The sequence below is a fragment of the Adiantum capillus-veneris genome, chromosome 26 (assembly GCF_014529385.1).
Source record: "Adiantum capillus-veneris isolate H3 chromosome 26, ASM1452938v2, whole genome shotgun sequence".
Classification (NCBI taxonomy): Eukaryota; Viridiplantae; Streptophyta; class Polypodiopsida; order Polypodiales; family Pteridaceae; genus Adiantum; species Adiantum capillus-veneris.
The window spans coordinates 36012784-36146633 of record NC_140956.1 but is presented as its reverse complement, the minus strand read 5'-3'; the positions used below and the strand labels follow the sequence as shown (position 1 = coordinate 36146633).

General features: G+C 42.7%; 1 protein-coding gene and 1 long non-coding RNA gene across 3 annotated transcripts; both read left to right on the top strand.

The window, feature by feature from the left end:
• The first annotated feature begins 41939 nt into the window (after nt 1-41939).
• LOC147423260 (Plasma-membrane choline transporter family protein) lies at nt 41940-106696 on the top strand. 2 transcript variants are annotated; one of them, XM_086501152.1, is made up of 7 exons: nt 41940-42366; nt 98857-99332; nt 99436-99619; nt 99699-99923; nt 99999-100115; nt 100218-100451; nt 106145-106696. In XM_086501152.1, the coding sequence occupies exons 1-7, from the start codon at nt 42292-42294 to the stop codon at nt 106367-106369; spliced, it is 1536 nt and encodes a 511-aa protein (XP_086357278.1). In that variant the 5' UTR covers nt 41940-42291; the 3' UTR covers nt 106370-106696. The 2 variants fall into 2 exon arrangements, with proteins under 2 accessions (XP_086357278.1, XP_086357279.1); XM_086501153.1 differs by having other exon boundaries at nt 106051-106696.
• Nucleotides 106697-108000: 1304 nt separating this feature from the next.
• LOC147423259 (uncharacterized) lies at nt 108001-109398 on the top strand. Its single transcript, XR_015186681.1, has 2 exons — nt 108001-108760; nt 108871-109398. It is a non-coding gene; the product is annotated as an uncharacterized LOC147423259 (long non-coding RNA).
• Nucleotides 109399-133850: the final 24452 nt, after the last annotated feature.

Sequence of the window (133850 nt, the reverse complement as noted above, 5' to 3'; positions counted from 1 at the left end):
TCATGAACAACCAAACTATCTATCCTGATTGCCTCTATATTGAGAGTGAGATAAGCACAAATGCAAAATTCCTCAATCTTCAATTATCGATTGAAAAGGGGCACTCATTAAGCATATCAATAGAAAGGAGGAAAACCTCCCTTGCCAACCCATCAAATATCTTCAACGATTTAATAATCGGCCCTCAGATTGGGCTCATAAGGTCATACTTTCATAACTAAAACCAATCCTGTTTTGCAACACCTACCCATTAAATGTTGCACGGGACATCCCAACACTTGTCCAAGCTTTTTTCCATAACGGGTTTGAAAAAGCTAAGCTCTGGAGGTTGGTTAGAAACCATTTGCAGGGATCTGCAGCTTCCTTCCATACAAGCCTACTAAGTGAGGTCTTGAAACACGTAAAATTTGGAGGGCACTAGGCCCACTAAGTGCCCCCTAAAGAGGGATTAAACACTCCTCCTAGTGTGGGTGGATGAGGGTCTCTCTCTCTCTCTCTCTCTCTCTCTCTCTCTCTCTCTCAACACACACACACACACACACACTTGTCCCCCTTAACCCACGAGAAACACCCCTTACATTGGAAGGACTTCTTAGTATAAAAAAAAAACCCCCTTATAGAAGACCTCCCACATATACACATAAGCTATATATGACGCCTTCCAAAAAATTTAAAAAAAGGGGAGAGGGCAACGTGAGTGCCTTTAGTACTCCACATACACACTCACTTTATTGATGCCCATAACTGACCACTACCCTTCCACATGGGAAAAGAAATACCCCACTCCTCCCATCCGACTCTTTCTCTTGGAGGGAAACAAAAGGTGAGAGCACATATATAAGGTGACTTTTTCCAAAGACATTTGCACCTAAGGAGAAGAACATTACCACTCGCTGCAAAGACATCACACCCCACACTTAGTCCCCAAATGGCCTCTTCTAATCAGGTTTTGTGAGGCTATTGTTTTCCTGCTTTGTGCATTAGATGGACATTTATATCACATAGGGGAATCTCATGACACTTGCCTTCACCCTAATGGACTAACAATCTCTTGCTTTTTTGTGGGTGGTGGTGGAAGGTAACAGGATACTTCTTTGTCTAATACACATGCATGGCAACCATGGACCCTCCATGTAGCAAGATTGTGTCTTGAAAACCCTCCTTTTTCCTCACTATCATGGCATCTATTGTACTCAAAATGCTTGGATTAATTTCAAATCGGTGGTTGCAAATATTGGTTGTCTTGTTCCATGGTTCAATATGGATTTTAAAAGATAAAATTGTCCAAACACCTACTCTCTCTCTCTCTCTCCCTCCTCATATTGCACATGTGCTCATGAATGTACGCTAAGGTGGAAGCTACTAGAGGAGCAGGGCAAGCCCCAAGGTGCAGTGCTACACAAGGTAGGTAGGGCGTACATGTGGCTGAGGATTATTAGTTAGGCAAAAAAAATGAGGGAGAGAGAATCTTTATAATATGTACTAAGTATTTAACTCCTATATTTGAGAGAGACAAGTAATGAGGATAATGAGAAGACGGAGAATGAGGACTTGAGAAGTGCCATGTGTTAGAAGCCTAATTATTGAGTGATATTGAATTTTAAATTTCACAATCATATTTGAGACTCTTAAAAATGTCAAAAGCCTAATTGTTGAGCCCTCTTCTCCATCACACACACACACACACACACAGAGTTTATAGTACTCTTGAATGAAAAGAGTGATTTATCTTAGGCCCATGTCACACTAGGGCAGGGAAGCGAAGGCCATGCGAAGGTGGCAGTGCCAATCATTTGTAAATGAAAAGGAGAAATTTGGCCTCCATCCCTTGTAAGAGCAGGGATGACCTCATACCCTCGGCCAAGTTCTCCAAGTAGTCGCCAACTACAAAAAGTGTCGGCGGGAGTTCATTTTAAAGGCGTCTAACCCTGACAAATAGCGTCTAAGCCGGAGGTTTAACCACCTGAGTTACTCCCATTCGCTGAGAAAAATACATAGCTTTTGTTTTCAAGTCTAGTGTGGCTACAACGTTAATGGCCATTTGCATAAGGAGGGTGAAGTAGGCGCCCTAGTGTGACAAGAGACTTAGAAGCCATTCTAAAATACAAAAGTGAATGGACCTTTTTTAAAAAAACTCTCTTAACCGACTGAAATTGCAAAATTTGGGCTAGATTTTGAGCTTGCTTTTAAGAATACTGGGAAATTTAGATGAGTTTAATGTCAAAAGTTTCAATTTTTGACATAAAAATCAAGAGGAATTCAAGTTTGCCCTCACTAGTTAGGAAAAATGTATTTTTCAAGTTGTGCTCTCTCTCTCTCTCTCTCTCTACTAAAAGAAATCTCCCTGAAAGGATGTGTGACGGTGCACACGCTTTGAGGAAGATTTTTTAAAAAAACACATTGAAGAGCTTTTCTTTTTCTTTTTTTCAAAACTCACAAACAATGAGTAATAAATTATGAACCAAAAAATTTACAAGATCAGTCTTGCTTAGACCGAGCTAGGGTATCAGATAGATCACCATCAAACGACACTAGTCCATTGGGTTTTATAGGGAGCCCTCAAACCCATACACATAGCTAAACACTTATACAAAGCTAAACATAGCCAAACAAAAATCATAAAGTCAAAGAACAGAACCTGCGAGGGGGATCCCACCATGCTGGGTGGCCTCTCACTCCATCCACCATGTCCTCCATGCAAGATTGACCCGATCGAAGAAACACATAGTGCTACGAAAAGGGGGGAGCCCTCAACCAAAAAAAAAGAACATCCGTCATCACAATCCCACAAACTGCACCAGAGTGAGCCACACACCACACCACCAATACCTCAAGCCACGAGCCACCACAGAAGGAGGGAGCCACCACGAGGCTACCTGCCCTAGAGCCACGACAACCAATAAACCAAATAGGTAGGGCGAGCTGGGTTTACTCCCACATGAGGGAATGGTTGCCACCAAGAGACCTGCATGAACAAAAATTTGTTGTGCAACAGAGCTGCAGGCAAAGCAAGGCAGAGAATTGCCAGGGCCCCCAACCCCAAGGCGATCCTCCACTCCTTTGCAGTGCAGATCCCAGCTTCGTAGGCATCGATGCTGCCATGCCCAGCCACCACCAAAGACCCCCCCCCCCCTTTCCGCCTTTAAAAAAAAAAAAAAAAAAACCCTACCACTATTGCCTAGAGCCCTTCTTCGCTCCTGTATACAAGGCAGAGCTGATAGTGAATGTAGGACACCTAGGATTGTGCCACGACATTCACATTGAAGACCTTTTAAAAAGAAAAGTATAACAAAGCTTCCTTAAAGGATCACTACAAAAAAGAGAGAGTTTTTAAAAAAAGAAAAAGCCTCCCCACTAAAGGAGTCACTAAATAAAGAGAGAGTTTTAAGAAAAGAAAAGCCTCCCCACTAAAGGAGTCACTAAAACAAGACAGAGTGTAAAAAAAAAAACAAAGTCTCCTAAAGGATTTGCGTGCGCCCGTGCAGATCCTTTGGGAGGCTTTGTTAAAAAAGAAAGAAAAAATCTCTTTTTGTAGTGAATCCTTTATAGGGAGACTTTTTTTTATAAAAGACTTTCTTTTTAAAATGAATACAAAAAGTGAATATGTTGCTACGATTTTGGATGGTTCACGTACACATGGCACACAATCTCTCTCTCTCTCTCTCTCTCTCTCTCTCTCTCTCTCTTCTTTGTGGAGGCTTATAACCTCGCACTCGGGTAGGATGCAAATCTACAAGGTAGCTCAAGAGTCCGGGATTGAGTTAAGAGTTTTGCTAAGGATTGACTTAAGAGTTTTTTTTTATAAATGAAACTCAATCGAATGCTTCTCTCTCACTCTCCGTCTCTCAGAGCTTCTGAGACTGTTACAACGGCTACAGAGAGATGATGTGAGTGATTATGTATGAAAATCCCCTCATAAATGAACCATACTTAGACAATTACATTAAATAATACATTAAATAACAATACTTTAAAACAAGATATAAGTGAATACACAAGATATCATAATAGTGAATAAACATTTTGTGTCTAGGATATTGTTCTATCATACACCACTCAACATCTAATAGTCAATACAATCTTTGACCATTACAAATTGGCATCTTGTTGTTGATTCTATGTGTGTCCATCCATTGGAATGAGCCTCCTTTACACCTACAAGGAGAAGGATTCCGTTGCTACTTGCATCCATACAAAAACATTCAGTTAGAACTGGCTATGTTTGTGCGTGTTGCAGGTGTCAGCATTGGATCCAGTTGTCATCCATGTCACACCTGTAGACCTAGTTTATAGCTTACCCATAGGACTGACTATTACCTTGAGCTTTTTAAGTAAGATAACCTCTGAGTGTAGGGTCATGAGTATCATAATATGCACTATGCTTCCTACTATCATATATGATGCAAATACCACGGTTAGAGCACGAACAAAAATTGGGCAGCATCTCCCTTGTAATTTTGAGTAGTATTTCAAAAACCCAATTTAATCCATCTCCCATTGAGACCCTCCACAGGAGGTTTACGACTTTAGTAAAAAAACATGTATCTCATGTATCAAAAACTAGCAGTACATCTCATGTTACTAGCTCATAAACCCATCTTCATAAAAATTTGGTGTTTTCTTGTTTGTAATGCCAAAAAGGATTAGAGACTACTACACTTAGCGTAATTCCTTTTAACAATCCGTTGTATCATATATGTTCAAACATGAATGAGAATCGATAATCCTCCTGAACCATGCACTCGATCCATTGAACCTACAAGTCTCAATAACTTTTTGGCTTATTTAATGCTAAACACCGTGTAAGAATATGAGTGAAATGTCTATACCGCAAACATAATTACTATTCCTTACCTTGGATAGTAGCTTATCAAAAAATTATAGCATTCTCAAGGCTTTCTTTGATGAATAGATCATCAACTACGTTATTCATGAAGTACAAAGTACAAACTTGCCAGAAAATAATAACGTGATGAATGAAGTATCAATAAGTCAAGTATACCCAAATTGAGCATCTACTCACATGTTAGCCAGACATATGTCCTAGTAGTCGACACACAATTTCATATCTTACTTAAATTTAAGAAATTTCGGCAGCATTCCCTTTGTATTTTGGATAAAATTTCAGAAAATCTCCAAAAACTTATGCCATCTCACCGAGAGACCCTCACAGGAGGATTAAGGTCAAACCATAAAAAACTGTTACTTGGTTATTCCATCATCAATTTGCTTGTAATATTTTATGAGTACTAAAACTTATTATCTAGGACACAATATTTGTTTTAAATAAGCATCTAGCCTATAAGCAACAACAGAATGCATAAATGAAATAAATTAGAGTTACCTCTTGATGTGCTAAACATTATGCAAATCCATAAAAAGCATCCAATTTTCTAAGTAGGTGTAATTGCACCTACCTGTTTGTATCCAAGTTTTTTAGTTGAGTTTGTATCCAAGTTTGCCAGCTGAGCAACCTATTCTGATGTGTTGTCTTTGATGCCATCCATATATCAACGATGATACTAGCTCTTTTTGTAAGCTACTTGTAAGTTCTAAGCTTTGTAACGCAAAGCGAATAGATTTTGTTGCTGCTTGCCAAAGGGAAAATGTCCAAAGTTCTCCATTATACAACATGCATCTTGAATGCAAAGAGGACAAAACATCAAAAAATTCTAATAGTTTATGCTAGTATGTCAGTATGTGTGTGTGTTTGTATGCACCCATGTGTCCAAGAGGCCATAGAGGGTGTCCTCTATACCTCGTGGGTATGTGATTATGGAAGGGACACCATTTGGCCAGGTGCAACAAAGGCAAGCATCATAATAGAGATGTACCCAATGGTGCCTAAACCAAAAATATGTGCACTATTCCATCTGCAATAGCAGTTGTGTGTGTGTGTGTGTGTGTGTTGTGTGTGTGTGTGTGTGTGTGTGTGTGTGTGTGTGTGTGTGTGTGTGTGCACGCATGGCTATGGAGAGACTATGTGTGTGTGTGCGCGCACTGGTGCATGTGTGTGTGTGTGTGTGTGTGCGCACTCGTGCATGTGTGCGTAATCTCCAGCGCGGAATCTCTCTTTCGCTTGACACAGAGATGTTTCATGTTTCTTACATCTTTCTCTCACTCTACAAGAGATCCCGAGTGGAAAATTGAATCTCTCTTTCTCCGCCTCTTGTCTGATAGATCTTTATCAGTAGCAGTGGGGGGTGCAATCCTCGCTATCAAGACATCAAGGAAGAGGTGACCTATGTGGGAGGGAGGGTTGGGGGACACACTTTGGCAGAAACTTTAGCCAACAGATGGGCGGGGAGCAAGGGAATCATGCAGGCATTTTAATGAGGGAAAACATTATTCAAAAATGGAAAAGGAGGGGGAGCCAAATAATCCCAAAAGATTCATGTTAATTCAAGTGGAATGGAGCGAGCAAGTAGAGCTGAACCCATTTTTATTTAATGGGAATCACTAGAAAATACCTTGGAAATGAAATGAAAAAGAAAAGGCTTGATTGGGAAGCAAATGAATTGGAATGATAAGGAGAAGCTTTTTGCAAAACTAGGAGTAGCGTGTCACGAGGCTAGAAGCGACATGGAGGCAGGTGGTAGAGTCTTAGAGATAGATACTAGAGGTGAGGGAATAGGTGGCATCAAGGCCCAAAGGTGGCGGAGGACTTGCGACATCATGCCTTTTTTTATAATAAAGACATCACCCAACCGTTGCGGACGTAACGAGGGTGGAGTGGTTAGTTGAAATGATTGATTGCAGAAGCTCGCTACGTGAGTTTGATGGCGAGCTAACAAGTGATACTTTTACTCTAGAATTGAAAGCGATGAAGCACTCTTGAGAGAATCTCGTATGTGGGCTTGATTTTGAAAACAATTGTTCAAGTGGAATCGAGGAAGGTCCTTTGGAGGATTGTTTGCTAGTGAAAGGGGGATTGAAAAGGAAAAGGGCGGGCAAAAGGAGGCACGTGCCCGGCATGTTGGCCCAACGATGGGACATCGGGAGCCGACTAGGGATCATGCCAAGTAGGATGACGGGGAGAGCGAGGAGGAGCAAGGAGGGGGGGGGGGGGGGGGGGGGGGGGGGGGGGGGGGGGCTTTCGTTGCTAGAGTTGCACAAGCGACACCATTTTCTACATCTTAATTTTTGCTCTCTCTTTCTCTCTTGATGGAGGTCTCGCTTCTCTCTCACTCTTGGCTATGTGTGTTTTGATAAAGTGCCTCTCATTAACTCGCTCGATTTTATCATCGCTCGAAAAAGGACACTCGGAGTTTGGGATTCCTCGCCTCAAACCAACATGGAAATGGTTGAAGATGCTGCTACTTCTCATGGTTTTTTTTCTAAACATTACCCTAAAGGATTCTTCACAAGGATGATTACTTGGCCTAATTATATTTTAAATGACTTGAGTGAAATTTGATTTGATTTATTGGAGCAACGGTGTTCATGTCTTGGGCTAAAAGTTATAAAAATTATAAAAATTTCTTAATGGAGACTAAAATCCTATTCTTCACCCCAAAAGATAGATGATCTCACAACATAAGTAGAAGTAAACCAAATGTAGAATTAGGGACATTGATCAATATGAACCTGTCACACTGAGTAGGAAAGATAAGTGCGCCATCATTCTTAATAGATAGACTGTGTTAATGGTGTTAAGTTTTAATTATTATTCGCAAAGATCCTTGTGGGTGCCAATGTGTGTGTGAAATAATTGCAATTTCTTTGCTTCTAGGCTCTCATGAAAATTTGTACAATCTTATAATCTATCCTCATGTACACAAGGTAGACAACACTAGCCAAGAAATATATGTTGTTGAGGTTGCTACAAAAATGAAAGTCGATCTTTGTCCCTACATCTTTGCATCGTGAAATATATATTGTATACATCTGTACATCATAATGCAATTGTGGGTTGTGTCAAACAACTCCAATTGATGGTTGATGTTCAAAAGAAGATCAAAGATATCTAACTATAGATAAATCTTTTTGAATGAGATTTCATTTCATGTCTCTTGTATTAAATCTGAAAACTATTTGGATATGAGTACAATTCCCTTTATTGTATGTTATCAGTTTTCATTTAGAAGAATTTTGATTATTCAGCTATGGCTATATTAGTTTATCATTCAAAAAATAAAGCACATAGTATACATAAGTCTTTCTATACTTACATGACATTGACTCATACCTTTATATGTTTTTGAGATCCTCTCTTAGGCATTATTCCCTTTGACTCTTACTAGCCCTATGTCTTGATGGCTTTGGAAATTTCCCTTTTGTAGTAACCATATATACTACAATGTGCTTTTAATTATAGCCTTTGATTTTGTCAGGTTGATGGTGAAAACATTAAAAAAGATCGAAGATCAACATGAAGTAGTAAAGATTGGAGTTACACATTTTTCACATTGTTCCAAAATGGTCATGTATTGTAAATTCTCGATTTATTTCAAGCCATTGTAATATTTTAATGTGTTGCGGGCTCAATGGGAGTTCCAAGCTGTAAAGAACAGGTCAGTTAGTGTGCTTAGGTAGCAGATTCAGTAAGTGATGGAGCCCTAAAGGCCTTGGGCACCCGAACATTGTATATTTTTACCCTAGGTATATAAGGCAGTGTGTAAAAGAATTAGGGTTCTCAAGCTTATTTGTTGAGAGTACTCTTTGGTGAGAGCTCTTAAGGTGTGTGGCTATGGAGTCCTTGAGCTTCTCCTTGCTCATGTGACTTGGTTAACACTAATCAATGCTTAATTCTCTTTCACTATGCCTCTCTCATGCTTCTTATGATTGCCTATGATGCTTTGAGTAGCTAGATCTAGCTAATTAGTGGTTAATCCCAATGTAATCTTATGTGATTGCCCTCTTTTGCTTGTGTGTGCATGTAGGTTTGATTGGAGTGTGGTGCTCGATAGATCTGTGTGTGTGTGTGTTTGTGATTAGTGTATTGCATGATAGGATTAGTGTTGTGTGCGTCTTGCAATCATTAGTGTGTGTGATTGGGTTGATTGGAGGTGAAGGGAAGTGGATGTGGAGATGGCCAACCATTATGGCTTAGCTCCTCCATAGGCCAAGAAGCTCACCTCGTAGAGTCACCATTCGTGTTGCCATGATTAGCTCACTAATCGTGTGAGCGTTTCCATGTCCTAGCCGGGTAGCTCATCCCTCCGGATTGAAAATTTTGTTGGTCATTGGAGCTATGCAACGATGGAAACCCCCAACATTTGGCGCCGTTTCCGGGGAGGATGGTCTACGCTAGTGTAATTGTGGCATAATCGGATGTGTTTCCTCACAAATTACACTACTAATTTCACTTGTGTATTTTATGGTTTTGTGGATTTTGGATGTGTGTGCATGAAGAAATGTGTTCATTATTTCCTAATTTGTCACCGTAGCTTGCCAATTGTGTGTTTACACACTCTAATTTCACACTAACCCCTTGCTAATTTGACTAATTTTGCAAGGTACAGAGAAAGTTAGAAATGTGAATCTCAATGTAAGTGCATTTAACTCGTCACTTTTAATGCAATCGGATGATTCTGCATTACCATTAGAAGCATTAGTAAAAGCACTGCAAGTTCAAAATCAACATAAAGATGCACAGACACCTGAAAAGCTTAAAATTGATTCTTTGAGCAACAAATTCTAGCATGAATTTGGTCAAGGTGTCCAGATATCACCAAATGTTGAAAAGACTGTTAGTTTTGCAAATAATTTTGTATCTACTGCCACAAGTGTGCAATCATTCAGAAGTCTAAGGGACACATCAAACAGAATGCTATTAGCATTGTATGGTACATATCATTCATATGCACACTATGTAGACTAAAAAGGAAAACTGTACAAAAAGGATCAACCAATGTTTGAACGGCCCACATACCAACTCATAGAAGTGCATCCAGTGATAGATCAGAAAGGATGGTTCATTTCAGAGGAAAGAATCTATTATAGCCCATCCTCTCTAGAACTGAAGGATATTACCCGAGTGAAGCCAAAAATTTGTTTGGTCCTCCATCGGAAACCAAGCTTCGATGTTGTAACCCAATGAGCATATACTTTGACCAAAACAATCGTAGATATAGACGAGATTCTAGCATATACGATGCCTTGGGTGTTGAAACCATAGAAGCTCATATCATAGGAGACCCATGGGATACACAATATCAGGGCAAAGATAATGCTATCTACAGCTTGACTTGGGGAATAATTTGTCATGTTTCAAGGAGATACATAGAAAACTATGCAGAAGGTTTACAGATGCCAAACATCAACAGTGCTACCCAAAGTGTACCTTCACAGTCCCAAAAGGTGAGACTGAACCAGAGCCAACCAATTTTGAACTCTTACAATGAAGCAGGCTATAGTGATCACCCTAGGAAGGGGGGACCTGTAAATCCATCAAGCTCAGCTTATGTACCAAGAAATGCTACACCAGTTAGAAGCCCTAGGGCTTCTAGCCAACATACCTCTTCAAAGCAAAAACCATTGAAAGATCATATGGTTGTTGGAAGTTTCTAATTGACCCAGATTCTCTCAGAATTTGCAGACAAATTCCTCTATGAAGATCATCACAGACAAAACTTTCAGCTGATCTCCACAAGTTAAAGTCAAAAGCCAACAAATCCAATAGTGTTCAAACAGTTACATGTAATCAAGCTCACATATGCATATCAAGATGCACATGGTAACGAATATCAGCAAGATCACAAGCTTGTACAACAAACCCCTATGGATGGTAAAACTGAAGTCAAAGACTATCTGAAGATGATGCAAAGCCTCAAGCTACCAGAACAGGTGATAGAAAATTCAAAGTCAATAGAAGCTAAAGTCCTAAAAGCTACACAAAGGTCACCACCAAAATCTCCTCCAAAGACACATATTCTGCCAGATAGTACAATGGATCTTTTAAGATCAAAAGTTACTCAGATGCAGGTGGACAATGCTCACCAGTTGCAAACAAAAAGTGAAATATTACAGCCAATGGAGCCAACATCGATTGAAGCAGGTGGCCAAAGCAAAGAAAAGGCAAATAAAGCTCAACCAAAGGACGCTACCACAACAAAAGCAGTCAATTCAGACACAAATTTTGAGACGATCAAGTGAAACATTTTTGGTGAAAACGAAGAAAAACTCTCAAGAGAAGTAAAGCTAGATTTTCAGCTAGACAAGAACTTCATGTCTTTTTGCACTTGGAAAAAATGTGGCTAACCACAGCTAGAAGATGCTCCTGTGAGCAAATCAGGAAACAAACGAGCAGAATGCTAGGGAATCATCCTCACCACCATTAAAGTAAGTTCATAGATCATCATAGCTCAATTCCACGTGATCACAACAAAAGATATGCCAGATGACATCATATTGGGAATGCCAATGGCTCACATGATGTTAGAGATATAGAATGTAAACAGGATGCAGTCGTCACAGACAACAAAGAATGAGACCAAGACTAGTCACCCACGGATGAAAGCACAAAGTCCTCAAGCACAATTCAAATGGAAGATCTTATTGAAGATGGTTCATCTCCATCAATTAGAACTTAAGCAACTGCATCCTGTTTACATTCTGTATCTCTAATGTCATCTGAGCCATTGGCATTCCCAATATGATGTCATCATAGACAACAAAGAATGAAGACCAAGACTGGTCACCCGTGGATGATAGCACAAAGTCCTCAAGCAGAATTCAAATGGAAGATCTTATTGAAGATTATTCATCTCCATCAATCAGAACTTCATAAGGGCTTAAATCAAATCAGGAAATAGAAAGTTCAAATCAAACAGAACAAAGAGCAACCACGATAGCTATTGAGCAGAAAATGCCATCAAGACAAGAAGTAAAAAAGTTCAAAATTGTAGACAACCAGGAAGCAATAGGAAGTCCAAAGATCAATCACTCATTGCCAGCTGAATCAGCCAATGTAAGTCAGATTGGAAAACAGGGTCTCAAGTTACCCTCCATAGAGACACCGTTAGATCAAGATGAGACCACGGCAAAAGCAGGACGAAGATCTTCAATAGAACCAACAATGAGAATAGTTATAGTTCTTGGCAGTACAAAAGGAGCAAGTGTTAGATGCAATGCTCTACTAGATAAAGAAGCAAAGTGCAATATGGTTGTAGACAACATTCAGAGTATTCTAAAGATTACTCAGGGCAAGCTAGGTAACAGGGAAATCATGGGTAAGGCTACAAGTCAAAAAGTAATGGTTGCTACCCTTAGCATCCAAAATCATGAAGAGCAGGTAAAGTTTCAAGTAAAGTCTTCAAAGGACATGCATGGAGATGTCATCCTTGGACATCAGTGGTTAGATGAACACGAGGCCTACAAAGAAGATAAAATGCTAATGCTCTCTTTTCCAAGAGGTAGCCAACAGAATTTACAGGTATCATTAATGCTAGATTTAGAGTTGCAGGAGTCACAAGAATCAAAGACAAATCGACAAAGGTAAAGCTAAAGTGGAACTTCCACCGATTAGCAAAGAAGGTATGACATCATATGCCTCTACCTCAAACAACCCTCATGGATCAGCTTCTTCAAGCAAGTCAGGCTTTCAAAACTTCAAGTCAATTGCTGACCCAACTAAAACCTCTAAGGAGCCACCCAAAAAATCAAAGGTATGTCAGTCAAAGTACTCAAGAAAGCAAAGGAAAGTCAAGCAAGTGTTTGTTTTGAGCAGTTTAGTCAAAGTCAATGATCCAGTTTGGATTAAGGATGGGAAATCAACACAAAAAGACAAACACATGGGATGGATAGCATCACAATGGAGCTTAAAAGAACAGGAGTACTATAGAGATAACAAACAGATATGGGTACCAAAACTGCAGGTTAGAGCATATGAAGTAACTTCAAGTCCCTCCCAAGAAATAAGGCCCATAAGGTATCAACATCGGCAATATCCTAGGATACCTAAGAAGCAGGTATACAATAGAACAACATTGAAAGATGCTAAAGTCTACCACAACTCTCAAGAGGATACAGAACAAAGACGGATCTCAAAGAATGCTCCTCTTGGATAAGGATTTTACATAGGGTATACAAAGATTTGGCTACTAGTCAACCATAAGCCAACTGCAACTACATCGGACCTGCATGAAGATCTCAAGAACTCAACAAGACCTAGAGCAAGGCAAAGTCAACAAAGGATATACAAAGGTCATCAAGAGATTTGGATTCCTAAGTCTTTTAATTCTCCTAGTCAAAAGCCAAATGCCGACAGTGAACAAAGGCCTACTAACAACATCAAAGACTCCTATCAACATGCATAATTGGAGAATCAAACAGATAATGGAGTCTTCACAGTCAAAGAAGGACCACCCAACCAATGCAAATGTAGATTCGAACAAGATAAAATAGGTATGGAAAAAGAAACCTTCAATGCCAACTTGGCCCTTCACTAATCCTATTTTGAGGATTTAAGCTTACTTTTACCTGAAGAAATATTTTTAGTAAGCACAAGAATGTAAAAAGTCAAGTCGCTAAGGTGCAAAAAACACTCTTTGGCATAGTCAGAGTCAGGCTGCTGAGCCATAAAATGAGCAAAACATTAGTCACAAAGTTTCAAGTCATATTAAACTTTGTGCTAAGTGTCGTAGTTATTAGGCTTACGCTCAAGCTAGAAGAGTTGAGCATATCTAAAGTCATGTCGCTCATGCTGGATGAGATGAGCATAAGAGCTGAAGTCTATTAACTTACAAATGGTGGAGTGTCATAGAGTTCAACACTCACGCACAGTGCATAGTAAGATGAGAGCACATATCCTCGTCAACAAAAACCATTCTTAAAGGGGTGCCAGCTTGCAAAGCCATGTCATATGATTTTATAGCTACACCATCTTTTTGAATAGCCCCTCAAAATCTTTCTTGCACAGCATATTTTTTTCCATGTATTTCTGTGTATGCATAAATAGGATGTTCCATTGTTGGACATATGCATTAGAGACTCTTTTTGCTTCCACCCATGCACCTTGAGTGGACTACAACAGGAAAACCAATGTTCCATCATGCTACCCTCTCATATTTGCTACCTTTTTAATTCCATATCTATCAGAAAATAATCCCTTGAGTACTTTATTAATATTTCCCATGCTAATAAGTACTCTAATAATGTGGTTATCCCAAAGGCACCTTTTTCCCACTGGGTTTTTCCCTTTTGGTCATCCAGGTATTAGACCCTAATTTAGAACCTCATCATTCTACTTCCCTTGTACATACTTTTTATAAAAAAAATAGAAGCCTCCTCATTATGCTATAACAACAGAAAAATGCAACATCATCTCTCACATCAGATATATTCAGACCAATCAAGATGTTGTAGCAAATTGAACCTCATCAATAAATTCAACAACAAATGAAGAAAATCAGCCCATCAACAGCCAATCAAAAACCTTCCACAGCCTCCACGAACACTTTTCAACACTGCCCAAGGACGAGCACTAAAATCGAAAGGGGGGAATGTTAACTGAGTCGACGCCAGTTAACAGAAGCTTCTAAAGACCGAAGACATACGTATGCACATCGAAGATCAGCATGAAGAAGCATTAAAGATTGGAGTTACACATTTTTCACATTTTTCCAAAATGGTCATGTAATATTGTAAATTCTTGATTTATTTCAAGCCATTGTAATATTTTGATGTGTTACGGGTTCAATGGGAGTTCCAAGCTGTAAAGAACAGGTCAGTTAGTGTGCCTAGGTAATAGGTTCAGTAAGTGGTGGAGCCCTAAAGGCCTTGGGTGCCCGGACATTGCATATTTTTACCCTAGGTATATAAGGCAGTGTGTAAAATAAATTAGGGTTCTCAAGTTTATTTGTTGAGAGCACTCTTTGGTGAGAGCTCTTGAGATGTGTGGCTATGGAGTCCTTGAGCTTCTCCTTGCTCACGTGACTTGGTTAACACTAATCAATGATTGATTCTCTTTCACTAGGCCTCTCTCATGCTTCTTATAATTTCCTATTATGCTTTGATTAGCTAGATTGTAACTAACTAGTGGTTAATCCCACTCTAATCTTGTGTGATTGCCCTCTTTTGCTTGTGTGTGCATGTAGGTTTGATTGGAGTGTGGTGCTTGATAGATCTATGTGTGTGTGCTTGAGATTAGTGTGTTGCATGATGGGATTAGTGTTGTGTGCATCTTGCAATCATTAGTGTGTGTGATTGGGTTTATTGGAGGTGAAGGGAAGTGGATATGGAGATGGCCAACCATTGTGGCTTAGCTCCTCCATAGGCCGAGGATCTCACCTCGTAGAGTCAACCAGTCATGCTGCCATGATTAGCTCACTAATCGTGTGAGTGTTTCCATGCCCTATCCGGGTAGCTCATCCCTCCGGATTGATAATTTTGTTGGTCATTGGAGCTATGCAATGATGGGAACCCCCAACAAAGCCATTTTCATTAAAAAATGTGACATAAACCACTCACATGTGCCAACCATACATCGGTTTAAATGTGCTCTTTCTATTATGTGTATCATAAATTGTTCTCTTGTTGGCTTAGCTAGATGGTGCATCACTTCTATCATCTTGGCCAATTGTATCCATGTCCTTGCCACATCCCAAGCTAGGTGGTGTCTGCGTGTGTCCAACGAGGCTCTGAAATCCACCGTCCAAGCGTCTCCTCTGCTAGGCTACCAATCCCTTGAATTATGCACCTTCAAGGATGATTTTCAAATCCCACAGCCCACAGTGTTTCAAAACACTGGGCTTAATGGAAGAAGGTGGGAATGTTGGTCACTGTCGTTGCCAAGCTTGGATGTTGGCCTTGCGAATTAAAACACTGGCCTTAGTGCCTTTAGAACTAGCAGGAAGGGGGGAGTTGGAGGTGGCACCAAGCAGAGCTACTGAGTGCGGGCGTTTTAAAATGCTTACCGCGAGGAGGGAGACAACACTTGCCACCGGTAGCATTTTAGAACGCTTGTTGGGGATGGGGGGAAACCGATGGTGGATGGAGGTGATCCACTACAAAACACCAGCGTTTTGTAATGCTAGCGGTTGCTAGTGGGACTCTTTTGGGATAGCTTTTTGCAACGAAGGGAGACCGTAGGAGGGGAATTGTGAGGGTGTAGGCAATACAAGATCTACTCTTCTTCTCCTCTTCAGGGATGCTCCTCCATGCCAAGGGCTTCAAGAATGAGATAAGCCAAGAAGCTATGATACTGTGTCAAAATCGACAATGCGGAAGCATAGAGACCAAGGGGAGAGAGAGAGAGAGAGAGAGAGAGAGAGAGAGAGAGAGAGAGAGTCTCCTGAACCAATCAACCTTGGCAATGAACAACTGAATGTGTATACAATGGGGGTTGCTTATATAGCAACCTCAGTAAATTTCCCTACCCAAGACTTTGACAAATAAGTTAAAAAAATAGCCGAAAACCAAATTAAATAATGGGATCACATTGGGCATTTCACTTGAGATGCCAAAACTCTAACAAGCTTCCCTCTAGCTAGCAGGTATCCATTGCTAGAGAGAGGGAAAGAATATACAATAATTTATTTGGTTTTAAAGTTACAAGAAAATATGAGGGTAGTGATAGATAGGGTAAAAGGAGAAATTTACAAGTGGTCATGCCATTGAAGACAATGCACAAGGCTTGTGCAAGATGGTCGCCAAATGACATGCCTATTGATGCTCAATTTGGTGATGTAATGCTCGTCCGAGTACGCATCTAGATTTCCAATTTTCTTGCATTCATTTTTGACTGTTTCAATTGATGTTATCATGGTCGTTGTCACTCTTGTCAAGGCCCTTGTTGAGGAGTACATATGCATGCAATTTCATGTAAATGTATGAGTGACGGTGTCTGAAAATTAGTTTTTTCTAGCTCCTAGGATGATCTCGGAGGATTTGAAGGTGATTATGCAAGGAAAAATGCATGTTTGTGTGTAGTCTATGTGTGCGTATGTGTATGCAAGTGTGTATGGTTGAAAAACAACTTTTTTCAGCCAATGATTGATTTGAGACAGTGGAGAAAATGGGAGAGAGAGGGGGTAATTGTGCCTGAGAGAGAGAGAGAGAGAGAGAGAGAGAGAGAGAGAGAGAGAGAGAGAAAGAATTTTCAGCAATGGAGAGCTTGAGGAGACATGAGAGTGAGAGAGAAGAGAGTCTCTGTGTATACTATGTGTGTGAGTGTGTGTGTAAGAAGAAGAGAAGAGAGAGAGAGAGAGAGAGAGAGAGAGAGAGAGAGAGAGAGAGAGAGTTACCTTGCTTCTCATTATCTCACACCATTTCGGCACTCGAACGGACTTGAAATACAACAAAACTTTAGGAGAAGGTCTAAGATATGTAGGGATACTATCCTACCAAGTCTAGTTGCAATCCAACAAGGTACCAAAATCACAATCCATCATGAAAAAATTCCTAAAAACTACAATAGAACTATCCAGAAAGGTTGCCCTACGGTCTAGGAATAATATGCTATGGTCAAAACATTAAAAAAAAAGAGATTTAAGCACTCAAGTAGGAAGAATAGACTCACTAACACGTACTCACGAACCTCAACAAAACCGGAAATGCTTACACTTGAATGAAAGAGCAAAGGGCTTTATAGGAACACAATGCAAGTTTCAAAAGTGTTCTACGATGAAAGATGGAAAAGTCTATAGAGAGTGTGGTTTTCTCTCTTTAGATGCTATAGACCCGGAGTCTTCATATAGAGATTGTATGTCTCGTTCGAAAATTCATCTTCCATGTTGATTTTAGGATTAGGTGTTGATTGTAAGATAGCACTTCCATCTTTTTGGTTTTTGCTCGTCTCCCATAAGGATTGTGGCCATGGCTTGTCCACTTCAGGAATTGGCGGCATCTCGTGAGATTTACCCTCATCCATTGTGTTCGCGACAATCCCCATAGTCCATGGTTCTTCTTTGTTTGCTTTCCCAAGTTTGATTTTGTTATTTGGATTGTTGGTGCAATGTATGGGTAGATGATTCCTTCCACAATAGTCACAGAATCCGAGTATGTTTTTTTTGCAAGCTTTCGATTTTGAGCTTTTGCAATCAAAAACATTTCTGCAATCTTTTTTACTTTAGTTTTAGAGCCTTTTCTAATGACACAAAATGGTTAATCCAAAAAAGAGACATTACTATATGATACACACCAAAAAATGTATATTAATTTGCAATTACTTGACTTTAGATTCAGAGCCTTTTCTAACGACACCAAAAATACACACCAAAAAAGAGGCAAAACTCATACGATACATCCAACGGACCTAAATTTGAGCTTGTACATTTGGCAAGATACCACAAAGCATACATCTATAACTAAAAAAGATTCAAAAAAAAGTTTCAAAAGGTGGGGAGAAATAATTCCGCAACTCATACATAAGAGATGTCTCCTTTGATGCATACCTCTAGACGACTTTCTTAAAACTTTAGGTTCACTACACCACAACATTTATCTTGTGTGTTTGCCCCAATACAAATTCAAGGTCTATGGGAGTTAGTGCACGCTAATGAATCACCATGTGCTCTTTTGTTTGAAGCCCAAGTATGTGCACATACACATAATACATGTGCTTACATGCTAAAAACGCTTTATGTGTGGATTCTATCTTCTGAAAATCAAGGCAGGTGCAACTAGGATCTACCTTTATGTGTACATAATAACAACTCTCTATCAGAACTCAAAAACTATGTGTTGCTCACTTTTCAGTTTCTCTTCCAAGAACGTTGCAACCATACGCGCAATAGTAGGCTCCAATCTCTTTTGCACTTCTTTGGAAATACCATGTCTCCACTTGTGCTTCCTGCTATTGGAGCCTCCCCACGTAAAAGCAACAGACATATTGTTCATGTTTCATAGTGGTGTATCAAAATCTGCAAATTGAAATCCACTTTGCACTAAGTTGTCACTCTCTTCCTTTAATAAGTTGGTTCCAATATCCACTCGCCAGAATGTAGGAACGGAAAGTGAGAATTTAAATTTTCTTTGTACTTTTTGTGTGTGGCTTACATCATGATTGCAGAACCATATCCACTGTGCAATCCTCTTGTCTTCAAAAGTTCTCTCAAACCGAAAACATGGTCAAACCAAAAACATGGTGCAACCAATCCCACGTGACGGCTCTATAATTTGTTAACAATTTTTCTTGCCTTCCATTCCAAAACATTTCCTCCCACAATTGGTTGGCATCTTTTGTAAAGCCCACTCTTCATGTGCAACTCTGACCTCTCGATAAACCTTGTTGAATTCTCTCCTTGCTTCATTAGAATACTTTTTCTTACTTCATTGTCACTGACATATATCTCTTCATTATCCTCTCTATCAAATTGTATGCTCCATGGTCTCCCTCTTGTTTTGTGTTGCCTTGCTTCCATTACGTATCCACGTTTATGTGAACTTGTATTAGCTGCACTTGCTTTCTTCTTCCATTGAATAGTCTGTTTCTCACCTTCCATCACGGGCTCCTCATACAAAGGACTACTGGCAACTAAGCCTTTCAATGTACTTGCAATAAGAGTTTTCTTTGGAGATTCTCTACGTTTGCCATTGCCCATCATTGCTTCTATGGAAGGGACAATTCCCATGAATGTGCCTATGGTGTACCCCAATCTTTTTTCACATTGAATATATGCATTCAAAACATCACTAACACATGCATCATAAAGGGAGATTTTTTGTTTGCCACCTTCACCTACCAGCAAACTTGCATGGATGCTCTCTGACAAATTTATGCTTGGAATTTGAGATTTCTCCCAAGGACTCTCGCAAGCCTATAAATACAAAATAGGAAAAAACATACATATGTTAACCTCTATTTTCATGTATGTTATATGAAACAAAGAAAAGATTGATATACCATTGGTTTAGCACTTCCCTAATGTGAATTTTTTTGCTCCCACCAAGTTAACCATCTCTCTAAAGCCTTTATATTATCCACTGTCACATTTTGCACCCACAATTCTCGTATTGTGGTAGCTTGAAGGGAGGCCTCATTTGTTGTCTCTGCTAAGTGCCATGCTTCACACATTTCAATGTGATGCATTTGTTTATCCAAAGCGACATGTTTTTTTGTATGTTTATGATGAATCTGATACCCCCTAAGAAACCCCCTAGCTTGCTTGGGTCGACCCCCTCTTGTAGCTCATGCTTGAAGCTCATTGGACCCTCCAAGCCTAGCCAATCATAAGCAGGAGGCATTACAAGCAGCAAGGGTAGCCTTGAGACAAGTGTCCCTCTTTCCCCTCTGAGAGAGAGGCTAGATAAATGCTAAATCAATTAATTAAATCTACTAATTTATTATTGGACCCCTTGGGTGGCCAACCAATAGGCTTCAGGCACACCATGAGGGCAACATGAGGAGGAACTTGACAAGTGTCCCTTTTGCTTTCTTTGTACCATGCATGCCTTGTGTGAGTGTATGGGTGTTCTCTCTCATCCCTCCTCATGTAGGGCTCGTCCCCTCCTTGTAGGGATTGAATCTTTGACTTTTTGACACCTCAAGCCCCTCATGCATAGGCCCAGTTCCCACCACAAGCTTGGCTCTTAAGCACTTTAAGCTTGGGCTGGGTTCACACCTCAAGTGCAACCCTAGCATCTTAAGCATGTGAAGCACCTCAGGCATCTCAATCATTAAACACCTCAAGCATCTCAAGCACCTCAAGCACCTTAGTCATCAAGCATGACAAGCATGACAAGCAGGACAAGCATATCGAGCTGGGTCGGGTTCCCGCACCTCAAGCTCAATCCTAGCTTACCTAAGGTCAAAGGACTTTTACACACATTATTGGAGGTCTTCAATGAAGCTAACCCTAAGGTCTTATGCTCCATTGGCTATCCTTGATCTGTGATAGACCATCTCTCATTTGGGCCCCTTTACCATTGGCCCCGTGGTGAGATAGATCTATAAGCACATGTCTATATCTTAACACTTGTTCCCGTTTATTCTCCCACATTAAGTGATCAATTTAATATGAGAAAATCATTAGCAACAACTATGTAAGTAGCAAGCTCTTGTATACACTCTCCAACCAACCAATCAACCATTGTATGCATGTGGTCAGTTTATGATTAATCAAGTTATCACGTTTTGAGTCCACACACTCTCTATCTCTCTCACTAATTAATAGTGTAATTATCTTATCTATGCTACAAAGATGAATGCTAGTCTTGGCGATCCACCCTAACCTAACAAGTGGTATCAGAGCTTATGGTAGATTGATTTCTCCATTAATTGCACATCTCAATAATTAATGGATAATCTATCCATGTGTGGCACACCCTTGGTAGACACAAGAGGCCACTATCATCCATGGATTATGCAGCTCAATTAAAGAGTAGTAGGATTTGTTAATTAGCAATTAGTGTGTGCTTGCTTTTGCATTTAGGTTGCATTTTTGTGTAGATTTTTTTGTGTGGTTTGCCTTTTCAATTTAATTTCATCAAATTTGTTTTCTCTTTGCATCACCCATATCATTTTGAAGTACTCTTTGATAGCTTCTCGTAGAGCCCTCCAACTCTGTAATCCAAGCCCGGGAGCCCCCTCATCTCTATCTCCCATTTCTTTACTAAAAAAAGGTGTGTGTGAGAGTTTTTGTGTGCACACCTCTGCTAAATCTAATTTATAATTTAACTATTTGGGGGTTTTGACATCCGAAGGCACCAGCCTAGTTGGCTAGCCTAAATTGGCTTATTGATATTTGGTTCGAAGGTCCTGGGGTCAAAGTGGTTCATCTCCACTTGGGGGATCACGGGCGAGCTTGAAGCTTATTCCTGCTGCCACTCATGCACGCCATTTATGAGCCACCTCCGAACACAAAAGCGCCGACTTCATATGGGATAAAACCCATTTCAGGTATGTAGGTAGCCTGTCTCGCAATCGTGCTTCCCTGTACCTACCCTACTTCCCGTGCACTATTTCCCCAAGCCTATAAAGGGGTCATTCCCATCCAACAAGCTCTTAAGCCCTCCATAAGTGGTGTGTACCACCAGCAAAGAAACTCCAACTACAAGTGAAAAACGAAGAAATCTTTGAGAGGTATCATCTAGCTATCAAAGAACATCTTCAAAAGGGGAATCATAATGAACATTCAAAGGCTTCCCCAAGGAATCAAAGAGGAACTCCAAAGCTTCACCAAGCACTTCAAAGACAACCATACATCAAGCAGTCTTTCAAGCTTCAAGTTTTTCTCGAGCATCACAAAGAAATTTCTCTCTTGTAATTCGAAGATTAAAATTCTTGCAGCCAAAGCAGTAAAATCATTAAAAGCAATGTATGTCTATATACCTATCATGCTTCAAGATAATTTTGTATGTGCTTGTGACATTGGCACTCGGGGGGGGGGGGGGGGTTCACTATAATAAAAATATATATATCACATGGGTTCAACAATAGGGAGTTTTTTTTCTATTTTTTCTCACATTTTCACATACAGAAGGGTGCTAGAAAAATATTCTAAGAAAAAAATTTATAGATTGAATAGGAAAAGGGTCCCTTTTATAGGTGAAGAATTAACAGCTAAGGGTTTTTATAAATAGTCCTTAAACGGATGCGATATATAGCTTTTACATATAGCCCCCCCCCTCCCCCCCCTTCAAAGCATTGGCATTGGGATAACACCCAATGGCAAAGACCACTCCAAGGCACTATGAGAGAAAAAATAAAGCCAATTTCAAGGGGAGGAGCACGATCATCATCAAATTGCGCTGCATTTGAATTTTCAAGTAGTGCACTTAATCTTTCATCCAGTAAAATTGTCAAGAACTACTATGAGCCTGAACATTCAAAGGGTTGTTGGAGGTATAAAGCATGTAGCATTATCACCAGCATCCGGATTGCAGCATCGTAGAAGAGATGCATATGAAGCCAGTGGCTCGTGACTTGACAATGACAGTGGCGACTTGTAGGAAAAATATGGGTGAGCCCCAGTCTGGAGTCATCTTGGTGGATAGCTTGGTCTTAGGAGACTCATGTTCGAGGGAGGTGTCTTTAGCCTTCACGGCACCATAGTCCAAAGAATCATTATAACTTGCATGGTTTATTCTTTGTGACAATTGATTTCTTTGCAGTTGGTCACTTGTCTAGTCCAAAGTCCAAGGGGAGGTTTGTCAGGTTTGTGGCCTTTGGCCTAACACCAACAACTGGTGTGAGAACAATATCTTGTACAGTAAGAAAGTAGACATGTGAGGGCACATGGCTTAGCACATGTGGTAGGTGAGTTGCACAAGAGTCTAAATGACTATCCCAATCAGCATGGCTTTTCCACATTCTGTGGAGCCACTCTTGAACTTTGGAGAGTTTCCCCTTAACCCTTGGGAAAAGTTACTTGTGATCCTTGAGAGGTGCACCTAGCCACTAGCAACTACTATATAACTAGCAAGCTATTGTACACACTCTCCAACCAACCAATCAACCATTGTATGCATGTTATAAGTTTATGATTAATCAAGTTATCATGTTTTGAGCCCACTCTCTCTCTCTCTCTCTCTCTCTCTCTCTCTCTCTCTCTCTCCTCTCTCTCTCTCTCTCTCTCTCTCCCCCCCCCCCAAATGCATGTGCATCTCATAAGAGAAAATTTGTGGTGGCCTCAATTGATGCATCCAAAAAGCCCAAGGGGCCTCGTGGCCATCTATCAAATAAGGATTTCAAAAAAGCAAAAAATTAAAAGTTTAATCGCTTGGGAAATGGACATGGAAAAAAGGATTGTCGCAAGGGGATATATGCTGACTAGGGCAAGGAGAAAGTTGTACACATGATTCAATTGCTTCGTCTAGAATCCTCTTCTCATTATTCCAAGGTGGAAGTAACACATACCAAAGTGGTGCTTGAGTGTTGTATTACGGCCTCTATGTGGAAATTGACTTTTGGTCCACAACATGAGCTTGTGAGAACGCATGGGTCTATCAAGGGTCACAAAGTGAGAATCTTGATCGATGATGGTGCATCTCACAATTTTATTAACCATAAGTTAACATCTCAATCATCCACTAACTCCTAGTACCCATCTCTATAAGGTAGCTATGATAAATGGCCATGATGTTGATGTGTGGGATACATAGGTAAAGGGGGTACCACTAGAAATTCAAGGGTATCGGACAACCTAGAATTTCTAGGTCATGAATATGGATAGAGAAGACGTGGTCTTAAGTCGGGATTTGTTGCATGGCTTGGGCTCCTCATTACATGGTAAGCTATGAGCATAATAGTTTAATGTTTAAATCCAATGGTATGCATGTGTTGCTATTGGGGAAGAATGATGTGTCTTCCTCACCACTTGTTTATATAGCCAAGCTTATGAATCTCTCTTGAGATGATGAAATATAAGAACTCTTTTTGTGTTACTCTTTGTGTCTTTTTTTTATCAAATGTTGGTAATGCTTCAATCATGGTAGATGATTCAACACAGCATGCTTCTTCTTCTCTTCCTCCTCTTGCTACTTCTTTGTCATCACAACAAGAACATATTTCTATTCAATTAAAGGAACTTTTAATGGAAAGACATATTTTCCAAAGATTTACCTTTTGGGCTACCACCGATGCGTTTTGTGTAGCACGACATGGACGTGGTTACAGGAAGTAATCCCATTAGTAAACTACCTTACAGAATGATTCATTATGAGGCTATTTAGCTAGAATGTTAGATTTCTAACTACCTTAGTATACGGTTTATTCAACCTAGCTCTTCACCCTAGACATCTCCCATTTGTTGGTGAAGAAAAAGATAAAAAGGGTATGAAAGAGTCATATAATCACATAAACAAGATCCTTGAGAGTGAGGCCATGCCTATCTACCTGAGTGCATGCACTTATGCATAGAGCCAATTATATATATAGTGCATGTGGATGCATTCATATGCAATGAATACAAGAAAATATACCAGCCTTAAGTGCTATGGACTACAAAGTTAGAGCTATGACTAATTGTTGGGCTAGGGTGGATCGACGAGACTAGCATTCATTTTTGTAGCATAGATAATATCTAATGTGCTTCTTAGGCTCATGATTTAACCCATGGATGAACCCTCTCACTTGCTTGAAAGCATCTAAACCCTCTACAGTCCATGTTTTGTCATTCTCATCAATGGGTAGAAATTCCTCTCTTAACACATCCTTGAAAGGAAGCCCATGAATGCAAAACAAAGCCCTTCTCCTTGAGTGACATCCACCATTTATAAGCTTTACCTTATAGTATCAAACTAGTTTGAAGGGCCTTGACCGCATCTAGAGTCCGACACAGATCATGGATACCATCCCATTTACTTAAGAAGATATTCACTACGTCCTTGTTGCATTCTTTCTCCTCCCCACAAAAGATGAGTGGTTTTGTGTTTGTCAATAGCTTGTCCACCTTGGTCTGGATGAGAATAAGGAAAGAAGCGGGATCAAAGCCTTGATCTGGCATGCCAAGGGTAGGGTTTATAGGTACAATACCTGATAGATCCCCAGGTTGCTCACATGTAGGACCCTTGGCTTGCTGATGCAGATATTGCAGTGCCAAATCAAACAGTTTTGTGGAATTTCAATGACAAACATGCGTGATTGTACTGACCTAAATTCTTGCAAATCAAGCACCTCGATGTTATCTTTCATGCTTCCGGCCATGCAAGCACCCTTCGTGAGAGTAACCAGTAGCAAGGCAACAAGAGGTGCAACGGCTGCGGGGGACACTCAAAATCAAATCTATGATGCATATCAATATCTGAATCCATAGTGTAGTGTGGTGTTGACAGTAAAGAAAGGAATACCTTGGATCAAGCCACCTTGTAAAACTGTTTCCAAATATGTGTAGTAAGCGTCAATGAGCAATCGCCAATATGAAGGTTGAGAGACCATGCCCAAACCAATTTGCAAAAGCAAAATAACCCATCATAAGTAAATCGATACCAATATTGACTTCAAAATCCCTCCAAATTTACTTGTCAAAGTATTTGAAAGCCATAATAGCTTCAACTGGTTGAACTTATTGGCCAAGATTGAATCTTGTTGGAAAGGGTGTTGTCCACAAAATGAGCAATCTCTAATACACCAACCCAAAGTTAACAATATTAATCCTTGTACTCCATTGTGCCTTAATGACCATTTGATTACTCTGATCAATTCTCAGATCATCACTTTTTCAATTCTTTTGAGCTACTAAATTTTTTTTTGGTGTATCTATCAATAAGGCTGAATAGAAGACCTTGATTCACCCCTGATCGGATTGCAATGGATCCCAATTTTGCAAGGCTGCTTTTTGTAAAAGCCAAGGTTGAGTTCCATGGGAGCCAACCCTTGGCTGCTAAGACTCAAAAATCAATTTTGAGATGGCCCTTGGGTGTGAGTCCAAGGCCTCTCAATTGTGATGACTTGCTACAGAGAGACAGTTTGATGAGGGAGAGATGGTGAATGCTACATGCCTCAACATGGTGTGCTCATGAAGCAAGACATGGGCCAAAGGTAGGTGCACAGCCATTGAGAGAGTGAGAGAGAGAAATTTTGTGCAGGTTGCCACCCTTGGCGTGTAAGTGGCCTTGTGCACACCCCTTATCGTCTCCTTCCTCGCCTATTTCCTCCATGGCCTACTCTTTGCATGCATGCAAGAAAATGCCCCAATTAGGATTTCCACCACTACTCTAAAACCAATTTAAGATGAAGAGAGAGTTGGGAACTGTATGCTCCACCCATTCTACCTCAAATGTAAAGGCAATGGTAGGGCCAATGGGGCATGGCCCTAGGATTAGCATGCGTTTTAGGGGTCTCTAGGCCAAAGGCTACATAGAGAGAGAGGTTGGGAGTAGAAGAGCATGCTTTAGTTACCATTTTCCTTTCATTGGTATCAGAGCTCAAGCCTCTCGTTGTCTCTCGCCTTCAGAAAGGAGAAAGGAAATGGTGGAGTTGAGCTTTGGATTCTAGTGGGCATGGGGGATGTGGAGAATACAAGAAGATGTTGGAGCTGTAGAATTCTTGGTCTCGCTCTTTGGTTGTAGAATTACATGAAACGAAAGGCAAGGAGAAGACTAGCAAAAATTTCTTGCATGCATGCATGCACTTGAGGCATGGTCGTGAAGAAGCTTGATTGAGGGGAGGAGATGATGGCCATGATAACAAAGTTTTAAACACACAAAGGTTCAAACTCGAACCTCCACAAGATGGCAAGCAGATAGCCATGATGAATTTTGCCTAGAGATGGGGAGTAAAAGACATCTCTACAACAACCTTAGAACAAGTTTGCAAAGGGCGTGGGGTCTCTTTCTCTCTTGCACGGGTCATTGCACACACCTCCATCACTACACATTGAATTTTTTAAATTTATGTTTCATGTTTTTTTTTGGGCGTCCTACATTGGGTACCATCCCAAAGTAGGGGCCTTGGCCCATGGCCATGTGGTTGCTATGCATGCAATGGATGCACCTTTGCCACTCAAGCAATCCCTAAGGCCATATCACGGGGTTCCATTCTAGCAATTTCACAATCGTGTTGAAAGAAAGACAACCGCGGTTCAAGGACCACTACCATCAAGCTCCCTTCTTCACAGTAGCTGAATGCCATACACTTTGGCAAAACAAAAAAGTGCAAAGATGATTTTGAGCTCGTTACATTTAAGACATCTTGCATGGGCAAACCATAATTTTGTGCCCACAACCTAAAGAATCAACAATATTTAAAATGAGCAAGCTCAAAAAGAGGGACAAAATGCATCGCGCCTTTGATAACATCTAGTTGGATTCTTGATGCATAGATAAATGCAAAGCCATAGACTTTGAAAGCTTGTGTGCATAATTCTCTGCATGCAAACCACAAGGGAAACGATTCAAGCCATGGTAATCATGGAGACAAATCAAGGATGCTCCTGGAGTAACGCAAGCACATGCAATACTCAGAGAGGGTTTTTTAGAGTCAGTATGCAGGTTAAATTTAAAGTTTTAAATTCTAAACTTACTGAATCTTGTAGAATTCTCCATAATACAAGCTATACAAGAAAAAGTTGTTTCTATTAAGCAAGGTTTTGACATCAAACAAATCTTGATAGATAAGTTTCCTAAGATATTTGCTCTTAACATTGGAGCTCTAAGTTGTTCATTGTTACTATGGAACAAGGCTCAATTAAACTCCAAAGTGATCTCTTGATAGCCAATCAAGGCTCAACAACTGAACATAAACAGACAAAAAAGTTTTTACCACCTCACATTCAAGGTACATTGCAATATTTGTATTTTCTTTGCAATTATAATGTTTCAAGAGCCAATATATCATTAAAAGGCATTGTAAACAAGGCACCTCTGCTTACAATATGGCTCTCATGGCTTTGCCCTTGAAAGTTTATCATGCATGGCATGTGGCAACTCAAAAGGCTATGAGCACAAAAGCTGGATAGGTTTTCATTATTGAGGTCATTCTCTAAAGCTCTCTAAAGCAAAGGATAAATTTTACAAATATCGCTTGCTTGCTTTCAAAATTTGTATATGCTACATACATACTTGCAGTCTTTGCAAGTGTATATGCACATTCATCGAATGGTTGCCAACATGAACCAAGCCAAGGGGCAAGGTACCTAGGACACATTTTAGGTGTATCAAAAAATAGCCACGACTATGAGCTGACTACAAAAGTTTTGAATGTTGTTAACCTTTAAATTGAAACCAATCATAACATGAAAAGAAAAGTGCTTTGCCATATCAAGAACCAAGGCTTCTACCCCATGTCCATGCCCTGCTCAAGATCTATAACAGGGCACCAAGGGCTATGGGGGAAATCAACATTCTTGGGACACACGTTTTACAGAAAACAAAGTCGAATTGTACTTCAATTTCTTACATCAGTTCTTGATAATGCAAGGCACTTAAGCGTATCGATTAAAGATATAGAGGTAGATACTGCGTTGTAGCCAAGGGATTATCAACTCTATTTATGCTAAGTTGCATGTGCAAGGCATGCTAGTAAAGTGGACTTCATTCCACGTACTCAAGCAGTTTTACGCTTCTGCTATGACAACAAAAACTTTGTCAAGGACATCATTGCCACCTAATGATTGGTTATTCTCTTGATATTTGAAAAGCTGGATTCAAATTAAGGTGGTCTTTGTTGCACTAGAATTGCTGGATTACTTCACTATCTGTAAGATCGTGTTTGTCTCCAATAGTTTTTATTCTCCTGTTGAAGATGTTCTACGTTTACCCATAGCTTTAACTTTTCACTCAATAGCAATTTCAGCAAGTATATTTGATTGTTCTTTTTGTATATGATTGCATTTGCAGGCATTACATATATATCATTGGTTCTATGCACACGGTGCATGCACTACAAATGATGATTTGATTTTGTAGCAGACAAGCATGGTATGTCTATCAAGTGAGCATCTTTCTCTCAATATGCACATATTTTTGTTTAAAAGATCGAATTGTGAATAATATTCCACCTTGAGAGGATTTCCTACCTAGTCTATAGAATCAATTGTGTCTATAAAAGTGGCATTTTTTTTTACGTATGGCCCCACTTGTGATTGACACATCACTTTATAAGTGTTTTTGCTCACTTATTGGACTCTTCATACTTGTTCTTTCAACGAAAGAAGCTCTCAACTACCAAAGGGTAGTAGATAAGATCATTCTACCAATCTGCTTACAAACAATATTGGTAGCAAGGTAAAACTATGATGGTACCCATCTACCTAGTGGTTTAAGCAGTATCCTCTGGGAATCTGACCAAGGATTTTGGGTTGCCAACAAGCTAAAACCAAGGGTTCTTGGACAACATAAAACCAAAGGTGTCTTTTAGGTTGTGCAACAGTGTTGTACATTTTTTCTTGATGCGAGTGACATAGTCATGCATGGCTACAAGGTAGTACTTATGAGAAGGGTTAGAGATTAGTGTACGTAGTACCTCTTTTGATAATTTTTCCTTGTCCATGTTAATTTTCCTATGATAAAATTAAGGATCCACCATTTAGTGGTCACCTCTTTTACGACGGTCATAGACCCACATGGTAGGGATCGATTTTGGCACATGTTGTTCGAGACATAAGGTGTACAACATGGTCTAGGAACTCAAGGAGTTTGGTTTAGCCAGTGTGGAGCCTTCTTTCCTAACAATGTGTTGCAACAAATTCCCTATGTGTGCTGATGAAATCCTTTTATTTGATCACTACCAGTGGAAACACTTTCAATGGCTAGAAATTGTCGGGTATCTACTAGTAAGACTTGTTCATGTCACAAGTACTATTAACAACACTAATGAATGATTGTTTTTGCTTTTTAGGCTACAATATTACACACATAGAAAGGCTATGTCATGTCAATGAAAATGTTCAATTATTTGTACCTAGATGTGGTTTATGTTCACATTCTGTTATGGTTTAAATGTTTTAGCAAGACTATCTAGTAATTGTTTCTTATAGCCGATTTTGGCTAAAGTTCTAGATGGGGAGTATTTAGTTCTTTTACAAGATCTCTTTACATATATTCCCTCATGTTTCATGTATGCTATGAGAATAAACTAAGCCATGCGCATTGGCAAGCACTCAACACTCCAATCATGAAAATGCAAGCTCAAATAAGTTTTGCTAATGCATGCACAGTAGGTGTTATGGACCCTAGTATTTATCAACAACATATCTACACTGTCATGAAAATTCACGCATTTGATAACCTATATAAATGTTTAGTCACAACAAGTGAAGTATCTTTATGGATTTTATTGTGTGTCTACCAACCACTGTATGAAATCATGATTCAGTATGAGTGATTGTAGATAGGTTGGCTAAAATTTGTAAATTTATTTTAACCATGTCTCCCATCAAAACTCCAAGATTTTCCAACGTGGTTTGTAGCCAATTTGTATAGATTAAATGGATTTCCCAACAACATTGTGAGTATGTGTAATCCCATGTTTAATACTCCCTCCTCGAGAGCTATTTTTACGGTTGAAAACACAACTCAATATCAGTACTGTAGCTCATCCATAGATGGATGGGCACACAAAATGCCAGAGGATGTGCTATGCTCATACATTAGCAAGAAGCAATCTAGTTGGAAAGATTATCTCCCTATTTTGGTTGCAACTGAGACAATTCAACAATTCGAGGACTTTATCCAAGATCATATGGATATGCTAACAGCGGCTCATTGAAATGTTTGGGAAGCCTAATATAGATACAAGAACCATGCTAATGAGAAAAATTGGCACGTCACTTTCATGGAAAGTTGAGAAGCGATATTCTTATGTGTTTTAAAACCTTCAAAAAGCCTAAAAACCGATCATTCACTTAGTTACTTCTTAGGATTTGTAACCCATTCAAGATACTCAAGCCATGTAGATGGTGGGAACAATCCCTAGGCTAGAATTCTGACTGGTGACTGAACTGGTAATTATCAAGCTAATTACTATAGTAATTTCACAGTGGGCAATCAATCAGAGACCCAATTTGGCACCTATAAATAGGGGCCATTACTTCATTTGAAAGGGGGAATGACTTATATATGTCTTGAGAGGTCTTGAGGAGTGACACACTATTGTACTATGCTCTTGTACTCTTTTGCCTATAAGCTCAGAGAAATACTTTGGGTCATAATGTACTTTGTTCTAGTTGTACTAATGTAAATATAATACAGTCTTAGTTTCAATCTAATCGTCATTTCCATTTCAGTTATATTTCCATTTCCATTTTAGTATTAATGTATTTGTCTAATCTGTTGTCTGAATCCTCCGTGTTTGAACTGACTTATAAACTAACTCTAACCCAACCTAGAATAGCTACCTAAAGAGACCAGCACATTCCATTTTGGCGATCACGATGGTTTGAACTGAATTTCTCTTGCAATGAATCACTCTCTCAGTTGGGGTTTTAGAGTTTGAGTTTATCGTGACAAATTCCAGAGAGCGACATAGGAGGACTTTCAGGAGACTTTTTGGAGTTCAAGATCAAGTCTTTGATACTAACACAGATTATGGATATGATATGAGTAAATCCAAAAGACATCAAACCACATCAGGTGATAGGTGTTGTGAGTCACCTACGTCTTGGAGACCAGCTCAGAGTATAGTACAGAATGGAGAAGCAATGCATAAGAATGTTGATGAATATTTTCTTCAAAAGTGGGTTGATTTCTTATCACAATCATTTTGGAAATGCAAGTATTGCCATTCCAGATGTCATTCAAAGTACCATTGTTCAATCAAATACACTAATTGTCGATCATTTCAATGACATCATGCTTGTTCATACAAAGATTTTCTAGCAATATTGGGAGTTGTCAAGGAATGGTGGCAAAAAACTTTGATTTAAAATATTCAACTAGGAAAGAGGTGTGATCATTGTTAGAAGAAAGGTCACAAGGTTTCTAATGTTGAGGATTGCCCATACTTAATTCTTCAAACTTTGGCGGATATTGAGACACAAGTTTTGAACGAGTTGGATAAAGATATTCAGATCCAAATGGAATTCTCCATATCATCCAAATCTTCATGTGAATCATTTATTGATTTTGAATCTGAGCAACAGAGTTAGCATGATCCAAAGAATTTTCATCAGCAGTTATGAATGATGGAGATGAATATTCCACAGTTAGATGAGACTCACCCTCCTTTATTTGATATCATATCTGATCTTACTTTGGGAAAGGAATATGTCACTAGTGAGGGATTGGACTAGTCTCCAATTTGATTTCAGTCCAGTAGGTCTGATGTCAACCAGGAGGAAGTATGATGGTTTTGAAGGCATTACAAGGATCACAACACTAGAAGCCTGTCCCTCGTATTGTATGATGCAGGATGCACCAGTTCCACAGGTGAGGGTACTTTTCGAGCAGATGGAGATACTCATTATAGAAGAGGTGATGGTGTTCCATAAGGGAGAGGATGTACTCATCATGGAGAGGGAGAGGGTGCAAGACCAATGCAATAGGGAAGATGATTGTGAGGATGATTGTGATCAAGGGCTATTCAAAGAAACTCAACTACTTGAGGGATTGATGGACATGAGAACAAGTAACCAGTGTGAGAACCAACATTAGGCCTTGGAAAACCAGTAACAAGCTCAAAGTATCTTAATAACTAATCAGAACAAAGCAGTGATGAAGGGAAAATTGCGGGTAACAGAATGCTTCTCAATGCTATCAGACCAAATGAATTCAAATAGTGACGAGCTCTACCAGAAATGACTGGAGTATAAACCATTAAACTGTTGATAACCAAAAAGTTCAATTTTAGATATGGTCAATGGTCTGAACTGGTTTTATGACATACATTGAGATTCAAGGAAGGCTTTGAATATGTCATATAATAGACCAATGGAGCTAAGGGTAATGGAGTCCCATCAAAAGAAACAAGTAGACTAGCTGGGAATGATTTTAGTTCAGGCATTAGTGAAGTTTGAAACATTCAACGGCCAAGAGCTAGATATAAATGACCAAATCAATAAGAGAATCTCATTAGTAATAAATGACAAAGACCGACCATTGCATGAATGACACGTCATTGACGATGCGCATAAACTCGAGGAAGAAAAGGAGTGGAGCATTGCGTATAACTGTGAGAAGAGTGCACAATCCTTCACTTTACCCACAGAGCCTTCACAACAACCTTCTTCTTCGCTCACACCTTCTCCATCAATTGTGGTTTCTATTTTACCAAAAACCCTGATGTGCTCCTGTTTTTATTCAACATCAACAAGTGAGTACTCTCTTTCCACACAAGATTGTTCACACCACTCGTGTATGGGCATATAGAAACAAAAAATATCAAAAAATATGCAGACAACCATGATGAGATGATTGCACAAACAAAAGCACTCTTGACTTCAGTGGCAGAAATATCATGCTCAATGCCTCACCATAAGATTGGTAAGTATGTGTTCGGCAGTAGAAAGAACAAGAGCTTATCAAAATGTGGAGTTCAGAGGTCGTGGTGGTGCAAAAATTATCCAATTGGTGGTGAATACTTTCAATCTAGGTAAGGGGACAACTAAAATTCATGGTAGGATAGAAGAAGTGACAACAGTGAGAGAGCCATCTCTTGTGCTCCACCTGCCATTTGCTACTCAGCCCACACTATGAAACCCTGATGAGGTCAGTAAGTTCTTGAAAGAGGATGCATCAACTAAAAAGAAGTGCAAAATAGGAGGTTAGGCAATTCCAGGGCTGCATTGGAATGTAAACCTGTGTAAAAATGCATCGATGAAGCTATCAATTTCAAGAACAACCTGGCCTATGTCTCTAACAAGTTATTTAGTATGCTACTGGCAAGATTTATGAATCCTAAGGCTGAGATCAATATAAGTCATTTTTTGTGCAGCAGCATCATGCAACAAACAACAAAATTCAAGACACAAAACTTGTTCAAGGCATGGTATGGTTGACAATTCCTTTACTGGACTACTTGCATACCAGCGCGTGTCAATGTTGAGAAGGTATAGAAAAAGATGGTTGGTAAAGCCACTAGAAAGAAGTGAACCAGACACTTGGGAACTTTAGAAGAGCTTGAGATGGAGAAAAATCCAACATGAAATGGGAAAGAGGTGGCAACGATTGGATCCAAGAGACCAGTAGCTAAGACAGAGACAAGCCCCCATTTGAGAAGAAGAGGAAAATAACGGCCTTCCTGTAATAGATCCAGGCAAGAGTGCACACTATAGATAAGAGGCAGTCTACAGATCCTCCAATAGAGAATTTCATTGCCTTGGTCACTAATCCAGAGAACACAATGGCCACAAATAAAGCCAGTAGAAAGAACAACGAAGGTGGACTCGTAAGTACAACGTAGAGTTAGATAGTTACATACCAGACTGCCTGGAAGAATAATGTGTTTGCTAGCACATCTGAAGCTCAAACTAAGGTAGTAGAGCATACATCAACTCAATTGATTTGACTGGAATTCTGAATAGCGGATGCACTGGTAATTACCAAGCTAGTTATTGTAGTAATTGCATAGTGAATAGTTAGTCAGAAACCCAATCGTCGCGACATCTATAAATAGGGGTCGTTATGTCATTGTGCCTATAAGCTCAGAGCAATCCTTTGGGTCATAATGTACTTTGTTTCAATTGTACTGATATGAATATAATCCAGTTCCAATTTTAGTATATGTGTCATTTTCATTTCAGTTACTATTTCCATTTCCATTTCAGTATCAATGTGTTTGTATAATCTATTGTTTAAAGTTTGCCTGTCTAAACTTAACTAAGCACTATATAGGGACAACAATGTCATCAATTAAGATGTTCTTGTTGATTTCATTGAACCTTCCACTCAACCGCATGACCCTAATCATATTCTTAACTATCATGGTATATTTCAAGTAGGAAAACATTAGTGTTCCTGAGAACAAATACACCACTTTTGTTTTCAAGGGGAAAACGCTTCTCTAAGGGGGGAGTAATGTAAGGGAAATCACGGTCCTACGCTAAGCATGCGGTTCAGGGTCTCTAGGCCAAGCGCTATATAGAGAGAGGTTGGGAAGCATGCATTAGTTACCATTGTCCTTTCAGTGGTAACATATGTAAGGCCAAAGGTAGCCGAGCCAAGCATGGGCCCGGAGAGAGCTAAGCACGTGGGCTTGATCACTCTTGGCCTTACATCCAAGCGGGGAGTAATGTAAGGACAAGGGTAAGACTAGTGGGTGGCACGAACCCTAGGCAAGGCTAGCTAGACATGCAAGTTCAGGGAGTTCCTAAAAGTGGGCTACATGCCTATAAAAGGATATGGTAGGGAGGAGACGAACATGTCGTAGTCCCCTCTGATCTTTCATATGACCTTTGTACAATTGAAAAGAAGGCCCTTAGTCGGGGGAAAAACCATGTGCAAACACAATCATTAGCCATTGAATCGGATTGAAAGCTCCAAACGGTGGGTGAATGATGACTACTTACTTTAGAAGGAATTATACATGAGGGATCAAGCATCCTATCAACCTTGCTTTTTGACAAGAATTGTGTACTACACATAATTTGTTGGTGATATATGTTTTCAGTACCAATCGTAATTCTTAAATTACTTTTGTACTCACAACATGTTTAGAGAATGTAAAACCTATATATTAGAAAAAGTGTGTGCAAAGAATTAAACCATACGCCTTTGAAAATCCAAGTAATGAGTTAAATCCTTAGTTGTGTTAAAGAGAGGCCATTGACTTTAGGTTTCTACCCAAGCTTATTTCCTAGGTTGATTGAGCTACTTTTGAAAATCCAAGTAGTTAAATCCTTAACCGTGCTAGAGAGGGTCCATTGACCCAAGTTTAGGTTTCTGCTTATGTCCTAGGGTACTCCTCTCCAAACCTCAATTGTTGACATTGAGTTGTGCAATGACAACCCCTTAATCCCACCCCCTCATACCCAGCTGAGTTGAAGTTGAGGCTTGCTAGATATGGGCACAATATGAGCATGGATTTTTTTACTTGTTCAAAAAGCCTTAGAGGAGAAGCACGACAAGTCGTTCATCTCTTAGTGTTTGACATGTGTGCTTAAGAGGAGTTTTAAACATATAAGATATAAAGGAAACCGTTTAATTTTTTTGGGGGGGGGGGGGGGGGGGGCTTCACTTTAATAATTGCCTCCACAGGTTTCAAACATTTTGGGTTTTGTTATCACTTTTTTTTAATTATGCTTAAAATGGAAACAAAGTTTTTAGAAAAGAATGTTTTTCATTAGTCTTCTTTAGTTTATCCTTTGAAAAACTAAAATGAGTACTTCCTTTAACTTTAAGGCTCCTTCAAAAAAGATATTCAAAATTTTGATCATGTGTTTTATAAATGTGAGGTTTGGATGAAATAGAGTCACATTCATAGTAATAGCATGCTAATTACAATGCTAATTTCTCAATGGAAATCGGCTATAAGTGTCGACGAAAATGAGTACATGAGTGGTCCTAAATAGCACAGAGGAGGTAGCATCTTCTTACCTCATGCACAACAACTTAGAACAACTTATTCTAAGAGCCAAACTTGAATTTGCATATTTAGGGGGTTTTGATTCATGCCTACATGTCTCCTAGATATGATTTATGCACTAGAAATGCTCCACATGGAGTGACCTATGACCAAGGTCTTTTTTTGGTAATGCTACAAATGCCATATGCCACTTAGGATGCCCAATAGACTAGAGACATGTTCCATGGTGACTCTAGGACAAAGCCCATGAACCTTATAATAAATATATTTTTATTTTTTATAAATGTTACAATGTTGTTCATTAACAGTTATCATAAAATTCAAAAATTATAGTAATCATATTTTTTTATGAACTTAAATCTTTTCTCTCCCTTCGATATCTCAAATTTGTGAGATTTTACAAAGATGATATGTTGTTTAAAAAAGGTTTTTGGGAAGGCTATATGTTTTAACATGCCTACATGATCTTTCAAGATCTGCCCTATCAGTTTAGTCGACTTATAAGTATGTTTCAACTTGTCAATGTTCCCTTGTGTACCGAGTCCATAAGGTCAAATCCACCATGCATGGTCGGGTTGACACATCTGTGTGTGTGTGTGTGTGTGTGTGTGTGTGTGTGTGTACACACACATATACATATACATATATAAAGGACAAGAACAAAGATAAACACACACAAACATACTCTTTGTTTTGAAGGAAGAGAGAGAGAGAGAGAGAGAGAGAGAGAGAGAGAGAGAGAGATAAATGTCTATAAAAGGCTACATCTATGTTGGATATAATCTCATAAATGATGAGGGAAAGTAAGAAAAAATCAAAATAGCATTATAACAAACTGCTAAAGTTTTTTGACATATGCTAGATAGAAATTCTCCCATCATCATCCCATGATCCTTTTCATAATGTGGCCAAGAGTTGCACCATTGAGGTATCCAACAACAACTCTTTGATGTTTTGCAGTAGTGGCTTTGATTTCTTGTGATGCGGGCTTCTCTATCGTGATCATCATGGTTAAAGTCTTCGTGTTTGGTAGAGTGCAATGGCTTTATCCAATGTAACTCCAAGTCATGGTCTATCCAATGGCTGATAGGGTGCCTTTGCTTCTATTGACATATGCTTTTCTATAAAGTTTCATCTATAATGGATTTTCATTTCTCTTTGTATAGGTTCTCTTGGATAGACTACTCTCTTGTCTCATAAGAGGGCTATGCGACATCTTTCGATCTCTAAAAAGGGAGAGTCCAAGGCATCTCTAGCCCTCATATTCCATGGCATGAGGGAAGGGTCCAGGGCCCTCCTGGAAGAGTCAATCAAACCTCCCCAAAATATTTAGTATACTATGCATCCACATACGTAATGCTCCTTGGTATGAAGCTCATGGCCACAAAGCTTACATATTCAGTCATGTGATGGAATGGTTTTCCATCTGCCTACCTTTATTAGTAGGGCATAACAAGGTGCAAATTTGGTAATGGCATTTCACATGTCACGAGTAAGGTGTGCATCCATATATTGTGAGTTTTGCACACAAAAAAATAAAAAGATAATTGCACAAAAACTCCATCTTTCACCCTAAAGGGAGTGGTGGCCATAAGTATGTGGTTTCTATCTCAATCCTAAAGATGTTAGCCTTGATAACTATATTTCGTTATTATTTACTAAGGATAAGTGTGGGGCAACTCAAAGTGTAACTGAACGATGAGATGGCAGTCAATGTCCAATCCATGCAAACTCATCATTGTAGTCAACTAGGAATACCCTAAGCACTAAAGGGCACGGGCCATTTAATGAAGCCCAAGCGATGGGATCCACGGCAGCGAAGCGAGGACACGGAGATCGAGACGCACGCAGCCGTAGGATGTCGGGGTAAACTAAGACACGAAAAAATAAACTTGGACAAACAGGGGGGGCTGTCCAAGTTTATTTATCATTATATGGTTTGCCCATATGTCAACTTCCCCGTCGCGGGGGTAGCGATTAGTGCATTGGGCTCTCATGGTGGTGACGAGGGTTCGAGTCTCCATGCCCGCGATGGGCGCCCATTTTTTACCACCCTCAATCCTCCTCAAGATCCCCCCTTTCAACCTGCACCGCCGATCCCATTTCTTTCTACCCGTGCCCTTTAGTGCTCTGGTAGGAATACCAATGCTCCTTGTTTCCCTTTGTGTTAGTTTTCTAAAAGAGATCATTGTGAGCTTAGAATATCTTTGCTAAGGGAGTTCCCAAAAAGCTAAGAGCTCGGAAGAGAGTTGTTCATGTTGAGTGTGTGTGTGTGTGTGAGTGAGAGAGAGAGAGAGAGAGAGAGAGAGAGAGGGGTGTTCACCAATATTTTCAAACTCGATATGTTGAAAATTGCATAGATATAAGAGAAATGTAGCATGTTTGTAAGTAAGACCCAAGATTCTTGCATATAGTATGACCAAGAGAATCCATAAGAGGCTCTACACACGTAAACTTTTGACATACGATGCCTTTGACGATCACATTAGAACCTATCGCATACATTAAAGCTTAATTGTCCCTTGAGTGCAAACACAAGGACCATGCGTAACATAATCTAATATGGCAATAAGATGCCATTGACAACAATCAAAGATCAGTAGGTCTCCGAAACAACTTTTTCACAAAGGCATTAATTAATTAGTTTGGGGGGGGGGGGGGGGGGGGGGGGGGGGGGGGGGGGGGGGGGGGGGGGGGGGGCATATTTGTTTTTTTTAGTGCTTAAGGGAGGCCTAAGGGCACGCAAGGCGTATAGCCTAGTGGTTTAGCTTGAGTTTCACATATTGGGGCAATCACAATCTAAACCATCAATTAGAATTGCGAGTTTCACATATGGGGCCCTTTGGACACACATAATGAGGGCCTTACAAGTGCATGAGGACCATTTGCCATAGGTATCGCATGAATGATGCAATCGTTTTTTGTTGCTATATCTTGGATTAAAATGGAGTCAATGGAAAGCCCTCCCTTTTCCTCCCCCCCTCCAAAAACCAATTAATGCATTTGTGAAAAAGTCGTTTTGGCTGCCTACTGGCTAAACCACTAGGCTATACGCCTTGCGTGCCCTTAGGCCTCCCTTAAGAACTAAAAAAAACAAATATGCCCCCCCCCCTCTTCCCTTTCCTTTCTATCTCCCCCCCCCCCCCCCCAAAAAAAACTAATTAATTAATGCCTTTCTGAAAAAGTTGTTTCGGGGACCTACTGCCTCTACTCTTTTTGTTTTTCATTAGATAGAATCTCCACAAGATCCCTTAGGATCTCCAATTAGCATGTCCATGCACGTCACCATCTAAAACCAACCTTAATGAGTAACATTTGAACTCATTACGTACATACTAAAAAACTCAAGCTAAACCACTAGGCTATAAGCCTTGCGTGCCCGTTGGCCTCCCTTAAGCACTAAAAAAAACAAATAAGCCCCCTTCCCCCCCCCCCCCCAAAACTAATTAATTAATGCCTTTGTGAAAAAGTTGTTTGGGACCTGATGAGTGATGAGGAGCCACACTTCTACTTTCAATGTATTTTGTTTCAACAACCTCAACAAATGATGAAAATAACCCAAGTATAGAGCTAGTGGGTCTACATTTTGACTTTATAAGGGCATGGTCACGCGAGGCTTAGTTATCTATAAGCCTCGACATGCTTAACGATGGCAGGTACGGCAACTCAGAACGTGACGAGAAAGCATAAGTAGTGAGAGAGAGGTTGAGGCGCAATGAGGAGAGAGAAACAAAGGGCGCACTGACAAGCTATCGGCATAGTTTTTCAACTATGCTGAAAATGGAATAGTAAGCTTACTAAGCCGGTGGCCTACTGCAAAAAGCTGCGCAGCATCAGATTCTGTCGGCCTAGCTTACAAAAAACTAAGCCTCGCGTGACCATAGCCTAAGAAATAAAGTTTGCCATGGACATGGAAGTAGGTCTGTGTGTGCAAACAAGGTAGACAAATCATATTTCCTTGGACGGTTCCCAATGAGGCCTAAGGGATTTTATAACATGGTATCATGTCCCAAACACGTTAGCCCATTTTTCAATGGTGGGCGAGGAACTACCACGAGCATGGAAGATGGGATCAAGGGCCACAATCAATTTAGGATCTCCAACATCAATTGGGCATCGTAGATCTTGTCACAAAAAGTAAACTCGGCTGTAAAAGTAAACTTAGGTACTTTTTGCAATGCGATACATTAGCATGTAAAAAATGAAGGAATACACTTACATTCCAACGAAGACGTGCATGGGCGGCATGGTTAGGGCACATTTCTCTCATCCCCCAAGCCGTGAGTTCAATGGTGGGGGGGTGGGAGAAGGGGGTGGGAGGGGGGCTAAGTAACCTTGGGTATCCGAGTTTATTTTGCTTGAGATTACGGTGCTCAATCATCCTGCCATAGATCCCATTCCCTCCATGCTTGTGGTATATACAACTAAGGAGGAACTAGGGATATACTATTGTTTGTACATACTATGTACAAACAATACTGAAAAGAGACGATAGTAATTGGTGGAAGAGAAACCGCTAAGATTGTGCCAAATTTGGGTAAGCTTAGATCCCCATTACAATATGGCATTGCGAGCTTGCTACTCGTAGGTAATGGTGATGCCTCTGGTGTGTATTAGCTTAGAGCCCACTTCTTATAGAATGATGTGGCTGGGTACTTGGGAAGAGCATTGGTGCACTTTGTAAACTCCCGTAGATTTAGGGATCCAAGCAGAGCACCCACCTTCATAAGAGAAGCTTCACACGCTAGGGAGCAAGGCTGATTTTGACAATGTCTAATGTTTTGTAGACTTGCTCCTGGTGAGAAATATTCACTATTGAGATGTTCATCAGGAGGGGTAGGGCTTAGATGACACAAGTAAACTTTGCCGTGCCTGAATGCCCACTAAGCTTGCAATGCTCATTGATGGGCTTGCCTATGCCCTTCCCAAAGAGCTCCATATACCTTTCCCTCATTTTTATTTCCTTTTTAATTTTCAAGAAAAAAAAATACACGTGTTGCAATTTCAAGTGCAAGTGTAGTCTTGCCAAGTTTTCAAGGTAGTTTCAAAGTTTATGATAGCCCCTCCTTGTTTTTTTCTTTAAAATGTGACGTGTTTAGATTTCAACGATACTTTATAGTTGTCAATTTTAAGAGAGTCGTCTCAATACCCAGTTTAGAATGGGAAGCCTGTGAGGCATTGCTGCGAATGTGCGTGTAAGTCAAGAACACACTCCCTCCCCTTCTCTCTCTCTCTCTCTCTCTCTCACACACACACACACACACACACAGCCCACACATGCATGCAGAAAATTGCGACGCCCACTTCTTGTAAAGGCGCGTCTCTCTCTCTCTCTCTCTCTCACACACACACACACACACACACACACACACACACACACACACACAGCGAATCGTCTAATTTTGTGCAACCATTCGGTCAAGTAAAGCCCCCGCCTCTGTAAAGTTCAAGAAGCTCATGTAAAGCGATCATATGGGCAAGCTGTAACAAGCTTGCATTAATGCGAGGATATGCAGAGTTTAACGCCTGTGGAATACTTTGGCACTCCAGTTTTTGATGCTTCCCCTAACAGCATCGTTGATGAGGTTATTATTATCCTTCCTTCCCTCCTTCAATTTGTTTCTCTTCATGAAAGAAGACTTGGGCCATCGTTCTCCGATCTGTTCTTTCTGTCAAACTTGAAAAGCTTGTCATGAGCATGTCTATGTGTTCTCTTGATCGGATTTTTCATTGTATGGCCTCACAGTGCGGGCTTTGGGAGACTTCTTCCAGGGCCTTTGTTATGTATGGAGCTGTTGGTTCATCTTGATTAGCTTTTACTAATCTCAATTCATTTTCTTATTAAAAGAAAGAAAAGATTATGATTTTTTAGCAAAAGAAAGGGAAGATTATCGGTAGCCTGGTGGGAAAATGGTCTCACATTGTTTGCTTGGGAAAATTCCTGGTAACTTGGAAATAATCTACCACAATGGTCTCACATTGTCAGCTCCAGAAAATTCTTGCTAAAATAGCTGTGCCAATCTCGAGTGCATTGTACTAAGGACTCATTTCAAGGTTGCATACACAGGTTTGAAGTACGAGTTGTACATACTAGGACATATAGTAGTAGGGGAGACACTTTTACTCACAATAGGGGTGCCATATAGATTTATTCCCTACTTAAGCGATACATACCTTTCTGGTTGAATAACTTGTATGGTAGGTGAAGGCTAGCTTTTCCCCGAGTAAAGTTCTCAAGGAAGTTGGAGATTTACTGAGATTGTGCAGTGGAGTATTTCAATAAGAGGATTTTGCTTTCACTCTTCAAACAGAAATGAATTCTGTTTTGAATAATTGGTCAACAAGAGCAAATAGCATTTGCTTTAAGGTTTTATGTATCAATGGTGGGCATACTATAACTTGTCCTATAATGATGGCTAAGGACTAGAAATGGATATATTGAAAGTGTCAATTATAAGCATGGATAAACAACACTGATGATACCTATAGCTCCATCCAAGTGGCATAGGCTGCAGCTGCAAGAACTACAATTGAAGTGAGTAAATACATAGTGCAAATAGCCTCTTGGCCCTTGGGTTTCATATCAATTCAAGGATTATTGAATTTTTCTTGACTTTGTGTTTGTAGTGTCAAGGGCTTTTTGAGAACACGTTTTAGATAATTATGGTTTCTATTTCGTACAGGGTCTCCATCTCATGGTTTTCTAACTCAAAGTTTGAAGTGAAGATCACCCGATAACTGGGCTACATTTCTTTTTTGGATGTGGTCCCAATGGTGATAGGGTTAGATGACAAGTGGAAGTGCCATGGGAGCATCTCATAAAATTTAGGAAACTACTATTTTGGGCCATGAAATATGTTCGTCATTAGCTCTGGAATGACAAGAGGAGCATTTTATTACTCTACCGCCAAGTCAACTGAGCAACCGGTTGAGATATTTTTAGACCGGAAGGTGCAAAACGGGAAAACCATGCATGAGTGCCATTTGGCATATTTTTGGGCACTTTCCAGCTTGAGAGAGAGAGAAGCCTTGAAATTAAACGTGGGGCTCCATTTTCAGCCGTATGGTGGATTGTGCAGGTATCAAAGTTACCGTGTGCTTGTGTTACGTTTGTGACTTAACTACATTACAATACTTACTCATTGATGCATATATGCGAAGTGCCATGCCAAGGAGGACCCCTGCCCTTGGATGGTCACACCCCTTCGCCCAAGAGACGTGCCTCTTCGCCAAAAGCCACACTCCTTCGACGACTGGTCACACCCCTTCGCTCTACGGGTGCGACTCTTTGCCCAATGGTTGTAGCTCTTCGTCGAAAGGATGTGTCTTTACGTTTAAAGTCGCGTCACTTCACCATGAGACGTGTCTTTTCATTTATGTCTCTTCGTCTCCTATATAAGGAGCCCTTGTATCACACTATCTATCAATCAATCAAACACAGAGTCTTCTGAGTCTTTCTTTGAGTTCAGTTCAATTTCTTAAGTCTTAATTATGAGTTAAGTACTTAATAAAGGATTAGTACCTAGAATCCTCACAGTGGTATCAAAGCAAATTTTTTCCCGGGACTCGAAGGTTGTGAACCTTTCACTCTCGCCGCTACCCTCTCCCCCCCCCTTCCCGGAGTTGCATGGAAGCAAACGAACGATGGACAAAATACAATCCAGCATGAGGTAATCTTCTCTTCTACGTATACATAAGTCAAGCAGAAGACAAAAGAAAGAGATGGGTGCTATGGCATACTGGCTGCACTCCTGGCATGCACTTCTCTGATGGGATGCACCCCTTGCGTTTCAATCTTCCATGCGTTGGAGCTTCCGGCCTCGCATACTTGGCGATGATGGGTGGCACCCCTTGAGAGTCCCAGCCCTGGCAGATGCACTTGTTGGTAACACGCACTATCGCTGCCTCTCTGGAGCGTTTCGAATTCTTTTGCGCAGCCAACGTTGTCATTTTTACGCTGATGGTCAAATTCTAAGGCCTTTAATAAATTGGCTGGCCACTTTAAATTTGGGCCAGGACCAATTTAACTCTTAATGTGCAAAGGCTTCAAGATTTAAAAAATAAACCAAAAGGCCAGCAGCATAAGTAACTGATGGCGCAACCCACGAATTGAGACTCTCCTCTCTCTCTCCCGCATGGTGGATTTCCTCTTCCAGCGCTGGCAATTTGCTTGCATCGGCTTTACGCACGCGATGGATGGCGATCAATTCTGGATTCCCGTGCCTTATCTCTCGTACATAGACGAGATTCCCGACGCAATTTTGCCAGCGCACCTGCTCTCGGCACCCGAGGCAATCATTATTTCCGATACTCCAGAGCCCGAACAATTGGCCCGCACCAGCACCAGAGGTCATTATTACTCTCTAGAACCTGTTCCTGAACCCTCCCTGCACCTGTTCCTGCGCCACAAGTTGTCGGTTCAGCAGGAATATTTATTTTACATCACCCACCGCCACGAGACACAGTTCCAGACTTGGGTGGTGTGGCATATTTTTCTCACCTGCAACTCTCAGCACCTTCAGCATTACGAGTTTATCCTTGGGCGCTACCCCCATCTTGCCTACTCACTGGCAGAGTGCAGAGTGAACGTTGTCAACAATATTATATCCCTCCAGTCCCTGGTACGTGTTCACAGCGAGTTACGCATTCCGGAGTACACACCTCTGTCGCCCGCTCCCGCAGACACACCTCCAGTGGAGGATCTCGAGGATCTCGAGGATTCGGACTTCGATTCCGACTTCCTTGCAGAGCTTGGCGAATCGTTAGAACCAGCTTCTCCTACCTACATGCCCCATACTTCTCCAGCGTCTCCTCGATACTCTCTCTGAGGCAGAACCATGTTCCAAGTAGAAGAAGATGGCCAGCAGGCACAGATGCTCGCTCTCCTCAAGGAACAAATGTAAGCTTTACAACAGACTTTTACAACAAGTCTTGCTTCCCTCAACACTCGTTTGGAGCAGCTGCAACAGACACACTTCTTCTCGAGCAAACCCTTCTGCTGCTACACCCTCTTCTTCAGGAGCTTCAGTGGACGCACACGAAGACGAGCCAGATCCTACAGCAGAGAGAGACAATACTGAATTACAGCTTCTTTATAAATTTTTTTATTCCGCACAGAAAAAGAAGCTCGATGTTAAGCTGCCAGAACCATACAATGATTGCTGCGACAAGCGCGTGCTAGACCAATGGATATTTAAGATGGAGGTCTACTTGTCCAATACGGACTTGGTGGAAAGTAAGAAAGTTGCATTAGCCAGTTCATTATTGAAAGACACAGCATTCTTGTGGTGGCAACGAAGAGTTGCTGACGATAAACGCACCCCTTCATGGGACAAATTCCGGTGCTCCATTCGCAAAGCATTTGAATCTGCGAATGCGGACTTTCATGCCCGGTCTGCTCTCCGCCGCCTGAACCAAACAGGTTCCTTGGCCGCGTATATAACAGAGTTTCAAAGGCTAACTCTGGAGATAGAGACCCTCAGATCCTCGGATAAACTACACAGTTTTATGACGGACTAGAACCCAACCTGAAGGATGATGTGCAAAAGTTTAACCCAACGACACTGGATGCTGCCATTGCTTATGTTGAACGGCTTGGAAACAATCGCCGTCCAACACGGACCTCATTTATGAAGAATCAGTCTTCAACCAGTGGCTGCTTTCCTCAACATGGTCACCCAAGCAACTTTGATCCTAATCGGCGTTCACTATTGCAGCCTTAGTCTTCTGAACAATAATTTTCTAGACAGCAGTCTTTTCGGCCTTGGTTCTCTGGACAAGCAGCAAACCATATAACGGTTCCTCTTCCAACAACAACAATTGGAATCGAGGATAGTTTCGGTCCGACCGCCGATGTAATGGCCGTTGTAATGGTTCAGTAGAGCAACAAGCCTCTTCATCAGCTCCCTCCACCTCTCAGTCCAACAGCACAAGATTGTGCACAAAATGTGGTGGATCACACAGGTGGTATGTACGCCCGAAGCGTCCAAACACTTCAAATATATGGCAAAATTCAAATATGGAGTCATGTACAGATTCAGAACACTGTCCACCTCCTATAAAGGACAAAGGCAAACAAGCAGTTTGTGCGATTAGAGTATCCAAAGTGGTTAGCGCCTTAATGCTAAATGCCCACAATCACACCTCAGTTACTATTGATCTTTCTAACCAGGTGCTCAGTCTTCTTGGTTTCATTGGTCAACATCCAAACAATGTGCTCATAGATAGTGGATGTTCCACAAATTTTGTCAGCGCTTCTTTAGTCAGCAAGCTTCACCTACCAACCAAACAGAGTGTGGAAGCTTTTCAAGTGGAACTTGTAGATGGTTCATTTTTGAACTGCAACAGGAAACTTCAACAGTTACAATTTCAAATTCAGGATTACCAGAATCAGTTAAGCTTTGCAATAATGCCCTTATCGCACTAGGACATGATTCTTGGTCAATCTTGGCTGTATCAGTATGATCTTGTCATCAGTTTTAGAGATCATTTCATTCGGCTTTATCATGATCATTGAGAAGTGGATCTTCGTGGTCTTTTTAATGCAAAGCCTATCACCTTGGTCTCAGCTTTACAAGTTAAGCGTTTGGTTCGCAAGCGTGATTGTGGAACAGCCTTCATTATGTTGCGAGAAAAAGAAGCAGAAACGGAAGAAACCTCAAAATCCTCAACATCACCCACTGCTTACTTGCAACAGCCCTTCTTTAAACCATTCATGGACTTATTTCTTGATGAGCTCCCAACTACATTCCCTCCTCGTTGTCCTGTGGATCATACAATCGATTTGATTACCGGACAACCTCCTCCGGTTTGAGCTTCTTATCGTGTTTCATATTCAGAATCTCAAGAAATTCAGCGACAATTGGAAGATTTATTGGATAAAGGTCATATCCGTCCCAACAAAAGTCGTTTTGGCGCTCCAGTCTTATTGGTAAAAAAGAAGGATGGCTCCATGCGTCTTTGCATTGATTATCGTTCTCTCAATAAGCTGACGATAAAGAACAAATTTCCTTTACCTCGCATCGATGAACTCTTTGATCAACTATTGGGTTCAAGGGTCTATTCCAAGATTGATCTGAAGTCAGGTTATCACCAGATTCGCATTAGAATTGGCGATGAATACAAAACAACTTTTCGGACAAAGTATGTTCATTATGAATTTCTGGTCATTCTTTTTGGGTTAACCAATGCTCCAACAACCTTCATGACCTTGATGAATGAAATTTTTGGCCCTTATTTGGATAAATTTGTGATCGTGTACCTCGATGACATCCTTGTCTTCAGTAAAACCATGGCAAATAAAAAAAGAACACTTGCAGATTGTCTTTAAGACATTACGTACAAATGTGTTGTACATCAACAAGAAGAAAAGCGAGTTTTTCAAGGATCACGTGGAATACCTTGGACATGCGATTTCTGCTACAGGGATTGCTGTGGATCCAAAGAAGATTAAGGCCATTGTTGACTGGCCTCTACCTTTCACTATTATAGATGTGCGATCTTTCTTGGGTCTTGCTAATTTTTATCACACCAAAGTCCATAAGTTCTCAGATATTGCTTCTCCTTTAACGGAATTGACAAAGAAGGATAAGCTACATTGGACTCCTGAAGGAGAAAAGTCTTTCAATGAACTCAAGCATGCTTTGACGACAACACCTGTCTTAGCAATTGCAGATCCTACTCAACCATTTGACGTGATGACCGATGCTTTTGATCAAGCATCAGGTGGCGTTCTCATGCAAAATGATCGTGTCATCGCTTTTGACAGTCGAAAATTTTCAACAATACAAATGCGATACCCAATATATGATAAGGAATTCTTGGCTATCGTACATGCTTACCACACTTAGAAACATTACCTTCTTGGCGCAGATTCAGTGGTTAAAACAGATCATCAGTCTTTAACGTATATTTTTACTCAACCATTGATGAATCCTCGTCAAGGAAGATGGATTGAATTTTTGGCAAATTTTCACATGGTGATTCAGTATATGCCTGGTCTACAAAATGTGGTGCAGATGCTTTGAGCCGCATGCCTCAAGCAACCAATTTTGCCATAACAAATGTGCAGATGGAAATTCCTGCGTGTTTCAAGAATGAATATTTGACAGACAAAGACTTTGGAGATGTTTTTCGAGCCCTCAAATCTCTAAGTCCCACTCCGTCATAGATGAATATGTTTGCAGCATATACAATAGTGGATGAGTTAATCTACTACATGGATCGTATTTGTGTTCCACACAAAGGATCTTTGAGGAAGATTTTGATACAGGAACATCATGAAGTACCTTTTGCTGCATATCCTGGAATTAACAAAACATATCGGCTTTTGTCAGCAACATATTTTTGGCCGCAGGTGCAAGCAGATGTTATTAAGTTTGTGAAAGCTTATCACTCATGTCAGATCATGAAAGCTTCTCGACAGTTACCTCAAGGTTTACTTCAACCTTTACCTATGCCTAACGAAAGATGGGAAAGTATCAGCATGGATTTTGTTACCACTTTGCCTCGATCCCCTAAAGGCAATGCTCAAATTCTTGTGGTAGTTGATCGATTTTCCAAAATGGCGCATTTTATACCTTGCAAGAAAACAGTTTTTGCTCCGGATGTTGCAACACTGTTCGTACAACATATTTTCAGATTGCATGGATTACCAAAACCCATCATATCCGATAGAGATCCAAAGTTTACAGGACATTTCTGGACATCACTATTCAAGTCTCTTGGAACCAATCTGTTGTTCAGTTCAGCCTACCATCCTCAAACAGATGGTCAAACAGAAAGAGTGAACCAAATTTTAGAAGAGATGCTTCGACATTACATTCAGACTCGATTAGCATCTTGGGAGGATTATTTGCCACTTGTGGAGTTTGCTTATAATAACTCTCCTCATTCGGTAACTCGAATGACACCGTTTCAAGCAGCATATGGACATACTCCTCTTGTGCCTACGAACTTTGTTCTTCAACACAAAGTAGCGTTAGCAGATCAATTGGTTCAAGAAATGCAAGATGTCCTTCTACAGATTCGAGATAAATTGCTACATGTTCAACAAGGTTGTCAGAAGCAGGCAAATAAGCATCGTCGATGTGCAGGATTTAAAGAAGGTGACTTGGTCTTATTGTATGTAGCACCTCATCGCTACAAAACAGTGAAGTCAGTCTTCCCAAAATTGCGACCTCGCTTCTATGGACCTTTCAAAATCATCAAGAAGAATTCAGTTCTCAGCTACAAGTTGGAGCTTCTGCCTTCATGGGGAAAAATTCATCTAACTTTTCACATTTCCTGGCTCAAACAGTATATTCAAGGAGATTTGCCTGTTGTTGCAGACTTATCTTCTTATGTGCCAGAAATTGAAGATGAACACATTATTCTTGTCCCAGAAAAGATTCTCAATGTTCGTCAAAAAGAAACTAGACAAAAGATCATAACTGAATTTCTTGTTAAGTGGATGGACTTAGATGAGTCAAATTCTACTTGGCAAACTGATGAAGAAATGCAACAATACCCTCACCTCCTCCAAGAATTCTTCGACAAACGGCAGACTTTCATTTGACACATGGGTTTTATTTTAAGAGAGAGGGAATGTGACGTTTGTGACTTAACTACATTACAATACTTACTCATTGATGCAGATACGCGAAGTGCCATGCCAAGGAGGACCCCTGCGCTTGGATGGTCACACCCCTTCGCCCAAGAGACGTGCCTCTTCGCCAAAAGCCACACTCCTTCGACGACTGGTCACACCCCTTCGCTCTACGGGTGCGACTCTTCGCCCAATGGTTGCAGCTCTTCGCCGAAAGGATGCGTCTTTATGTCTAAAGTCGCGTCTCTTCACCATGAGACATGTCTTTTCATTTATGTCTCTTCGTCTCCTATATAAGGAGCCCTTGTATCACACTATCTATCAATCAATCAAACACAGAGTCTTCTGAGTCTTTCTTTGAGTTCAGTTCAGTTTCTTAAGTCTTAATCATGAGTTTATGTAACAGACTTGGACACTCCAAGTCAAGAATCAACCGCGACAGCACCAAATAACCACTTCAAACAATTCACAGATCACAATAGATTTGCACTGGCCCGGCGGAATTCCGTGCCTAGAGATATTGGCCCCAAAGACTGGCGTCCCTTTCGGTATTTCTTTTTGTATTAATCAGTTCAAAGTACAAGAGAGTGGTTCGGGTTTCACTCTCAGACTCTGCGTCCAGATGCTCTGAGAAGTGAGGCCCTCACCACTAGTTTAAAGGTTACAAGGGATGCCCAAAAGCAGAGCCCCAAAAGCTTAAAAGCAAAAGCAAATTCTCTCTCTCTCTCTCTCAATGAGAGTCAGTAAAGCAAGTTCTCTCTTTTTCTCTCTTTCTCTCAAAGCGTAGCTTAAAGAAAAAGCATCTGCTAAAAATTCTGCCGCAAAAAGCAGCCAACGCAATTTTCGGGACTGCCGTACTGCCACATTAGCAGGCTAGCGCATTTTCTGGAATTTTTCTCCTGCTGCCCTAGGGTTAGGGTTTTCCAGGGATTAGGGTTTGCTGAAAATTAGGGTTTTTGGCAGATTTTATGGTTTGCAGAAAATTAGGGTTTTTTGGCAGAAATTAGGGTTTCTGTTGCCGGTAGCCACGTCATCACTTTGTGACATACCCCCCTCTTGAAAGCATTGTAATCGACCACGATTATGCCTGCTAAACCGACAAAAGCCATAAACCATCTTAGCAGACACTGACTGTTAGTACCTACGTACTAGGAACACACATCTAGCACATGTACCAAATCGACAGTCACATCACACGACATCATAGGACATCACCAGAGATCACAGGAGATCACAGATCTCAGACCATGATTTATCGGCAATGTAGCTAGCAATCACATCTAGGTCCAATCGGGACCTCATCGATGTCCGATTGACTAACCCCTATTGCAACCATGTGTATTTGAGATCAATCAGACCAAAATACTGTAGTCATTTCGTCTATCAGTTCCTGCACTCAAAAGAAGTCAAGAACAAATCAGTATCTTTATCAGGAATTCCATTTCATAAAGTCATCCAGCAGAATATTGTCAGCTCTCAGTATCCCTGAAGCTCAAAGAGACATCAGTGACTTTAGTATCAAAATCAAGGCATCTGTTGACAAAGGAGCGGAGCGACTCCCCTCTTGTGCATCCCACTGCACCAGATCTTCGGCCAAGCTGAATTCTGGGTTCCGTTTGGAATAGACTATGCTAAACCAAAAGCATCGAGGTAAAGTTTCACAATCTGAGGAGTATCTGCTAGGTCCTCCTCCTCCATCAACTTCGCATCAAATGCAGGATAGTTCTTGAACTTAACCAAGAACCGCCTTCGGACTTTACCTTTCTTCGTATCTCTATGTGCCAAAATCTGTTCAGGAACAAGGGTCTCCTCGCTTTCTTCCACTTCGGGTTGCTCATCAGGCTCCCCATCATCAGGCACATCACCCTTAAAAGGTTTCAAGAGACTCACATGGAATGCATTGTGAATCCTCCAAGTATCTGGCAGTTTCAATCGGAAGGAGACATCATTTATCTTTTCAGTGATCTGGAAAGGTCCGTAGTATCGCATACTAAGCTTTGGAAAAAGCCTCTCCTTTCCCTTCTTTCTTAGGCGTGCCTTCTCAAAACGTAAGAGCACCCAATCATCCTCCTTCAATTTCAAGTCGCGACGATGACGATCTGTTGCCTTTTTCTGTCGTTCTTGAGACTTCTGCAAAGTCTCGCTAACCTTGGCAAAAGCCGTATCCAAATCTCGCGAATATTCATCCGCTTCAAATATCTAATCTTTCGTGCTCAGGAAGGATGGAACCTTCGCAGCACTGTCAACAATCTCAAATGGCGTCTTCCTCGTCGAAGAGTGTATCGTGTTATTGTAGGTAAATTCCACCAAAGGTATTGAGACTTCTGATCCGAGATATAAGACTTCAATAAATCTAAAACCACTGAATTTGGCAATCTCAGATTGCCCGTCAGTCTGCAAGTGGAACGATGAAGATAACTGCAACTGCGTGCCAATGTTCTCCCAAATTGCCTTCCAAAACAAACTCATAAATCTAGGGTCTCTGTCGGAGACAATCGTCTCAGACGTGCCATGCAATCGGAAAATCATCGTGATCATTCTGTGTTCTCGGGAGATAAAAAATGAAATCCATTTCAATATTTTCCCTGTGCCTTATGCCTGTCAAACTTGACCTTCTGGCATACTAGGCGACTGCGCACAAACTCTTCCACACCCTTTTTGAGTCTCGGCCAAAAGAAGTATCTCTCCTTTTTGAGTCTTGGCCAAAAGAAGTATCTCTCTACCCCCTTCATGGTGGTAGCAATGCCGCGGTGACCCGTAGAAGGTGGACAGTGGCATTCGGTCATAACCTTTTCCCTCAATTACTGTGTAACGCACAACATAGTCTTTCTCATCAAGTAGCCTTCCCGAAGGGAGTATCCAGCTATTGTCTCCCCATCCCGTATCTGTGTGAAAATATTTGCAAAATCTGTGTGTGGCATACTGATCCACCATATCCTGAAGCTCCTATGATGTATCGCGGAAATAGCCAGAACAAACGGCTTCCGAGACAAAGCATCTGCCACCACATTCTTCTGTCCCTGCTCATGGACAATCTGGAAGTGAAACTGTGACAAGATGTTCGCCCACCGCATCTGCTTTTCCGAAAACTGCTTCTATGACAAGAAGTAGCGCAAACTCTGATGGTCTGTAAAGACAGTAAAATCCGCCCCGAGTAGGTGATGTCGCCATTGAGTAAGAGCATGGATAACCGCCAAAAGCTCTTTCTCATATATCTGTGCTGTCATCTCCGGCCTAGAGAACAATCGGCTCTCGTAAGCAATGACATGGCCTTCTTGCATTAAGACCGCACCCAGACTACGACCACAAGCATCACAAAATACTTCAAATGACTTCTGCAAGTCCGGCAAAGTCAAATCTGGTCCTATAGTCAATTTCTCTTTCAATGTCTGAAAGGCAGTCACCTTTGTGGATCCCCACGAGAAAAGGGACTCCTTTCTGTATCAAGATATGCAAAGGGGAAGCAACCTCTGCAAAATTTCGAATGAACCGTCTGTAGTACGAACACAGTCCCAAGAAGCTTTCAACTTCATGGACAATCTTTAGATCGGGCCAATCACGGATAGTGTCTAATCTTGGCCGGATCCATTTGCACTTCTGCTGCTGAGACAAAGTGTCCCCAAAGCATATGATCTCTGTGTTTTGCTTCATTCTTGGAGAAAACAATGATATCATCAAAGAAAGTGCCAACAAATAGCCTGTACTCTCGAATAAATCCTGTCCATCATCCGGTTAAATGTCGCAAGAGCATTGGTTAAGCCAAAAGGCATCACCGAAAACTCAAATAATCCAAAAAGTAGTCCGGAAGGCTGTCTTGTAGATGTCTCCCGTCGCAATTCGGATCTGATGATATCCACTCTTTAGATCAATCCTGCTAAAGCACGAGGATCCCTGTAACCTGTCGAGTATATCTTCGATTCTAGGAATCGGAAATCTGTTCTTGATGGTGATTTTGTTGAGAGCTTCTAATAATTGATGCACATTCTCCAAGATCCGTCTTTCTTCAAATCCAACCACAGTGGAGAGCAATACGGGGAAGTACTATGTTGGACAAGAGCCTTTTCCAAGAGTTCTTTCACTGGGTTCATAATCTTTTCATTCTGTACTCAGCTCACACAATAAGGTGGCCGGTTCGGTGGCGTGCTTCCAGGTATCATGTCAATGGTCTGATCTTCAAGCCCTTTGAAAAGCAATCGGCATGAGTGTGGAGAAAAATCTTTGCGTTCTTTTGTTCAGGTCAAAACATATTCAACCTTTATCCATCGTTCAGTTCTCTCCCAGAAGAATGAGTAAAGAAATTGAAGTTCATCAAGTACAATCTCTGAGCCCTTCATTTATCAAAGTCGCTTTCTCGGCCCGGTAGTCAACCACGGCGTAGTTCTTGTGGTATCAAGGGATCCTGAGTAGAACGTCAATCGCGTGCCCTGAACACCCCTGTCATTGCAAACGAAGTTTGCCAATGCTCAGTGTAATGGCAATATCCCATCCGGGTGCCAGTCGAACTACCTCCGCCTGTGGCGTCAGTCTGTCGGTCGTAATTCCAAATCGAGCCGCCAATTCCAAGAGAAAAAAAAAAGGTTGGCCTTGGCTCCTTCAAAAGGCTTCCTGATCCTTCACTTTGCCCCAAAAACGGCAAAGTTTGTACTTTCTTATATTTGATTCGGTGCAAGTCCCACACCATGTGGTACCAGTTCTGCTTTTCTATCTGCCTTTTCCTGCCATGTTCCTCAGCTGCTCTCGAACTCTCAGGCCTGTCGTTGTCTTTATCATTCTGTTCTTTCGGTGCCTTTTTAGGGCACTTCGCGGAGATATGTCCATGTTCCCCGCATCCAAAGCACTTCCCCTCCTTGATGAATCGAGCTCTCTCCTCAGGAGTAAGCTTGGGTCGTGCATCCTTTTTCTCTGGGTTGCTCTTTTTCTTTCTACTTTCATCTGTTGAAAATTCTGCCGCAAAAAGCAGCCAGCGCAATTTTTCAGGACTGCCGTACTGCCACGTCAGCAGGCCAACGCATTTTCCAGAATTTTTCTCCTGCTGCCCTAGGGTTAGGATTTTCCAGGGATTAGGGTTTGCTGAAAATTAGGGTTTTTGACAGATTTTAGGGTTTGCAGGAAACTAGGGTTTTTTTGGCAGAAATTAGGGTTTCTGCTGCCAATAGCCACGTCATCACTTTGTGACAGATTAAGTACTTAATAAAGGATTAGTACCTAGAATCCTCACAGCTTGCCTACGCACTATGTATAGTGAAGTGCAAGAACTGAAGCCTTGCACAACATTCACTGCTCTCTCTCTCTCCCCTCCGTGCAGTTATGTGATGCCCCACTAGAGGGCTCTTTATTTGACCTATGTACAGTTGTGTGGGTTCATGCGCGATTGCCGAGACAAGAGCCTCTTGCACATGTATTAGATTAGCTAGATTAGTTAGTTGCTAATCCCCTGCAGTTACAGGTGAATTCGGAGAGATTTCATGCGAGAAATCTCGTCCGATTCAAAGGGCAAGTATCCCTGTAGGTGCGGGAGCTTGAGGACTTGCTACGGATGCGACCGGCTCGCGAAACAGAGCCCAAAATAGGGAAATACAGCTTGTTGTCTATTTTTGTAGGTTTAAGGTTTCAGCCCTAAGTGGTCCCTAATACCCCCAGGAGCCGGGGATGCCAGGGGACTGTTGTGCGAGTTATCTTGCGCATTTTCAGGGCAGAAATCAGAGAATTTAGGGTGCTACAGATTCTCGTCAAGTTTTGCAAAGTGTCCGTATGCATCGGGAAAGTCACTTTTTGCGTGGAGATATTGTCTGTGAAGCGTCCTAGTATGGTTAAACTGCTGAAATTGGGCCAGAACAGGTCATTTTCTGCCCGTATTATGCGGGGCAACTTGTAGGAAATCATAGGTTTTATTCCCCCTGTGAATATAATAAAAAAATACTAAAAGGGGCGCCAGTCTGTGGGGCCAACAGGTGTCGGCGTCTGCTTGGTAGTGCTCTAGCTTCCAAGCCATTTGTGTTTGAAGTATCAATTCCCGTTACAGGTTATTTGCAAAGTTTCTTTGTGTCCTAAAGTCTAAAGTAAAGTTTCCGGTGAAAGCCTACGTATACCGCCCTACGGGCCGGTTTCAAGGCCCCTCGGCCACGATCTGTAGGTTGGCTCCATTCTTCAGTGGCTTGACACGTCAACAATTTGTGACATTGGCCGTCTTGAGCTTACCCTTGTGCTTCATCTCTTGGAGTTAAGCGTATTGCCTCTTGCAATGTCTTTGGATCACCGACTTCCATGTCAAACTTAATCAAGTGGTCCAATCCAAAGAGAAAGGCCTCCAACCTTTCCTCATCGGATTTCGTCAATTGTCTACTTAATTGAGGCACACAGTTAGCATACAACATCACAGGTTTACCTTGTTGAGACAAAGCCCGAAAATCCTCCTTCAATCGCTTCTGTTACTGTGGAGGCAAGAAGCGAGTCTTTAGATCCTCCTCGAACTCCTCCTAACTAAGCGCAAGAGGAGGAACGAGGAGAGACTCGAGATAGGCCGTCTTGTGGGCTTCCTCCCTTTTCTCCATCCACTCATCCTTCTTGGTGATGGCATCACTCGTGAGATACATGGAAGCCAAGAGAACCTTGTTATTATCAGACTTTTTAACAAAACGCAAAATAGGATGTAATTGATGCAACCAAGAACAAATGACAATAGCATCCATCTTACCGTCATACTTACTGAACGTAATCTTCTTGAAAATTGGTTCGTTGGTCGTCCGTGTAGCATTGGTCGCCTCCATGATGTAGCCTCTCATAATCTGGCTTCAAAGAAGAGGTATCGGAGGGGACTGTTAAACTGGTGATGAGATCACTCATGGCTTCCCTTTCCTGCCTACGAACCTCGGCGTCTGCCTCGCGCTCTCGTCTATGAGCCTTTGCTGCATCGTCATCTCCATCATCATCCGCATCATAGAATCCATGGGATTTGGTGGCAAGGATGGAGGGGTAGGTGGAGGACTCATGGGAGGTGTCACAAAAATACGGAAGCGTAAACTGACGTTTAATTGCACTTCATTGGGGACCAGAAGATGGGCTGGTCCCCCCCATAAAGAGAATATCTTTATTACTAAGGGAGAATCTTTACAAGCACAGGAACGGGGCGAAAGCTCGTCCTCTATTCTTTCTTGGCCTTTTTCTGCTTCTGACTGAGAGAGTAGAAGAACTGCTCTCTGACTACTGAGAGGATCTATCCTCTTCTGCGAGATTTTGGGAAGCTCTCGTAGGGGAGAGTCTACCTTCCACAAAACTCATCGGAAGCTCTCACGAATGAGGGTCTATCTTCCGCTAACTATGCCACTTTGGACGTAATCATTCCTGCAATTAACCAACCACAGAAACATGCAAAACACACACACACACACACACACACACGCTTGTTGTAATTTTCTGCACATAACCAGAAATTGTTTCCTGAGCGTGTCCCAATGCCAAATTGGAGGTCCTTTTCGCGATGGAAATGCTCCAAAGTTGGTGTATGTTTAGAGTAGGTAGTGGGGAATGAGATTCTATTAAGACTTTGCTGAAATTCACCCTAATACAAGTGATTAGGGGCTGAAAATAGGGAATTTGCAGCAGCTAGACAAGGGAGAAAGAGAGTTTTCTACTACTTTACGCGATGAAACTTCTCCCAAAGCTGCATGCAACAGAGGCCTTGTTCTAGGTGATGGGTGCTCAGAGGCTCCACATACACCACAAGGTGTTGCTCTCAAGCTTCAATGGAGAGCTTCACTACGTAGAGGATGGTCAACTTTGGGGGGGGGTAGTGCACTGCCAACTTGGCAAGAGGGGGAGGGGTTGCTCTCTTATAGCCTCCCAGAAGAGGGGGCGCTAGCATGAAGAGAGGGAGTGAGAGAGAGAGAGAGATTGCATGGGAAAGTGTGCCAAGTGGCACACTTACTTTAAAATTTAAAAACCATTCAACTTTTGACTTTAAAAATCCTATGCTAGTTAATGAAATGTGCAATTAAGTGCACAACTGCATACATAGATGCAACAAATGAAAACGTTAGCTGCTCCCTAGCGCATTGCCATGCCAGCAATGCTCTGGCATTACCTGTTCGCACTTGTCCGGCCATTTGGTCCAACGCAAATCATTTAAGAATACTTTTAACTAACTTATCCTAAGGCCGTAAAATAATCAAGCCTTAGGGTTAATAGTCTAAGGACCCCATCTCATTCCTGTGCTTGCACTAGCGCGTGTAATTTTTTGAGCCTGAAATCTGAGGCTACTATCTACCCCTTCATTGAAGACCCGATTTCCCAATCGCTAGGGCTTCAGGGTATTTTCTGCTAGGGTCTCCCTGAGGTGCACTGGCCCAAACTTGGGCGCACCTGAGGCCCCAGTACTGCGAAATCTATTCTGATGTGCACACAACTAATTAGATAATTCTTTTCTTGTAAATAAATTAATTATTTACAAAGTCTGACTTAGTTACATCCCTCTTGGTTCTAAACAGTTGACCTCAACTGCAGAGCGTCAACATAATTGTGTAAGATGTCTGGGTAGTCCTTAAGATCGGACTCAGTCATCCACTTTGCTTCTAAAGGAGTGTAATTCTTGAACTTGAATAAATACTTTCGATGTAGACTCCTTGACTTGAGTTGTCTCTCTGAGTGGTGTATTATCTGTTCAGGTTGAAGGATTTCCTCAGTCTCTTCGACTTCTGGAGGATCTTCTTGTACTGGTGCCACTGGAGGAGGTCCAACATATGGTCGGAGGAGACTGACATGAAAAGCATTATGGATGCGCCAGTGAGAAGGCAAATCCAATTTTAAAGTCACGTCATTGACTTTATCTGTAATTTTGAAAGGGCCGTAAAATCTATGGGAAAGTTTGACAACTTTCCCTTTGGCGACCCGCTTTTTCAATCTAGCTTTCTCAAACCGAAGCAGGACGTATTGTCCTTTTTCAAGATTGAGATTCCTTCTGTGCTTGTCTGCTTTTCTCTTCTGTTGCTCTTCAGTACGAAGAATCGCTTGCTTTACTTGTTGATGGGCAATATCAATATTGCGCACAAATTCATCTGCGGCGAAGATGTTTTCTTTGGTCACCATAATAGGAAGTAAGAGTGGCTTTCCATAAATAATTTCGAAGGGAGCTTTACCAGTTGAGGAATGTATGGTATTATTATACGCAAACTCAACTATTGGTAAGTACTTTTCTCATTCGGATTGTCGTTCCGAAACATAGCACTTGAGGAGATCTAAAACAGTGGCATTAGCGATTTCGCTTTGACCATCTGTCTGAGGATGATAAGCTAATGAAAAATCAAGCTTAGTTCCCAAGTTTTCAAACAATGCCTGCCAAAATAGACTAGTCATGCGGGGATCTCTATCGCTGACAATAGTCTTTGGCAATCCATGGTGTTTAAAAATCTGAGCTAGAAATATTCTAGTCATGTGATCAAATTTGATCGTCTTCTTTACTGGAAGAAAATGTGCTTGCTTACTGAATCTGTCTACTATAGTCCGGATTGCATCATTTCCATTCTTGGATCGAGGAAGATCCGTAATAAAATCCATGGCAATACTTTCCCATGGCGTGTTAGGCACAGGGAGCGGCTGAAGCTGGCCATAAACTTTATGTCTGTCATATTTTACTTTTTGGCAGACTAAACACTCACGTACATGTTTTTCAATGTCCGCTCGGAGTGTTGGCCAAAAGAAATACCTTTCGAGGGCACTAGTGGTGGAAGCAATTCCCCGATGCCCGGCATAAGGAGAATTATGGGCTTCATCCATCACCTTCTGTCATAAGGGCTGAGCTATGCATATTGCTTGTTGACGATAGAGCGTATTATCCCTAATGGAATAAGGCAAGGAGTGACTAGCTTGAAGATCTACCCAAATTGTGGCGAAGTCTGGATCTTGAGGATACATCTCGCTAAGAGATTCTAGTTCCTCACGATAAATTGTTGTTAGTGCATTGATCTTTGGACGCTTGGAGAGAGCATCTGCAACTGCATTCTTCGTTCCAGAATGTGTAAAATCTGAAAATGGAACATTGAAAGAAAGTTTGCCCATCTCATCTGCTTTTCTGATAACTTTCTCTGTGTGAGAAAGTAGCGAAGACTTTGATGATCTGTCTTGATGATAAAATCAGCTCCTAACAGATAGTGTTTCCAAATGGAAAGAGCATGAATTACTGCCAATAACTCTTTCTCGTACATGGTAACATGCAACTCTGCATCTTTAAGGCGCCGACTTTCATAGGCTATCGCGTGACCCTCTTGGTTCAAAACTGCTCCTACACAATCTCTAGATGCGTCGCAGTATACCTCGAAAGGTTTGCGAAGATCAGGGACGGTGAGAACAGGTCCATGACTGAGTAGATACTTGAGCTTTTCGAAAGCTTGTTTTTGTCCAGACTCCCAATGGAATGGAATCCGCTTCTTTGTCAGGTCATGGAGGGGACCTGCTATCGCGGCAAAAGCTCGAATGAAACGCCAATAATAGGAATAGAGGCCAAGGAAACTTCGTACATCATGTACTGTAGTTGTCGTAGGCCATTCTACAAGTGCTTGAATCTTATCAGGGTCCATTCTCACCTGATTGTGAGATACTATATGGCCCAAATAGTGGATTTCTTTTAGAAAGAACTCACTCTTCTTAGCATTCACAAATAATTTGTGTTTGCGTAATTCTTCAAACACTAAGGTGAGATGCTTATAGTGTTCGTCTTTCGTCTCTGAGAAGATTAAGACGTCATCAAAGAAAACGCCTGTGAAGCTTCTGTATGAGTGGAAGATTCTATCCATCTATCTGTTGAATGTGGCTGGTGCATTAGTGAGTCCAAAGGGCATCACTAAGAATTCATACAACCCGAAGGTTGTTCTAAATGAAGTCTTATGCACATCCTAAGGAGCTATGCGGATTTGATGATAACCGCTCTTCAAGTCTATACGACTAAAGACACTTGCTCCTTGTAACTTGTCAAGAATGTCGTCAATCCAAGGGATTGGAAATCGATTCTTGATTGTGATCTTGTTTAGAGATCTATAGTCTATGCACATGCGGAATGTGCCATCCTTTTTCTGTACTAGCAAGACAGGTGAACAATATGGAGAAGTACTAGGCCTTATTAAGCCCTTCTCCAAAAGTTCGTTAACCTGCTTGAAAATTTCCTCTTGCTACATTAGACTAACTCGATAAGGGGGCTGATTTGGAGGAGAACTTCCTGGGATCAAATCAATGTTATGATCCTCAGGTCGCGAAGGTGGGAGTTCATTTGGAAGTTCATCTGCAAAACAATCTTTATAACTTTCTAAATAACTTAAGTCTTTTTTGCTCTAAAGAGGAAGAAAGTTGTGAAAAAGACACATCTCTCTCTCTTGCAAAAATCAAGTACGCTGAAACACACTTTTTCTGTTGCTAATTGGACTATTTTCTTATTTTTAATGATTAATCTCTTTTTTTAGGATATTTTATTGTGTGCACTAAGAACTGTTAAAAGATTGTAGCTACAGGAACTGCCATCAAGAACGGACAACTCTGATGTGTCATTTGATGGGTGACGGTAAACATCGCGAAGGAGTTTCCGTAAGTTAGGTGGAAAAGGGCCGGGTTACGAATTCCCTTGATGCGTCACATGATGGGTGACGGGTTGCATCAGTAAGGGGGCATTCCGTAGGCTAAGTCGGAAATCCGAACTGAGTAAGAAAATACGCGTAAGAACGCAAGCACAAGAATAAAGATGGGTTCAATGAAGCTTTTTACGAAAAGCAGGAACATTTGCGGGAGGGCAGATGCTTTCTCGCGAGGAGTCTGTGTCTGCATTGCATCTGTGCCGTGTTCTGCACCCGAGGACGCCTGGAATGTGTTCGTGTAGCATTGTTTTCACTAACTGAGTGAGTTTTTAAAGTTTGAACAGGTTCACACTTTATTTTATAAAGTGGCCGGTCACTTTTAAGTGACCAGCCCTTTTATTAATAAAATAAAGCAAGGCTCTTCTTAAAAAAAAAGCCAGCGCTAAAAAGCTACGCAAGGGGCTGAATCAGCGATCTCTCTCTCTCTCCTCTCTCTAGGGGGCGCCAAGGTCTTGCTTTTCGGCTCTATTCCCGCCGGGTGCCAAGCCCTATAAAGTAGTAGCCAACGTTCCAGTTTTAACACGTCGGAAGCAGCAGAAGAAGCTAGCGTTGGGATTCTGGAGCAGAGGTTGGCGACGGAAATTGCAGGTGTTTGTGTGATGACTGAGTACGGAGGTCGCTTTTCCGAGCAAGGAGCGACAGGTATAAGGTGTTGTTACGCATTGAGAATTGTTGCTTTGTGTGGTCTGTTTTACAGGAATCTCCCGTCTTACGGGAAAGCCCCTCACGGGAAGTACGGCTTCATGCCTAAGTCCCTTACGGGAAAGTACGGCTTCGCGCCTAAGTCGCTTATGGGAAGGACTGGCCTTGTGCCTAAGCCCTTTACGGGAAAGCACGACCTTCGGGTCTAAGATTACAGAACGGAGGGGTTTCCTCGGGTTCTCGTGCTTGTATAAGAATTCTCCCTGAATAAAGAATACTCTTAACGGGGGGGGACCAGCCCATCTTCTGGTCCCCAATACTGTGTCGATCTTCTCCCTTCTCTCATGTTTGCAAAGTATTATATTTTTCAGATTTCTAAGTGCTCGTGTACGCTCCCGTTTTGTGACAGTGGTATCAGAGCTCGGACCCCTCTCTTTCTCTGCAAAGAAGGACGATTCCGGGAAGAACGGGAAGAACCATGTCGGACCAAGGGAGAAGCGTGGAAGAAGAGCTTCAACAAGTGCAAGCTCAGACGAAGGTACCAAGGAGAGCTCGCTGCTGCTGCCTCCCCCGCGCTGCGCCCCCCCCCCCCCCCCCCCCATCGCTGCCCGCCTGCCCTCTCTTTGCCCCCCGTCATCCCTCTCTGCCTCCTTGCTGCCCTGCGTGTCTGCGCGCTGCCCATCCCCAGCTGTAGCAGTTCGCGGCACAGCCGCTGCTGCAGCCCCACCCGCCACTGCCGCCCCTGCCGCCGCTGCCATTCGCTGCCGACTCCCCCTGTTGCGTCGCTCCCGCCATTGCCCCCGCCCGCTGCTGCCAGTGCTCTCGCAGTAGCCGTTCCGGTTCATCCTGCACATCGGTACTCTCGGCATTGGTTCATCCTGCACATCGGTTCATCCTGCACATCGGTACTCTCGGCATTGACTCCGTTTTTGGGGCAGTGCCTGGCGTGTCAAGTTGCAGAGTCCGCCCGCCATCCTCTTCTTACGCCACTGCAGTAGACATAGATGGAGGCTCCAGCTTCGCCACAGAGGGACTCGCCTGAAGCCCCCTCGCCCGACCCCGCTGAGCCCACCATTCGACTTGCTCTTTCGCCGACAGAGCAAGCGAGCCTTGCCGCAGAGGTAGAGCGCTTGCAGGCGACTTCGGTCATCTGCAAGATTCTCGGCACCCGACCTAGCAGAGGAGAGCTGCGAGACCTTCTCCAGGCCCGCCTTCTCGCAGAGGTGGGCAAGATCTTGGATGTCCAGACTCTCGGACGGGGGTACTACCAGATCGAGTTCGAGACTTCCGAGATGGCCTCCAAAGTCATTGCTATGAGTCCATTGGCCATCCGAGCATCACGCGCCCACTTTCGACAGTGGCGACATGGTTTTGACCCGACTTCGGATGTGCTAGTCGAGGAGGCAGACATCCCCATCTCAGTCTGCTTTCCGGGTTTACGGAGGGAGTACCTTCCACTTCTCTCCAGGATTGGCTCCGCCATCGGGACAGTCCTGGAGACACCTCGTACGGTAGCATCAGTAGCTGCCAATGCGGCTGACATCCCTTCAGTTCGAGTTTTGGTCAGAGATACCCACACGCTCCCGAAGGTCATCCTTCTGCCTCGGGTGAGTGTGGGTTGGTTTAGACAGAGTGTGGAGTACTCGGGTCTCCCGAACCAGTGCTTCATTTGCAGACAGATGGGCCACGTAGCGAAGGCCTGTCCTCGGAGGAGACCACGACCTCCACCTCAGCCTTAGCCCCAGCCTGCCAAGGCTGGGCCGCAACCACAGCCAGCGGCACAGCGCACAGATTCAGAGCCACCCTTCGAGCCTGGGGCTCCAGCGGAGGAGGGGTGGCAGCAGGCCCGTGGCCGTCGACGCCAGGGGCCACAGCGAGAGCCTGGCACTCAGAGTGGCCCTCAGGTGCCTACTCAGTAGCAGTGGGTTCCCACGGGGAACCGCTTTGGTCCTCTTGAGCAGGAGGAGCCCCCTACACCAACATCCACCTCCGCTTCACCCTCGCCAGCCGCCCCCCCTTCAGAGTTCCCCTCCTCCTCATCCCCCCCCCCCCCCGCCTTCTGCTCCCGTGTACTCCCCACCTCGCCCCCCTACCTCTGTCGCCCCACCCCGCTTCTCTTCTCCCCCCCCCCCCCCCCCCCCCCCCCCCCCCCCCAGCTCCTTCTCCCTCTCCTCTTGCTTCAGTACCACAGTCGACTCAGGAGACTGGTCCCTCGCTGGCGGCTAGGAGATCTCTTGGCAGCGCTTTTGCCACGAGTCGCCTAGCGAGAGAGGGTCAGCCTTTCTTGCGGCCCCCTCTGCAGATTCAGACATCTTCCCTTGCAGCTATCCCTCGGGGTCTGACGAGCATTGACCTCCGACGCCGCTGGGATTTCTTCGATTACAGGTTCACTCGCTTTCTTGGCGATTCCGCAGCAGATCACGAGGCAGTCTGCTTCAGGGTCCATGCTTTGTTCCTCGCAGCTAGGGGGACAGAGGCCTTGGACTCAGCAGTTGGTTTCTCCTTCCCCCTCTGTGGTAGGACCGAGACAGAGTGGTCCCTCGACTCCGTGGTGGGATGGTTGCATACTCAAGTTCTCGAGTTCTCTCACCACATGGGAGAACTTGGAGTTACAGATTTGCTGCAGACTTTGTGGCCACTGGCCAAGTTTGCCGTGACACCCCCAGACTCAGCAGGATGTAGGCACATTGTGGTGTACTTTTTTGCTGATACGCAGTGTTTGCCTTGCTATGTATACATTCATGAGGACTCCTGGACAGAGGAGGTTGCTTTACGCACGGCTCGCTCTGCTTGGGCTTGGGCAAGGCACTCACTGCAGACTCGCCTATCTAGAGGACGCTCGGATGCGGATTACTCCCCATCCAAGCCAGCCTCGAAGATAGCCCGTCTTGCTGTTGCGGCAGCATCTGTTCTCTCTCGTTCCCCATGAGGATCGTCTCGTGGAACGTGCAGGGACTAGGTGGGCCCCAGTTTCAGCGACAGCGGGGCCGATTGCGTCAGGAGCTTCAGCGATGCCTTGTGGGAGGAGAGATTGATCTCCTTATGCTTCAGGAGCACCATTTGTCTGAGAGCCGCATTCGGCGATGTGGTCAGATTTTGCGTGGACGTTATGATACCTTTTGATCAGCTGCTTTTGGACCTGGAGGCATCCAGGGAGGGGTATGTATGACTATTGCCGACTCATTGCAGCAGGCCATTGTGGGCAGAGGGATTATTGTGCCTGGCAGGGCTCAGTGGATCACTATGCAGTTTCAGGGTGGCCTTGTGGGCTTCCTAAACATCTATGTGCCCAATGTGGCGAGTGCTCGTGCAGAGTTTTGGTCACAGATTGTTGAGTCCTTACCACAGGTTGACCGTTGGTGTGTAGGAGGGGACTTCAACATGTTGGAGGACCCTTCTGACAGGATCGGAGGCAGCCATGCTACTGTGCATGGAGTCGAGTTAGTAGCTTGGGAGAGGTTGTGTATGACTTTGAGGGTCTCGGATACTTGGCAGCATTCTGGCTTTGTGAGGCCTCCAGAGAGTCTTGCCTTCTCTAGATCGGACCGCAGAGTGGGAGGAGTGAATGGATCGCGGATAGATCGCTTCTACACTAGTGACCACTTCAGTGACCTGGGGGGATCAGTGGGCATCCTGGCAGGGACTTCCTTCTCGGACCATGCACCAGTGATCCTCACAGTGGCAGACAGGCAGAGGAGTGGGAGCACGATGCTTCGCATCCCAGAGCGGGTCTTGTTGGACTCAACACTCAGAGAGAGGGTAGAGGCTCTCTGGACAGAGGGCATGGACTGCCAGGCTCTACCTGCAGACAGAGTGGCCTTAGGCCTAGCTCAGCTTAGCCACTTTTTTCTCCAGGAGTCTCTGGCTCGACGGGCTGCAGCGAGAGAGGAGCAGCGTCTCAGACGAGGCATTGCTTCACTACAGAGGATGCAGGAGCAGCATCCAGACAGTCCATGGTTGGAGGAGCAGTTACAGCAGGTTCGACAGGAGCTTGCTTGCACAGAGGAGAGGCATCATGAGTTTGCCTTTCACCGACAGGCATCTCAGTGGACTCAGGTGGGTGACAGAGTTACAGGTGCCTTTTTTGAGACTGTTGGACCTCGGCACTCACATGCCAAGGTCAATCAGTTGAGGAGACACGATGGGTCAGTTGTTTGTGAGCCCGAGGATATGCGTGCAGTTGCTACTGACTTTTACCGTGAGTTACTGTTGGCTGAGCCCCAGTCAGAGCGACAGGATGCATGCAGGGAGCAGGTTTGGGCACAGATGCCTTGTCTTGTTACTGAGGAGATGCGCCAGAGGCTAGAGATGCCTCTTCAACTTGAGGAGCTGCACACGGCTCTTAGGGCCCTCCCTCGTGGTAGCTGTCCCGGTGAGGATGGGTTGACTCCCAACTTCTTCTTGGAGTACTGCGACCTGCTTGGCCTAGATCTTTGTAGTGCCTTTCAGTACATTCTGCACACAGGAGTGATGCCGGATAGCATGAGTGAGGGCCTGATTTACCTTATTCCCAAGGAGGGTGGCTCCTTGGATGAGATTCGACAGTGGCGCCCCATCACCATCCTCAACTCAGCCTACAAAATTCTTGCCAAGGCTCTGAGTTTGAGGATCCAGCTACTCTTGGAGAGCCTTATACATGGGACTCAGACAGGTTTTGTCAAGGAACGCAGTATCCTTGACAACATCTTCACTTTTTGGGAGGCTTCTGCCCTTGCACGGCTCCGTGAAGAGGACCTTGTGATTCTTCTTCTCGATTTTGAGAAGGCATACGACAGAGTTGACTGGGACTTTCTAGAGGGCACGCTACGCAGGATGGGCTTCTCAGATGCTTGGATTAGAGGGGTGGCAGCTTTGTACAGACAGGCTCACAGTCAGGTGCTTTTGGCAGGAGGTAGAGGTGAGCGCTTCATGCTCACACGATCGGTCAGACAGGGTTGTCCTCTTGCCCCTTTTCTCTTTCTGTTCTATGCGGAGGCGATGAGCAGATTTTTGGTGTCACAACAGGTTGGTTTGAGAGGCTTAGCACTCCCTATACGGGGAGATGAGCTTCTGGACGCTGAGTTTGCCGACGACTCAGCCTTGTACTTAGAGGGCCAGGAGGCCAATCTACATAGATGTGAGCAGGCTTTGGAGACCTTCTGCTGTGCATCGGGCGCATTGATCAACTGGAGAAAGACAGTGGCTTTCTCGGTTGGCAGTGCTCCTGTGCCAGATTGGATGCCAGGAGAGGGTTTCAGGTGGATTCCTCCAGGGACTGCAGTTCGGTACTTGGGTTGTCAGGTTGGTCTGTACTTGTCCCCCGAGCAGCAGATTGCTCCTCTTCTCCTGTCCATCAGGAGAAAGCTGTTACATTGGAGCTCAGCACGACTTTCGCTGGCTGGTAGAGTAGTAGTTGCCAACCAGGTGTTGTTGGCGACTATGTGGTACATCACTTCTTGCTGGATCTTCTCGAGTTCTTGTATCAGCTAGGTAGAGAGGCTGATCAGGAACTTCCTTTGGTCAGGTCGCGATACTCAGATTGCCCGAGCCAAGGTGGCTTGGTCGGTCCTCACACTTCCTTGCTCTCAGGGAGGGCTTGGGATCATTGATCCTGCACAGCAGAGCAGAGCCCTTCTTGGGAAGTTTGTTGTCAGAGGACTTCTTCCAGTCGAGGAGCCCTGGAAGGAATTCTTATTGCAGAGGTTTCGTGCCAGGGTGCCTCAGTCAGGAGGCCTTTGGCAACCTTCAACCAGATGGATCTTTACAGAGTTGCGCCAAGTTGGTTTGAGCAGGAGACTGGAGGACAGATTCGTTGTGAGTTTGCTTCGATCTTGGGAGCTCTTACGGCGTGGCCTAGAGCAGAGACAGCCGACGTGCACGGAGGAGCGCCTACGGCAGCCCCTCGTCTGGAACCCCATGGTTAGCACTCAGAGAGGCCACTTGGTTGGGAGTCGGCCTCATGTTTCTTGGGGTCCCATGGCGGCAGGTCCAGGGCGTTCTCTAGGTGACTGGCTAGAGTTCACAGGTTTGTCAGAGGAGGTGCAGGTTGTCCAGCTACAGGGCATGAGAGGGGTGCAGAGCATGTGTCAGGACATCTCAGAGTCAGTTCCAGCTGAGTGGCTCACGCCTCTCGAGCCAGTAGCACCCCGGTGGATGGGAGCCTTCACACGACTGGAGGTTCTCATTTCAGTCAGGGCTTGCTCAGAGACTGCCCCAGCCCTGTTCTTCGAGCTTCAGGGTGGGGGACGATTACAACGAGTTGCAGTAGAGGCCCCGTAGGTAGCAGAGTGCTGTTTCCAGAGGATCCGAGTTGTGGGCATCTGTGGGAGGACTTGCGTCATAGACCCTGACCCAGCAGCTCTTGAGACTGGACATTGGAGGCTATGGGCTTGGGAGTGTTGTCCACTGGCACGAGTACAGTGGGATCCTGGAGAGTGGCTATGGAGGGACTCCTTCTCTTCTGTAGACCGCCGAGGAGTCCCCTTCTTTCAGTACACTGTTCGGCTTGGACGTCATATACTGGCAGCACAGAGAGAGGCCCGCCCCGCTGTAGCACGTCATTGGCAGGAGGAGGGCCTCACAGTCGAGTTCTTGGCAGCTTTTTGGCAGAGGCTGTGGGACTCCAGACAGTCGAGGCGAGTCACCTTGTTCCAGTGGCTGGTTGCACACAGAGCCACAACAGTAGGGAGCTGGCTTGTGCATAGTGGTCTCTCGGCCGCATGTGCAGCCTGTGACCAGTTGGTGGAGAGCCAGCGTCACTGTCTTTGGGACTGTCCCGCGGCCCAACAGGTGTGGCTATGTGTTTTTCGGCTGATGCCTGCCCTCTCCACGGCTCGACAGTACACTTGGGGGGCAGCGGCTTGGTCCACCCTCACGGGCCCAGTACTTCATTTTGAGCTATCTTCCACCAGCAGGATGATAGTGATACAGGGGGGGCGACCTACACTCCAGCCTGCTACCGAGCTTACTCCACAGGAGTGGAGCAGTGAGAGAGAGGAGTGTTGGGAGCTCATCAGCGGCCTAGCTCTCTGGTTCATCTGGCGGGCCCGTTGTTTCCGCATCTTTGAGGCTTGTCGTGTGCCACCAGCAGAGACTGTTCGGGACTTTTGGCTAGAGCTGATCCATACTCTCAGAGGACAGCTTGAGGGACTTTAGGGCAGCTCCGACCGCATGCGGGAGCGCCGCGAGGCTTTTCTTCGACTCTGGCGCCCTGGGCCTTTTTACACCATAGTCCAGGGGGTGCTCAGATGGCACTACTGTCCACTTGTGTGGCTCTTCCCTCCTCCCATTTCTTGATTTAGCCTCATTGTATATATGCTGTTTTTTTTTCATTGGGAGAGTCTCCCCATCATGCTTGATGTAGCCCTCTCTCGCAGAGGTGGATGTAGCCCTATGGGCAGTTTTCATTAACTAATAGAAGGATCTTTTTTTCGGAAAAAAAAAAACAAGTGCAAGCTCAGCTTGCGGATTTGCAACAAATTTTACTATTGCCAGATGTCCAAAAGCTCTTGGGCGGAATGAAGAAAACGAATGGAACTGAAGCAGCCAGGCATCAAGACAACACTGTTGGCGTGAGACCACAGGAGGAAAGAGAAGAAGAACGTGCCGAGGTGCACAAAGGATCTTCGGATCGGAATGAACGGCCTACTCCAAGGAAAGGCCAAGAAAAAGCGCCCTCTTTGCTAGACGAGAGCAAGGACATCTCTATCTCATCTCCATCTTACTCTCCTGATTATACTTCTACTTCTCGTTCATCTCGACAGAAGAAGGAAGCCGCTACTACTACTACCTTACATCAACCTAAAGATAAGCCTCGATTCAAGAAGCATGGTCGCAAGCCTCAACATCGCATGAGAGTCTTCAAATCGGGCGACAAGGACATCAAGTTCGAAACCTACAACGGACGGAGAGACATCTCCAAAGCACTGTCCTTCATTAGACAGTTTGAAGTCGCCTTTACCAATGGGCACTTCACAGAAAGATCCAAATTACGCCATGTGAGGATGCACCTCAAGGAAACGGCAAGTAATTGGTGGTTAGCCAAGATTCTGGAAGGTTCACAGGCCAGAACTTGGGAAAGCTTCAAATCTGAATTTTATGAACAATTTCTTCCACCTGACTTCGAGCAGGACATACGGAAGGAATGGGACTGGCGCCCAGAAGGAACATGAAAGAGTAATGACCTATGTGGACAAGTATTGGTCGGTTCTTTTGAAGGTCACTCCCTTCATGAAGATTGCCGACGAGGAAAAGAAACGAAAGTTCGAAGCAGGTCTCCAACCGCAGCTTCGAAAGAGTATGAAAGTGTATCCGCATGACACTCTTCAGAGGATGATGGAGTCAGCAATCATTGCTGAGGATTTACACTCAACCGGGACACCCAGAAAAATGGAGCATAGCACTTACCGTGCAAGACAAAGAGGGGTCTACGATGACCAAGGGAGCCAAGGAAGAAAACGTTCTCCATCTAGGGACTATGATCATTCTAAGAAGCCAGAGGGCAATGGCAAGCGAACTAAGTATCTTTCTCCTACTCAACTTCAAACTTTCAGAGAGGAAGGAAGATGCTTCTACTGTGGCGAGAAAGGACATATGAAACCGGATTGCCCGCTAAAGCAGCAACGGCAAGAACAAGCCTCTACGAGACAAGAGAAAGCAAGGAAGGAACCCGCTCCACCAAGCTCGAACTCAATTCCAGATGTTCAAGGAAACACAGAAACGGAGAAAGGAAAGTGTCAACTTCTGAAGGGCCGGGGGTCTTTGAACAACCAGCGAGTACTGATTCTTTATGATCCAGGATCCACGGATAACTTCATCTCCCTGGATACTGCGGAACGTTTGTGCCTCACACCGGCTCAGCTTGGCACACCGGTTATATCCGGATCGGCATTCGAGGGGTTGACAACCAATGCAACTCCCGTGCAAGGACAACTCAATCTTCGGATTGGCGAGTACAAGGACTGCGAATCATTTTTGATGGCACCCATCGAGGGATGTGATATCATCTTGGGTATGCCATGGCACTTCCACGTGACACCTATTCCTGATTATGTGGAAAAGATCCTCACTTTTGATCATGGGGGTAAGAAAATATAGATTCATGCTGATGTAGGAGATTGGCAGTTCCCAATTGTAAGCCATATCTCCATTAAGAAAGAAATGAAGAAGTGTGTTTCTGCCTACTTGATTTTTGCACGTGAGAAGGATAAAACTAGTAGGGACTCTCTCTCTAGTCTGGAAATTAAGCGTCTTCAATTTATTGAAAAGTACAAAGATTGTTTCACGGAAACACTTCCTGATGAACTCCCTCCAGTACGCCCGGAAGATCACTGCATAGATCTCATACCGGGTAGCTCGCCTCCCAATCAACCCCCTTATCGGGTGAGTCTTGCTCAGCAAGAGGAAATTTTGAAGCAAGTTAATGAGCTTCTAGAGAAAGGGTTAGTACGGCCCAGTGCTTCACCCTACTGCTCTCCAGTTTTATTGGTGCAGAAGAAAGATGGCACGTTTCGAATGTGCATAGACTATAGGTCTTTAAACAAGATCACGATCAAGAATCGCTTTCCGATCCCTCGGATTGATGATATACTTGATAAGTTGCAGGGTGCAAGTGTCTTTAGTCGCATAGACTTAGAGAGTGGGTATCATCAGATACGAATCGCCCCTGAGGATGTCCATAAGACTGCTTTCCGCACAACCTTTGGACTATATGAATTTTTGGTAATGCCTTTCGGATTGACCAATGCTCCTGCGACGTTCAATCGCATGATGGACCGCATTTTCAGCCCGTATCGAGCTTTTACGAGAGTATTCTTTGACGACATACTCATCTTCTCTAAGTCAGAAGAGGAACATTGGAAGCACTTGGACTGAGTGTTTCAAGAATTGCGAAAGCATGAGTTGCATGTGAATGCAAAGAAGAGCGAGTTCTTCCTCTCAGAGATACACTATCTCGGCCATATAGTCTCTCACAATCAAGTGAGTATGGATCCTGCCAAGATCCGAGTGGTAGAAGATTGGCCTATTCCCACTACGGTACATGATGTACGTAGTTTCCTGGGATTATGTTCGTATTATCGAAGGTTTGTCCGAGGATTTGCTCATGTAGCAAGACCACTTCATGACTTGACAAAGAAGAAGATTCCTTTCAGATGGGGATCGAGACAACAAGGAGCTTTTGATCGGCTCAAGTACTTGCTAAGCCATGGACCTATTTTGATAGTGCCTGACTTAAGAAAACCATTTGAGGTTCACTGCGATGCTTCAGGCGATTGCATCGGAGCAGTGTTAAACCAAGAAGGCCATGCAGTGGCCTACGAAAGCAGACGGCTTAAGGATGCAGAGTTGCATGCATCAATCTACGAAAAGGAACACACGACTGTGATTCACGCCTTATCCAACTGGAAGCACCATCTTCTAGGAGCGGATTTTGTGATCAAGACTGATCACCAGAGTTTGCGGTATTTTCTTACGCAAAGGAAACTATCTGAGAAGCAGATGAGATGGGCAAACCTTTTGTCTATGTTTCACTTCCAGATCCTTCACACGGCTGGGAGTAAGAATGTGGTCGTGGACGCATTGTCTAGGCGGCCAAGGGTGAACGCTATCACTTTGGTGTATCACCAAGAATTAGAAGCACTACCGGATTTGTATCCGAATGATTCAGATTTCTCCACCATTTGGGGAAAGCTACATCGTGGAGAGAATGAGTTTCCCTATTCCATTCGGGACGGTTATCTCTACCACCATCAGGCCATATGTGTGGCGGAACCATTAAGAAAGAAGATCATGGATGAAGCACACGCTTCGCCTTATGCGGGTCATCGAGGGATTCTCCCTACGACCTTAGCAATGGAAAGATATTTCTTTTGGCCTAGCCTTAAAGCTGACATTGATAAGTATGTCAGGGAATGCTTGGTTTGCCAAAAAGTGAAGTATGATCGGCATAAGACACCTGGGTTGCTACAACCTTTGCCTGTGCCTAATGAACCTTGGGAAAGTATTGCCATGGACTTCATCATGGACCTCCCTAGAACTCAGGCTGGAAATGACGCGATCTGGACCATTGTGGACAGGTTTAGCAAGCAAGCACACTTTATACCAGTCAAGAAAACGATAAAAGCAGATCATATGGCTAGGGTCTTTCTGGCACAGATCTTTAAGCATCATGGAATGCCTATGTCTATTGTGAGCGATCGAGATCCTTGCATGACAGGAAATTTTTGGCGTGCCTTGATGGATAATCTTGGTACAAAGCTGAATTTTTCATCTGCCTACCATCCTAGTATTGGATATGTTAAAAGCTTATGTGTCAGACCGGCAATCTGACTGGGAGAAATATTTGCCTCTTGTCGAGTATGCGTATAACAATACCATACACTCATCGACGGGGAAAGTGAAACCGGCCTGTTCAATCCAAAAAGGGCGCTAGCTAATCCAGTACCTGTGCAAGAGGCTCTTGCCTCGGCAATCGCGCATGAACCCACACAACTGTACATTGGTCAAATGAAAAGCCCACTAGAGGGGCATAACATTCTGCCATAGAGGAGAGAGAGGGCAGTGTGTAGCGTGCAAGGCATCACTCCTGGCACCGCACTGTGCATAGGAGGGAAAGCAAGCACTCCATAGCTCTTAACCTGTGTTGACAGAAGCTGAAAATGAGCCTCTCCCAGCTTAAAATTCAGCGCCACTTCTTGTTGCATGAGGAAAGTGCACCAAAAGGTGCCACTTGGCACATTTACAAGCATTTTCCCGTTTCGGGGTTGCCGCCTAAAAATCTCCCAACCGGTTGCCCAGTTGACTTCACGGCAGAGTAAGAAAATGTTCTCCTTGTCATTCCGGAGGTAATGACGCAAACACATTTTCAGGTCCCAAAATAGCAGTACCCTAAATTTTAGGAGATGTTGCCATTGTATATTTCTAGGTCATCTGACCCTCTTTGTACACTGCAGCCACACCCAGAACTGAAATGTAGCCTCTGTAGCAAAGGATTCCACTTTGGCTAGTCAATGACCCCACTTTGGCCAACCATAGTCTTTGTCCAACCTTAGTGCTCTCTTGCCCTCAGGCCTGGACTCCCTCTGGACAGTTCCACACTAGCTATGCAATGCGGGGCAGTTAGATTTCCCGAGGGGTGTTTCCAAAAAGTGAAAGTAAATAGATAATAAGAAAGAAATCAACAAAAAGGATAGATAGTAGTCACACGCTGGTGACATACCCCCCTCTTAAAATCTCAAATGTCCTCGTTTGCATCTATGTCGTACATGCTTTCAGTCAACAGTGATGTATTCAACACCTGTCGACACATGTACGACACATACATGCTCATTGTCAACCCTAGTGTATTCAACACCTCGTCGACACATGTATTGCCTGCGTGTGAACCTGTCCCAATGACATAGTGGTAGCTTCGCACTCTGCCATTGCTTTGAGTCACTAACTTTCAATGACAAAATGGTAGCTACACATTTTGCCACTGTCTTATAGTACACGTTGGATCCTGTAACACTTTCGAGCATACCCAAACCGACAGTTTAAGAATGCAGTTACACATGTACTCTTTAATAGAAGCAATTACTGTATCCTTGACAAACTGACAAGAAATACTCACTTCTATAGCACTAACCAAACTTTTGGACATTCCATAAGAGCAATTGTCAAACTGACAATCTGTACAGCTCTAACATTCATGTAACAGGTATTTCATTTGAGCTCACTTTAAATACCATGTACATCATTTGTTTCAGAAGCCATTGTAATTTGTCTCACTGACAATCCATGTAGCTTTGAAACTCAAGGGGTCAAGGTAGGTTGCAAATCGAAGGCTTCAAGGTAAAGTGATAACACAGTTGGTGACTCTGCAAGTTCACCTTCTTCCATCCACTTAGCATCCATTGGTGGATAGTTTCTGAACTTTACCAAGTAACGCCTAGCAACCTTGCCTTTCACTTTCCTTTCTTTGTGTGCCAAAATCTGTTGGGGGACCAAGATCTCGTCAAGTTCCTCAACTTCCGGCTGATCTTCAGCTGGCATATCTTCCGGCACATCACCCATATAGGGTCTGAGAAGACTCACATGAAACGCATTGTGAATCTTCCAACTGTCAGGCAATTTCAGCCTATATGCAACATCACTGATTATGTCGCACACTTGAAAAGGCCCATAGTAACGCATGCTGAGCTTTGGAAACAGTCTTTCCTTGCCCTTCATCTTCTTTAACCTTGCCTTTTCAAAGCGCAAAAGCACCCAATCACCAAGTGAATATACCACTTCACGACGGTGACGATCAGCTGCTTTCTTTTGCTTTGCCTGAGTCTTTTCTAAGGCCACTTTGACCTTCTTGTACATTTCATCCATGTCCTGAACATACTTATCTGCTTCAAATATCTTGTCCTTTGTATGCAATATGGGAGGAACTTTCTTGCCACCTTCAACTATCTCAAAGGGTGCCTTGCCAGTTGATGAATGCACTGTATTATTATATGCATACTCCACCAATGGAAAATACTGCTCCCACTTTCCTTTATGCTCTGACACATAGCACTTCAGCAGATCTAGGACAGTAGAATTTGCCTCTTCTGATTGCCCATCTGTTTAAGGATGAAATGATGAAGAGAATTTGAGCGTGGTGCCCATATTCTCAAACAAACCTCTCCAGAACAAACTTGTCATGCGTGGATCACGGTCGCTAACACTCGACTGTGGCATGCCATGATACTTGAAAATATTGCTCATAAACAAGCGTGCCATCTGATCTGGCTTTATCTTCTTCCTGACAGGAATAAAATGAGCCTGTTTGCTGAATCTGCAAATGATGGTCCAAATACCATCGTTTCCTGTCTGCGTTCTCGGAAGATCAAAGATAAAATCCATAGCAATACTTTCCCATGGTTTATCTGGAATAGGTAGTGGTTGCAATAACCCTGGTGTCTTTTGCCTGTCAAACTTGACCTTCTGGCAAATTAGGCATTCTCGCACAAAGGCATCCACATCTCTTCTCAATGTAGACCAATAGAAGAATGTCTCAACCGCTTTAACTGTAGCATCGATACCACGATGCCCTGCATACGGTGGGACATGACTCTCTTCCATAACTTTGCGTCGCAATGGCTTTGTGACACAATCTGCCATGCATCATCATGAACCCATCTTTGAGAAGATAGTGTTCATGACGTTGTCCTTGCATTAGCTGCTCGAAGACCCTTGCAAAATCTTCATCATTTGCATATTGTTCTCTCATATCATCAAGTTCATGATGATAAGGAATTGACACAGCTGAAATTTGTGGCTTCCTTGACAAGGCATCAGCCACAACGTTCTTCTTACCTTCCACATGCACAATCTGAAAATGGAACATGGACAAGATATTTGCCCATCGCATATGCTTCTCAGATAACTTTGTCTTTGTCGAGAAGTATCGCAAGGTCCGATGGTCCGTTTGGACAACGAAATCTGCACGTAGCAGGTAGTGTTTCCAACTTAAGAGTGCATGAATCACAACCAGTAACTCTTTCTCATAGACCTGCATGGTCATCTCTGGCCCTTGCAAAATTTTTCTCTCATAGGCTACTACCCTGCCATCGTGCATTAGCACTGCACCAATGCTACTACCGCAGGCATCACACTGGACCACAAATGACTTCCTAAGATCTGGCAACACAATGACTGGATCTGAAGTCATCTTTTCCTTTAAGAGATTAAAAGTTGAAATCTCTTTGTGTGTCCATCTAAAGGTGATTGCCTTCTTTTGAAGAGCATGTAAAGGTGAAGCAATCTCAGCGAAATTTCGGATAAACCTTCTGTAATAGGAACATAGTCCCAAGAAACTTCGGACATCGTGCACCGTCTTCAAATCTGGCCATGACTTGATCGCTTCAACTTTTGCAAGATCCATTCTGACACCATCCTTTGAGACAATGTGTCCCAGAAAGTGAATCTCTTCCAGAAAAAACTCACTTTTCTTTGCATTGATGAGCAACCTATGACTGTGTAGCTCTTCGAACACAATGGCCAAGTGATGCCTATGCTCCTCTTCATTCTTTGAGTAGACTATCATGTCATCAAAGAATGTACCAACAAACTGCTGGTGTGGACGGAAAATTCTGTCCATCATCCTATTGAACGTAGCAGGAGCATTTGTGAGACCAAAGGGCATCACTAAAAATTCGTAAAGGCCAAACGTCGTTCTAAAAGCAGTCTTGTGCACATCCTCTGATCTAATGCGGATCTGATGGTACCCACTCTTTAGATCTATCCTGCTAAACATAGCTGCTCCTTCTAATTTGTCCATAATATCATCAATTCTAGGTATAGGGAACCTATTCTTGATGGTATTCTTGTTCAGTGCACGGTAGTTGATGCACATACGCCATGAGCCATCCTTTTTTTGCACCAACAACACTGGAGAACAGAATGGGGATGAACTAGGCTGAATCAGCCCCTTTTCTAACAGCTCTTGTACTTGGCCCATTATCTCTTTCTGCTGAGCCGCACTAACCCTGTACGGAGGCTTATTTGGTGGGCTACTGCCTGGCACCAAATCTATTGCATGGTCCTCGGGTCTCTCTGGCGGTAATTGAGACGGTAATGAATCGGAAAAACAGTCACTATACTGTTGTAAAAACATTGACCTTTCTTTATCTAGCACAGATAAATTTGATTCATCACAATCTGACACTTCACGTGCAAAAACCAAGTATGCAGAAAGATGCTTTTTCATTACAGAAGTAATAGCAGAAGCTGATACAGTGGGAATAGACTCCCCTTTAAGCTTTACATCTAGAATGTGAGTCTTTCCCCTGCTCTGTCCAGTGATCTTTTTGTTGTAGGCATCCATGATTCCCTGTACACGAAACAACCAAGGAATACCTAACAACACATCACATCCGTCCAGTGGCTTAATGTAAAATTCTTCAGCATCTACATAGGACTGGATATGTAGACGCAACTTTCCAATGATGGGGGTCACAGCCTCTGTATGGCCAGGACATGCCAAACCTGCCTCTGCTGTATATCCCATCTCTTCAGGTCTGATTCCCAACTTTGAAGCCAATTCTGGGGAAATGAAATTGGCTTTGGCACCTGGATCAAAGAAGATAAGCACTGTTTGATCCCTAACCTCTCCCCATGCTCTGCAAAGCTCAGTTGCATCTGAATTTGGCTTGTCGCCCACCATATCTGGCACTAGACCAGCCATGGGCTTCTTTCCTTTCTTGTCCTCCTTGTCTTCAGAATCAGCTGGCCTTTTCTTTGTAGGACAGTTGTAAGCAATGTGGCCAGGCTGCTCACAGATGAAGCATTTGTTCTCTAACCTCAGGACCTTTTGCTCTTCCGACTTGCGAGGAAAACGTCTTTTCCATTTCTTCGCTAGTCTCTTTTCTGATTCAGCCGTAGCTTTGTCTTTCCGTGCGTTGGCTGGCTCCTGAGTCACTTTCGGAGCCTCCTTGGGAACATACTTCTTTGCTGAACTTTTCTTTGCTGATCCTTCCTTGACGCCAGTATTGAATTCACAATCTTCTCCCTTGAGCAAACCATTGCCAGTGTTTGCTACCTCGATGAGCTGCGTCAAAGTAGTGACTTTGGTCTTCGTGCAGTATTTTCTCAATCCTTTGGGTAGGCCACAACAGTATTTTTCAATCTGTTCTGTCAATGGCACAAACCTATAGGAAGTTTTTGGAAGTAGAGCTTTCCAAAACTTCCGATTGTAGTCATCCAGATTCTTGCAAGTGGCAGCATTAAGCTGATGCCATTCTGTCATGACATCTGCTTCAAAGTCATCAGATAACCATGCTGCTGCAAAAATCTGCTTGAAGTAAATCCATGTGGACGGAGCTTGTCCTTGAAGCAATAAAGTTGTCCACCATTGTCCCGCATTCCCTGTCAAGAAAGTGGCTGCCTTGCGGACCTTTGAAGCCTCTGTAAAATTTCCCCCTACATAGGCCTTGTCAAACTGCTGGAGGAATGAGAGAGCCTTCTTCCTGTCATCAAACCCTGTAAAGGTCGTGAAAGACACACCTTTGCCACCTTCTTTGTACGGAGTTGGCCTCTCTAGCGGCGTTAAATTGTCATATGGAAGTGATTGAAACATGGGAACACTGTTAGGGTTCATTTGTGTTCCCTGGCCGCAATTAAGTTGACCTGGAAATGCCATATTTGGCTGCTGATTTGTAATTCCAGCCATACCAAAATTTGTCTGTGGCATCCCAAATTGGCCCTGAGTACTTTGAAATCCTAGTAGCATGCCTGTGACACCATACATGGGGTTAGGCATCATCGTTTGAGCACCCTCGAACACTGTTCCTGGCGTGCAAAACTGATTTCTAGGTGCATGACCAACCATGCTCTGGAATACCGATCCACCTCCAAAATAGCCAGGGTGTACAGAAGGTGGTGGGAAGACCTATTGCATAGCCTGTAGGTTGCTTCCCTGCCCATTAGAACCAGCTATAGGCTGCTGAAAAGTGGCTGGCTGAACTGGTACAGCTTGAAAGACTGGCATCTTAGCCACCTGTTCTTGCACCTTAGGCACAGGTTGTGGAGACTGCATATTCTTCGTCAAGTGTACAGGTGTTTCCATTGACTGTGCAGTATGAATCGCCTGTGCTCGAGCCTTAAACAGGCTTTTGAATATGATCCAGTGACCCAACTTGCTGAGACGGAACAGGAGGTTGCAAAAAGGCTAAAAACCTCGGATTCTGCATTACTTGTGTGAACATAGCCACAGCAGTAGCCAACTGGGTCGTGAATATATCATCATCCGTCTGTGGTGGTCTTGAGGACTCACCCACTTCATGTGTCTGTTGACCCTGTGAAGAGGAAACCTCTTCAGTCACATCATCTGGTCTGTCAGCCATAATTGCAATTCCTTGTGTCTTGTCTATGATCCCCTGTGTCTTCAAGCCCAACCTGACCAAGGCTCACCTCTATGGGAAAAAGTGATTTAGTCCCGGCAACGGAACCATGAAACCGGCCTGTTCAATCCAAAAAGGGCGGTAGACTTTAAACTTAAACCTTATTTGCTTTCACCCATTTAATTTGTTGTCCAATTTACTTGTACTTTCAAGACACAACAAAGGAGAGAGGGATACAGGCTGCTAGATTGCACCTGTATAAGTAGACTGACACCAGATTGGCCCCTAACTTAGGCGCCCCTTTCGGTATTCTTTATTGTTCAAAAGAGGGAATAAACGCTGTGGTTCCCTACAAGCTGCCCCGCACAAACTTGGCTGAATTTCAACTGTTCCGGCCAGATTTCGGCAGCATAACTGTACTAGGACCCTTCACAGTCAGTATTCCCACGCATTGACTGACTTTCCCGACGCATACGGACACTTTGCAAAACCTGGCGAGAATCTGCAGCACGCTGAATTCTCTGTTTTCAGCCCCGAAAATGTGCCAGATCACCTGTACAGCGGTCCCCTCACGTCCCCGAACCTCCTGGGGGTATTAGGGACCGTTTAGGGCCAAAACCCTAAACTTGCAAAAATACACAGCAGGCTATAATTTACTGTTTCGGGCTCCGTTTCGCGTGCCGGTCGCATCCGTAGCAAGTCCTCGAGCTCCCGCACCTGTAGGGCTACTTGCCCTTTGAATCGGACGAGATTTTTGGCGTGAAACCTCTCCGAATTCACCTGTATCTACGGGGGATTAGCCGCTAGCTAATCTGGTACCTGTGCAAGAGGCTCTTGCCTTGGCAATCGCGCATGAACCCACACAACTGTACATTGGTCAAATGAAAAGCCCACTAGAGGGGCATAACATACTGCCATAGAGGAGAGAGAGGGCAGTGCGTAGCGTGCAGGGCATCACTCCTGGCACCGCACTGTGCATAGGAGGGAAAGCAAGCACTCCATAGCTCTTAACCTGTGACAGAAGCTGAAAATGAGCCTCTCCCAGCTTAAAATTCAGCGCCACTTCTTGTTGCATGAGGAAAGTGCACCAGAAGGTGCCACTTGGCACATTTACAAGCATTTTTCCGTTTCGGGGTTGCCGCCTTAAAATCTCCCAACCGGTTGCCCAATTGACTTCACGGCAGAGTAAGAAAATGTTCTCCTTGTCATTCCGGAGGTAATGACGCAAACACATTTTCAGGTCCCAAAATAGCAGTTCCCTAAATTTTAGAAGATGTTGCCATTGTATCTTTCTAGGTCATCTGACCCTCTTTGTACACTGCAGCCACACCCAGAACTGAAATGTAGCCTCTGTAGCAAAGGATTCCACTTTGGCTAGTCAATGACTTCACTTTGGCCAACCATAGTCTTTGTCCAACCTTAGTGCTCTCTTGCCCTCAGGCCTAGACTCCCTCTGGACAGTTCCACACTAGCTATGCAATGCAGGGCAGTTAGATTTCCCGAGGGGTGTTTCCAAAAAGTGAAAGTAAATAGATAATAAGAAAGAAATCAACAAAAAGGATAGATAGTAGTCACACGCTGGTGACAGAAAGCACCTTTTGAGATTCTCTATGGTAAGCCTTTGCTTCCACCGATCCTTTTAACTAAGGATAAGATCTTTGCAGCAGATGAATTTGTCAGGGATTTAGACACAGCCTACGGGCAAGTTAGGAGAGCTATTCTATGCTCTCAGGAAAAGCATAAGAAAGCTGCAGACAAGCACAGGAGGAATCTAGACTTAACAGTCGGACAGTTAGTCTTACTCAAGTTTGAGAAGGCAAGACTTAAGAAACAAGCGTCTCATAAGGGGAAAGTGGTAAAACTTTCTACCCGTTATTATGGGCCGTTTAAGATCACTCAGCGAGTGAATGATGTCACTATCCGATTAGAGCTACCGCCTAATTGGAGGATCCATAATGCTTTCCATGTCAGTTTACTCCGGCCGTATGTGGGACCGCCTCCGAGCCAGCCTAGTGCTGAGGAACCTCCTGAGGTTGAGGAAACAGAAGAAATACTCCAACCAGAGCAGATAGTAAGTCATCAGGAGCAGCCTCTCAAATTCGGAAAGATAACACGGAAGTATTTGGTTAAGTTTAAGAACTATTCGAATCTAGATGCTCAGTCGATGACGCTGGAGGAATTAGCAGCTTATCTCGAGATACTGGAGGTATATGTCCAAGCACTACAGTTGAGGTCAACTGTTTAGAAGCTAGAGGGATGTTGCTAATTATACTATTTTCTTATTTTTAATGATGAATCTCTTTTTTAGGATATTTTATTGTGTGCACTAAGAACTGTTAAAAGATTGTAGCTATAGGAACTGCCATCAAGAACGGACAACTCTGATGTGTCATTTGATGGGTGACGGTAAACATCGCGAAGGAGTTTCCGTAAGTTCGGTGGAAAGGGCCGGGTTACGAATGCCCCTGATGCGTCACATGATGGGTGATGGGTGCATCAGTAAGGGGGCATTCCGTAGGCTAAGGAGGAAATCCGAACTGAGTAAGAAAATACGCGTAAGAACGCAAGCACAAGAATAAAGATGGGTTCAATGAAGCTTTTTACGAACAGCAATCGCGGGAGGGCAGATGCTTTCTCGCGAGGAGTCTGTGTCTGCATTGCATCTGTGCCGTGTTTTGCACCCGGGGATGCCTGGAATGTGTTCGTGTAGCATTGTTTTCACTAACTGAGTGAGTTTTTAAAGTTTGAACAGGTTCACACTTTATTTTATAAAGTGGCCGGTCACTTAAACCGGTCACTTTTAAGTGACCAGCCCTTTTATTACTAAAATAAAGCAAGGCTCTTCTTAAAAAAAAAGCCAGCGCTAAAAAGCTACGCAGGGGGCTGAATCAGCGATCTCTCTCTCTCCTCTCTCTAGGGGGTGCCAGGGTCTTGCTTTTCGGCTCTATTCCCGCCGGGTGCCAGGCCCTATAAAGTAGTAGCCAGCGTTCCAGTTTTAACACATCGGAAGCAGCAGAAGAAGCTAGCGCTGGGATTCTGGAGCAGAGCTTGGCGACGGAAATTGCAGGTGTTCGTGTGACGACTGAGTACGGAGGTCGCTTTTCCGAGCAAGGAGCGACAGGTATAAGGTGTTGATACGCATTGAGAATTGTTGCTTTGTGTGGTCTGTTTTGCAGGAATCTCCCGTCTTACGGGAAAGCCCCTCACGGGAAGTACGGCTTCACGCCTAAGTCCCTTACGGGAAAGTACGGCTTCGCGCCTAAGTCCCTTACGGGAAGGACCGGCCTTGTGCCTAAGCCCTTTACGGGAAAGCACTACCTTCGGGTCTAAGATACAGAACGGAGGGGTTTCCTCGGGTTCTCGTGCTTGTATAAGAATTCTCCCTGAATAAAGAATACTCTTAACGGGGGGGGGGACCAGCCCATCTTCTGGTCCCCAATACTGTGTCGATCTTCTCCCTTCTCTCATGTTTGCAAAGTATTATATTTTTCAGATTTCTAAGTGCTCGTGTACGCTCCCGTTTTGTGACATTTTCATTACTTTCTTGATGGCAATGTGATTGGCGATAGGGATACGCCAATCACCTGCATCTGCAAGTACAAGATACTCCTTTCCTTTTTGAGCAAAGGATAAGGTTTTCTGAACATAGTCAGGAATGGGATGCATCTTGTAGTGCCAAGGCATTCCCAAGATAACATCGCATCCTTCAAGTGAAGCTAGTAAGAAAGACTCTTGATCCTTGTAGTCGTCGACCTTTAGATTCAACTTCCCTATGATTGGAGTAGAGTTTGAGTTCTGTCCTTTGAAAGCAGATTGTGCTTGAATAGAAACTCCAAAACGATTGGGCTGCAAGTTCAGGTCATCAGCTAGCTTGGTAGAGATGAAGTTGTCTGTACTGCCAGGGTCAAACAGAATGAGAGCTCGTTGGTTGTTGATGCTACCCCATGCTTTAAGAAGAGCTCTTTCTTTTCCATCCTTGGTTGTATTTCCTTGTACATCTGGGACTGCATCGGAAGAGGGTGGTTGTGGAGGTTTGGTAGGACAGTCACCCTTCATATGACCAACTTGTCCACGCTTGAAGCATCTTCCTTCACTAATGTAAGTTCGTAACTCAGCAGGAGAGAGATATCTCCCTTTCTTGGGCTGATTTGGCTTTGCTTCTGCTTCGAAGGCGGTTCTTTTCTTCTTTTGAGAAGAAGAAGTAGAGGTAGGTTGCTCATGGAGAGCCTTCTGCTTGGCATGGTAAGTGCTTTGCTCCATCTTCCCGGGAGTACCCTTGTCATGTATTCCATCAGCTATGCGGGCTGATTCCATAAGTATCTGCAAGTTACCTCGAGGGTAAAGCTTCATAGCCTTTTGCAAGGCTTCATGCAATCCTGCTTCAAACTTGCGCATCTTTTCCGAATCGTCAATCTTCTTGAATGGAGTGACTTTCAAGAGAACGTCCCAAAACCTATCCACATAGCGTGGAACAGTTTCGTTCTCCTACTGTGAAAGTCGATCCCATTCTTTCTTTACCTCTTCCTCATAGTCTGGAGGAAGGAACTGTGCGTAGAACTCCTTCTTGAAAGCAGTCCAATCTTGGGGTTTACGATCTTCCAGGATAAGGGTTAACCACCAATTGCTGGCGGTGCCTTTCAGGTACATACTAACATGGCGAAGCTTGGATCTTTCTTTAAAATTCCCTTCAGCAAATGCAACTTCGAATTGGCGGATGAAAGCCAAAGCTGTCATTATCACGCCGTCCATTGTAGGTGTCGAATTTCACATCTTTGTCTCCCGACTTGAATGTTTTTTGCCTGTGGTGCTTTCTCTTATGATGCTCCTTTCTATGCTTAGACTCCTGAGTCCGTATGGACAGGAGTCTTTTCCCTTGAATGCACTTCTTGCTGCGACGGATCTTCAAGAAACATGTCTTCCGGAGCAACGATGTCATTCAGATTCTTCATGAAAGAGAACTGAGGGGAATCAGGGAGATCCTGCTCTTGAACCTTTGGGTTAAACCGCACATGACGTTCTAGAGGTTTCCTGTGCCTCGCGTGCATGCGGGAGGTTCCAATCAAAGGATCTTTCCTTGGTTCTGGTGCCTTTGGGTTTTGCGGGATTTCTCCCGACCCCATCGGCATTTTCTCCTTACCTTTCTCAAGAGTATGGAGAATCTTTTGGACTTCTGGATGGGAGAGAGCTTTTTGCAACTCTTCCACCTGCTGTTGAAGGAGAGAGAACTCTATCTCGCGTCCTCCCATTTCTGTAGTCTGCCAAGAGTCGTTAATCCCTTAAGGAAGAGAGAGATGACCTTGCTCTGATACCACTGTCACAAAAATACGGAAGCGTAAAGCGACGTTTAATGGCACTTCAAATACTCAAGAGAATTAGAGAGAGAGAGAAAGCTTGACACTTCATTGGGGACCAGAAGATGGGCTGGTCCCCCCCCATAAAGAGAATATCCATCTTCTGGTCCCCCCCCATAAAGAGAATATCTTTATTACTAAGGGAGAATCTTTACAAGCACAGGAACGGGGCGAAAGCTCGTCCTCTATTCTTTCTTGGCCTTTTTCTGCTTTTGACTGAGAGAGTAGAAGAATTGCTCTCTGACTACTGAGAGGATCTATCCTCTTCTTCGAGATTTTGGGAAGCTCTCTTAGGGGAGAGTCTACCTTCCACAAAACTCATCGGAAGCTCTCATGAATGAGGGTCTATCTTCTGCTAACTATGCCACTTTGGACGTAATCATTCCTGCAATTAACCAACCACAGAAACATGCAAAACACACACACACACACGCTTGCTGTAATTTTCTGCACATAACCAGAAATTGTTACCTGAGCGTGTTCCAATGCCAAATTGGAGGTCCTTTTCGCGATGGAAATGCTCCAAACTTGGTGTATGTGTAGAGTAGGTAGTGGGGAATGAGATTCTATTAAGACTTTGCTGAAATTCACCCTAATACAAGTGATTAGGGATGAAAACAGGGAATTTGCAGCAGCTAGACAAGGGAGAAAGAGAGTTTTCTACTACTTTACGCAATGAAACTTCTCCCAAAGCTGCATGCAACCATGAGAGGCCTTGTTCTAGGTGATGGGTGCTCAGAGGCTCCACATACACCACAAGGTGCTGCTCTCAAGCTTCAATGGAGAGCTTCACTGCGTAGAGGATGGTCAACTTGGGGGGGGGGGGGGGGGGGGGGGGGGTGTTAGTGCATTGCCAACCTGGCAAGAGGGAGAGGGGCTGCTCTCTTATAGCCTCCCAGAAGAGGGGGCGCTAGCATGAAGAGAGAGAGAGAGAGAGAGAGAGAGAGAGAGAGAGAGAGAGAGAGAGATTGCATGGGAAAGTGTGCCAAGTGGCACACTTACTTTAAAATTTAAAAACCATTCAACTTTTGACTTTAAAAATCCTATGCTAGTTAATGAAATGTGCAATTAAGTGCACAACTGTACACATAGATGCAACAAATGAAAACGTTAGCTGCTCCCTAGCGCATTGCCGTGCCAGCAATGCTCTGGCATTACTTGTTCGCATTTGTCCGGCCATTTGGTCCAACGCAAATCATTTAAGAATACTTTTAACTAACTTATCCTAAGGCCGTAAAATAATCAAGCCTTAGGGTTAATAGTCTAAGGACCCCATCTCATTCCTGTGCTTGCACTAGCGCGCGTAATTTTCTGAGCCTGAAATCTGAGGCTACTATCTATCCCTTGATTGAAGACCCGATTTCCCAATCGTTAGGGCTTCAAGGTATTTTCTGCTAGGGTCTCCTTGAGGTGCACTGGCCCAAACTTGGGCGGACCTGAGGCCCCAGAACTGCTAAATGTATTCTGATGTGCACACAACTAATTAGATAATTCTTTTCTCGTAAATAAATTAATTATTTACAAAGTCTGACTTAGTTACAGGAGGATTCGTAGGTGGAACTTTCTTGCCTTCTGGATTGGTGGAGGTATCATTGACCATGCAAGGAGGTATCTTGGTTAAGGAAGGTCGCAGACTAATCTTTGGGAGACTATTCTACCCTCCTTATCGGTGCACCCCGCATGCAACACTTGATATACAATTGGTTGCTGTCACAAACGGGAGCGCATAGCAGTATAAAATATATTCGGATAAATAGGATTTATCACTTGATACTGAAGCCAGAGGATATAGAGAGAAATAGATAGAGAGAGAGAGAGAGAGAGAGAGAGAGAGAGAGAGAGAGTGAGAAGATCGACACAGTACTGGGGACCAGAAGATGAGTTGGTCCCCGCCCCTTAAAGAGAATCCTTTATTAGGGAGAATCTTTTTTACAAGCACAAGAACCGGAGAAAACCCCTCCGTTCTAATTCTCTGACTCGATGTCCGTTCCTTCCCGTAAGGGAAATCCGAGAGACGAGCTTTCAATCCTTTTTCCGTCTGTACTCGGAGTCAAGACTCCGCAAACAATTTCCGAATTCTGTTCCTGAAATTCCCAAGCGTAGGCCGAAGCCTTCACGCTTCTCCTTCGCGATGAATTACCTACAAACACACACACAAACACAAGACAACAATTCGTATGGCGAATCCACAATAGATACCTGTCGCTCTTTCGCGGGAAAAGCGACTTTCGTGCTTCGTAGTCTCGCGATCTCTTGCGTCTTCTGGTGGCAGAGTCTTCCCTTGCTGGTGCTGGTAACTCTTTCTCTGAGTGAGGGCATGTGGTGCTTTTATAACTCCCTGGCCACAACAGGAATAGCTGAGCAGAGGCTGGCCGCGTAGAGATCGCGTTGGTTTTTTTTTTTTTTGCTGTTCTACCCGAAATAGGGTGAGAGACTAAGTGGCTGCCCATTTATTAAATGGGCGGCCGACATATTTTAAAATTGGTCTGAATCTGCCCAAAAACTCAATAAAACCTTATAAGTTAAAAACAATGCTTTTCACTGCACTTCCCAGGCGTCCCTGGATGCAACCACATGCACAAATGCAATGCAGACATAGATTCCTCGCAGGAAAGCATCTGCTTCCCCAGAAAACTCGTTAAAATATTCCGCTTTTCAAGAAAAGCTTCTCAGAACCCATCTTTATTCTTGTGCTTGCGTCTTTACGCGTATTCCTCTTTTCCAGTTCGGATTTCCTCTCGACTATGGATATCACCTTTCCGATGCACCCGTCACCCACCTTGTGACGCATCAGGAATACCCATCACCTAGTTCTTTCCTACCGAACTGACGGTACAATCCCCTTCAGATGCTCTGTCACCCATCCTATGACGCATCGGAGATGTCCATTCCCGGATGGTCGGATACTTCTTACTGATGCTCCTCGTCACCCATCCGTTGTGACGCATTAGAAGTACCCGTTCCTGGTGGCCTTACGGATATTCCCTTTCACAGTGCTCCTGTCATTACTTTGAATGACGCGCTAGGGATACTCTGTACTCGGATGTCTCCGGTGAGAAAAACTCTCACTTAAAATTCCAATAATTCATTTAGAATTATTTTTTTCTTGGTGTTCCAAGCGAGAAAACCCTTACTTATAAATCCAACAATTTATTTAGAATTATTTTTCTGTGAGATAAAGCCAATTTAGCAACAGTTGGTATTTTCTGATGCTCAAGGTGCACGGTCCCATGCGCAATGGAAGGCTTGTTGTTTCAAGAGTGGGAGGAGTATCACTGAAGGGCTGCGCACACAACCGAAAACACAAGGGAGGAAAAGACACTTTTTAGGGGCATTCAAGACAATCTCTTTTCATGTGACCTTTAGTGTGGCATTGAAAACATCGTCCTTCCTTTCTATACTCGGTTCTTTCTTAAATACTCAACCAATTTCCTACTATTCCTTGAGCAAATTTTTCATTAGGTGTTTAACTTCGGGGTTTCGTGAGTTTAGCCTTTCCTTTATCATCATTGTTCGGTGAAGAGTTCCGTGCTCTAGGTGTAGTAGAAGATTCAAAAGGAGAGGTATTGTGGTTCTTACCATTTTGTTGATTCTTGTTGGTTGTGAGGGTTCTACGAGGTACTTGACTTGTTCTCCCTTGGATTAACTTTGGATTAACTTTTTGAGTCGGTTCTGAGGGTTCTGCGAGGTACTTGACTTGTTCTCCTTTGGATTAATCTTGAATGCTTCGTTTCCTGCTTGAGAGCGATTTGATAGGGCTAAAAACTTGGACATCGTATTTGATGTACTCGTCCAAACCAAAGAGAAAAGCCTCCTTGCGATTCTCATTAGACTTTCGCGATTAACAACAGTCTGGAAATACGGTTAGAAAAAGACATAGCGGAAGTTCCATTTTGCTCGAGGCCTGGCCAATCCTCTTCCAACCGATCAAGGTATTGCTATCACCAGGAGGTGTATTTTTCCTGCTGCCTTTTTTAAATATGTATCACATATTTATTTTTACTTGTCTTCACTCGGAACCCTTGGCATGGCGAGTGTGAAACGGTTGCAACCAAACGGATTTCTCACATCGGGAATCTAGGTCGGTCAATCGGACACTGTTCAAGCCAGTTAGCATTGAGTTTTGATGAATATGGAAGCTTCTATGGGCCTAAATGGAATTTGGGCAACTTGGCAAGTTACTGACAGCTTTATAAGTTGGGGGGGGTTAGGAAACTGAACCATAAGGGGCATAGTGGACACATGGCCGAAGGAGAGCAATGTGCTGGTCAACTCACACTCTAGAAGGTCTTTCCCAGTTGGGGGCCCCCCGAAAGAGAGAAGGGGCCGATTTTTAGTTTTTGTGAGTGGCATAGCTGTAATGGAGAGCTTGCCTGCTCCCCTATATTATGATGTAGTGTGACGATTTGCTCTCACACAGCTCTCTATCCCACACGTTTAGATCGTAATGCCCCACTAGATGGGCTTCTCAATTGATTATGTATAGTTGTGTGGATTTATGCGCATTTGCCAAGGGAAGAGCCTTTACAGGATTAGCTAATTGCTAATCCCTTGCAGGTACGCAGGTTTCTGTCGCGAAGGATTGTGAGTTTGAAGAATTTTATAGTGAGAGAACTTGTAGAAATCAAATGGTAAGTATCCCATTGTGTGCGGGAAGACTAGGGAAGTCACCCCTGACGTTTTTTCGGCCTATATGGATTATAGCGTTGTTATGCTGTCGTAATTGGGTTAGAATCTGAAATTACAGCCCTGGACAGGTTTGAACAGCTTGTAAAGATTACTCGGGGATTCCGTTTGCAATCAATTAAAGAAATACCGCAAGGGGCACCGGGCTTTGGGGCCAACAGGGTGCTTGCCTACATTGCGCAAGGCATTCTAGCGGCTGGACGCGTTTGTGTTCTCTCTTCTTCTCAATCCTCTGTGTGAAATTAACAAGTAATTGAATTAGTACCGCCCTCTACTGTGTAGTGGTAGGTTATATGGTTCCATCGACGGGGTAGTCACTTTTTTCTCAAAAAATGCAGCGTCGATTTTTGTCGGTGAAAGCAACTCAGAGCATATCATTATGGCAGAGAAGAGAGACGAGATAATTGAAGATGGATCTTCCTTGCATGGCACAAAGAAAGTTAAAACTCTTCAAGAAGAGGACAGTTTGTTTAAAGATGAAGTGCTTAGTTGCATGGAAATTTTTCAGTAGTTGGTCAAGAACCCAAGGATGCAAGAGTTGTTACAAGGTCCTATACAGGTTTTAGATGCTCCTACACAAGGTTCTTACAGGATCTTACCAACTTACAGAGCCCACTTGAGGGGCTTAAAAGACAATAGGGGTTATGATTTTGATCCTAGCCCAACCAACCTGCAGAATCTTGGCAGAGGGGCCTAAACCTAATATAAAGCAAAGCATACATACACACACAAGCCAAAATAATGTAGAAGCTGATGACGTGGCAGCCTGGATGGATTTTCGTGTTTTGCGTTGCGGCCCTTTTGGACCAGAAATTTAGAAGTGTTGCTTTTCATGTACTTCTTTTGGGTGAGGCCATGTTACAGACTTGGGCACCCCGATCGGAAATCGGGCTTGACACACGAGAGAACCACTTAAAGTACTTCACAATTTTATCACACTTTTAAAATAGAGAATCAACACGGCCCGGCGTAGTTTCGTGCCCAGAGGCATTGGTCCCAAAATCTGGCGCCCCTTTTGGTATTTATTTTTATATAATATATAATGCTTGAGCACCCGTGGGCCCTCTTTGCTCGGTCGCTCGTCAGCACACTGAGGAAAAGAAGGACCTTGGGTTCTATTTTGAAGGCCCTTGGCCTCAAAATCAAAAGTAGTTACATGAAAAGCTGCCAACTCAAAAGCTACTGGCCCAAAAAGCAGCCAACGAAAAATTGTAGAAATCCGTACAGCTTGCCACGTCAGCACTGTCAGCGCAATCTGCGGCAATCCGTACTTCTATCCACGTTAGCGGGCAGGGCTGCCACGTCGTCAGTTTGTGACAGGCCAAGGGCCTCTAAATAAGTGGTGTGTGCTCTCTTGCAGACATTCTACCCGCGGAAGATGCAGAGCAGAGCCACCGAGTTGTACCTTGTTGAAGCAATATAAAGAAATACCGAAAGGGGTGCCACAGTTTGGGGCCATTTTAGTCTTGGAGTGGAACTCCGCCACTCCGTGTCTTGTGTGGATTTTCTCTTTCCGTTCAGTGTTTTTGAAGTGCTACAAGTCAGTTTCAGTCTGTCCTTTTCAGCTGGCACATGGTGCCCTCCTGTTACATGTGGAACTCTGCCTCTCCGCGTCTACTGTGTGGATCTTCTCTCTCTCTCTCTCTCTGGCAAAAAAGTGGGGCTTGGTACCCATTTGTATTACGTAATCAAAATTACAAGCCCGAAGGCATTACAACAGCCCGTTGGCATACGCACATAATGGATATGATAGTGAAAAAACCCTTGATATATTTAATGATTACAAACCATAGGGTGAAAACTACCAATGATGCAAAATTACGAAAGATAGGTGATACAACAAAGCTAGGAGCAAGGGAAGAAAGTAGCAGAGCTGAAGCAAAAACAGGCCAGCTTGATGTCGAGAGGAGGCGGAAAACTACACCGAAGAATCTCCGATAGCAAACTCCAGTTCTCCAAGGCCGTATACAACGGTGCATTCCAACAGAAGAGACATCACCGTCGGAAGAAGACTCTACACCAAAAATCCGGGAGAGAGATAGCCTCTAGCCATCCCTCGCAATGATCAACATGGCTATGTCAACCTGCAAGCAGAAGCAATATATGGTGCAAATCTGAAGGCGAGGTAGTAACTGTCCAACACACCCACCAAACCAGTTCTAAACCTAAATCACCCATCAAACAAGAGAAGAAAAAAGAACAAGTAGAACAGGCAAACATATACACATACACACCTCAACCACAAGCAATCATGCAGAATATACTCACCCCAAGCACAAGCATCACACACAAAAGAAATTAGGCACATACAAGCAATCAAGCTTAACATACAAAAACCATGAGAAACAAAGAAAAGAACAACAAACGGAAGAACGAAGCCAACCTGCAGATCCCGGCCGAGAAGCCTAAACCCTAAGAAGAAGAAGAAGCAGAAGAGAAGAAGAAGAAGTTTTACCGACTTACAAAGTCTTGACGAGTGGCCTATTTTTAAAGAAGAGTTCCCACCAACTTATGGGACCCATTCCGATGGGGCCCAAGTGACATAAAGGCATTACAAATAAAGTAGAAACACACTCAAAAGACTTTGCACATCAAAATATGATGATGTGGCACCTGTACGGACATTCCGCAATTCGCGGCAAATATTTAGGAAAATCCCAAAATTTTAGGAGAAAGTGTTTTTTTGGGGTCAGCTTTTCATATTTGATGCTTTCAGGCTTTGGGCCTTTAAATATGAGCATTGGGGGCCCTCTCTGGCACTCTTCAGCGCGCAGATTGCAGAGGAGGTGCTCCCCGGCTGTTGTACTTTGCAAATGAACAATAATAAAGAAATACCGAAAGGGGCGCCAACGTTTGGGGCCAATGCTTTCTTGGGGTGGAACTTCGCCACTCCACGTCTCGTGTCGTGTATCCTTTTCAATTCAATTGTCATTGAAGTGCTAAAAGTATATTGAGTCTGTTCTTTCTTTTCCGTGGGGCAGGTGGTGCCCGTCTTGTGACAGTGGTATCAGAGCTTCAGACGCGTGCTTTTCTGAAAGCATATCGGTCCTACCAAAGAGCAGACAGAGCAACGTGGTGCTTCCAAAGTTTTATTTTCGTGCCCCGACCTATTAGCCATCCCCACCCTTACTTCATCGCGCATCGGACGCACTCCCGTCTTCATCACTATGTCTTACAGGGCATAAGCCATAAAGATCACGTGCAAGAGAAGGATCCAAGATTTGTTTCGAGCTGTTGTTTTTCTCAAATGCAATGTTATGCAGTGGAGGAAGTCTATAGCTACCAAGCCGCACACTCCAAGGACTTGGCAAGATTTCAAGAAAATTTAACCCTGAAGTTATATGGTTTCTGACATCTTCCTTTGGAGTGCAACTTCTGGTAGATTGGGGTATCTTGAAATGCTTGCAATGGAAACCCTAGCAGATTATAACTTGAAATCTCTTGACATCTCTTAGTAGGTGTTGATAACCTTGGAGGTTCAGTGTGATTGCTATGTCTTGGGACTACCATTGCCGTCAGAGGAACATTGTATGTCCCAGAGCTGATGGACCATGCTGTGGTCGGCTACGACCTTATAAAAGGAATCTAACCCTAATTTTTGGTGCAGGTTTTAGGACGGAAAGTAAGTCGACTTTTCAAGCTCGACTAATGTCGAGATTACTTTTTAAGTTTGAGTTCTGTTTAAGAACTTGTTTGGTGATTCTGTTTGGAATTTGTTTGAAATGCATGGTATCTGTTTTGAACCTGTCTTGGTGCCAATTTGAACTGTTTGACTGTGGTTTTAATACTGGTTTCAATGATTGGTATTTTTTACTCTCGGGTGGAGTAGTGAGAAATGATGTTTGAGAATGCTTGTTCATACTCATGGCTCTGACCCTTATGGTTAATTGCGGGGGGAGTATTGAATGATTGAAAAGTGTTGTTTTAACTCATGGCTCGGACCTTTTTAGGTTATTTGCGGGAGTGATGAGGGAGTCGTTGAACAACTCATGGCCCGGACCTGGATGGTTATTTGCGCCTGCAGTCTTGGACACTAGCTGGTTCGTACCGCAAGTCAAAGATCTTACATCATGGAGAAAGTGTCCAAAGCATGATCCATAAGTTGTTGTATACTAGGATTTGTGCTTCAAATTTCCTTTGGCAGACCGCAATAGTATTTTTCCATCTGTTCCTGCAAAGTCACTCTTTGGAAGGAAACAACGTGTAGGACATATCCCATTATCTCTGATTATAGGTAAAAAGAGTATCTTCCTCTTTCATCCTAAGGTGGTTCCCGGCGGTCAAAACATCAACTTCAAATTAGGGAGTCAACCAAATAGGTGATAACAACCTTTTGAACTTAACCCACTTGCAATCCGCTTTTTTCAATAAAAATGGGGTAGACCACCATGTTTGCGCATCCCCTTTAAGGTGGGATGCCTCCTTGCAAATTCTGGAAAATTTAGTAAAGTTGCCACCCAAGAGAACGATGTTGAACTTCTGAACAAAAGCCAAGGCCTTCCGGGTATTTGCGTGGCCCGAAAAAGCGTTGGAACTTCAAGCTTTGGTCACCATCCTTTAATTCTTTCGTGCCCTTTATCCGTTCGAAGTTGTCATACTTTGGTTCCCGAATCAAGTGATTCCTTTTTTTGCCAAAAGAGGTAAGAGTCATTATGAGAGTCGTCGGAGGATGGAAATTTGTGTTTGAACAACGTGATTTCTTGTGGCTCTCTCTAGCTTGCTTTCCCTCGACTTCTGTCTTTCTTCCTCGTAGGAACTGGAACTAGAAAAAGTAGAGGAAGAAGAACAAGGAGAACTCGAGTCATCCTTGAAGTGAACGCGTCGATGGCGTTTCTTCTTAGACACCTTTTTTGCCAAATAATTAAGAGTAGACTGTTGGCCTAAATAGCCAGGGAAAGACTCAGACTTTCTTCCTTTGCGAAAGTGCTTCCTGTACTTAATGATTTTATTGATCCTGTGTTCCACAACTCGAATTTTTCCTTTGATGTCAAAAGAGAAGTTTTAGTATCAGATGTCAGCATTGCTTTCACTTTCATTGTTGACTTGAGAGGAGGGTTCGTGACCTTCTGCCACCTCTCATAAAATTCCAAGGTCGGCTGCCCCTTCAAGAATTTTGCATATTTAGGATCCTTTGAATACTTTGTAAGACGCTCAGCAGAAGTGCTAACTGACGTCTCTGTAGGAGATTTGCAAGCTATAGATCCTTGATTAAAGATTCTTCAAGTTGGTCATCCAACTCATTGTCAGCTGATCTGTCTTTATTTGAATTTCCATTGCCGTTCGGTTCTTCATCCCTCAAAACTGCAGGTGGGGCGACTTGATGTTCCTGATGGGATTCTCTGTCGGAATCCATGGTGTGTGCTGCAAAAAGTCGTCGGATCGGATCCTCCGTAGAAGAAGAATCGACTGGAGCTGTGATACCACCGTAAATAACTTGGCACTGACAAGGTGGTAATCTCACAACAACGCACGAATCGAAGTGAAAACTACACTTGAACTTAAAATCAAACAATAGTCGCGACATGAAGTGGCAGAGTTCCACTTCCAGATGAACTGGCCCCGGAGTCTTGCGCCCCTTTCTGTACCTCTTTTATATGGATAAATCACAGAGTACAATTGCAGGGGAGTCACTCTGTAATGTGCCTCCAAGCTGACTTGCTAGAGTGCTCCCTGGGCATCACTTATAAGGGTTTTGAAACCAAAAACAACTTATACAAAAAGTTGATGCTACCAAAAGCTGGTACTGCTAAAATAAGGGTGCCATAAAAAAGTCAACGCTTGTCACGCTGGGCAGCATCCCATCATCCCTGGACTTTCTGCCGCAATATTTATGGGCTGCCATGTAAGCGCCGTATGGATTTGCCACATCAGCAATGATCAGTCTCTCTCTCTCTCTCATGGGATTGTAGCTTTGTGGACTTCCGCAAAGCTTTCGACACGGTACCCAGAGCTAGAGTGATGTGCAGATTACAGGAAATGGGAGTACCCACAGAACTCATTTGGGGGATCATGGCATTGTACAGATCAGTAGTAGGGCATGTACGCACCCCGGAGGGACTTTCTACACCGGCTCACTCCACTATTGGGGTGAAGCAGGGCTGCCCGCTCTCTCCTACTCTTTTCGGTATGTATGTGGATGAGGTTTCTGACTACATTGACAGCGATGGGGATAAAGGTGCTCAGTTGGCAGGGACATGGATTCCACTTTTGTTATATGCTGATGACCTAGTGTTGATCTCCGAATCCCCGGAGGGAATGCAACGTCAATTGGATGCTTTGCATACGTTTGCCCACGAAAGTGGTTTGTCTGTCAACATGGGGAAAACCAAGGTTATGGTGTTTAATACCACCCCATAGTGGATCAGGAGGTCAGCACCTACATTCACATACGGCCAGGAGACTGTGGAGTACATAGACGCTTACACTTACCTTGGAGTGGTTTTTAGCGGACTTGCATTCTCACTTAGAAGAGTAGCAGAGACCAGACTTACTAGAGCCCACGCAGCATTGGGTAGATTGGAGAGGATGTGTTCGCAGGTTCAGTTTCAGGAGCCCCGGACGAAGCTCTGGCTCTTTGACACCTTGGTGGCTTCAGCATTGCTCTATGGAACCGAGATATGGGGACCTTCACTGGATCACCACGGGAGGCCGGGTCGCTCAGACGGATGGGGGAACATGGAGAAACCTCTCGTCTCTATGATCTCGCGGTTCATTAGAGCCAAGGCATCAGTACCACGGGCCATTATCGGAGCAGAGCTAGCGGCCCCCCCACTTGTGGTGGAGGCGCTCACCAGATCAGTCTCCTTCATAAACCGCACATGGGAACTCCCTAGAGACAGATATGCTCGCATAGCACTTGAATCCTCTTGACAATTAGCCATACAAGGAGATACAACATGCTGGTATGGAGAGATTACATCATGGTTTCAGGCACATGGGTTCAACATAGACAGGCTGCCACCATTCCACTACTCATTGGATGCACCATCTGTCACTCTTACACATTCAGAGATCACCAAGCTCATCCGCCAAGACCTGACCCAGCTAGACACCAGGAGGACATGGATACAACCAGCACAAGAATTGGGCACGAAGATGGCTTTCTACAGAGACCACCTTCTCCAGCTTACGGAAGATGGTTTTGTGGCGAGACCCAGATACATGGATACCCACTTGTCTCATGGGATACGATGTGCTATTGGCCAGTTACGCACATCTTCTCACCATTTGCGGATTGAGACTGGGAGATACAACGGAGTACCAGCAGAGGACAGGACATGCCCCTTGTGTAAAATGGAACCTGAGACAGAGCTACACTATACATGCCGCTGCCCCGTCTACTACGAGATACGAGGTCGCTTCCATTGCTTGTTGAGAGAGGGTTTTGGACCACTCTCAAGAGTCATGGGATACGAAGATCAGAGATGTCTGGGTCTGTTCTTGCTCGAGCTGCGCAGACACAGAGATAGCCTGATGAATGGCGAGGCTAGCCAGTCTCAAAGACGGATCACAGACTTCTTCAGAGCAGACACGGGACAGCCGCAAGAGCCACTCCCACAGCAGAGCTCCCCCTCATCTCACATCAGAGGCACACTGATTGACCGAACGATTGAACTGGGGAAATCCAGGCGCCCGCGGCTGCGAAGAACTACACAGCATCGACGGAGGCTACGACAGAAAATTCGGAGTACGCTAGCCAGGCATGCAAGACGCTTGGTCAGACTACTAACCATGGAGGAAATTGATGAGATTCGCCAACGACCGATGCTAGATCTCTTGTGATTCAGCTATCCCAACAAGCCGCCCCTTTTTTTGCTTAGTTTTTGCATGGCTCACATCGACCAACTTAGGACCCCATAGTATATATCTTTGCTTTGTACTATTTTTAGGTTATTTTGTTACTCTGACTTTGTATCAGATCCACCACTTTGTAACTTTCGGGTCTCATAGGTCATTATGGCCTTTTGAAGACGTTAATATAACATTTCATTTCATTTCATTTCTCTTCTGCCAGTGGAGCCATGTCATCACTTTTGTGACATACGGTCTCCCACATCATCATCACCTACAGCCCATAATGTGCCCCTGAAGTCGCGTTGAGAGTTTCGGGCCGCACACAGTAATTCAGGGATCTCTCTTCTCCCTTTTTTGTGCTGCTGCTGCCTTAATTGTGCTACTCCATCTGTCTTGTGGCCATGCCTCGTCACTGAGTCATCACATACCCCCAAGTTTTTGCAAATGCTCTGCGTGTGTGTGTATGTGTCTGGGGGTTTTGATTCTTGCAAGCTGAAAAATTTCTGACCTGTGACAGACTGTTTTGATGGATTGTTTGTTTGAAATATTAATTGAGCCTTTTTCTGGTTGTGGGCAGGATGATCAGCATACAGGCATTGTGATTGGAAGGAGCACCCCCCCTCCATTGGCAAGGGAGCCCGAACCCACTAGACATTGGAGAGATGTTTTCTGGCTGGCAGTATTTGTACTTCACTTGCTGCTTTTTGGACTGGTATTGGGAGTTCTTGGTCTTAACCGCTTCAGAGAAGAAGACAGGCTTAATTTGGACAGGTACACTAAGCATACTGGAGATGGGAGATCAAATCATACAACTGAGAAGTACTGGCCTATATATGGCACAGCCGCAGGAATAGGTGCAGTAATTGCATGGGCCTGGCTATTATTTCTTTGTCGCAAGGGAAATCAAATGATGAAGTTTTCCGTTCACAGTGTGACTACGTATCTGGCCCTTGTCAGTGTCTTTTGCTTTTGGATTGGAGAGATTTTCTGGGGAATTGCATGTGCGATTGGTGCAGCATTGCAGTTCTTGTATGTATTATCTGTTATGGACAGGTAATCTGCTGCCTCAAGAGTAAATTTGCCAGCTGACTCCCTTCTCTTTTTACCTAGAGGGTTTGATATGAAGATTGCATGATATTGGGACTGTATTCTACAGGTTTCCATTTTCAATGCTGGTTCTTCGAAAAGCTGTCAAAATGCTGTGGGAGCTTCCTGAGGCAGCAAAAGTTTCATATGCTTTTCTTATTGCAATGCTCATGTGGATGGTTCTTTGGTCCTTTGGGGTCTCAGGTGTTGTTGCATCAAACATTCAAGATGGTGGGCGCTGGTGGTTGCTGGTGGTGAGAGTATTGTTGACATGGAAAGAACTTGCTACTTCTTTGAACAAAAAGTTGTTTTAATGAGCAAGTTTTTGTGCAGATTTTTTCAGTGAGTCTTTTCTGGACAGGTGCTGTATTTTGCAATGTGGTTCATGTGATTGTGGCAGGATTAGTCACCTTAGTCTTGATTCATGGGGGTAGGACTTCTCCTACAATGCCACCTAAGCCTCTTCTTCGATCTTTCAAGCACTCAGTGACAACATCTCTGGGAAGTGTCTGTTATGGGTCCCTTTTCACAGCTGGAATTCGAACTATGCGCTGGGGGGTATGTTATTGCTCTGAATTTTCTGCACTTGCAAGTTTAGTTCGCTTATTTATAGCATTTTCTTTGTTGTTTCAGATACGAGGAATGAGGTCATTAATTGAGCGCAATGAGTGTCTGTTATGTTGTGTCAATTTTTTGTTCAATGTGGTTGAGACGCTTGTTCGTTTCTTCAACAAATATGCCTACGTTCAGGTAGGGTTATCAGTTTCAATTTCTCTCCGGTGTCTATATGCTGAAATGCAACCTTCATATTGAAATATTCTTATTGGACTCTTGCTTCCTGTCTGGATCCAGGTGGCCATTAATGGGAAGAGCTTTAATCATTCTGCCTGTGATGCATGGGAGCTCTTTCAATCCACAGGAATCGAAGCTCTTGTAGCCTATGACTGTTCAGGCGCAATCTTATTAATGACTGTGATTCTTGGGGGGCTTTTGACTGGATCCTGTGCTGGGTCCTGGGCTTGGTTGAAGGCCAAAGAGGAAGCTGTGATGATTGGATCAACTGCCATGATTATGGGAATGGTTCTAGTGAGTGCTTCTTTGTTGGATCTCTCTCTGTGAACAATTTGAGTTGATGCACTGTATTATGCACTCATGATGCCAGTCAGAGGCTGGCGCCTGCATGTTGTGGACAAGTTACATTTACATATAGTGTGTGTACACCAGTAGCACGTATGGTCGCTCACCAACTTGTGCAAAGAATGCAATACGGCATTTCACCTGGCCACTAGGATAGATTTCATAATGGTTGTTTCTTTCTCTATTGAAATTATTTTGCTAATGGAAATGTTTAGTACAAGTTTTAAGTTCTCTTCGGAGAAAAACATCCTAGAGTAAACATGAGAAACAAGCAGCAAGGCGCACAGTTGAGGGAGTGTATGAATGATCATTAAAATCCAGTGTGGTAAGCCTGGTCTCCTTAAAATATCGTATGCTGTCAAGTCTAATAAATTACTCTCGTCTTCACCCGCGCGCGCACGCACATATACGAGGCCGAATTGGGCCTCTAGAAGATGTTAGGAAAGCTCTCTCTTTCTCTCTCATATTATTGGAGCATTGCAGAGGGGTACCTTTGGAAGCATCCTAGAAGACGTTAGGAAAGCTCTCTCTTTCTGTCTCTCTCTCTCATATTATTGGAGCATTGCAGAGGGATACCTTTGGAAGCATCCTAGAACATGTGTTTTAGAGTGTGCCATCCAATTTCACCTCCTGTCGTGATGGCAGCTCTAGTATATCCTAGAAGCAGGTTAAGGAGTTAGGGCTGTTGTGGCTTTGTCCCGCAGTATGTGAGGTAGGCGTGCCTTTCCAGTCACACATCCGAGTGTGCTTGGTTGTTTGCATGATGTGGGATCCCTATTCCTAGGTGGCTCTCTCTCGTGCAGCACGCACTGCACCATATGCAACCCGCTGATTTGCAAACGGTGCTAAATCAAAAGGCCTCAAGGTACAACTCTAGTAACTGAGGAGAATGTGCTAAGTCCTCCTCCATCCACTTTGCATCAAGAGCCGGATAGTTCTTGAACTTGACCAAATATCGGCGGACCAGCTTAGCCTTCACTTTCCTTGTGCACTTGCTCCATTGTGAATCTGCCAAGTATCTGGCAACTTCAGTCAAAAGGATACATCGTCTATCTTTTCTTGAATATAGTAGGGGCCGTAGTACCGTATACTAAGCTTTGGAAAAAGCCTCTCCTTACCCTTCCTCTTTCATTGTTATGCTTTCTCAAACCGAAGTAGCACCCAATCATTCTCCTTCAAATGCAAGTCATGATGATGCTTGTCTACTGCTTTCTTATGCCATGCTTGAGACTTCTGCAAAGCCTCCTTTACCTTGGCGAAGGCAAACTCCAGATTGCTGCTTCAAAAATCTTGTCCTTGGTGCATAAAATTGGTGGAACCTTTTTGCCACCCTCAACAATCTCAATGGCGCCCTCCTTGTAGATTTGTGAACAATGTTGTTATAAGCAATGGCAAATACTTTTCCAAGCGAGTCTTGGTGCCAAAGATATAAGACTTCAAGAAGACCAAGACCATTGAGTTGGCTATCTCGGATTGCCCATTTGTCCGTGGATGAAACGAGATGAGAATTTAAGCAAGCCGAGTGCCTATATTGTCCCACATTGCTTTTTAAAACAAACGCATGAAGCTGGTGTCTCTATTTGACACTATAGAAGTAGGGATGCCATGTAGTCTGAAAATCTACGAGAAAAATAGTTTAGCCAAATGGTCGGCTTTCACTTTACTGGTACAAAGTGAGCGTGCTTGCTAATTCTGTTAATTATGGTCCAAATACCATCATGCCCACTTCGAGTCTTCGGAAGATTAGAAAAAAGTCTGTAGCTATACTTTGTCAACAAGAGGTGTATTTTTCTTGTTGCCTTCTTTAAATATGTATTATATATATATATATATAATAAAAAAATAAAAAAATAAAATAAAATAAAATAAAATCTTTTACTTGTTTTCCTTGAAACCCTTGAAAAGGTGCAAGTGGACATTGCATGGTCAATGTGAAACGGCTATAGCCAAATGGGTTTCTCACATAAGGAATCTAGGTTCGTCAACCGACCAGTCAGCACTGAATTCTGACGAGTATGGAAGCATATTTGCGCCTAAATTGAATTTTACTAACAACTTTATAAGTTGGGAGGGGTTACGAAGGTAAACCAGAAAGGGCTCCTCAGATGACTATGTACAATCCTGTGGGCTTTATGCACGTTTGCCAAGGCAAGAGCCTTCTGAACAAGAACCGGATTAGCTAATTGCTAATCCCCCACATGTACGAATAGTTCCATTGCGACAGATTGAAAAACAAGAGAGTTTTCTCGCATGAATACTTGTCCAAATCAAAAGGGAAGCGTCTTATTGCATGCAAGAGCTCTCGAAACATCAAAAGACACGTTTGCTCCGCTCAAAACGATCAGAAACAGAGAATTTCAGCTTGCTGCGTTTATTTGTAGGTTTGGGGTTTTGTACCTAAATTGCAAGATAACACTTGGGATGCTTTGGGGTGGTTATACAGGAGTTTGGGCATCTGTCAGTGACCAAAACAAGAAATTACAGCATGCTTAAATTTAGTTATAGCCATAGTGACAACCCGAAACGGAAACAATAGAAACGGAAACGGAAAAACCGGAGTTTTTGAGTTTCAACCTCGGTCGAAACGGTTCGGAAACGCTTTGTTTTATTTATTTAAAAAACCAAGAAGCCTAGAAACATAAGTCAATGATCATAATTTCATATTCTACAAAACTTCAGAATTTATATGACAAAAATTCTGAACATTCAACCTACGGTCTACAAGAAACCTGCTCTGTCAGGCATCTCCTTAGTGTGCAAAATGTGTTGGTAGGCACTATTGAGGTCTCGACCACAGTATTCCAAGAAGAAACTCAGAGTCAAACCATCCTCCCCTAGGCAACTACCCCTCCTGTAGCTCCTCCATCTGGAGCAGATGCTCAAGCCCTGCCTTTTTCCTTCAAATTGACCCCTAAAAAAATAAGGTTCGAAACGAAGATTCTTCGGGTCGTTTCCGTTTCGGGCCCCTTAACGCCATTTCTTGTTACTATGGTTACAACTCACCGGAAAGCTTATGAAATGCAAGGGAATCCATTCTAGACTTGTACTTTTGACCTACAGAGATTTTGGCACCGTTATGTTACTGAAATTGGGTTGAAAACCTGCAATTTCAGCTCTTGACAGGTTTGGACAGCTTGTTTGGATCGTTTGTTTTAGGTGTTCGGATCGTTTGTTTTCAATTGAATAAAGAAATACCAAAAGGTGCACTAGTCTTTGAGGCCTACAAGGTGTTCTTCATGTGTGCAGTGACAATCTAGTTACTAGTCTGCATTTGTGTGCTCTCTTTTTCTCAATCCTTTGTGTGAAATTAATAGGTAATTGAATTGGTATGGCCCTCTACTGTGTGGCCGGTAATATGGTTTCATCGACAGGATAGACACTTTTTCTTCAAAGAGTTCAAAGTGGATCGTTGTGGGTGAAAGCAACACAGAGCATGTCATTATGGCAGAGAAGAGAGACGAGATAATTGAAGAGGGATCTTCCTCACATGGCATAGAGAAAGTTCCTACAACTCTTGAAGAAGACGAAAAGTTGTTTAAAGCTCAACTACTTAGCTGCATGGAAAATTTTCAGCAGTTGGTCAAGAATCCAAGGCTGTAGGAGTCTTGCTGATTTGTGTCTGTCAAACTTTACCTTTTGACACACCAAACAAGTGCGCACAAACTCATCCATGTCCTTCTTGAGCTAAGGCTAGTAGAAATACTTTTCCACCCCTTTCAAGGTATCCTCGATGCCTCTATGTCCAACAAAAGGAGGAATGTGGCACTCCATCAACACCTTTTGCCTTGGTCCACGTGCTACACACATGGATTTACGCATTAATTAGCCTTCTTTGATATTATAACTATCCTGCCAAGATGTTTGCAATGTTGAGATCTGTAACATATGGATTGAGCATTTCTTCAAAGTTTTGATGATGTACCAAACAACACATCTGCCACCATATTCTTCTCTCATAACATGAACCGTAAGACATGCCTCCACTGAGTAAGAGAGTGTATCAATGCTAACTACTCTTTTTTGTAGATTTGTGCAACCCTCTCAGGTCTAGAGAACATTCAACTTTCGTGCATTAAGACCGCACCTAGACTGCTATCACAAGTATCGCAGTAAACCTCAAGCTATTTTTGTAAACTAGGCAATATGAAATCATGACCTTTTTTCAACTTATCTTTGAGTGTTTGAAACGTTGCAATTTTTGAGGATCACGAAGTGAATGGAACACCTTTATAAGTAAGGATACGCAAAGGGGAAGCCATCTCCACAAATTTTCTAATAAACCGCTTGTAATACAAGCACAAACCTAAGAAACTTCAAAATTCATGCATGTTCTTAAGATGTGGCCTCTATGTTGGCCGTGTCGCAAAAAGTGTACACCCTCTGTTGAGATGATGTGTCCCAAAAAGTGTATCTTTGGTAGGAATTCTTCCCGTTGATGATCAATTTGTATTTCTCCAGTGCGTGTTCCTCTCCATTCCTAGAGAACACGATGTTGTCATCAAAGAAGGTGCCCACGAACTGTCTATGCTCTCTGAAAATCCGGTCCATCATCTTGTTGAGCGTTGCAGGAGCATTTGTGAGACCGAAAGGCATCACCAATTATTTGTACAATCCGAAGGATGTCGTGAATGCGGTCTTGTACACATCTCTGGGAGTGATCTTGATATGATGATTAGCCACTTTTTAGATCGATTCTGCTAAAACACAAAGAACCTTGTAGTCTGTCAAGTATATCATCGATTGTGGGTATAGGAAACCTATTCTTGATGGCAATTTTGTTAAGAGCTGTGCAGTCAATGCACATTCTCCAAGATCGATCTTTCTTTACAACAAGTAGCACTGGTGAACAAAAGAGCGAAGTACTAGGTTGAATTAGATCCTTTTCTTGAAGTTCTTTAACTTGGCTCATTATTTCTTTGTTATGGGCTTTGCTTACTCAATAAGATAGCCAACTCTGTGGCGTATTGCCAAGTATCAAATCAATGGTATGATCTTAAGAGCTCTCAGGAAGTAACTCTCCAAGAAAAACCTTAGAGAAACAATCAGCATGAGCTTGCAAAAATTCTTGGTCTTTTGTTATTAACTTTGACGAATTTGGATTTTTATGTTCTTTTTGTTCTTCTTGAGCCTAACCCTAGCAGAAGAGAAAAAGAAGTTCTCACCAACTTACAGTTCCTCGCCAAGTGAGAGATTTGGATTTTTATGTTCTTCGAAATCTCCCTCCAACAAAAGAAAAAAGAAAGAAAAAGCTGCCCTATTTTCTTTGTTTCTTTGCTTTTCTACCTCTAGTGTTGATGCGGCTCCGCGGAGGCTATGGGCATTGTGTGTGCGAATGTAGAGGGAAAGACTTTTATTTGTCACCTGACTAGTTTCCTAGGAGCATATGTACTTGTACCAATATTCCGGAGGGTTTTCACCCATTTTCTTCACAATGTTGAAACTTGCACAAAGCATTAAGAAGTGTAGTTTACAAGTTGGATTGACAGTGGTAAACATAGAAAGTGCAATCTGAAACATACACAATTACTAAAAGGAGTTGTGTTTACAGGTTGGATTGACAGTGGTAATCATAGAAAGTGCTGTGACTTCACTCTACATATGCTATGCAATGGATCCATCTTTGATTAATCAATGGGACGCAGGTTTCTACAAGGAGATTTGTGAAGTTCTCCACCAGAGGTTACAACACCGAAGCGGGCACGACGTATCTGAACATCATGTGCTGTCCCTTCCATGAGGAGGTTACCACTACAGGATTGTGGCTTGTAAATTTTCTTGTCAATACAATCTTAGTCTCAATCCTTTTTGCCAAAGATCACACACATGCATTTTGTGAAGAGTGTAGAGGTGTGCGCACCATGTGGTAGCTGTTGTAACATACATTGAGGGAACATTTAGCGGCTGTGGACTTTCAATATAATTCTTTGATTTCTACCAAAGCTTACCTTTGGACTTGTACTTGTTTCCCTGCATCAGCCGACTCAAAAGGCGGGAAAAATTGTTTGTAGACTTGTGATATTGTATATATCCTGCGAAGTAATGTCTTTAGCAGGCTTTCAACAAGATGTGGGCTTGTTCATCCAACGGGCATTTCACAATGTGCCAGGAGGGGTAACCCTGCACAGTACAAGATGTAATCAGTTTATGTGACTCTGCCTAATCAAAATATTACTGGTCGTCGGTTTTTCTATTAATCTTCAGAATGCTCTTGTTCAACATGTTGTGTTGGCTCGAATTAGGGATCCTGCAAAAAGCAAGGCAGGTAAATACAAGTGTTCGAGTCCCACCTGAATTCTTTGGTCTGTTTCTAAGGTTTCAACCTTCAAATTCGCAGATTTTCTTTTATTGAGCTGCTTGTTTAACAGAAACTACATCATTCAACAGTTAGGCTTCCTGTCCAAAGGCGTTAAACATATTCTGGTGGCTGCATCTGATATGTATTTAACTGAAGAATATTGTCGAGTATCGATTATCTTTCTACTAAATGGAAATGAGTGAAACAGGTGCGCTTGAAAACAGACAATGGCGCACAGCCTGCAGAGAGAGAGAGAGAGAGAGAGAGAGAGAGAGAGAGAGAGAGAGAGAGAGAGAGAGTCCCAAAAAAGAAAAAGCAGTGCTGACCGGCTAAAAAATTATCTGCATCAAAACTGCCTCCATCTCGAAATCTGGTGCCAACAAAATGTTATCTAGTGAGATGCACATAAATTTGTCAGTCCCCTCCATTCAGAGGCCCAAAAAATCTCAGAAGTTTTTTTGGTCACCAAACTTTTTGAGGTGATTAACCATTTAATTACTCGTCGGTCTCTCCTATCTTGTCTCAATCGCTGTGTCTCTTTCTCCTTCCTCGTCTCCTCCCTCAAGTGGGGGTTCCTTTTACTAATCATCGCTTGTTTGAGGTTACAGTTTACATAGAAAGAAGCGGTGAATCCTATCCTTCTATCATATCTTGTATACACAATATACTTCATGAGAGGCATGCTGAGAACTTGAACAATTTTGACTAGATAAAAAGGTGCACCCATTTTACTAGCTTAACAGTCTGTATTAGTTCATTAATTACTAGGTTCGCTCATATCTAGTGCATAGCCATTTAAGCAGTGCATTATATAACTCCTTTCAACACTGGAAGGATGTCAAAAAGTGTGGGCATTTGAGTTATTTAGTGAATGAGCTACAACGATAGTCACAGTACTCTCTCTCCATTGTTAGGATTTGAAGGGCACCCTATTCTTGTAAAAGACTAGGAGCGCCCTCCCACGCACCCACCCACCCACCCACCTATGCGGGCTGCTCTTGCTTGACTTACTATCTGGTCATACCAGAACCTTATCTCCATGCACTTTTTCAGAGTGTCTTCATCATATTTCTAGGTCTCTCCAATCTCCATATCAGAGGAGCTCGAGCAACCTCTATGTGGGCTTCTCTTGCTTGACTTACTATCTGGCCATACCAGAACTCTCAAGACAAAAATTGAGGATCTTTACGATTGTCAAGAAAGGCACTCATGCCATAGGTATTCCCTCTAAACAGGTGAAAAGGGGTGAGCCCTCTCCTTGACTGGACGTAGATCAGAGCCATGATGGGATTTCAGATGGGTACTAAAATCTAGTAAGATTGCAATTGAACCGTGCACTATTTTCGAGGAAGCGTGCCTTCGTCATTTTTCTAGATTGCTTGAGTGTCTGTAGCAGAGGAACTTGAGCAACCTCTTGAAGCTCATGCATGGATACATAGAGATCCTCCTTCAAGCATATACAAAGAGGTGAGCCCACTTCCCTTGTTGGTGCTCACTTAGACCTTGTGTGCACTTTCTGTGATTTTTTTTTGGTGGTTCTCATTTGCATTCTTGAGTGCATCATGACGAAATCGTGTTCTCTTGTGGGCATATGCTCCCATACAATCGTGGAACAATCGGTTCCCGCACCCATGGAATCCATGTTGATTATCCTAGAAAGGATAATCATTTCTCATAATAAAGCTCCCTTTATGAGGGTACTTGCTCTGGTCTTTTGATTGTCCTCAATTTGAGAATAATTGTGTTTTTAATGCAACTCATATGGTTATCTTCGAGGGAGACTTCTGTTCAAGAGGATAAAATGGTTTTGGTTTTCTCTGTTTCTGTTGTTGGTATACTAAGAATGCTTAAAGGGTTTCTTCCTTGTACGATAGTGCTATTAATCATTACATAATGACAGGTTTGGGTATCGACCAGTAATATGCTCAGTACTTGCAACTTCGCCTTTGGCTGGTGATTTATGGTGATTGTTTTTCAGTCATAGACTGGTCTTGTCTTAACATATGTTTTTTTCTGAGTATTGCTATAAAGATTTGCCCCTAGGTTGATGTTTCTAGGGGTATTTTTTTGCAGGTTCATGTGGATTTAAAACCATAAAATGGTGCTTGCTTTACTTGGTTACAAACATCTCTTATACAAAAGGATGGGGTTGGTATTCTTTTCTTAGTGGAGAAACTATTTCAAAACATCTTATTGGTTAGACTCAGATATCTACCAATGAGAAGTTGGGACTAAATTTGTGTGTTGCATGTAAATTTACACTGAATGGCTGTTGTGTTTGAGGGTAACATGCCTGGTCTCTAATTGACACCCTCAATTTTTAGAGGGGATCTACGGTTGAAAATTGGCGTTGTTTGTCGGCGAAGATCACAACCATTGATCCCAGATGTGAACTTGATGTAAACGAGGTGTAAACTGGATGTAAACTCGGACAAATGTGAACTAGTTGTGAACTTGCATGTAAACTAGATGTGAACTCTGCAAAGTATGTGTACTATAGTATTATGGCGTAAACTCGATGTGAACCCGAGGTAAACTCGTTGTGAACTAAGATCACGGCAAGCCAGATCTACACAATATGATGCTATCGTTCTACATGCTTATCAAGACGTGTGCAATAGCGTAGCGGTAACACATTGGTCTTGGGATGGGGAGGTTGTGAGGTCATATCCCACCCAATTTATTTTTTCCTCTTAATGAATAGACGGCCTACGATCAACAATGATCTGAGACCGTAGATCCCCTCCAAAAATTGAGGGTGTCAAATAGACACGTGGGGTAACATGTCCGATGGCCTCATATTAGTTGGTTTCCTGAAGTAGACATTAGGATTTGGTTTCTAAAAAAAAGGGGAAAGCTCGAGTTCTATTTGTGGTCATGACCGAGAATAGTTTTCTTTTAAAATAAAACGACCTCTACAAAGGAGGGCCTTTTGATTTGGGTTATTCATGTGCTAAAACCATTGGTCTTCTTTCTTATTTATTGTTTGAATCAAATGCATAAGATACAAGGGAAATATCACTTTGGGATGGTAATGCGTGAGGAATCTCACATAGTTTGAAAGAGTTTGATAAATAGACATTTGAATATTTTGTTACTTCATAATAAGGCATGAAAAAATATTCTACTAAAATCAAACACTGAAATAATTAATCTAGGAATTTGGGTGGCATCGATAACAAGTAAAGAGTCTTTGAAGCCTACAAAACGCATGGAGGACTCACAAATATTTGTTTTTTTTTGTATGAATGCAGATGAGGATCCCTCTCTCTCTCTCTCTCTCTCTCTCTCTGTCTTCCTTTTGATGGTTGCTCTTCAAAGAAGAATCTTCGGCTTATAGATAAACACATTTCTTTTTTAATGATTTTTCATTCTATCATTCTTGTACAGAATCTGGTATTTGGGTTTTAATATAAATCTGTTATCGCTCGATGTTAGTTGCCATTTGTAATAGTTGAACTATTCAGTTGTTATTACCATTAGTAAAATTAAAACCACACATTATGCACATGGTTCTTGGACTTGGCAAGTACCTTGACATTAACTTAGAGATGCTTGAAGTATTGAAGGAAATAAAGGCTCATGCATTGCTCACTTTCTTGGCTTCATATAGTAGCTTCAGTTGGGTTAAAGTTATTCAAAGATAAAATTTATCTGGATGATGAAGCTACCCTCTCTTTGAAGAGACCAACTCATTAACTTGACCTTGTGGGTCTTACTCTTGTTTACTAACCCTTACTTCATCTAATCCCAAGTTTTCGAGAGAGAAAACAAGAAGCTTTACTAGAGAAAGAGGGAGAAGTCCTTAGATTAGGCCTTTACTTGACTTATGAACTCTTAAAGGTCTTGGTATGCTACTTTAGAAGAAGGAAATTGAACCAAAGTGAGGATCCAAGTAACCTGCTCTATGTTCATTGCCCTTTTTTCAACAAGCTTTTTGATGTATACCCATCTAGATTTTCTTTTCTAAAGACTTTGATACTAGTTTGGAAACCATCACCTTGTTGAGAATGCTTTGTTTGGTTGGAAGTATCTGAAACCTATCAAAAGCATCTTTGTATAATAATTTTTAAAGGTATGGTTGTCTTTTTCTTGTTATGTAAAGATCACATTAAATTTTGTTAAGATTTTGAGAGTATTGGATCTCATATTTGTACCATGGATCTTAATTTTATTGAAAATAGATTTGTTAGAGCCCTGATTTCTCTGTCTTAACACGAGTTTGGTACCACTACAGTTTCCTTGTTGGATCATTTTGTAGAAAATACCAAGGCAAAATCATAATGAATTTCTACCAAGTTACATAGTGTGCGACTTTCCCCATGGGTATACTACATAAGAAAAACTCTATAAAGTTGTTTTGAGAATCACTATTTAACTTAACAAACGGTTCTTTAATACCATGTCTACAAAAGTGTATGCGGATTCTAGTATGTGATGCATAAATCATTAAAAAATAAAATGTTGGCTCTGAATTACATGACTATGTGGTGTTTGTAAGTATATAGAGTGACCATTTGGCTTAGGAAAAAAATCATTCAATATGGGTGGGTAGGAGGATATTGATGTGCCCATTTAAATTGTAAAAACTTTTTTATTTATCAAAAATGGCTTTTTATTTCATATTTAAATTTTCTCCATCGGTAGATATCCCAGAAAAATCCATTTGACATTCTTTGGAGCGTAGAAATGACCTACAATTTTTTCCAAGTTTTAGGACATTAGGACATTAGGACATTAGGACATTTTAGTGTCCAAGTACTGAACCAGTGTTAAACACATCCTTAAAGAGTCTCACTCCTCACCTGTCAACTGCCTTAACTATTTTGCTCATCTAGTGGAACTACTCCAATTGGAGAAAAATATCAAACGCGACTTAGCTTAAATTATTTGTGACATTTTCTCTCATAAAATAAGTAGGATTCCACACTATTAGCTGGTCTTGGTTACTTACTGAGTAACACATGTCTCCATATGAAAAATTCATGAATGGACTGGGAAATACTATAATTTAGGAATTGACAAGGTAACCCAAACAATGCCTCTTTCTTATGGCTAAGGCTTGCGGGGTTATTTGCCAAAGAAAGATTCACTGTATTTGAGTTTCCACCTTAACCACCCGAATCTCTCACTTACTACTCAACTAGAGGAAGAACCAGCCTCCTTAGGATTTCCCAACCCCTAAAAAAACTACCTGTTCTCTTTCCCATTTACAAGAGTCATATACATATTTAAGTAGATCTCTAATGCATCTAAATGCACTAGAGAAACCATGACTACAATTGAACCCAAATCCTTCACACACACACACACACAATAACGATTTACCTCTGTTTAAATAAAACTCATTGGTTGGCTAATGCTAGAATCTTTACCTGACTTGGTCTAAGGCCTTCTTGGATATGACTACCCATAATGTGTGAAAAGATGGCTTGTATGTGGGTCACTTCGGGTTTATGGGGGAATACCATGCATGTACTGTCCTCAATAGGAGAATCTGGCTTATGCCAAGCTTGATGGTGCTAATGGTTATATTGTCACGAGGATGATTAATAAAAATCTTTTTGGTGATTCTTAGATTCATCTAAAACTAATTTTATCCCTCCACTTGGACATGGTAGTTTTACACACACACACACCTGGTCATTAGACTTGACTATGATTGCCTTTTCTTGCTATAGCCTTCTGATGACCCTACTATGATTACCCCACACTCTCCTCAATAGCCTATGCATGATGAAGTTGATAGTTACTGTGTTGTATGGGTATTTTTCATGAATCTCGACTTGATACTTCCCTCAATGGGTAAATCCGTGCTTTTGTTGGGTATAATGAAAGTGAGATTTTTGGTCAACTACCATATTTCCTTTCTATTTATACTATCCTCAATTTGTGAATATGGATCCGATGGTTATTTTGTCTAGTGGTCGGGTTGCTTCTTGTTCTAATCATGTTCCCTTTTGGCGGAAACTCTACTCAGTTGGACTAATATACTGGATAGGGGCTATTTGTGTGGAAACTTGTACTACCACCTACCACTTTGAATATAAAGTACTAATTGTAATTATATCTTTCCCTCATGAGTTGCATCGAGACCGAGCTTTTCTGTGTCTGCTGCTTGTGTCGTTCTGTGGAGTGGTCTCTACTTTGATATATTTTTGAAAAAAACACACACAATGTGGAATGGTGCCTAGCTTTCATGTTATTTTGGCAGTTGCTCATAGGCTTCATGGTTATTCTATTGTACTCCCAAATTTTCATTAATATCTAATGACATGTTCCTATTGCTGGCTTTGCTTTGTTGATCGTGAGTTACTGTGACATTTTTTCAAATCTAGAAAAATTTGGAAAAATCTTTACAAATAGGAATTTTTCTGATGCTAGTGAATACTTAAGTAGATAAATGGACATCAAGATATTACCTACATGGATAAATGGATCCTGTTAACCTTGGCTTCTTGCGACAATATAGGGAATGCTTGGCTTAAATGTAAACTGTAATGGATAGCCTCTAGCTGATTCTCTATGCTAGGTATTTTTGGAGCCTTTGGATGATTGGTTTCACTTTTGATCTTACCTTCTCTATCAACACTATACTATGTACAAATGCATATCATCTTGAATCAAACCACTCTTTTAGATCTGGCAGATTTTGTAGTGGTTGCCCTACTTGGAACTGATATGATCTTAAACTAGCCTATGATATTGAGATTGCTTGGCTCTCATTGAATTTAGCTAGCTCCTTCTAGTATAAAATACTCATCTAACAGATGTTCTTGACTATTGTTAAGCATCCACACCTAGATATTTCATTAGCTGGTCTTTTTTGTCTTAACATAGAAAGCACCTTTATGCTTTGGTTATCAGTTCAAAAAGAAGGAAAAGGTTACACACCAATATGGTTTCTGCTTTAATATGTTTTTTTCTAACTTATGATACTTGGGTGGCTTAATGATTCCCACAATAACCAATTTTGGGTCCTTGATGCGATCACTCCTAATTGTGATTGGATATTTGGATAGCTTTACCATTGTTTAGGCATGGTGTACGATTTTGATTAAAAAACAAAAAAATATAGTTTTCTCAAAAACATTGGATAAATTGGCTTAAATTATTAGATACTCTAGAAAATTATAGCTTATCTTCGATACTTCACACTGAAAATAAAAGAAAATTTCTTAAAGATTCATTCATATTAAATATGCAAAATACAGCTTTTCACATTAAAGACAAGCCACTTGCATCAAAAGGGATGCCTTTGTGATTAAAGTGTTTGAATAAAGGTTTAGTCATGCTTATCTTTTGGAGAATATGGTTTAACTTGGATACTTCATACTTCTAATCTCTTTTAAAGGAAAGTTAAATTATATGATTGGCTTGGATTTTGTAAACAAAAAAATAAGATTTTAAATAAAGTACATTTTGTAAATAGCGAATGACACTTGAATCAAAAGGGGTGATAGCCTTCTAATCTGGTGGATACCATTTGAAAAATATGGTTTAACTTGGAATAAAGAAAAATACTTAAGATTGAACCACTTACATCAGAAGGGGTGATGGCCTTCTGTTGCTTTACACTATTATATACTCTAAATTTATTTTGGATAGTAGTTTATATTAAAAGTTTTTTTAAGTAGGACAAGAATAACAACTGATAGGCTATTTGACACCTGTAATGCATATTCAAGACTAACAAATCTGTTGTCTTGTTTATATGGATGCAGGTGAGAATGCTATCTTTACTTAAAAGTTTTTTGGCTTAGGTAATGTCCGGCTTTGAAGATCCCTGCTGATTCAACCTGGATGACCTCCAAAGTTTCATTTCTTTTGTATAGGATCAATGAAATGATGCCTCATTCTTATTATAGTCTATATGAAAATGAATATAAGACTGAGTCACTTTTGTACAAATCATTGCTCAGATATCTAAAGCCACTTGTCTTTTGAACATTATGCTCTTTTGTGTTTATGTGTTAAGTTTAATACAACAACACACACGCCCTAAACACAAGGCCCTTCCAGGTTACTAGGTGGAGGGATTCACTGTGTATTTTTGTATGGTACCAGGTGAGTGTACAAAAGGGGGTGTTTTGGAGGTCGCATATAAGCGTACACAATAGGGGTGGCCCCCTATAAGTCATGCTCATGCCATATGTATGGGGGGGGTATAAGGGAAGGGGTATAAGCCTCATGCTCTCTTGGCTAACCCCTTTTGCCAATGCTTGATGTTTTGTGTAACCATCATCAGGCATGATAGGGTGTTTTCTTCTCAAAATAAAGAACCATCTATGTATGTGTAAAATAAAAATGGGATCTCCAATTGTTTAAATGAAAAACCCTTGGGAATTTTGAGTACTTTTGGTTCAAGAGTCTAGGTAAAATAAAACATTTATTCAAACTAGAGATTGAGGGTAGACAAATGGAGAGCAAGTAATTGGAGTCTTTGAACTAATTGAGTGTCCCAAAAAAACCGGGATTACATGTAAAATAACCTCCCTAGTGCTTCCATCTTGCTGTTTTTGTTTCTCACACCTACATCTCATCCGCCAGCATCCTCTCCTATGTGTTGTGTGCAAACACCATACTCCTAGCCGCCTACAACTCATCCTACTTACCTGTCCACGTGCAACCCCAAGACCCCTTGTTCTTTCCCTTTTTCCGCTCTCATCTCTCATGCTTGCAACTCATCCTCCAACCACTTTATATGGCCCCTTGCACTCCTATATCACGGCTCTACACCCAATCATCTAGAGACCAACACCCTCCTCTCCAAGGCAGACAAGATCATGCTATCTATGTTAGCCGTTGTCAACCCGATTTCCCCCCATGGTAAACACAATTGATGAGTGTCTACATGCCTTCACACAGTCAATATAGTAGGTTGGGCTCACATAATCTACCCTTTCCAAGGCAACCGCTTTACCATTTGACATTGGTGCACTCTTGTGCTTTGATATAGGAAAGTTACACCATAAATTGGATGTTGTGGCCTCTTGTTGACAAAGTTCACAGACTATCCACATATGAGCTCAACTAGTTCACTCATTCACACTTAGCTCACAATGTCTAGTGAGTCCACATTTAGTCCACATGGGCATCACATTCACGGGCATCAACATTGGTTGCACTTTGTCCTGCTACTAGGTGGAGAACGTGCACGCACATGAAGTAATCATCCTTGCATTGGACCTCACTTACTTAGGAGCCAACACCAAGAAATCATGCCCCTTTCCCCCTCTTTCATCTGTCTAAACAGAGCCTGAGCAAACCTATTATATAGAGATGACGGGGGTCGAAACTCATCAAATTTTGATATTTCTAAGGCTATTTAAATAAATAAATATTTATTGAATTTTACAAGGGATCCATATACACTCATCTTACAAGTTGGTAGGGAGACGTGGATCATGGATAGGTGCAAGGGGGAGGCTTCTTGAGACTGGGAGGAATGGTTGGAGATTTTAGTAGAGTGGCTGTGTGGGCTATGGAGAGGGAGATAGATAGATAGATAGATAGATAGATAGATAGATAGAGAGAGAGAGAGAGAGAGAGAGAGAGAGAGAGAGAGAGAGAGAGAGAGAGAGAGAGAGAGAGAGAGAGAGAGAGAGAGAGAGAGAGAGAGAGAGAGAGAGAGATATTATGGGCATCCGGATACTAGGACATCCACAAGGGCCCTTTCTTGCAATCAAGTAATCATTCACCCCTTCCCTCAGACTCTCAGTCTCTTCATTTAGTCACTATGTTCTGGCTATCACTTACAAGTCATGAGTCACAACGTTTCTCTAGAGACTCATCATGCCTATCTATGCACATTGCACTCTAAGACTAATCGCCTCCTGATTGACAACTCACAAGTGGAAAAACACACATGCAGATAGAACTACTCTACAAACTAAGACATAGGCAATGGTAGTCTGCTAGTCTATGTTCGACATGATATTGTCCTTTCCTTTTATACTAGTAGCAACTAGTCTATGTTTGACATGATATCATTTTCTTTTATACTAGTAGCAACTAGTAGAAATAACACAATATTTTTGGGTACATTGGTTTAATCTTTGACTAGCTAGGAAGCGTGCAGCAATTGCATGTTGGAGCTGCTTAATTTCTTTGCCACAGTAGCCAGTAGTAACCCAACGTTTTCTTGGCAAGACAAGCCAAAAGACGATCATTTTTACATGACGCCATCTTCATCGTCGTCGTCGACAAGACCCATCAATACCCCCTTGTCGTCTTCATCGTCATTGACATAGATACAGTAGTACCATCTTCATCGACATAGACCCAGTAGTTACCTCGTCATTTGTTCAATAATTGATACTAGACATAAGATCTATCATTTAAGGTTGGTGCAATAAGTGTAATGTTTTTGTTCAAAACGTTTAATCTTTTAATGAGTTGTTTTGTGAGTTTTGATTTGATAAGTGAAGTTTTTCATGGTTTTTTATGAGCATGCCATTATTTGTTTTAGAGAACAATCCATTTTATATGTGCCTTTGTTTTGATATTAAGATTTGTATCAGTTTACAAGGGAATGCTCTCCGTTTTGTGACAAATTCCATTGAATGGATTGGTTTATTTCAATATAGTATTCATTTTATTTGTTGATTTTCATGGTGGTTTGTTCTCTCAAATAAAAAACACACTACAATCTACACTTTAGTCATTTGCAGTTCAACATGTATTTTCATAAAAGCATGTGCTTCTAAAATTGTCATGCTACTAGTATACATAAAATAGTGGGCCATTACATTCCGTACAAAATCTGCATGAGGGGGGATGGCTAATTGTGAGAACGTCCATATCTTGTCCGTATGTAGGGGGGTAGGTTAGCATGTTATGTATCATACAAAGGGGGGTTTGTCTAATTTGGATGCACGCAGGTGACATCCGCCCATTACTAATAGTGAATCCCCCGGGATCGAGATGCTTCAGATTAGTTTTTGTCTATAGGCTTTGATTGACCCATTGTATATAGTTCCTAGTCAAGTTGACCGATGGTAGGCGGTCCTTCCTTGATTGTAGACAAGGTTCCTGATCATGGCTATTGTAGTCTTTTGGCTCTGTCGGTTTTTAGAATGCAGGTTAACTCAAATTCACTTATCCATGTTTAATTTTTGTGTTTTCAAGAACATGCTACCTTTAAACGGACTCCTCCTATGAGGATTATCTATAACCTTGAGAGACATGCAAAAATCATAGTTGACATCCATGAAAGACTACGTACAACATCCACACTATTTTCTACTAGCTGAGAAAGCCTTAAAAATCCTATCGGAGTACAATCTTCTTTGAAGACATTATCGGATACAGTGGCAATGAGACTTGCTTCACTGTTTTAATGGACTTTTTAGTGCATCTTTTTTAAGCTTTAGACTTGATTATTTTACTCTCATTGACTTGATAAGGCAGTAGGCCCATCTCCTCAATAGGCCTACTGCCTCATCATTGAGTATGGTGTATGTGTAAGGGTGAGCACGCATGCGCACATACACAGACAAAAAATACAATTTTTTACCTCTATATAAAAAAAACTTATTTGCTGGCTAATGTTAAAATCTTTACTCGACTTGGTCTAAGACCTGCCTAGGTATGACTACGAGTAATGTGGGAAAAGATGGCTTGTATGTGCCTCCCTTTGGATTTATGGAGGAACACCATACCTTGTATGTGCATCCTTTTGAATTTATGGGGGAACACCATACCTTGTATTGTCCTCAATAGGAAAATCTAGCTTATGCCAAGCCTGATGGTGCTAATAGTTAAATTTTCATGAGGATGATCAATAAAAAGCTTTTTGTTGAATCTTAGATTCATCTAAATCTTGTTTTGTCCCTCCACTTGGACCTGGTGGTTTTACACACACCTAGCCATTAGACTTGACTCTGATTGCCTTTTCTTGCTATAGTCTTTTGATGACCCTCATATAATTACCCTATACTCTCCTCAACATGAGATTCTAGCCGATGCATGATGAAGTTGATGGTTACTATGATGTATGGGTATTTTTCATAAATTTGGACCTGATACTTCCCTCAATGGGTGAATCTGTGCTTTTGCTGGGTATAATGAAAGTGAGAGTTTTTTTTGTCTTATGGGTAACTACCATAGTTACTTTCTAGTTATATTGTTCTCAATTTGTGGATACGGTCCTTTCCTATGATTTAATGGATCTGATGGTTATTTTGTCTAGTGGTCGAGTTGCTTCTTGTTCTAATCATGTGCCTTGTTGGTGGGAACTCACCCTACTTGGACTAATATATTGGCTGGGGGGTATTTCTGTGGGAACTCCTACTGCCATCTATCACCTTAAATATAGAGTACTAATTGTAATTATATCGTTTCCCTCATGAGCTGCATTGAGGCCGAGCTTTTGTGTCTGATACCGGCTCCTCTAGATCTCTACCACCCCAGCACATAAATTTCTTCGAGAGCTTCTGCACATGTGGCTTCTACTATGTAACCTGTCTTGCTATATTTCTTCACCATCCTCCTACTCTCCTCTCTCTTCCCCCCATGTGCCGACTTGATGCCCTGCCTACCTGGGGTGCCCTTTGAAGTCTGTAGACTCCCAACTCTTCAAGTCTAAAGAATATATGGAGATTCTGTGGCTGGCTTTGATTGATCTCCACAAACATCTCAAGGGATGTTTATGGAAACTTCCTAAAGACAAGGAAGCCTATTTAACCAGGTGAGGGATTGTGCTTCTCCCTCACTTAGCCTTGCATTTTTGGTTACTTTTGTTTTGTTTTTTTTCCGGTGTGCCGTCTTTGCTGATATACAACTCTGTTGCCATGGTCTTTGTGGAAATACCTTCTCTTTCATTCCCTCCTTGGATAGAGATAAGCACGATGTGGTTGTGAGAGGGATGGAAACACACACAACGCCTCTATAATGACCCGACACACACTCTTGAGATGATACACACACACACACACACATTATGGGGCACCACTCGGCTTACACAACCAGCCTGGCCGAGACAGGAAACACACAGACGGAGTGAGAAGAGAGAGATTTACCACTTGCCCACTCAACACTCACACACACACACACTCTCAATTCAGCTCAAAGGAGGCAAATTGCTGTTGTTTAGACTCAATGAATCTCAGCCCAACACCAATGGGTCAAATAGTTTACACAGTATTGAGGAAATACACCAGATACAACCACAAAGTTAAGCAGAGGCTTCACTCACCGGAGAAGATTACACAGAAAAACGGCAGAAAAAGAGTGAGGAATTTGGAAAAATGGACAGTGTCATCGCGTCCTGAACAGCCCAAAACCCCAGTCTACAATGTCAAAGTGCTCAAATCCAACCTCGGATGAGTAGTTTACGGCCAAAACAGGCTCCAAAAACCCCAAAAACACACTTGCGGCTGTTCCTCCTCTCTTCTCCACATTTTTTCTGATCTTCTCTCATTTTTTTCAGTTCCCATACTTAGCTTTATTAGTTGGGCACCCGTGGCCTTTTAGATGACCTCAAACGGACCTCGAACAGGCCAAAAACTGACCTCGCAGTGCATAGTTGTCACCTTTTTGCATCATCCACACACCTGTCACTCAGATTTTCCAAATAATGCATCCCGCAACCACGTAAAGTGGCCCCAAAAATTGGTCCTCATGATGACCTTTCTGCATAAGTATCATAAGAAAACACCCACGTCGTGTCCGTACTCGTCCGCGTGCAAGTATTGACCCCATTCGACGTCCTGACGCCACTAGATCCCATCTGACGCACCTGCTTATCTCATGTCGTCGGCCCGTGGATAGCTTCCTCAAGAAGTTTTACGTGCTACCAACTCCTCCTTATTGTAGAAAAAACACACTGGTACTGGTAATATTGAAAATCGATGCACTATGTACACCCTGTCCTACTTGTACACATGTGGGCCCCACGTAACCACCTGGCTCTGAAAAATGGGCAATTCTTTATTTGATGCACCATGCATGTATATGTACATATGCGCAATCCCTTGCTCCAAAAAACTCTTGACATAATTTGCCCATCCCCTAGCCTGCTAGATCATTCATGATCAGCAACAGCAAAGAGAGATATGAGACTCACCGCATCACAGGTCTCCTCATCCCTCACCAACACTGCTTGATCCAGAGACAACTCATCTTGCTCCACCATCATCAATCTAGCATGATACAATTTAAGACGCAATCCATTTACCCTTGACTTATGTAGAACACCATCTAGGTTAGCCAGCTGATATGTGCCATTTGGAAAACACTCCACTACCTTGAAAGGGCCTTCCCACTTAATTTGAAACTTCTTTTGGAAGGTGTTGTCCAGCTTACTGTTGTAGCGCAAAACCAAGTCATGTTTCTTGATACCCTTACTTTTGACCTTTTCATTTATCTTTGCCAAAGCCTTATCCTGCATCTGCCCATAATGCTCCAATGCGCTCATCCTATCCAACTGGACGTCTTGTAACTGCAAGAGCCTCTCTTTGAATGCATCACTAGGCGGCCCAAGCAACTTCTCTAACATCTTGACCATAGGCAACTCTACCTCCACAGGCAATAGTGCTTCCTTTCCATACACCAAATGAAATGGAGGAAACCCTGTACCTGTCTTCACCGAAGTACGGTTTGCCCATAATGCACTAGGCTTCCAAATCCCAATTCTTTCCTTGGTGCTCTGTCACTTTAGAAAGAATTTGTACCAACTCACCATTGAATCTTTCATTTAAGCCATTACACTGTGGGTAATAAGGAGTGGTATGCTGGTGCCTAATCTTCATCTTTGCACATAAAAAATCTAGCAGTTTAGTTCTAATTAATCATGGCCCCTTGTCCAAAAGTAGCTCCAGTGGCACCCCAAACTTGCAACATATTTCATCGTACACAAATTTTGCCACATCCTTTGCAGTGATCTTTTTTACTGCTATAGCCTCTGCCCATCTAGAGAGATAGTCCACTGCCGTCAAGATATAGCTTTTGCCCCTGCTTGTGATAGGTAACGGGCCTATTGCATCAATCCCCCACTTTTCAAACACATCAAACGCCATAATGGTTTTTCGTAGCTCTGGCTTCAACACTCTCTTCCCAAATTCTTGACACCTATTGCAAGACCTACACCAATGGTGAACATCCTTGTGCAAAATAGGCCATACATACCCCTCTTGCAAAATCTTATGCAAGGTGATCTTTAGAGCAAAATGGCCACCAAATGCACCTTCATGATTCTCTTCCAACACTCTATAAAGCTCCTCTCGCCAAGGTACACGTCTCAACACGAGATCAGCCCCTTTCATGTATAAGACATCACCAATCAATTTGTACCTGTATACTCTATGCACAAAGCCATACTTATTAGACTTCCGAATCTCCTTTGGAATGATTCCTGTTAGCAAAACTCCTCTTCTTGAGCCAAACTTTCCCGGCCATGATAAAGAGGTAAAGTGGTCCTCAACACAAATAGCTCCCCAATCATGCCTTGAGCGGCTTCATGTGCCTCTCCATTTAGAGCACGTTCAATGTGTCTGATGCTCCATGCTTCGAACTTTTTTAACAGGCCTTTAATTCTGAAGCACATTTCCTTCAATGAGGTGTTCTTGCTCTTCCACACACCCAGCACTTGCTTCACCACTAACAAGGCATCACCTTTTATGCTCAACCTTCGAACCCCATGCTTCAAACAAATGTGTAATCCGGCTTCCAGAGTAGCATATTCAGCCTCATTGTTACTATGAGCATCCAATTTGAACCCTCTCTTGCATACTAGCTTCCCCTCTGGATCATAAAGTGCTATACCCCTTGAAGCTGCATCATGGCTCTTTCTGTATGAACCATCAAAGAACACCACATGTGCATTGCTGATCTGTGGCACTTCTTCAACTACCTTTCTCACCACCTGTTCCTTAACAATAAGGGGATTCTCCTTGTAGGTCAACAAATCAGCTAGGGTAGCCCTTGTACTATCTTCCACTAGAAAAGAGAACTCAAACTCTTGCAGCTCAATTACCCATTTCTTCACCACATTTGACATGTTAGTGCCATTAATTGACTGTGGCAAAAAGACATAACTCGTCAAGAAAACAAAAAGCTGTGGTAGCAAGTAATGACGAAATCGTCGACAAGCAAATATTACACTGGCCATCACTAGCTCTACTTCTGAGAACTTTCTCTCCGCTACCAACTTCCCTGGGCTTGCACAATATACTGGCCTCATATAATGGCCACCCTTCCCCTTTTGCAACAGCATGGCTCCAACGGCATCATCCCCTACTGATGGATTTACATAAAACACTTTCTCCCAATCACGAGCCTGCATGGCTGACAACCCCCCTAACACCTCTTTCACCCCTTGAAACACTTCTTCACACTTGTCATCCCATTGCAATGGATCATGCTTTGCCACTTGCTGTAATGGATAAAGAAGCTGCGAAGAAAATGGAATAAACCGTGCCATGTACTTCACTTTGTGTATAAAAGTTGCCAATTGCTTCGTACTCGTAGGTGATGGAAGAAGAATAATAGACTTAACCTTATCTGGATCAGCCTCAATGCCATTTTCTGACACCATATGGCCCAATAACTTCACCCTTGGCTGTGCTAGATGACATTTCTTTGGATTTAGTTGTCCTCCATATTCATCATATCGAGCCAATACCATCTACAGCTTCTCATGGTGTTCAGCCCTACTGCTATAAACACAGAAGTCATCCATAAAAGCTTTAACACAACTACCAATGAATGGTTCCAACACCCAATTTGCTCTCTCTTGATAGAAGGAAGGTCCATTTGATAACCCAAATGGCAATACTGTGTAGCAATAGCAGCCCCATGGCGTAATAAAAGTGGTCTTTGTGCGGTCTTTAAGAGCAATCTTCAATTGAAAATAGCACGAAAAACCATCACACACATTGTACCTCTCATAACCTGCCACTGAATCCATGATCTGATCGATGAATGGAAGAGGATATGGGTTCTTCTTAGTGGCTGCATTTAAGGGTTTAAAATCTACACAAATTCTCCACTTCCCATCCTTCTTTGGACTGACTACAACTGGACTCACCCATTCTGTGGTCTCCACAGGGACTATGAACCCTCCCTTCAACAACTTGTCCACCTCTTCTCGCAAGGCTTCCATTTGCTCTTGACCCATCCTTCTTAGCCTTTGTCGCACTGGCTTAGCACCTTCTTTCAGCTCTATATGCATCTCTTCGCCCTTGAACCCTCTGATCTCTTCATATGAAGTAATGAACAAATCAGGAAAACTAGCCAGCATGTGCAAATATATATCCTTCTCCATAGCTGAGAGGTCTCTACTGATCATTTGTGTCATCAATTCCTGCTTCTTTGACAACTCAACCTTGGTTTGCATCAGCCCTTCAATCACTTTATAAGGCCCTTCACTTTCATCTTCAACCTCATTCGCAAATGCAACTAAACCAAACTCCTGGATTTCTTTGTCCATCAAAAGAAATGCAACATCAACATCCTCATCACTGCTGGTAGTGCTATCACTGTCCTCGTCTGTCACCGTGGAAGAGTCTTCATCACTAGACTCATCCTCATCTTCATAAAGCTCCTCTAATCGTTTCCTTGTGTCCATATTATAAAGCTTCTTGGTACCTGTCTTTCCATAGAGGCTAATCGTACCATGTCGCCAATCTTGAACAGCTCCCATTGCACGTAACCATGGTTTGCCCAGTATAATAGGATATGCTCCCAACCCTGCTGGCATCACATGAAAATCAACCACTGCCTTTGCATCATATGCCTCCACTTTTAAGCTCTTTACAACACCCAAGCATTTTACTTTCTGATGGTTTGCCAATATGATCCGAAAACCTGACACCCCAGCCACTGTGAGACCCATCTTCTCAACGCATGAGTGTGTTATGACGCATATTTGGGCTCCGCCATCCACATAACCTTGTCCCAAATTTTTCCTTTTATGCCACACATCTACTATTGGACAAATGTCTGGTAGCTCATCCATTGCCAACACCTTTACTGAACCTCTCTCTGGCTCTTTCTCCATTGGGTTAACCATCCTCTTCCACTGTCGCTTTAGCTTAGGCACCATCTCTATAAGCTGCCCAAAAGTAACATCTGCCTTCCTACTCGTCAGATCCTCCTTCAAGTCATAGCTTAATTGCCCATCCCCTAGTGGAAAATCTGAAACATGAAACTTTCGACGAGCTCTCCTTTTCCTCTTGGCCTTGACATCCTCGCCTTCATGGCTCTTTCCTTTCTTCTTACTAGGACCTGGGGCACTTCTTCCTTCCTTATCCTCTGTGGTCCTCTTCCCAATAGGCATCACTAATGCATCCTCTAGATTTGATGCCTTCTCCAAGGTGACTACACTTAGCACTTTTGTCTTTCCCTTTTCCTCCTGGGTCAGTCCACTGGTTCCTTCGCCTCCCTTAATTTTGATGCCATAATCATTTGACCTAGTTAGCACCTGTCTTGGCAATGGATACATGTCTCCCCCCATCCTTGGTGGCTTATCACATTGCGAGCTGATGTGACCCAACTCTCCACAATTATAACATGTCGGCGTCTGCCTCCAAAACCTACCATTGCTTTGTCCAACACCATTCCTAGGCCTTTCTTCACCTCCTGGCTGATTTGCAAACCTCCCTCGACCTCGATTATTTCCCACTTGACCTAGCATGTTTAGGCTGAGATTCTTCATCAAATCTACCACTTGCCTCATGTCTTGCCTTAGCCCATCATCTTGCACCGATGTAGTGACCACTGCTGGCATAACCTGAGTAGTAACAGGAACCACTGGTTCATGATGAACCCCTGACATGCGACCTTGTAAAGACTCTATAGGCTTAAATTCAGACCTCATGGGCAAAGACTCCACCCCTAACTGTCTCATTTTCCTCAACTTCCACTCTTTGTTCCTTGCTACCTCTAGTGCATCTTCATATGTCCTAGGCTTCTTTAGCTCCACTCTCCAACGTATATTCTCCCAAAGACCAGCCAAGAACCTGTCCTTCTTCATCATGTCAGGCGGGGGTACCTGTGGTGCTAAGGCCTTGCACATCCGCTCCCATGCCAATGAGAACTTACGTATGTACGCATCTACTGGCTCACCTTCCTTCTGCACCAAACCTTGTACTTCTTGCCACACTTTGTCAGGATCTTCTATCTTCACAAACTCCACTTCCAATCCATGCCTTAGATTGTCACAACTCAATCTTACGGGTGGATCAGCCACACGCAACTCCTCTTCAAATGCTTTGGACCAAAATCGTGCATCACTCTTCAAACAGATTTGGAGAAGACGTAGCATCTGCGCAGGGTCATGAATTTGGTTGCTAATGCAGGCAACCTCCATCTTTTCCAAAAAGTCTTCCACATCTTCATCACTTCTTCCATGAAACTCCGGATAAGAGAAAGCCATGGCTACCCAAATTATGATGCTTTGAGAACCCCTTTGAACACACGTGCAAGAATCCAAAACTTATGACTGACTCAATTCCCACAAACTTCAATGGAGCTCAACTTTAGATAAGGACAAACACATGCACATCAACTGAGTTTTCATAGTTAATCATGGGAATTACAACAGGAAAATGACATTCCAGGATCTCTCTTAATCTTCTCGGCCGGAACATAAAGACTATACGCTGCTGGAAAAAAATCTTCCTGGACACATGAACATTAATCTGGATTCTTTGAGTTACATGAAAAGGAGTGAATTGAGGTCCATTTTGATCATCCATTAAAGTCAACCATGCAGCTCCCAAGAAGGCACACCTGTCTTATCCTCTGATTTTGCCAAAATTTCAGTAGCATAACAACATAAATGGCTCAAAAGACGAAGAAACCAGCCATCATAACTTGGAAAAATTTTGATAGAGTTTCCCCAGAAGTAGAGCAGTAGGAATCCAAAATATAGACTGTATATGTATGCATAAACTCTCAACAATAGAACTCGAGCATCAAGTAGGACTCACTAGTACATAGCCTATGGCGAGGTCACGAAAAGGGTGCTCCAGCTACCTGTATCACCGAAAGTATCTCCACATTTGAGAATCCCCCAGCTCAATAAAACCTCACGCTATCGACCCTCACACGAAGGCTTATGCAAATATCGTATAGTCAAGTCTCAGAAATGACTATCTTCCAGACCAAGTCTCAGAAATGGCTGGGACTGCCAAATAAAACCAAATATAGCTCCACAAATGCGTACAATGGCAGTTTCCACAAGTAACGTACAATCCAACAGAAAATTCCCTCAAACAGGCGCCAAATGATGCATACCCACAACAATTGCAAGTGACACCACTGCTAGTATATCACTGTACTCCAGCTACCTGTACCTGTGTGAATCACCTTTACCTGTACCTGTCCCTGTAACCTGCAACCAGTAATCCCGAATCTCGAAGCTCGAAGCTCGAAGCAGAAGGTACTCGAAGAAGATCCTCCGTGGGGGCGCCAAAAGAATGTGAGCGGGATGGAAACACACACAACGCCTCTATAATGACCCAACACACACTCTTGAGATGATACACACACACATTATGGGGCACCACTCGGCTTACACAACCAGCTTGGCCGAGACAGGAAACACACAGACGGAGTGAGAAGAGAGAGATTTCCCACTTGCCCACTCAACACTCACACATACACACTTACACACACACACACACTCAATTCAACTCAAAGGAGGAAAATTGCTGTTGTTTAGACTCAATGAATCTTAGCCCAACACCAATGGGTCAAATAGTTTACACAGTATTGAGGAAATACACCAGATACAACCACAAAGTTAAGCAGAGGCTTCACTCACCGGAGAAGATTACACAGAAAAAAAGCAGAAAAAGAGTGAGAAATTTGGAAAAATGGACAACGCCATCACGTCCGGAACGGCCCAAAACCCCAATCTACAACGTCAAAGTGCTCAAATCCGACCTCGGATAAGCAGTTTACGGCCAAAACAGGCTCCAAAAACCCCAAAAACACACTTGCGGCTGTTCCTCCTCTCTTCTCCACATTTTTTCTGGTCTTCTCTCAGTTTTTTCAGTTCCCATACTTAGCTTTATTATTTGGGCACCCGTGGCCTTTTAGATGACCTCAAACGGACCTCGAACAGGCCAAAAACTGACCTCGCAGTGCATAGTTGTCCCCTTTTTGCATCATCCGCACACCTGGCACTCAGTTTTTCCAAATAATGCATCCCGCAAACATGTGAAGTGGCCCCAAAAAGTGGTCCTCATGATGACCTTTCTGCATAAGTATCACAAGAAAACACCCACGTCGTGTCCGTACTCGTCCGCGTGCAAGTATTGACCCCATTCGACGTCCTGACGCCACTAGATGCCATCTGACGCACCTGCTTATCTCATGTCGTCCGCCCGCGGATAGCTTCCTCGAGAAGTTTTACGTGCTACCAACTCCTCCTTATTGTAGAAAAAACACACTGGTACTGGTAATATTGAAAATCGATGCACTATGTACACCCTGTCCTACCTGTACACATGTGGGCCCCACGTAACCACCTGGCTCTGAAAAATGGGCAATTTTTTATTTGATGCACCATGCATGTATATGTACATATGCGCAATCCCTTGCTCCAAAAAACTCCTGACATCGTAATTTAACTACTTACAATGTTAAATTGCTACGCAGTAGCTAGTATTTTTTCATAAAATAGACTTGAAGGTTGTCTTAAACCTAGGTTAGTCACTTTGAATTGATTTAGTAAATATCATATCACTGGGAATATTTTACTGTTGTGGATGGTGCTGCATATGCTGCACTTAAATGTCTATATGAGTAGTTTTGTTAAAATGATTTATTTGTTTGAGGATAGTAACTGAATGATTGAATAAAACGTATGAATTAGGGCTTGGCCTTGATAATATGAGAAGGTTGATACTTGGACAGTAGATGTGATCATACAACTGACAGTAGGGTAAATGGGAAAATTGCTTAGTATTTTGGAGGATGGTGTCGTTCTATGGAGTGGTCTCTACTTTGTTATATGCTTGAAGAAAAACACACGCAATGTGGAATGGTGCCTAGCTTTCATATTATTTTGGTGGTTTCTCATAGACTGGTTATTTTGTTGTCCTCCTAAATTTGCATTAATATCTAATGACATGCTCACGGTTTCTTGCTTTGATTTGTTGATCATGAGTTAGAATACCATGACATTTTTTCAAATCTTGAAAAGTCTTTACAAATTTGGATTTTTTTGATGCTAATGAATACTTATGTAGATAAATCGACATCAAGCTACTAGTTACATGGATAAATGGATCCTGTTAACCTTGTCTTACGACAATGTAGGGAATGCTTTGCTTAAATGAAAATTGTAATGGATAGCCTCTAGCTGATTGCTCTATGCTGGGTATTTTTGGAGCCTTTAGATGATCGATTTTGCTTTTGATCTTACCTTCTCTTTCAAAACTATAGTATGTACAAATGTATAGCATCTTTAATCAAATTACTCTTTTAAATCTGGCAAACTTTGTAGTGGTTTCCCTGCTTCGAACTGATCGGATCTTAAACTAAACTATGACATTGAGCTTGCTTGACTCTCATTGAATTTAGCTAGCTCCTTCTAGTATAACATGCTCATCTAAAAAAATATTCTTGACTATTGCTAAGCACCTACACCTTGATATTTTATCACGTGGTTTTTTTTGGCTTAACATAGAAAGTAGCTTTTTGCTTTGCTTATAAGTTCAAAAAGAAGGAAAGGGTACAAAACAAACTGGCTTCTGCTTTAATATGGTTTATTCTAACTTATGTTACTTGTGGGTGGTTAAATGATTTCCACAGTAACAAAATTTGGGTCCTCGATGATGCAATCACCCCTAACTATGATTGGGTATTTGGATAGCTTTACCATTGTTTAGGTATAGTGTATGACTTTGATTAAAAAACTAAAAATATAGTTCTAAAAAACATTGGATGGAAATTGGATAAATTGGCTTATATTATTAGATATTCTAGAAATATATAGCTTATCTTGGATACTTCACACTTGAAATAAAAGAAAATTCTTAAAGATTGATTCATTCTGGATAAGCAAGACACTTGCATCAAAAGGGGTGATGGCCTTTTGATGCCTTTGTGGTTAAAGTGTTTGAATAAAGGCTTACTAATGCTTATCTGTTGGAGAATATGGTTTAACTTGAATACTTCATACTTGTAATCTCTTTTCAAGGAATTTTAAATTATATGATTGGCTTAAATTTGTAAACAAAAAATAAAATTTTAAATAAATTACATTTTGTGAATACCTAATGACACTTGAATTAGAAGGGCTGATGGCCTTCTGATTTGGTGAATATAATTTGGAAAATATGGTTTAACTTTGAATAAAGAAAAATACTTAAGATTGAACCACTTACATCAGAAGGGGTAATGACCTTCTCTCATAAAATCTAATATCTAATATCTAACCAACCCAAATGATTTTCTCATATTAAATTGATCACTTAATGTGGGAGAATAAACGGGAACAAGTGTTAAGATATAGACATGTGCTTATAGATCTATCTCAACACGGGGCCAATGGTAAAGGGGCCCAAATGAGAGATGGTCTATCACAGAGCAAGGCTAACCAATGGGGGCATAAGACCTTAGGGTTAGCTTCATTGAAGACCTCCAATAATGTGTGTAAAAGTCCTTTGACCTTAGGTAAGCTAGGGCTGAGCTTGATGCGCTGAGGCGCGGGAACCCGACCCAACTCGATATGCTTGTCATGCTTGATGACTAAGGTGCTTGAGGTGCTTGATTATTGAGGTGCTTGAGATGCTTGGGGTGTTTAATGATTGAGATGCTTGAGGTGCTTCGCATGCTTGAGATGCTAGGGTTGCACTTGAGGTGTGAACCTAGCCTAAGCTTAAAGTGCTTAAGAGCCAAGCTTGTGGTGGGAACTGGGCCTATGCATGAGGGGCTTGAGGTGTCAAAAAGTCAAAGATTCAATCCCTACAAGGAGGGGGCAAGCCCTACATGAGGGGGGATGAGAGAGAACACCCATACACTCACACAAGGCATGCATGGTACAAAGAAAGCAAAAGGGACACTTGTCAAGTTCCTCCTCATGTTGCCCTCATAGTGTGCCTGAAGCCTATTGGTTGGCCACCCAAGGGGTCCAATAATAAATTAGTAGATTTAATTAATTGATTTAGCATTTATCTAGCCTCTCTCTCAAAGGGGAAAGAGGGACACTTGTCTCAAGGCTACCCTTGCTGCTTGTAATGTCTCTTGCTTATGATTGGCTAGGCCTGGAGGGGTCCAATGAGATTCAAGCATGAGCTACAAGGGGGGCTCTACCCAAGCAAGCTAGGGGGTTTCTTAGGGGGTATACTCACCCACACACACACACACACACAAACACTCTCATTGTGTGCTATGCAAAGTGCAAGAGCTCTCTCTCCTTCTCCAAGCAAGTAGAGGTTGAGAGCCTACACCAACACTCTTGGCTATGGAGTGCAAATCCAACCAAGAGCCATGCTTCAATGCTTAAGCTTGCCATCTCCTTCTTCTTCATTACTATGCTATTATGTATGCTAGCAACAAGAGTTATGATAAGTGAGGAACTAATTCTTTCTCCTATGAAATGTTTCTTCTTCCTCTTCCCTACCCTCATTCCCTGCTAGCTCTCCCCACCTTCGAAGGTGTTTGAGGTCTTGGGACTGAGGCTTGGGATAGTTAAAGCTTTCTTCAAGTTTATGTTATGCTTGTGATGCATGAAGCTTTCCATCTTCATTGCATCACCTAGGTCACAAGGAACACAAAGATTGTATTGTAACAAGTCTCTCTTAATGGGAGAAATCATAATACAAATGCCTATTGGAGGGGGGACCGGCTCCACATAATCCGGTCCTCAATTGTTTTCATGTTCTCTAAATTATCTCTCTTGCAAAATTATTGTTCATGCCAAGTTAACAAATTGCTATGATTATTTTTCTATCTTCAACTATGTTCACCCGCTATGCTCACAAAGTCATTTCTCAAAAGTACTCTCATTAATTTCTGCTACTCTCAAGTTAAATAGGCCAATTCCATTACATTGGTATCAGAGCATTTGGTTTCTCTTTTCTTGCTTAAGAAGAGAGGTCCTTAAGTAGCCTATAAATGGTTGATGTTGTTAATTATATTAGGGTAAGTGGAACTGGGATCTATTATCGGTTTTGTTGAGCCCACTATGTGGGGGATGGTGCATACCTCGGGAGCTTTGGACTTAATAATGGAGTCTTTTTAGACTTGCCTACGGCTTTACCATTATTGAGCCATAATAATTCCGAAAGGAGATAGCCCTCGACAACTCTGCTATGTTAGACCTACTCCTCTACTCTCTATAATTAACCACTTTGAGCCGTGGGTGTAGATACTTAAGAGCCAATTTTCAAAGGCTAAGAGGAGTGGCAACTAAGGTTTTGAATTGCCAAAGTATACACTAAGTACATACATAAATTTTGTTAACATGGCTGACAATAATCAAGAGAGTAGAATGAACATTGATAGCTTTGATTTTGCACATGAAGGTGCTAATGATGATGCTCCCATGTTTGTGAATTATCTCATCACTAGGTTGCAGCAAGCTATGGGCAACCCTGCTTTGCAAGCCGAAGTTACTCAACAACTTTGTGCTTATGGAATTTCCCTTCCTCTCCAAGAGGAGAGAGAGCTTAGGAGGGCTCTTGAAGAGACCCCCAAAAGAAGACTCTCTCCCATTCGAGAGGAGGAATCCAAAGAGCAAGAAAGCAATGAAAGTTTAAGTTCCTCTGAAGATGTGGCTCCACGAAGACGGCGGTCTAGACAATGACCCACTTCTCCCAAGAGGAAAAGATCAACACATAGTCCTTCTCCTCGTCACTCTGAAAGGCAAGAGAGGAAACAAAGGAAGAAAAGGGCTAGGAAGAGATCACCCTCTTCTCCTTATTCTTCACCTTCCTCCTCTTCTGATGAACGTTATGGATATTCTCCTAGAGAATACAAGAGGGGAGGACATCACAAATTATTTCCTGCATGGCGAAGGTCACAAAAGCTAAAGAAGTTCGAGGAAGGAGGAAAGAGTATCTCTTTTCTAACCTATGATGGCACATTTGGTGCTACTGACAAAGTGTTGGCCTTCATCCAGCAATTTGATGCGGCCTTTGGAGATGAGGGCTTCACAGAGTCCTCCAAGCTACGCCATGTAGCTATGCACTTCCAAAAATCAGCTCGTCAATGGTGGGCTAGCCTTCGTGGCAATGGTGAAGCCCCAAAGACATGGAAAACTCTACGAGTTTCCATCATGAAGCAATTCCTTGCAAGCGATGCAGAGGACAAAGTTCTTACAGAATGGTGCAGCTTGAAGCTTCTCTCTCATGAGTCTATCCACAAGTACGTAGACAAGTTTTGGGATTTACATATGAAAGCTACTGTCTTTCAAAAGATAGACTTTGCTGAGCAAAGGCAGCAATTCTGTGTGGGATTACCTGAAGAGATGGCTGAATACATCAATTCTCAACGGCCTGGTACTATTAGTGAAATAATCCATCACACCATGGTTGCTTCACGCATCAATTTCCATCAAGGGGCTAGACGTAATGTCAAGCCCATGGAAACAAAGACAAAAATGATGCAAAGGGGAAAACCAATGTTCAAAATACTTCCCAAGTCACTTCCAACAACAACAACAATCGGTCCAAGGAGAAGGGAGTTTACAAAGGTAAAAATAAACTCTCTCCTGAAGAGCTTGAAGCTTTTCGCAAGGACCATAAGTGTTTCAAGTGTGGGGAGCAAGGACATGGCTATCGTTCTTGCCCCAAGAAGAATACTCGCAATGAGACTCCTAGGGCTTCCACCACCGAAGCTCCAAAAGAGGATACTCATTGCAAAGGATCATCACTTTCCTATGCTTGGGGAAAGGTAAGAGAGCATGATGCCTTCATCTTGTTTGACCCTGGCTCTACTCTGAAATTTATATCAATGGAGTTGGCCACCAAGTTGGGCATTCAAGCTTTTGAGATGGGAGATATGGTAATGGCTGACGCAGCTTTCAAGGGATAGCAATCCTCCGTTATTCCCTTGATTGGGAAGTTGAGGCTTCATGTCCAAAGCTATGTCGA

What these genes read in the sequence shown, in the direction of transcription:
- LOC147423260 (XM_086501152.1), top strand. Translation starts at nt 42,292, where the DNA reads ATGCAGAGTTTAACGCCTGTGGAATACTTTGGCACTCCAGTTTTTGAT. An exon ending in GTATTATCTGTTATGGACAG is followed by an intron (nt 99,333 to 99,435) that starts GTAATCTGCTGC and finishes TGTATTCTACAG; the next exon opens with GTTTCCATTTTCAATGCTGG. An exon ending in TTCGAACTATGCGCTGGGGG is followed by an intron (nt 99,924 to 99,998) that starts GTATGTTATTGC and finishes TTGTTGTTTCAG; the next exon opens with ATACGAGGAATGAGGTCATT.